At 38.6% G+C, this 144179-nt stretch overlaps 2 protein-coding genes across 4 annotated transcripts; one reads left to right on the top strand and one right to left on the bottom strand.

Moving 5' to 3' along the window:
- The first annotated feature begins 5289 nt into the window (after window positions 1-5289).
- On the top strand, window positions 5290-47774 carry PFKP (phosphofructokinase, platelet). Of its 3 annotated transcripts, XM_066314824.1 has the most exons (23): window positions 5290-5652; window positions 13486-13559; window positions 20378-20455; window positions 22697-22886; window positions 25316-25481; window positions 26166-26210; window positions 26305-26413; window positions 26862-26957; window positions 27713-27805; window positions 28177-28302; window positions 28884-28948; window positions 29655-29724; window positions 31875-32021; window positions 32881-32951; window positions 33397-33484; window positions 34365-34517; window positions 39686-39838; window positions 43348-43512; window positions 44506-44567; window positions 45076-45187; window positions 45944-46043; window positions 46674-46779; window positions 47250-47774. In XM_066314824.1, exons 1-23 carry the CDS (start codon window positions 5568-5570, stop codon window positions 47398-47400), a joined length of 2505 nt encoding a protein of 834 aa, XP_066170921.1. In that variant the 5' UTR covers window positions 5290-5567; the 3' UTR covers window positions 47401-47774. The 3 variants fall into 3 exon arrangements, with proteins under 3 accessions (XP_066170921.1, XP_066170913.1, XP_066170905.1); XM_066314816.1 differs by lacking the exon at window positions 34365-34517; XM_066314808.1 differs by lacking the exon at window positions 39686-39838 and having other exon boundaries at window positions 5291-5652.
- A 624-nt stretch (window positions 47775-48398) lies between these two features.
- Window positions 48399-75543, bottom strand: PITRM1 (pitrilysin metallopeptidase 1). The gene is made up of 27 exons (XM_066314796.1): window positions 75421-75543; window positions 75151-75253; window positions 74117-74223; window positions 73419-73570; window positions 72886-73000; window positions 72681-72777; window positions 72129-72289; window positions 70748-70874; window positions 70013-70101; window positions 69356-69484; window positions 67533-67646; window positions 67055-67151; window positions 62916-63050; window positions 60874-61012; window positions 59347-59463; window positions 58340-58472; window positions 57528-57648; window positions 56674-56750; window positions 56209-56374; window positions 55984-56084; window positions 54916-55036; window positions 54058-54129; window positions 52940-53052; window positions 52361-52486; window positions 51024-51169; window positions 49350-49452; window positions 48399-48872 (listed from the first exon to the last, which is right to left on the bottom strand). Exons 1-27 carry the CDS (start codon window positions 75537-75539, stop codon window positions 48779-48781), a joined length of 3174 nt encoding a protein of 1057 aa, XP_066170893.1. The 5' UTR covers window positions 75540-75543; the 3' UTR covers window positions 48399-48778.
- Window positions 75544-144179: the final 68636 nt, after the last annotated feature.

A 144179-nucleotide genomic window follows, 5' to 3' on the forward strand; every position in this document is an offset into this window, starting at 1 on the left:
ATAACAAATCTTCAGAGAATTCCTTAATATCATTCACCCTTCAACAGAAGTGACCTGTGAAGAATTCCACAGTGCATACCTTTTATATACATATATATATATATATTTTATATATATATATATATATATATATATATATATATATATATATATAGCCTAACAACTCAGCCCATGAATGACTAGGAAGCAAAGCTCAATGAGATAAATCTTGCCCAAGCACATTGAAGCCTTCCTCCACAATCTGCCCATGAATTTTCTGGATGGGGACACTCCAGCACTCCTGGTGAAGCTGTTCCAAGGATTCATTAATTCAGAAGTACTGTACAAAAGGATAACACCACTTATAATCAATTTGGGCATTTATCGAAAAGAAAGTTCTGCATTTTAGACAATGTTCTAAGGTTATTGTTCACATTTTTACACAGAGCATCAAAGTAAACAAACATAATTTGAGAATATCCCACAAATAGTACAAATTCTCCTTGATATCTCAAATTATTTTGTGCTTAAGAGAAAGCTGCAGAACTACCACACTCTGAGAATGTACGAGTAGCCTAAATCCTTTTAATGCCGACTATGAACATGTATACATGGCTCTACCCATTTCCCAAAGAGACACACACCTTTTGTGGTTCACAGCGCAGCAAGTTTGTAAATTATCCTGAGGTGCCAAATGATGGCTCAGTGTGGAAGTTTTCTAGGTGAGAAAGGCTTTCATATTCTTCCCCCCCAAACTGGAGAAATACCTTAGTCAATGATATGATTGATTGTCTAATTAGCACAATGTTTCCTTTTATTGAAGAGTTGGGCAGGTTTTTTTCTCCTGTTTCTGAGGATTTTTTTAAACCTCTGAGCAATTATGATACGTGCATGACTAGCATGGCTCTATTTTTTTCCAAAAAGAGTATATCTTTTACAATGGATCTTTCACAGTAACACAGATCCTCTTTGGTCTGCAAAAATTTTGGATGTTCAGCTGTGAATTTTCCTACCCAACAAAATACAAAGAAGAGTGCAATTTTCAATTAAGAAGTGGACTCCAAGTCACATCAAACCACAGAAAGATGAGTTTTTAGGGGTTTAGAACTAGGTTGGGTTTTTCTCAACAATCAAAGTTTGAAAGTTAGATAACCTAGACATACATAGCATGTTTGATGATAGCATTAAGCAGCAAATTTAGGAGCTGGCAGCAAGAGGAAGAAAAAACAGTGCCACACAATGAACCTGTTGAGCATGAATTAAAAATTTCTATGTGTCATTTAAGAAATCATACATTAATTTACCAGAGAGGAAATAATATAAAACCTAAAGACCACACTGACATATTTTCCATATAACTACTTATAGAATATTTTCCATAAAGGCCTGGAGGCTTTAAAACTACTACAAGCTAAACAATAGTTTTTGGTTTTAAAGCTATGTAACAACATTCTCATTCAAAATGTTTTGGCTAGGAATTAATTTGCTGCTGATTTATCATGTTTTACATTTAGATTCCAAGATAAAAACACAGTGGAAGAAATAACTTCTACAAAATACTGTTCAATCATTGTCTTTTTCATTTTAATTAAGAACAGTTATAATTAGTAAACATAGGAATTAAATTTGTGCTTTTCATTTACAGAAGGCCATATTCAAGTACCATTAAAAATCCTTGTAGTTTTATTTCAGTGGGATTCAATGTACCTAATTGTACAAAATTTGTACCTAATCTTTCAACTGAAGAATCGGTTACAGCAAATCCAAAGCAATGGCCATTTGACATTCAAGAAAAGGTTGTAGCTCATGTCCAATACATGATTTTCCTTCATGATGAATATATCGTGATGTTTTACCATTTCCCAACAAAAGCAATAAAAAAATCCTCTATAGCTGATGTGTGGGACCAGGAAATATTGTAGTACAGAAAGTAGAGGAGTATTATGAGAGAAAGCAGTCAGTTCTCCTGAAGAAATCACTGTCACCATCTGCTCAGAAACAATACCTAAATGACTTATTAGTTCCTTCTTTTCATGCTTATCTGTGCATTCCATGACTAGCCTGCATAATTTTAAAATGCCAGAATTTCTATAAATACTTTCATCTCATTTTCTGTTCTCTGCCTGGTTTTAATAATACTAAAAGGTTGAATATGCAGATTTTATTTGTCTTTATGATTCATAAGTCTCATAAAAAAGACAGCTGAGCAGAAGAGACAATTTCTCCAAGTGCCTCAGACAAACTTGGAAGTGTGGGCTCATATATCATAGATGCCAGAAAATCCACACCCAAGAAAGGTCTAGCTGTAGAAAACTGTTTCAGTTGGCTGGAAATCCATTCATTCAGTTCTGGTATTCATGCTGTAATCTTGTTCTCTTTGGGCATAACTTGTTCTTTTCAGTTGGATCTGATTTCAATGGAAAATGCTGTGCCAAATGTAGTACTGGATACATCTGAGGTATTACACTCAGAAGATGAAGTGTTGTATAGTTTAAAGCAGCACCTGTAATGATGCTGGTGCAGTAAGAGGAGGTGGGTAGCAATCCAAAGTATGCTAAAGGGTCAACCAAGATTTTTTAGGTAGTGATAAGATTCAAAGATGGGCAGATAGGCTTGACCTCTACGGCACAGGGAACAAACAGGCAATGTGAAAAGGATGCACCAAACCACCTGCAACTCTGGTCAGTACCAGAGAACAGTCAAACCCACCTGTCCTCTGCCTATTCCATGTAAACTGGTTCCATTTATTATTACAGTAACAGGACAATTATAGCACTTAATGTAGTGTGCAAATGACCTGCTGAAGCTTTATTCAGATAAGCAGTTTCTGTTTATCAATTTGCATATCTCCCAAGAGCCTATTCTCTTAGTGTCAGTATGATTCATACATGTGTACCCAGCTGCATTAACAATATCCCACAAGGATAACACTGTTTTCCCCAACAATGTTCAACACTTAAGCCAGGCAGTCACTCACTCCTTTTTAAGATTATAGGCAATTGTATTGCTGGAAGATAGTTAAGTATATCAAGACAGCTTCAGAAACGAACAGTTCCATATCCTTTCCTCTCCTCCCACTTCCAGAAACCTGACACAGCCAAAACACAATTTCCCCCTGACAGCTCTGCTGAAGAACGAGGAGTAGCTATACTAAATGATGAATACAGTGAAATCATTGGCAGATTCCTAGTTACTCGATGGGGAAAAAATTAATCACTTTATGGTGAAAAATTAATCACTTTATGATTTATGGGGTACAATAGAGCAATTGAAGAAAAAAAAAAACTTTCAGAAAATAGGAGCTCCTTAGCATTGAGGTTGCATTGGGAAGCAAGAGCGACAAGAATACTTCCAAAGTGTGAATGCCATAGCTACAATGAATAGACATTTTTTAGAAATGCCTCCACCAAACCAAACACAAGCAATAAGGAGTTGTTGTCAAAGTGATCCTGAGATGTCAATGGCTCTTGGTTCATGATGCTAAAATAGTCACAATTGTTTCTACTAGCAAGCAAAAGATCTTCCCGATTTTACAGGTTTTCGATCAAGCCCCGAATCATGCAAAGACATTAATTTAGCTCTTGCAGAGCTATTCTCAAATAAACTAATGCGATTTCAAATAAAATCAGAACCTCCTGAACACAGTGTGACTTTATGGATGTTTACATACTTCGATAACAGAAGTTCACCTTCATTATAATCTGTGATTCAAGACTTCTCTTCAGACTCAGGAAAGAATATAGTAAATTCTCTGCAGAGCCATTAATGTTCGTCCTATGCAATCTATTTGTCATTAGATTTCTGTTTCTGTTGTCAAATCATACTCATTTTAGTCTCAGTGTAGATTTGCAAATGTGAGCTGCCCACACACTAGGTATAAATATCCATTTTCAGGTATGGCTTCAAACACTTATCTATGAGTAATTTTGACTGAACTACTCAAATGACTGTACTTCCACATGTGTCTGCGTGAAAGCTGACACGATGAGCACGTGTATTTTTACGACGTGAGTTCTCTGTGATGAAGATGTTGAATAAAACCAGTAATTAATACAGCAATTAAAATATAAAACTCCAGTCAGCATTTTGATGCTGTTCCTGACTCTCTCCCTGACTTGCTTTATTATTTTGTGCGAGTAAGTCGGTCCGATTCCGCAAATACTTTTACTTACGCAAAGTACCGCAAACAACTCTATACAGTATAATAGAGCTTTATTTACTTCAATTACCAAAACCCGGTGCTTTTAATGTGTTTGTGACTGTACACGCTGCTATGATCAACAGAATTATTCTGCCAGCGTGGTGTTATAATAAAGGAGGTTTAAGAGCGCACTTAAGCAGTAAGACTTAGTACTAACCACTCCCCAAGCAAAAGCATCAGCGCCTAACAGGAGAACGAAATGGAAGGCAGAAAGCCTGCGATTCCTGTCCAGAGCAATTCCTCCCAATTGCTTTGCTTCTGTTGCGCTCCTTGGCTCAAACTCTGTCTCTCAGCCGCTAATCCTCACAGAACCACCTCCTTTTCCTACCGGCGCCTGACCACCCACTGCGGTGCTGAGAGGCCTCGGCGGGAAGATACACCTGAGGAAGGATGAGGCAAGAAGAGAAAGAACAGGGCTCGGGGCCTCTGGGAGTCCCTGCCCGCGGCCGTGGCACGGACCTTTCCAGACACCGGCAGGAGCCGACGGTCCGTCTGTTCTGCATTCCAAGCGGGAGCCGCGCTCTCCGCTCCCTGCAGGAGCCTCCCGAGCAGCCGCCGGCCGGGCCAGCGAGCCCGAGCCGCCCCGGAGGCATCGGGCTGCGAGGAACCCACATGCTGGAGAGGGATTCCCCCCTCGAGCTCCGGCACAGCCGTGAGGGCGCCGGGAAGCCGCCGGAGAGCCCGCGCTGAAGGGGCTGCCCAGGGGAGCCGCAGGCGCGACGGAGACACACGGCGTTCCTCAGCCGCTACTGCGGGGAGGATGAGCCAGCTCTAGCCAACACAACTCCCTCCCCCGCACCGCCGCCGTGCCAAGGCGCCAGCCATGTTCCCGCATCGCCCCCACCTCAGGCGCCAGGGCAGGAGCGGGGGAAGGGGAAGGAAGGCAGGAGGCGGCGCCGGGACTCCCGCCCCGCCGGGGCCGCGCCGCCGCCCCCTCCCACCTGCCCGCGCCCCGCCAGCGCCCCGCCCCGCCCGCAGCTCGCGGCGCCAGCTCGGCCGCTGATTGGCCGCGCCGCCCGCCCGTCAGCGCCTCTCCCGCAGGGCTGAGGGGGCGGGGCCGCGCCGCGCTGTCAGCGGCGCGCGGGGAGGCGGGGAGGGCGCGCGGCCGGGCAGAGCGGGGGGCGGCGGGGTGAGAGGCGTGTGGGCGCTGCTGCTCTACTCGCTCAGTTTTTTTTTCCTCGGGCTTTTGCACGCAGTCGCCCCTTTCCCTCAGGCTTTCTGCAGAGATTTACCTGCCGGTAACCACACACCTACACCGGGCTGCTCGGGCTCTTTTCCCGCAGAGGCCGAACGCTCGGTCCAGCGGAGCGGGGGCAGACCCCGGCGGCCAGGGGCTCCCTCAGCGACCGCGCTCCGCCTCGCCCGCCGGTGCCGCTCCCGCAGCGCCATGGATCACCAGCCCAAGTTCTTCGAGAACCTCTCGGGCGCCGGGAAGGCCATCGCGGTGCTGACCAGCGGCGGCGATGCCCAAGGTAGCGGCTCACGCCGTTTACTCCGGGAGCACGGGGAGAACCGGGGGAAGGAGAACGCGGGGGAGCTGCGGGCACGGTGGGGAGTGGGGCAGCGGCAGGAGAGGACGAGGAGCCTCTCGAGGGCGGTGTAAGGGGCAGGAAGGAAGAGCCGCCCCGGCTGGCAGGGCGCCCATGCGGGAGGCCGGGGGAACAGCGTGGGCTGCTTCAGGGCTGGTGTCGGGAAGCCACAGTGTGGCACATGGAGGGAGTGGAGAGAGGGCTCTGGGAGCGGTTCACAGGGGATTGCAGTGCTGCTCGGGTTCCTCTTTCCGTGCTGGCCTTCGACCCGGCTTTCCTACTAAGCGCATTTAAAAAGATAAATAATTTTTGCACGGACTGGGCGCTTGAGGTTCGAACATCTCCTCGACCCCTTCTTTCCCCTCTCCCTCGCCACGTTTCCTCTGCCCCAGGCTGGGCAAGTGGGGGAGGGTAGAAACGCTGCAGTAACTTTTACTACCGAGATGTCTCGTTCTCTCGAGAGATGGTGGGGAGAGGAGGGTGAGGAGGATGGCTGATGCGAGCGGGGGAGGAGGAGGTCGTGCCGCCCTGCACGGCGGGCGAGAGGCTTGGCTGCTCTGCTGGGGCTCTGCCAGCCCTCGCCTCATCTGCTTTTCACTTCGTTTTGGCACCAGCAACACGTTTTATGTTCCTACCCGGGGTTTAGAACGCTCAGATGGTGGTTTACTCTCCCCCTGTAGGAGTATGTTAGAAACGTGTCTCGCCTTCTTAAATCTCCTCAGTGTAGAGGAAGTCGTAGCTACTACAGGACAGGGCGAACAAAAGACCTGCAGACATTAAGTGGAATGGGGAAAGAAAAGAGGCTTGATCACAATACACCTAGTGAAGAATCCATTTTTTTTCTACACTTCAGTTTCCCCTTTCCTACCAGAAAATCATGATGGGTCCTTTCCAACTCGGCGTATTCTGTGATTCTATGGTAATAGTTTGAAGTTCCAGTTAATTAAGATTTCAAACGTGGAATGCTCCATGCTTTTCGAGAGGACTCTCGCTCTGCTTATACGAGGAGAGTTGTTCAATAATAATTGCTTTTAGCACCTTCTCTTAATTTACTGTTATTTTTTTTTTTTTTTGCCCGGGAGTGTCTCGAGAGTACTTTCACTTAAAGAAGAAGCGGCACTTGGCGTTTGTGAAGAGAACGGGGGGTGGGAGCCTCTCCTTCCTTTCTGCGTGTGCTGGGTGGTTCAGGGAGCAGTCTCTCGGCAGATTTTACACGGGGACGTGCCGGCACCAGCCCGCGGCCGGGGCAGCCTCCACTCTCTGTCCCGGGCTTCCCGGCGCGTCCATGCGGGGCGCCTTGCATGGACCAGTGTCCGCTCTCGCTCCCGGCCTCCGCCGGTGTGTACGTGATCCGCGGCGAGTCGCTGCAGATTCCGCCTCTTTGCGTCATCGGGGCTGGGAGAAGCATCCTCCCTCCCCCTGGCCGCAGGAATAACGGGGAGCCCCCGGGTTTACCTAGGATTAGCCGAAACTCTAATCGGGATGAAAGGGATTTGTTGCCGTCGAGGAGGAAAATGTTGCAGTTCTGGACAAAGAAAAAAAAAAGCAACAAAACAAAAGCAACAAAGTCAATGCGTTTAAATGCCTTCTCTTTTACCCCTCGGTGGGGCTACACTTGTTCAAGTTTTAGCCAGTTTGCCCTTAGTGACATCAATTCCACTGCTAAATGATTCTAGGAGGAACTGAGAATCAGAGCATCTCTGTCTTAATGGTCTGGCGGCCAGATCGCCATTTTAATTTAAAAGTGTGGTGGGGCACTGCCTGAAGCAGCAGTATCCTGCTCAGCAGGAGCCTGAGCTCTGCAACTTGTTTCCGCGTGGCTGGAGATTATATAATGCAGCAGCAGATGCATCTCCTTTTATAAAGTATTAATCTGCACTTGCCTCTGTGTGAGTTAAGGCATTTGAAGGACTTCAGAATCCACGGGTCACATCTAGACTTTACATCTGGCAGATTGCCACAGAAGCATGGAGGGTTCCAAAGTAACAGCCTGTGAAAGTTGCTGTCTAAGGAGTGGGGGGTTGTCACAAAGACCAAAAAAAGTAAACTGGATGCCTTCCAAGCTGTTTCATTGGCAGCATTGTTGTCCTGACTTTGAAGAACAAGGAAATAAACCTGCCAGCGTTTCAGAACTTGATCATTTCACATGACACATGAACCACACAGCACAGTGTGTGACCATAACCCCTTACTATCTTGGTTAAAGCAGAGATGTGTAAAATAAGCAGCCTCAAGTCAGTTTGAAGGTTAGGAGTTAAACAAGGGACGGAATGAGTCATGCCATGTCAAGGTCATTTGCCCTTTGGAGGACAGAGTGCAAATGTCTGAGAGAGGTGAAGTCCCGAAGTACATGCAGAAGGAAATACACTGCTGTTACTGCTATTTGAAAATAATTTGTTCTAGTGAAGTGTAGGTGAGGCAAAGCTACTGACTCAGAAGTAGGCAAAAAAGTTGGGAAAAAAGTTGCACTCTTCTGTTTTGTTTTGTGTTAGATTTCTCAAACATTGAAAGTCTTTAAAGTGCCTGTTTCCAAACTAAACTCACAAACAATTGAGTAGAAAAAACACCTGTTAAACACAAAATCTTAATAGGTGCCAGTATTTAGATTGGACTATAAATTGGAGAATAGAATAAAATGTACATGCAATAATTTTACGGTGAAATTACTCTATTTGCTGCTGTTTGTACTTCTAATAACTTAAAAGTAGCATCATGTAAATTACACAAGGCTTTCTATTTATGGGCCATGTTAAGTTTTCAGTTATTTCCCCGTATTGGTGCTACTTCCTTGAAAGTTTCATTTTTCTTTTTTGTTTTTTCTACCTGTAGAATTTTAAAGACTATAGAATGTATATGTGTCATACTGGACTTATTTTTTTTTGTGTGTGTGTAATTAAAGAATTTATCAGTGGTCTGTTTCACAAGAAAAAAGGTCTCTATTTAGTACACTTGATGTGTATAAATACTAAACTTGGCAGTCTGTCACTTCAGCTAGCCAGCTGTTAAAGTGTGAACTAAAAATGTACTTTCCACCATAATCATAAGTACCTTGAGAGGCAAAAGAAATTCTGACAATCAGTTTTCAGTATTTATGTATTGGTTCAGTTTCTGGACTATTTCTAAATCGTACTGATTGCAGTTCAGGAAGGTGATTTAATAAATGGGGTTTAGTAAGCCACGCTTCTCTCTTTGTGGGATTCTCTGGCCATTCTGCTCCAGGTCATGAAATAGAGGGGTTGAATTTTCTGTGGGTTGCCACAGACAGTTTTGGCCACCGTAGGTCACTGATGTTCCCACAGGCTCCACACAGCCTATTCCGGGCCCGTGGTGGGCACGGCTGGGTGCAGGAGGAGTCACAGAAGTGACTGTGCACTCCCGGGGAAGGAGGAGGTGTTTGTGGCCACTGAGCTGCTGCCCAACCGGCTGACTCAGGATCCTTATCTTAGAAAAGGACCTGGTTGTTTTTCAGATCAACTCAAAGATTCGCTGTTGAGGAGGGCAGCATAAGTAAGGATTGTAATGGTCTGGAATATTCCGGGCCTGGGTCTTCAGCCCACCCTGCTGGAGGAAGAAGCTGTGTGTTTCTATGCTCAAACATTCCAGGCTTCCCAAAGTTCTAAGGCTTAGTTAGTAGTGGACATATATGGCTCTTGTCCTGGTGACATAGATTGGAAGAAGAAATCTTGGCACTCAACAAATGAAAAAGTTCAACTTCTTCAGCAAATCTGGGTTTAAAAACAGCTTAAAAAGAACCCTAAAGAAGCCTTTTGTATTCCAGAGTTTTGGAATACCGCAGACCATGATGGTGGAAGCAAAGGTCTTCTGCTCTTTTCTATTCTATTTCTGCTCTTGAAGCATTACAGGCTCAGGAACAGCATAGGACATACTTAATGTAGTAGTGTAAAGGTATTGATCTTGTCTTGGTGGCAAAATTTCTTTTTTTGCCATAAGCTTCTCAACTGATAATAGTAAAATAAATAAATATTAAAAAAAAAGGTCACAAACAAACTAAAACAACCCAAACTCTTCTTATGTCATCCAAATTCGAGTTTATTTATTAACACTTACATAATTTGAACGTAGTCATGAGGAATTTTTGCATTCTAGTCCCCCTCCAAAAGGCACCTTTTACAGCTAAGAATAGTACATGCAAATAGACATGTATATGAAATACATACATATATGCCTATAGTTACAATAAGTACTATTTCTATGAAAAATTAAGGTATGTAGTTATTAATGGAAAAGTGTAACTATTTCAATTTTTTTAATATTTTTGACAAGCTGCTTCTGTAGTGGATTCAGTGATTGAAACTGGTCTCTTAAGATTTTTATTTTAATTTTTAAGAATGAGGTACATTTGCCATCTAGATGTTCTGCTTTTGTATATACTTGTGCAGTAGAATGTTCTGATCTAATACAGTTAGTGTTCAGGAAAACTGTGTAATGTTTTCTTCAGGTATCTGGAATGCTGTGATTGTATACAATAAAATCTGTGATGTAATTAAAAGAAAATGGAACAAATTTGTGTTTTTAATGATTTGTTCAGTTCTTGCATTTCACTGCTTCTCTTTTGATGATTATAGACTATTACTGACATTACAATATACACACTTGAATAAAATCTTTCTGTTTGGTGATGTTTAGACATTTTCCTTAGTGATTTCTGCTATATAGTCTTTTAAGTCTGAATCTTTATTCAGGGTAGCACTGAAACATATGTGCTAAGTCATTAAGCCTGTGTTAAAGCCAATGTTTATCTTTAAAGTTGGTGGTACTTAAGTATTTCTTGATGCTTGTCCAAGATGCATAGTTTTGATTTTGCCTTTGAATGGTTTATGTTACAGTTATTTATTTAAATGTGTGTCTAGCTGACTAAAGCAAGGCAAACTTGGCTTAAACACAAACTCATGTAGGACCTCCTGTGTTGTAGTGGTACATACGGACGTGGACCCAGATGTAGGCACAGGAGAGGGATACTCTTTTAGAGGCAGAGAGAGCCTTTGAAAAAATTTAAAGATTTCTGCAGTATTGTTTGTAACCCTTTTATGAAAACCAAGTACTCCTTTTAAAGATAATTGAATAAAAAATATCAAGGATAATAAATTATCAACTTTTAAATTAATTTGATTGTTATGTAAAGCCCTGAAAGTAGTTACATTCCGCTTAATCTTTACTGACTCCAAAAGAGCAAAATAAATATTTCCCTCTTTCCAATGCTTTAATGCAAAAGCAAGTGGTAATTCAAAAACATTTTAATTAATTCTTATATTATTAAAAAAATAAAAATACTGGTTTTACTTGTGGCTTTCTTTTGACGCTGCTATTCTAATCCTGTATGTTTATCAAACTGCATTTATTATTCAGAACTAAATCCACAGTTAACATGGTAAATATCTTTTAAAGTAATAAGCATGAGTAATAACATTTCATGGTTATTACAATAATTCACAAATACTTTTGTAAGACTCCCCAAATAATGAAATTTTATTAGACAGTCCTACAGAGGCTTCATGAAATTTTTGTGTGTTTTTTCTTGAATCAGTGCAATTTAAACAGTCAAATTATAGACGTTTAAAGCTGCAACACATTAACTGTATTTTGTCGGTATCAAATTCTAACATCCTTTAGTCCTCAGCCCTTCTAAAATGTAAGCCAGGAGCCTGCCAGTACACAGCCAAGTCCTTTTCCTGTATAAGGAGATAAAATATACAACACGAAGTAACAATAAAATGTAGGTTACATAAACTTACAAAGCTGCAATGGTAGTACTGGGAAGATGCTGTCTGTCTGTAATCCGTGGGACCTTTTTTCCTGGATTTTTGCCTTTTGATGGAGCAGGCAAATAGTGAATTTTACCTATTATTCATGCAAGAAACATAGAAACTGGAAGGTATTCACTATGAAAGTATGGGGCTGTATTAAGAATTTATATAAACTTTCCACAAACAAAGCAAACCAAACAACAGCAACCCTCCTCAAAAAAAAATTTCAAAAGCCAAAACAGAACTGCCAAAAAACCTCATACCAAGCAACAAAAACAAAAAAAGCCTCCCACACAACATGTGCTTTAATAGAAGCAAGCTGTGGACTTTGGTGAAAAGAGTACCTTGTGCTGAGTGTTCCTGTTTGTGGAGAATGGCAGTGCTGTGATGAACTGTCAGTTTGGTAAAATTAAAGTTTTTTGTCTCTGAGGGGTGTTAATTTTGTTATGAAAACTGTTTCAATGGGGAGGTAACTGCTCTGTTGAATCTGAGATTTATCATGTTAACTTTCTTTTCATTACAGGCTGTCAGATGAGATTCTCTGTTTTTCTTTGGTATCATCCAGTTCTTTGTCTAAAGCTGTGCTTTTAGCTGTCTTGGCATTTGAAAACTTTTTCCAGCTATGCCACAAGGCCAACTCTGGCTGAGAGAACTCTTGCTAGCATTTCCTAAAACAGAACTTAGGGAAAGTTCTGTTGCTTGTGATTTTTGACTTAAGTGTAAGTGACATCCACGCAAACAGCAAAAGCAACTTTTTAATTTTAGCAAACTTAATTATTTTGTTGCACATTGAGCAACTTAGAGGAACTTTCTCGTGTATTCGTAAGTAATGAATCTTTGAGAAAACCTTAGCCTAGGTCTACACAGCTTCACCTTTACAGCTCATTATTTTTTACAGTAAAGTTGGACACTGTAGGATTAGGTCTTTGTGACTTGCTGTGCTGTTTATATATCCTAGTTTACAGCTTTTTATGTCTGCAGAGATGTGAACGCTTAACACCCATGTTGAGCAGCAGAGCTTACCTACTACTTGGCTGTTTTGATGTTAATAAATGCACCAGAATTGAAGAATTGGTGCCTGGTACTTTTGGTTGTCATCCTCCTGGCATCTGTTTTTTGTTGATGTGTCAAGGTTATCAGTGTAGCCTAACTACTTCTCTCTTCATGCTTTGTATGATCTCTTATATCTGGTTTAGTGGTATGGAAGCATTAGTTGATTAGTTTCAGAAAGCTCCTGAATAATGGGCAAGGTAATGCACTATCTGAAGGGATGAGTTATAACAGAAATTAATTTGGCCTGTATAGAGGGACCAGTGGAACTTTCACTGTTGCTCAGGAGGTAAAGTGTTTGACCAGGGGACTTAAATGGAAGATTTTACAGGAGTATAATTTGTCGGAAGTCTGTGAGCAAGGAATTCCAGTCAGAGCTTGCAGTTTTGGGACCAAAGTGGTGTTCAGCAGCTTTTCTGTCAGATGAGTCAATGTAGCATTATTTATGTTAATTTACTTGCACTTTTTTCTTTTTAAATGAGCATCTGTCCAGGTCAGCTTTGGCTCTGCTCCCCACTAAATGCTGTATTTACACCTATGTTATTTTGGAAATCTCAGAAAAACTGTTTAAGTATAATTTCTCATTTGAAAAGCTAAATTTTAACTTGCTGAATGTTTTGCGTTTCAGACTGAAAACTAACCATTTTGCAAAATTAATTTACTATGTTGTTCAGTAGCTGTAACTTTTACAATGCTATTTTGCAGTCAGCAGCAATTTAATCTCTGATTAACACACACACTGGCATTCACATAATTATTGTAACAAAGAATAGTTCTGAACCTTTCATGCTCATGGGATGCTTGCACTGTCATTAAGCAAATTTCAGTTTTAATGGATGCTGGTCATTGTCTTTCTTTAGGAATGAATTAATGTTCCCTTTATTTTCCAGACACTGAATATTTTTGGTGTACAAAAAATGCTGGATGACTATAACAGTGTGATTCTGCTTTTTCTTCCCAGGTATGAATGCTGCTGTGCGCGCAGTAGTACGCATGGGAATCTATGTAAATGCCAAAGTCTATTTTATTTATGAGGTTAGTTTTTGTTTCTTTCATTTCGATTTTGTCTTCTGACTAAACTTGAGCATTTGTAGAAACAATGTGGAGAGTAAATAATAGAAATTATAGGGGGTGCCATTCCTTTTCATTGTGTGTTTTATTTAGTACTTTTTATGGAAATTTATGTCTCACAAGGTATATTCTAAAACTGTAATTTAAAAGTAATTTCTTCAATGTGTGGAATTCATTATGTGCCACCAAAGACTTGAAAGCAGAGAAAACCAGAGGTGTTTGTCACCCTGCAGTGAGTTACACATCTGTGAACTTGTTAGACGTTTGGCCCCACTTATTGTATAAGGATGTATCCTCACCATCATTTCACAGGTTGCACAACTTGGTTTTGATCAAGAGTACTGTGGCACTGGTGCCATCTTGGCCTGGCTTATAGGTAGAAAGTTGCAACTGAAGAAACTCAACCAACCAACACAAAACACATCAGAAACTTGACCATCATTGGTCTGTCCTGACATCACAGTTTTGTGGTTGAAATTTGTAACTTTATAGGCAGAAAGATTGCAAATTTATGTAGCAAATATGTAAAAAGAAAAAAAGATGGGAGAAGTTTAATGTCAATGCCAAGGTGATCCTCCATGTATTTGTCTTTCTGGAAGACTGTTGCAGTTGAACTTCCTTATAAAGGACTCTTTCAGTTTTTGTACAAGTTTTGTAGGTTGAACAATACTTTAAATGTATTGATTCTGTTCCCACTGGAATTCCTGTACAACTCATTAGTGATTTGAGATTATTACAAATCATAATAAAAAAATGATACAGGGGGAAGCTCAGTCTGTCCCCAGTAATGTCTAACTTTAATATAAAAATATCACTAGAATTCATACAAGTGCTCAGAAAATACTTTAGTTTTAGTTTTGTGCATGGCAAATACAGAATTTATCTTTAAAAAGTAACTGTTTATAATTTTTTTCCCTGTCTGCTTGTTTCGATAGCTCATTTACTAATGAGATGCAAAGTATATTGAAATGCAAATAAGCAGACGATTGTGCTCCAAAATTCTTTCCTACTACTGTGCTTCAGCAAGTTGCTCTGAATACTTAGTTTGTGCTAATTACATGGCCAATCTCTGGAATTCCATCAGTGTTCAGCTGTTTTGCCGGCTCTCTGAAATGGGTCAGATACTTCTCTGGAAGTAAGGAGGGAGTTTTGGATGCCTTTAAGACGTCCAGAACTTGGATTTAAATTTATCTTTTAATTAAGCTTAAGTCAAGAACTGTCATAGTTTTTCACTTTTTAAACATACTTGGTATCACAGAGTGATAAATTTTGAAAGAAATGTGAATATTTGTTTTTTTCTGAACTTATCAAAATAGCACTATTTAAGTTAGCCTGTTCCTGTGTTTGGTAGAGTTGGCCAGTCTGAAGTCAGAGATAATTCTGGATGAAAAGTGATTGTAAAAAATAAGTCAGTTTTGGGAATTTTGAGTTTCCCATAAATATTGTCCTTCTGTCTTCAATGTAACAGTAGGGCCTGGGAGGAAATGCACATTTCACTGCAAATATGAGCTCTGGAAAAGATTTTTGCTTCTAGGTTAGTCCATTCAGTTCTGTTTCGTAATGTACTGAATGCTGAGCTTCGTTCTTTGACTGGTGATAATTGAAACATGAAGTCAGTTTTCTTTCACAATGCCTACAAGTACTTCAGAGAAACGGGGTTGCAAGCACTGAAATGAAACAACTGTTTAATTTTACCCCTTTGAAATGCCAAACAATGAAGGTGACAAGTGTAATGAAGGTAAAAGAACTCTTTGGAGACTTGTCACTGATGTTCCCTGTTATAAGCCTTTGTGTGATGTATAAAGAGGAGATGGATTTTTGGGTATAGTTTGAGTTATTTAATGCTTTAAGTAAGGTGTTCCCTCTGAGTTACAGTTTATAGAGTGTGACTTGAGTGTGTTAAGCAAAGAGAATAGTGTACCTTAAGCCTACTCTTTGACCATTTCAACACATGGGTCAGGGTAAAGTGATATTTGTATTGAAGATGCTCTGAAAAAGTGATGGAAAAACCTGAAGTGACAATATCCAAAAGAAGAAAAGAAGTATTTTTATTCGGATCCAGAAATTGAGTTAAAGGTCTCAGCCTTTTCAGGCTTACTTTGCTGTAGTCATCATACGCTCTATTTCTCCTGTAGCTGTGCCTGTCATATGAACTTCTTTTGCACTGAAAAACCATCTGTCTTCTACAGCTGTGGCCAGCACTAGTTCTATGTTCTGAGTAAAAAACTAACTCTGTTTTCCTAGCTCTATTTTTCCTCGACCTGTGATAAGAGATTACAAAGATAAATGAATTAAAATTGGTAATGAATTAGATATAAGTAATTTTCTAGTCTTTTTAAAATAGGTTTTACCAAAGCCCAGAAAGAAACAGTTACATACTGGAATTCATGGCCTGTTTGGACTTCAAGTCTGAAATTTTCCAGAAAGGAAAAAAAAGAGTAAACTCGTGTGAGAATGAAAACTAGAAGAAAGCTCTAATTTGTTATATATCTTTTTTATAGTTTATATAAAACCTGTAAATTTATAGCTATAAAATTAAAACAACCCTTGTGTATCTTAATTCCCTGAAGTTAGCACGTTTCAAAATTTTGCTGTTAATTGCAAATCTATAAAGTTGTGCTAGCTTCACAGTTTTGTATTTTACATGATTTTATTTTAGTCTGTGGTTACCCTTGACTATGATCTCGTTTTTCCTGAAATCTGCTCCAGTCTGAATTAAAGTTTGAATATCCATGGATTACTTCCACTCATGGTATGAAAATGTAGGAACTGAAAGTAGGTGTAGAGTATCTAGGGGTCTAGTTGAATTTTTTTCACTAATCAAAAGCTATTAAAGTCAGGTTGATTTTTGTTTTGTCTTGTTTCTTTTTAATTGAGAATGGGAAGAAAAAGTGATGCCTCTCATTTATGGCAACTCATTTTAGAAACTTGAGGTCTTGAATATTTATACAAATAACCTGCCCTTTTTCCAGGATGGAAGCAGATAGTTCCCAGTGGATGCGTGCTCTTGCTACTAAGCTATGGAGCTTTTAGATTCTTCATCTTGATTAAGAGTCTTTTTCTCAAGAGGCCAGCACTGGGAATGCAATGGTACGGCAGTCATGGATTTCTGTGAGGAAAACTTCATGTCTTTTCTGTGGTGGTTTGTGCTCTCAGTGGCAGTAGTATTTTATGTTGTTGAGCAATGGCTAAGAGTTCTCAGTAAGTCAATTCATGTAAGTGCTAAAGCCCCAAGTGTAGCACATCAGAAGATGGCTCATTCTTTTTCAAAAGCTTTTGTCTTCAGAGTTCAGGCTGGAAGCCACGTTTGCTCCTGGCACACTGTCCTGGAGTTGCAGTGTCTGTGAATGTACCCTGTGAACACTGGACCCACAGAGATTTCTTCTTGTTCTTGGAATATTTAGATTTTGGGTACATAAAGGGCTAAACATAAAACGGAGCTGATCTGTGCGTGCTGTATTTTTGACAGTTCATTTTTTCCATTCTTGCCCCACAGTTTTAGTATCTCAGTACCTAAGCTCCTATATTTTTACAATCTAGATAAGAATTTACTATTTTAATGTAAATTGATAGATTCCCACCCTCATACTAAGGTCTGTAGTCACACCTGCCAGTGATTTTTGGTAACCATACTGTTGGAACAGTGGTGAACCTTCAAACATACATTGTCCAGTACTCATCAGTGTTTAGATAACTAAAACAATAAATGGAAATCATCAACATTAGTACTGCAATTGTAATTAGAAATTCATTTTTTCCCCCAATAGTTTTTCTAGAAAGCTGTTCTAATTCTATAGCTTGTATCTTTTAATGGTGTGGAAAAAAACAATGTGGCAGTTGTATCTACTTTATTCAGAGATAGCATAGGCATACTTGGCAGACGACTGAATTTAGGAAAAGTTAATATAACAGTTCAAACAGATCGTAATTCCAAAGGTTTCCTGCCCTTACCTTGTAGTGGGAGGAATTGGTAATGCATCCCCAGTTCTCACTTGTCTGCACAGACTCCTGACCAAAATGCTCAAATGCTTTCTACTTCAAAGAAACATGGTGCAGGAATGTGTCATAGCTCATTCTTAGCCTAGCTATGAGGTGTTTCATGTCTTACAGACAACTTAAGCTACCTTTTTATCTCTTTGGTTTTTTCTGTTTTAGATTCGTTAACCTGAAAATTGGAATTTTTATTCCATCAACCTTATTTATATATGTGTTTCCTATATGTAATACTTCTTTGGATGCACTTTTGTTTTTTCTCTCGGGTTAAAATGGAAGGTGAATGACTTGAGCACACATAAATTGTGTATTTTTTTGTCAGCTCTCAGTGCAGCTTACTGTAGTCAGTGTTACAAACTGAATTAAGATGCAACATTACACTATGCTTTCAGGATTTATTGCCAGTGGATCTCTTGGGATTTTGTAGTTGTCAATAGAAATACTTACAGGAAAAGCTTTCACTCCATTACTGAATGATATAAGGAACATAGAATTCTATGTTAAAAAAAAAAAGGCAAACTGGCAAAGCTGGTGATGAATTAATTTAGTAATTTAGTAGCCATCATCAAGCTTAGTTGTATCCACTGTAATGTTTCTGAGGCTCTTTGCACTTTTTCTGAGGGAGAATTTTTTCTAAGTTGATATGTAGATTAAGCATAATTCCCTTTCCAGTTTGCTCTAATGGCTTAGCTCTTCAAGTTATTGTGTGTATATATTAGCATACAAACAGTATGTCCTGTATGTAGGTACCTGCAAGGGAAGTGGGAGATAGTTCACCAGGAACTGTAGTGATGGGACAAGGAGTAATGGGGTCAAACTGAAAAACTGGAAATGTAGGTTAGATGTATGGAGAAAATTCTGTACTGTAAGAAGGGTGAGTCATTGGAACAGGTTTCCCAGAGAAGATGTGGATGCCCCAACCCTGGCAGTGTTCCAGGCAAAGCAGACTGTGGGAGATGTCCCTGCTGATGGCTGGGGAATCAGAAGTTGATGATCTTTCATTCAACCCACGCCATTCTATGTGTGTACGTTACATGTCAGGATTACCTGGAGAATGTACAAAATATTGAAAAGTGAAATATAGAAATTAGAGACATAGGTAGTTCTCCATCTGGATGTTTTTTGCTACTGCTTGATCATATTATCTCTAAATTAATCAGTCAAGTCTCACTGAGCAGAAACTTTCATGCTTTCCCTTTGGAATCCTAAAACGGCTAATTGAGTAACTTGTACTTTGCTATGTCCAGGTTTTCTTTACATTCTTATTTTTTCATGCTGGTGAGGACTCAAAGTATGATGTAGAAAACCATATATATTATATGAATACTAAGCCACTTTAAGCTTGGTATGTTTCTAACTTCCTGCTTATTGAGTAAGTTCTGCATATACTCTGAATCGTGCCAAATTAAATTTCTCCAGTTTATAATGTCAGTTTTGCTGTTTTCTGAACTCCCTTCTTTTTCTGATTCCTGACTTACTGTTGAAAAAAACTGCACAGAGGAAAAATATTAACTGATTATTCCTTGGTGTGGGGAATATGTACACATAATCTAAAAATGGAGTTATAAACATTTCATGGTTATTTTTCTTTAGTAGTTTTTTTGTTTATTTTATTAACATCTCATGATCTTCCCTGTGGATTTAAATAAATGTCAAAAAGTTTAATGGTAATTCCAGTTTTATTCTGATGTCTGTCAATTAGGGTTTTCCAGACTTAGGACTTGACTGCCTTTTCCCTTCCCTTCCCTTCCCTTCCCCTTCCCTTCCCTTCCCTTCCCTTCCCTTCCCTTCCCTTCCCTTCCCTTCCCTTCCCTTCCCTTCCCTTCCCTTCCCTTCCCTTCCCTTCCCTTCCCTTCCCTTCCCTTCCCTTCCCTTCCCTTCCCTTCCCTTCCCTTCCCTTCCCTTCCCTTCCCTTCCCTTCCCTTCCCTTCCCTTCCCTTCCCTTCCCTTCTTGGTTTTTTTTTTAATCAATATTCACAGCATCACCTAATGGAAAAGAATCTGTAATTGCCATTTTGCTAGTATTTTTATAGAGAGGTAATAAAGCAAAGCCAGGCAAAACCCATTAGCTGCTTGCTGGATAGTTTTCCTTTTTTCACATAAGTGTAGTTCTTCTCACATTACAGTATGCAGTGGTTTTAGAAGACCATTTAAGTTAAGGTATTAGAAATTTCTTGAATGCATCACAAAAAATTGTATTTTTTCTTATTAAATGTCTTTTATTTATTGTGTGGCTGCCTCAAAAAAAAAAAAAAAAAAAAAAAAAAAAAAGAACAAGGTTGTGTCATCTGATTTCTTTTGTTCTTTCATGAAAAAAATTTCAGTTTTGCTCTTTATCTTGTTTTGCTTATTACCAGAACTGGCGGGGGATAATGTACAATGTGTTACAAAGATTTCCTAAGTTCGTGGCCCCAGGCTGAGGTTACGTTTTTAAGGAACGTATTTTATAATGCATTTCAAAGTTTGTTGTTGTTTAAACTGGAATATTTATTCATAAAGAAGAAGCACATTGCCATTCTAGTTTAATAGCTGTGTAATCTGTTTTAAATATTACCTTATCTTGAAGTTGTTTTTGGAACTGATCCTTTAGGAAGAGGGTTTGTTTTGCCTTTTTCCCCCCTTAAAAGAAGCAGTGATACCTGCTTGAATATTGTTTTATTTAAATCGAGTATTTTTTTCATTCAGTGTTTTTTTGAAGTTGTATTGAAGTGCACAAGGTGATTATTACTGTAGTGGTAATTTGATGTAGTTTTTTAAATCAGACTTATGGAATACTTTGCCTTTTACAGGGTTACCAGGGAATGGTTGATGGAGGTGATAATATTGTAGAAGTTTCATGGGAAAGTGTTTCAAGTATCCTGCAAGTGGTAAGTGCTAAGAGGTGAGAGTGGGACCCAAAACTTCTTTATTTAAGCAAAAGAACCAAAATTCTTCATCCACGCAAATGCTGTAATTATGTATTTGAACTGTGTGCTGACTGAGTGACCAGCATGTGCCACTTCCAGCAGAGCCTGACTTCTACAGTGTGGATGGCTGACACTTGCTAAAGATCTTGGTGTGGTCTTGAATTTGGAGTCCAGAAATAATCTTGAAAACCTTTGTTCTAGATTTGCAACATCACATGTCATTAGCCTCCTGAAGCCATACTGACATGTCTATATTTAATAAAAAAGACATTATAGGGCCAAAACATGAAACAGCTGTGTTTTGTAAGGCAAATAATTTCTTACGAAACCCTGTTGGCTTTCTGTGTAAGTGGATTTAGAACTATAGTAATGGATGTAATTACAGTGCAGTTCTGCAGAGCTCAGGTACTGCCAATGACTTTGTACATTTTTATTACAAAATTCTGCAGCGTGGCCATTTGGATCTCCTCAGCTTTTGCTCAGCATGGTAATGTTGTTACCTCTTCCAGAGCAGATGCTATGTTTGGCAAAGAGGCCTTACTGCTTGCCAGGCTTTCTGAAAACTGCCTCCAGGTGAAGCATGGGTTTCTTTGGAGTTTTTTGTAAAGTTAATGAACTTAGCAGAGACAATTATTTTTTTTTTAAACCAGTGCCCTGGAGTCCTGTGAGGTATTTTGTCCCATGTTTGCCTGTTTTTCTTTTCTTTTTTTTCCCCTCACCTCTATGCTGCAGAATCTGTAAATGGAATCATAGAATACATCAAGCTGACCGGGGCCCATAAGGATCATTGAATCCTAAAACTAAAAAATATGACTAAGAGCATCATCCAGATGCCTCTTACGATGACAAGAAAATTGAGTACTCTCTTGCCCAAGCCAGACAAGAGCATAGCTAGGAGAAGGATGTAGGCTCCTATGCATGTGTAGTGTAAAAGAAAAACATCTTTCTGAGCCTTATAGCTGGTAATTCCACAGAGCAACAATGAACCTCAGCATGTATCTTACAGAATGTGTTTAGTTGTTTTGATGAGAGAGGTTTTTCAGCCAATTGTATGTTTCTGTCTATTCAGAACAAGTAGCACTTTGTTTCAAGTACAGTTTCTTTTCCTCTTACAGCTGTTTTTATTAAGTATGAAAATACCTAGTTTTAGAGACGTTTTTTAGTCCTAATATTTTTTTTAGCATCTCTGTGTACACATCTACCTTTTTGTCTGGAGACAGCTGAATTCTGTTCCACTTTATTTTTTCTTTCCACTAGCAGCTATGCAATACAGATGGCAAACTGGCCTGATAGCTGAAACATCTATAGATTGAACTTCAAATCTGCGGTGGCTGTACTGACACGATTTACCCAAATTTAGGTAGATGTGACAGATTTACTGCCAGTTAAAGTGAAGGGAATGTTTATGCAAAAGTGATGTAATCATCTCCAGATTTGTTTGCATGAAGAAAAATGTTTTTTTCAGTCTTAACCAATACTACTTTTTACTGTGACAATAAATAAGGCAAAATTTAAACTTCTTGACTGACTGAACAACATGAACAGAAGATATGTAAATAATGCATGTCCAGCAAGACACTCCGCATTTTTCATTGACAAGGCAGTTCAGTTATTTTTAAAAATGACCAGCACTATTTCCAAAAAACCCATTTTAATTCATATTAATAAATGCAACAGATAATACAACAGAAAATGTAGCACTAGTCTAATCTATAAGGAATTAAAGGCAGTTATTTCCATAATTCTGTGGAATGGCAGTGAATGCTAATTTTCAATTTCAGGGATACATTTTTTCTCTTATTGTTATGTATCTTGTGATATTAGGGGGAAAAATACCACCTTGAGGCAAACTACTCTATGTGCTTAGCTAGTTAGTTTATCACTTTTACTCTCGCCAGTGAATGTAAGTAACAACCTATTTATTATAATACAGATAAGATTAATCATATGTAATTTAATGTTTTCCTTCCAGAATTGCACTATCAGTCATTTTTGAGTGTTGTTTTGTTTTTCCCTTGTGTGTGTATCTGCTCTTGAACATGAATTCCCACAGATTTGGTGACATTTTGTTTATCATTACTTTACCTCACTGTAAAATTAAAAGACGGAGGTTATGCTACGACACTCATCATTAATCCATCTGAGAAATGCACAGTAATACACGGGATCATTAATGAATAGTGCTGCTCTTCCCTGTCCTAGGGGGGCACCGTGATCGGCAGCGCGCGCTGCAAACCCTTCCGCACGCGCGAGGGCCGCCTGCAGGCCGCCCTCAACCTGGTGCAGAGAGGGATCACCAACCTCTGCGTCATCGGCGGCGACGGCAGCTTGACCGGCGCCAACCTCTTCAGGGAGGAGTGGAACGGGCTGCTGGAAGAGCTGGCACAGAAAGGTGAGGGTGCCTTCAGGCCCCCTAGGCTTCCCCTCCGGTCTGCAGGGAAGTTCTGAACCCAAACTGTAGATGTGCGGATTGTATCCACAGGGTATCTCTAAAAATCAAATGCAGTCATTCTAGGAAATCGTGTGGCTCTTCATAAAGTAATAGCTTTTGGTTTCTATACATCCACTCATGCATATCATAAAAAGGCCAATTAAGTTACTGGGCAGCAGTCTATGTGGCTTTCTTCTATTATGAATAATTTTCAGGATCTTAACTTCTTACCTTTACTTGAAAAGCCCTATGCCCTCATATCCAGTCCAAGGTGGTAATTCCAGCAAGCTACACATTTGTATGCTATCAAATCATGTTGCTTTCCCACCTGTATGTCACTGTTGGTTTAAGATCAGAACATCAAGTGGCTGCTGATAGAAGTACAGTCAGGCCAGTAGTTATGTTTGATAGAATCCAGGAGGATGTATAGGGAAGGTAAAATGATGCTGTATTGATGCTATGTGTTACTCCTGATACTTAAATACTCTGACAGATTCCATCCATTTCTGTCTTTGGGGCTTCCTGAACCAGATGCTGTTAGCAGTGCTTAATGAACTTCTCTTCCATGAATGTATACAATCTACTTGAAAGCATACAGAGTTTTGCTGAAAACATGGTGTAGCAAGGAGTTCTGCAGCTTCACTGAATAATGAAGATTGTGAAGGATCTTCTTCTATTAATTTTGTTCCTGTTGGCTTCATTTGATGTCCATAGCTTCTGTGTTAGAATAAACCATGAATGATCAGTCCTGCTTCCTGCATGCCACTTGAGATTTTACAGCTGTCTTATTTTCCCTTCATCATCTCTTTTTCTAGATGGAAGAGTCCTAGTTTGCTTAGTTGTTCCTTATATGTAAGTTCTATATCTTTGATCATCTTTGTTGCCGTTCTCTGAACCTTTTCCAGTTCTATCCTGTTTTGAGGTGGGGAAGACCACAACTGCACCCAGTATTCAAGATGAGGGCAAACCATGGATCTACACAGTAGTATAATGATCTTTGTTTTGTTCTCTATTCTTTTCCTAATATTTTCTAATATTTTGATTTTTTTTTTGTACTGCTATTGAGCATTGAAGCTGATTTATTAATGAAAACAGCATTATTATGTTATGCTGGAAATAGTGTTATTTTGTTTGTGATGTTAGGGTACATTTTTTTCATGTGTCTTAGTTTGCATTTATCTGCAATGAATTCCATCTGATACTTTACTGCTCACTGTGTCTTGCCAGTCTTCTTCATTTCTTCTCAAACACTCCATATGTTTAGATCCCAAATAATTCAGTTTGATCAGTAAACTTTGGCACTTTGCTGCTCATTCCCTTTTCTAGGTTATTGCTGAGTGTGTTGAACAGTGCAGATCCCTGTATAACTCCATTGGTTACCTTCCTAAGATACCAGAATTTGCATTTACCACTGCCCTCTGCCTTGTATTTTTTACGTTCTGTGAAAAGCCTTTTGTCTTACACAGTGACTGCTTAGTTTCCTCAAAATCCTTTGGCAAAAGACTTTGTCAATGGCTTTTTAGAAATCTAAGTAGAATATGTCAATCAGATATTAAGTCACATTTGGAGCTCTAGAAGAGGTTTGTAATGCATGGTTATACATTCATAGAAAACATTTGATTCTTCTTCACAATGTTATATTGATCTTCATGGACATTAGTTATATTTTTCATTATGGTTTCTGCTGTTTTTCTGTAATGTAGACATTAAACACACTGATGCATAGTTCTTGAATCTCATATTAAAATTTTGGCATTATATTTACTACCATCCCATCCACAGATACTAAGGTAGTTTTACGTGCTTAAGCAGCTAAGGTATTTCATCCTTGAGATCCTTTAGAACTCTGGGATGATGCAGCATTTTCCTTGCTGTCTTGGGAGACACTGCTGAGATGTAGAATAGGAGCTTTTCTGTTCTGTTTGCTTATTAATCATGAAATCAGAGCCTTTCAGTGTAGCAAAAGAGAAGTCTTCAGAAGTTGGATGCTGGTTTCTAACTGTTTACATATGCCCATAACCACATCCAGTTTGTATTGTTTTGCTTCTTCATTGCACGTTATACACTGAGATTGCAATTTGAATGAGACACTTTTAGTTTGAAACCATCAATTTTGAGGTTGGTTACAAAACTTGGTAATTACTTGACACTTTGAGATGGACTGAAAAGCTCTTATTTCCTTCCTTACTGTAAGGAGTTCTGTGCAGGATTCTTTTGTTTGGATGTGTGATTGGCTTTTGTTTGTAGTTTTGACTAACCTTGTTACCCCAAATATCTAAACATAATTTAATGTTTGGATATGTTTAATTTATAAAAGTAGAGCACCCAAGCAATGTGTCTAATTTTTTTTCAATACTCTTACAGTTCTTTCTCTGAATACTTCTTTACAGGAAAGATTGATGCAGAGGCTGTTAAGAAATATGCTTACCTGAACATTGTGGGAATGGTTGGATCCATAGACAATGACTTCTGTGGCACTGATATGACCATAGGTACTGACTCAGCTCTGCACAGAATAATTGAAGTTGTGGATGCCATCATGACCACTGCTCAGAGGTAAATTGAGCATGATATAGAGACTGATAACAAATGCACAGATGTTTATGCTTTTGTTTAAGTTCATTTTAATTAGAGGTTAGGTAGCTGGGGAAATGAAAGTTCTTTTTGACTGCATCTTTCAAGTGTCTTGGTTTCTTTTTTTTAGTAGTAACTGCTTTTTCATCATTGCTGTCATGGCAGCACTTGAAGTATGTGATCATAGAGACTGCATCAGCCTTAAGGGCAGACTTGGTTTTTAATGTTTTTAGACTTTTTGAGACATATTCTGTAAGAGAAGATCCAGACACACCGTGAATAGTACAAAAATAACATCTGTCTTATATAAGCTTTATTTCAGTAAGAATTAAGGAATTAAGTGATTGTTTTGTTTTTTTTTTTTTAAATACAACTGTATCAGTACAGTTCTTAACTATGGGTCGGCTTAATTTCATTTCCAGTAAAGGTTCACATCATCTCTCATGGCTGCCTGTACATGTTTTCCAAGAAAGTAGCAAAAATGAATTATGCATTGGAAGATACTTAATTTTAAACATATTGTTTAATGTGACAATAATTTTGTTTTCTTAATGCTTTCCTGTTTTGCTAAGGAATTCTGAGTGCATGACATACATGGTTTACCATGGTAAACATAAGCTGTTTCATGATACTAGGTTCAGTTAATTTGTTTTCTTATTTTTACAGCCATCAGAGGACATTTGTTCTGGAGGTTATGGGGCGACACTGTGGGTATGTATTGTCTTCAACATTTTGTGTCTTGTATAGGTACAGTCATGAAAGAAATCTGAACCATAAGATTCTAATAATTTGTTCTGTTTATTAGGTATCTAGCCCTGGTTAGTGCCTTAGCCTGTGGTGCAGACTGGGTGTTTATTCCTGAATACCCACCAGAGGAAGGCTGGGAAGATTCAATGTGTGTTAAGCTTTCAGAGGTAATTTCTAATATATTTGAGATTCCCAATGTCCTTGTGGATATTTATTTGAAAGCAGTGATTGAAAAGTGTGATCGGGATTTAAGGCAAGTCTTTGGTTTTGGTGTCACATAAAATTCTCTGTGACCTTGAAGATTTCTTTTCTTCCACTCTGTGATTGTTTTGAGCAATCATATGACCCACTGTGGGAATTGCTTAAAATTATACATATATAAGCAGTATGTGTACATTTCCTCAGTAATTTGATGTTAGACATTTTACTTCATCAATGAAAAGACATATATGAAAATAAAAGGTTTGAGAACACATCATGTGTGAGTGATCAAATACAAGCAATGTTTCCTCAAGTCCTAGCAGCTTAATGCAGAGCAGTTGATTATAAAATTATGCTGTAAATTCCTCTTGGTTTTTTTTTAACTACACAAATGTGCTTTTATTTTTATTACAGAACCGTGCACGAAAGAAAAGGCTGAATATTATTATTGTAGCTGAAGGAGCTATTGATTGTCACAACAAACCTATAACATCAGAGAAGGTTAAGGATGTAAGTGTCAACATCCCTATGACACAAGATTTCCCTTAATAAGATGGGGCTTATTGTTAACAATAACATTTCTGTAGCGAAAATCTATTCCTGTAAGATAGCCTATCATACAGGATATCATACAGCCTATCATATTTTATGCTTGTGCTTTATTATCTAAAATTCTGTAGTCAAATTAAAGGGCAGTGTTTTCAGTGGCAATTAATTAGAACCTTTTCTCCTTGTCATACAGTGCAGCAGTTCAAAAGCATCTGCTCCATGGGTGCCTTAATTGATAGTTTGAAATAAGTGCAAATCTGTATTTATAATCCTATTTTACTTTGTGTGTCTTGTAACATTTTTAATATTGGTCTGTCTCACAGTGAAGTAATACTGTGTGCTTTGGACAAAGTGTCCTCCAAATGGTTGCTTTGCTAAAAATTTCATTAGTTTCTAAGACGAAGAAACCTTTCAGTCTGGATTTTTCTGCCCTTTATTTTTTTTAAGGGGTCATTAAGAAAACAAATTGGGAGCTAGTCATTGATAGAAAGGGGGTGTGCTTCTTTGGCTTTACCTGGGGTTTATCTGTCCTGTGACTATGAAGTTCTGTTTTCCATAGCTGTCGGTTTAGAGAAACCTTTGATTTTATTCAGAATTGCAGTTTTATGCAGTAATGTTTAGCACTAAGTGGTACTGAGTTACATCACGCTGACAAATATATATATATATATAATAACGGTAATGATAAGCCCACTGTATTTTGCAATTCTATGCAGCTTGTGGTTCAACGGCTTGGATTTGACACCCGAGTAACCATCCTGGGTCATGTGCAAAGAGGTGGAACCCCTTCAGCTTTTGACAGAATTCTTGTGAGTATTCCCAATGTAACTGCTCATGGCACCACATAGGACAACTGCATTTTGATTGTTTATTTGAGGGTGAGATGGTTCTCTACCTGATTAAGTTGACAAATCAAACTGTTACCACACATTGACTGTCTGAATAACTCGGACTCAGAGTAGTGAAGCACTTTGTGTGAAGGAATCTATGTTTTAGTTCAAAATGTGAAGCTTAATTGTCCATAAGTATGGGTATTAAACAGCCCACAACTCTTTCACCTTACCAAGGAGTGATTTGTGTCAGCTTGAGTTATGGAGAAATCAGGACCATTTCTGTCATAGGAAGCCTTGTGCATTTATTTCAGTGCTTGCTTGGACACTCAAACATTCTCTGTTTGCAGGCCAGTCGTATGGGTGTGGAAGCTGTGCTTGCCCTTTTAGAAGCTACTCCAGATACCCCTGCCTGTGTCGTGTCCCTGTCTGGAAACCAGGCTGTCCGTCTGCCTCTGATGGAGTGTGTGCAGATGGTGAGGCTCTGGCAAAGGGCCAGTTTATGTTACTTATTTGCTACAACAGACTACTATGTGCAATAATTGCCTGTTCTCATTAGGACATTGATGGAATGTGTACAGCAATTTTTTTCGTATTTTAAAATGAATAATGAAATTCATGTGTATTCTCTATGTGTTACTATTAATTTGCAAACTATCAAGGAGTAAGAAATACATATCTTCTTAATATGTTCTAAAATTTCATCTCAGATCTTCTGTTTTTATTGTTACAACAAATTCTTCAGATGCTTGCATCCATTTATGTCATACACAAGTCAGGTTTCTGCACAAAGACTGCTCAGTTTAAACTGAAAAAAGAAAAGGCATATCGGATACATTGATTGCTTTGTCCCATGAAGGCTTTAGGTATTTGTTTCTACTTTCTTCTTCTTCTGTACCCTGTAATTTATGCTGTGAGAGGAGGTAGCTCATAAAGTGAGGAAATTGTCAGTATTACTTCTTTTTCACTGTAGAAATATATTAATATGTGGAATATATTAAATAATCTACCTCCTTCATTTTTTAAACATACTGAGTAATGAACTTGTTTTTTCAAGACTCAAGAAGTCCAGAAAGCCATGGATGAGGGAAGATTTCTGGAGGCTGTGAGGCTTCGTGGAAGGTATGGCCAATAGCTTGTATCAGTTTATTTGCTGTAGAAAAACTGAGTTGCCTTGCTGTTATGGTGTCATATGACATTTTATTTTAGATATTTTACTAACTGTATGGTTTTATGGGTCTGAGAATGAGAAGAGACAGAAGAACTGCCTAAATAGAATAATTGAAATTCCTGCCTTCAACAAAACATGCAAATCAAAGCAAACTGTAATTCACTGCTGTGTCAGACTAGTGACTGTTCCTAGGCTAAATGGTCACAAAGCAAAAAGCTGCTGTGCAGTATGACCTGACTGGTAGCAATCCTAAGTTTGTTTATTCATGAATTTGAGGCCAGTCCTGTGAACCTGTTTGTAAGTAGCTGGTAGTTTTCCAGCAGTAATGTTGGAGGAGGTAATTCTTCAGTCCTGTTGGAAGAGTGGTTTCTGTTTCAAGTCATTTGATAATAAAATGCTTTCTCCCCAGTCTAGAAAACTAATTTGTTAACCACGTAGTTGTTTTGTATTTTATGACTCTTACCTTAAAGAATTGAATATTTTTCACTGTTCTCTCATTTCCAGTTTTTGCCATGTTTTCCATTTGCAATTACGATGGTATTAATATGTCATGCCAGTTTTCTAAAGTTTCTGAAAAATTCAGATGCTCCTTTAAAATAACTATGAATTTAAAATTTTACTATTTTAGTTGCTTATCTTACTTACTCATTTGTTTAGGAGCTTCGAAAACAACCTTAACACATACAAATTACTGTCCCACAAAAAGCCGGATGCTGAGCTTCCAAAGGTGAGGGGGTTTTTAGAGTTGTGCAATGTGGGTCTGCTTTTGGGATCTAACTCCCTTCAAACCTCTACTATAGCATGGTTTATAAATTAAATATTACAAAGATGCTAGTTTATTTTAATAATAAGTAACATTTTTAAAGTGAAGTACCATTGTAGCTAGAAAATTGCTGTAGACAGTTTCTTTCTGTCTTGGATTTACATCTGGTCCCAATTGTTAAAATGTCTGGTTCTGATAGTTACTGTTTTGCCATCTGTTTCTTACTATGGAGAGAGATAGGGGTGATGTTTTAAGATCATGATTAAGACTCTGAAAATCTTGAGATAAAGGAAGATTCTGTATTAAAAGAATTCTGAGTCTTCCTTTTGGAGGGTAAAACCACTGAAGAGCAAGGGCAAATTCAGGAGTTCATGGGAAGCAATACCAAGGAGAGGTGCATCACCTTTATGTGAAATACTAATGTAATATAATATAATATAATAAGGAAATTTGGATTTGTATAGAAAGCAGACAATAAATTTTGCATGCAAACAAATCTTAGATGGGATTTTTTTTTGTTTGTTTTATTAGTTTACTGAATAGTTCTGTGTTGGTCGTAGTTGGTGACTGATCTCACTTGTTAATTCCTCTTTTAATTGTGGTTTGTGACCATTTGCTACCTTATTTGCATAATTATGTTGCTGTAACACTTTCTAGAAATCTTTTTCCCAGATAAATATTTGAGTAATGATTACTGGCAGTAGCTTCTCAATATTAAGGAGCAAAATTGCAGTGATAATGCAGTAAGGAGCTAAGACTGACCTTCAAGAGATCAAATAATTCAGGATTTTTTAGGTGGATATTTAATATTTTCTTTAGCGGATCAGGTGTTTGGGTGGTGGGTGTTTTTTTTTACAATGCAAATTCAGGATTGTTAGCACTGGGCTTTTGTATTTTTTTAAAATACTTTTTGTCATACCTTCTGTGATAAATGGCATTAGAAGGAAATGTAGGCCACGTGTAATTAGTAACTACTCGGATTTGACCATACTAACAGAATCTGTGTGCCTTCACTAAAAGAGGTTGAATAGGAATTAAAAAGTAGATGAAATGAGCATGTCACAGGAATTGAGGCAAGAGCTAAGCTGATCAGATCAGGAGAGCCAGCTAAATGCTCTTCTTCAGCAGTGCTTCTGCACCCATTATATTTTGCTGTTCGTGAATACAGTGTATTTTTCTGTAATCCTCTGATTGTACCAGAACCAAAAAAACTACATATACTCTGGCTCATGTCTCTTTTATTGTGGTTTTTTTCCGAGGGGGTTGTTGTTGGATTGGGTTTTTTGTTTGTTTTTTATTTGCTTGAGTTTTTTTTAATCATATGAGATTCCATGATCATTACTTAACAACTGTTCTATTTTTTTATTTTGTTTTTTGTTCTCATCTTCCAGAATAAAGCTGAATAACTTCTGTCTCTTCTGCAGGGCCAAATTGTTACAATTGTCATTCAGAAATGTTTTAAAAAACTTACATAATCTGAAAATGCGTGGTTTTGGAAAAGATGCTCAGTGCTTCTGTTTGCTAATGTATTGTCAGTTGCCTGAAAAACCTGGCCAATAGCTTAATTTTAAAACTTGTCTGTTCCACTCTGCGTTGTACGGACAATACACGTATAAATGTTATGATGCTAGAATCAGTTCCTCCTTTTTTTTTTTTTTTTTTTTTTTCTTTTGCTACTGTTGCTGTGTTTGCAAAAAACATTTCTGCTTTAGTAACATGAAGGTGGTTGAATAACAATGGCCAGGTTGGGTGGAGCTCTGAGCAGCCTGGTCTAGGGAAAGGTGTCCCTGGCCATGTTAGGGGCTTGGAACAAGATGATATTTATGGTCCTTCCAGCCCAAAGCATTCTGTGATTCTATTTTATGTTTCTCAAACCTGGACTAGAATATAAAAACCATTTAAAAAAAACATTCTTTTTTTAAAAATTGTATGTCTGATATTCTGCAAATGAGGAAATATGTCTGCACCTTCCAGTTAACTTTAAGTTTTCAACATGTTTAGGGGCTTTGAAATTTCCTTTCCTGGATTCCAGTATTTAGCAACTGCATATGTTGTATAAATTAACTGTGGTGTAGAAATCAAAGTCCTTACTAAATATTATTTTTATCTTGCAGTCTAATTTTAATGTGGCAGTTTTAAATGTTGGTGCCCCTGCAGCTGGAATGAACGCCGCAGTGAGGGCTGCAGTAAGAGTTGGCATGACTGAAGGTCACAAAATCTTTGCTGTCATTGATGGTTTCGAAGGGTTCGCTAGAGGGAAGGTCAGTGTCACGTGTGTGCATTACCGAGTGCTGTGTACTCCATCCCACACCACCACCTTTGTTCATGTTCTTGGAATGTATGTTCTGGCATAACTGCTGAGGGAGCTGGTTCTGTTAGGTGCTTTTATTTCATAAAGATCTTTAAAACTTAGATTGTAACTGTATTTCTCAACTGTTAAGTCTGTCGAGTCATTTATGCTGAGTGTTATTCGTCATATGCTGCACAGCTACAAAATCAGTTGAGATGAATCCTACCTTTGAATTTTGGTCAACTGGTTTGGCATATTGTGGTTTCTTCACAGAGTAGCAGAAAAATCTCTGATTCTGAACAATGAGTTGTTGAACATGTATTCCTTTGCTATAAGAAACTTTGTAATGGTGCTTACTGAGGGAAGAAGCTTTTTTTCTTATATAAGTTAGATTCTTCTTTTCCCCTGATTCTAAACATTATGCATTGGTTGGTGTACTGAAGAAAAACTGAATGCAAGACTAATGATTTCCATGCCTGGCTGGAACCACAGATGCCAAAACATACATCAAAGACCTAGCTTTAGATGGTTTTTTTCTTCATATTCACTAGGAGAGGATGTGAAAATAGGCTTGAAATATGAAACACAGAGGGGTTCATCTCGGTCTGGAAGAAGAAAGAAGAAATTGAATGGAAAGGGGTTGTAGTAATTTGAGAGAAATGGAATTAAATTCTTGATGCTATTTTTTTTCTCTGCCTCATTTAGTTTTCTTGATGTCAGTGCCCAACAACTTGTTCCAACAGCTTTTTGTGAAGTAGTACCTGGTGTTGCTCAAGAGAAGTAATTGGATAATTACTTAACAAAATCTCCTTTTTTAATTTTATTCAAAGATAAAGGAAATTTCCTGGGGAGATGTTGGAGGCTGGACTGGTCAAGGAGGATCAATTCTTGGTACAAAACGGTAACATCAATATTTTTGTCAATTGGTATGATAAACTGTAGGGCTTTATATAACCTCTGTATGGTTCCATGCGCTTTTCTTCCCATGGAGTGTTTTTTAAGTGCACAATTTTTGTACATTGGGGTGTTTTGTTTTTTGTTCAAATCCTTGTGCTCCAATATGAGTATCTTCATAGTACTGAACCAGCTCTGAAGAGTGTGAGTTAGGGCCTCAACTTAAGAATTTCCTGGTGTCCTTACACTTTAAAGGATTGCAAACCTACGGTTTCTTTACACTTGACATGATTCCTAGTTGTTTTTCTAGAAGAGTTACTTGGATGGATAAATATGTAAAACAAAAACCATTGTGTTGCCTGCTCACTTAATGATTTCAGCTAATTAATGAGTTCTTAGTGCTTCACAGTCTGTAAATTGTTTTTATTTTTCTTCTGGTTTAATGATTCTAGTACTCTTCCTGCAAAATACTTGGAGAAGATTGCTGAGCAGATGCGCACTAACAACATTAACGCCCTTATGGTTATTGGTGGATTTGAGGTACATTGAACTATCTAACTATGTCTAAGTAGAGTAAAATTCTGAACAAAACTAATAGTCTGTTTTGATTTTTACCCAATCTTCATGTAAGGTGCATTTGGCTGTATCTGTGTATGATGCATGACACAGATAGCGTTTAGAATCATAAATTTGGAATCAATCAGTAGTTCTCTGGCAAGCTGGCATTCGAGACAGTGACTAAAACTGATAAAGAGATGTCCTAAATGGACAAATGAGAGAGTGTTATAGTTTTTTTGTATTAAAATAAGTTAATAACTCCTGTAGTGAATCCTTGCGGAAGTTCTTGACTAGTAGAAATTGTACTATGGTTCCTTATTTAAGCCACTCTTTTCACATAGTGCATGTCAAAATCCATAATAATTATAGAGAAATTAAAAAACCACAAAAAACAACAAACCAATAATTTTTGAAATTTTTATTCAGGAAAGTGTTTACCTACTCTTTGCAGAGAAGAATGTGCTCTTTGCTTTGCTTCTTGATAAAGAACATGCCTTCCTTTTTTGCCCAAGCTGTTACCTATGACCCTAATTCAGGAATACTAAGATTTTTAAATCAGGAGTAACAGTACCTGAAGATTGGAGAACTTGGTTTGTTTTGTTTGAAAAGTAACATTTTGTGTCTAAATTATTTATTTTCAAGAGAACATATGTTCTATTTATTGTTTTTAGATGTATGCCTGTTTCTAATGCTTTCTTCTTTTTTGTCTGTGTTAGATTTTAGTGATTCCTTAGTGCTCTTGACTTGCTGAAGTGTGCTGTGGTAGAAATGGCTCCCCCTGTGGCCCTTCTCATTTTGTCACTCCCAGCTCTGCCCTTACTTTATTCATCCTAATTTTTCACCTGATGCCTGTGCCCAACAGGCTTACCTTGGACTTCTGGAATTGTCAGCTGCCCGGGAGAAATATGACGAATTCTGTGTTCCAATGGTTATGGTTCCTGCAACTGTATCCAATAATGTACCGGGTTCAGATTTCAGCATTGGTGCAGATACTGCTCTGAACACTATAACTGATGTAAGTCTGCTCTTGTGTGTGCATACTAACAAAGCAGTAGTTTAAACTTACTCAATTGGCTACAACTGGATATTTTTGTAGACCAGAACTTCAGAAATGTGGTTTGGGAAATTATAATTACTTGATATAGCCACAGTCATGACATCACTTTAGAAAAGAGGAAGTCTGGGATCCTAAATGCTTCTGTTTTATTTCTGCTGAAACTACAACCACCTTTAAATTTTTTAAGTGCAAGATAAGATGGCATCTGTTGTTGTAAAAGGAAGAAAGAAACCTAAAGCTGAGACTTGATGATCATTGGCACTGTAGAAGGGAAAAGAATCACTATTCATAATATGTGGAGTTGTAGTATACTCAGCTGCAAGAAATACTGAAGGAAAGTCGCTCTGTTGAGAAGGAAAGTTGCTCTGTTGAGGAGATGATTAGTTATGTAGCATCTTTACTCCTCTAAGAGAATATGTAAAATCCATATTTTTCTAATAACAGACATTACATTTATTCTGCTAATAGCAGATTTAATAAAAATAGTTGAGACATGTTAGGTATTTTTTTTAAATCAAATCCAGTAATGGAGTAAAAATTGAATGTTTAATCTCTTAGGAGGAAAAATCTTCACTACTTTGAGTGTGATAGAGCACTGGAGAAAGCTGCCCAGGGAGGTTGTACAGTCTCCTGTGGAGATAATCCAGAGGACTGTTCCTGTGTCACTTGCTCAGGTGATTCTGCCTTGACAGGGACTTGGACTACATACTACATGATCTCCAGAGGTCCCTTCCAACCCCAGCTATTCCTCAGTTCTGTAATACTAATCTCAGTTGAACAGGAAGCAGTCAGTTGGACAAAAAGCATTTCAAGTTGCTTTTGAAAATGAAAGTACAGTTCTCTTATCACTTAAATGTATTTGAAAATTTTAATCATGATAGCTTTTTTATTTCAAGGATTCTTCAGATGCCACCAACTTTGAATGTACTACCATAGTTTTTCCTTTTTTTTTTTTTTTTTTTTTTTTTTTTTTTTTTTTTTTTACAATTCCAATATAAATAATTTTAACTTCATTGAAAGAAACTCTTCAGCTAGGAAATATCAGTTTCCTGAAGTATTGCCTTGAATAAGACTGTAAGCTAACTACAGTTCATTGCATGAGTTCTTTATAGACAACTTGGGTTATAAATGTTGATACTGTTTCCAGTTCTGGTAAATAAAAATATCCCTTCAAAATGATCATGAACTGAGGTGAGTAAAATGATTGTGCATAATAACATCTGCTTTCCTTCTTCTCTTATCTTTATAAACTTTGTTAACCAAACTGACTTCTTTTTATAGGTTATTTCATGCAAAGGGGATATATTGTAATCAGTCAGTCTCTACTGCTTTCTGGTTTGGTTTGCTTTCTGTTTAGGTTTCTAGGTATCATTTGCCTTCATTAGATAAAATGTTCGTTTTACAACGTGGTAGTTGAAAACCTTTCAAAAGCATTTTTTGTTTTGCTAATGGGTTTTTTCTGGTTGTTTTCAATTTTATTTTGCCTGGATTTTTCTGTGGAATAAATATGAAAAGTAATGGCTTTGCAAGATTTAGATTCTGTTGAGTGAATAATTAAATTTGGATTGATTTTTTTTTCCCCTGGTGGAGCAGACTTTGGCATTCGGAAAACATTTCTGCTTGGTATCTTTTCCGTTTCTTGCTCTGATTGTTTGAACGTGATTTATCAAAACGCCCAGTGAAAAATACATCTTTTCATTCTTGTGCCATGCTCAGATCTGGTGCAGTAGCAGCTGTGCCTCCTGTTAAATATGACCAGATAAGCTCAATACATTGTCATACAATTGACTGTGGTAAGCAAAAGTAGAAGGTGGACATGAATATCCATTTTATCTAGTTTATATATACCTCTTTATTCCTGTACCACAGTTAGATCAATAAATGCATCATAGTCTACAGTGCTCTCAGAGCAGTAGAACCTCTTCTGAACACCAGAGTGTCATCACACATAGTTTTTCTGTGGTACAGTTCTTACTTGTGTGAGCTTGCCTACCTCTAGTAAGGTAAGTACAGTTTGTGCTGCTGCTGAGGGATTGTTGCTGTTTGGCATCATTAAACACTTGCAGTTGTTTAAACTTGTCAAGCCGTGTAAATAGTACCCTGAAATGTTTGCTGATAAAATGTGTTAAAATTGTGCATTTAAAAGAAAAACAATTAAAGAAACAGACTTAAGAGATGCATACCTTCTGAATGAGGGATTAGTGAAGCATGTGCTCCTCATAAAGGCATAAACAGTGGATACATTTCTCAATAACTAATTTAGATTCTATAAGAGATCATGGGACCCTTTTGAAGTGTTCCATTTTTTCCACCTCTGTTGTAAAATCTTGGCTTCAAATTTGATTTATCTTTTGAATAGTTTTTTAAATTTATGATAAACTGTATTTTTCACTTCACTTTTCTGAATATTAGAAAAACTGCTAATGGCAATATAAATATAAAATACCTGGGAAAAGCTGGATGTTTCTACCTGAGGAGGATATGCTTAAGGCTGATATATTTATATAGGCATACAAAGTAAATATTTTGGAGGATAAGAACATGAACTTCGAGTTTTCTATTAAATGAAGCATCACTAAAATAACTGTCATTCTCAAATAAGTTTCTATATGAATATGTAATGAGATGAAATTAATAGGATGTTATTTTGGATATCAGACCTCAGGAATGTGACAATCATGAAATAAAAGGAAAAAGCATCAGCTAGGTGAGAATAATGGAGTCTGAAAAAGGGAGAGGCTAAAACTTTCTGTTGTGTTCTTTGACAATCTTGCCTTTCCTTTCACCAAAGAAAAAAGGGTTACAGACTAGTGATTTGGTTTTGTGGGAGAAAAAAAATCAAACATCCCCTGAGGAACAAAAAATCTACAGTCAGATACCTTAAGGCAGTCTCCACACATTTCCCATGGAAAATAGACACCTGTACCTTCCCAGTAGCATATATGGCTCCACATGACTCTGAACAAGGAAGCTGAAAATTAGCCTTGGCCACTATCTAACCTGTTAATTTTTCATCTCCTTCAGTCCTAGTAACAGCTGATGTGGGGTAAGGGCAGTAACTCCATCCTCTTCCGTGGCCATTTGTATTTAGATCAACCTAAAGTCAACAAACAGTAGTCTTTGCTTGACTGCATGAATTTTTATAAAGCATCCTTGGTTATGTTGGTTATGGCCATAACCTTTTTAGTAACACAAATCCAATAAAAGGGTAAGAAATTATTAAGCCATTTTATTTATTAACATAGTGCAGTATCCCGCTATGACCTTAATGTAGTAATTTAAAAAAACCCACATTAGCATAGCATTTACTAAAACCATTGATCACTTATTTGCCCTTTATATTTAAGTAACCGTATATTAAAAGCATTTTCATATTTTGCCACAGTGATGCAAAGACGTTGCATATAACTGTCTAATGCTCATGCTTGGTGAAGGTACAGTCATTGGATATGTTGGCTGAAATCACTTGCATCAAATAAAATGGCAATATTTAATGCAAGTAAAACATATCTTAACTGCATCTTAACATACCATAAGTGCAGACTAACCAATTATGTTAGTTATTGCTCTCCATCTCCCTTTGACTTGGTTTTCCAGAAGTCTTAATATAAAACCTTTCAGAGAAACTCATGTTCTGCAGATATCCAGGAAGCTGTGTTGTTTTACCAAACCACTGTTACTTTGTATGTCTTAATTGTTTTTGTAGAAATACGAGTTCAGAGCAGCCTGACTGAACTGAGTTTGGTCACGCAATTACTGAAATTTCCTAAGTGAAGTCTCAGCCACTCAAAAAACAAATCCCAGATAAGCCACTACTATTTGTTGCTCCTGGCTATACTGCTGCTCAGCTCTTTGGGTCTGAAAGTGACATCTTTCAGGCTGTGTTTCAACCTCAGCTTGAAAGTATAGCACTGAGCCATTGCATTTACAAAACATGTGAGAAGAGAGAGATTTTTAGAAAGTCAGTTTGCATTTATGCACCTAAGGCCATAAATATCCTGTCTTCTCACTGAACAGGGTCTGCTCTGTCTAGGACAAAAGCCCAGAAGGAGAACTCTCACAGGTAGGGGATTTTCCCATAATTTTCTTCTAAGTTGTTCCTTAAATCAATCACTGTGCAGATATGCCTGGAGATACCTCAGTAGGTATCTAATTTTGATCTGCAATAGTTTGTTTCTCTGAACCGGTTTGAGAAATCAAGAAAATGAGACTTCTGTGAACATCAGTTTCTGGGAGAAAGAGATGACAAAGTAATGTTCCATGTAATCAGGCTTTCTGGTGGAGAGCCATTACCATAGGCAGTTCAGAGAATTGCCACGCTTTATGAGAGATGCTTAGTTTAGATTAGAAATAATTGGAATAATGTAGTGTATATTTACTTAAAACAGCTGCAAAATCTTAACATTCATTTTGACATCCACTAGAATCCTTTTGACATGATTATATACTTTGTGGAGTTTGGAGACCTTCCAAGGACCTAAAATTGCTTTTCAAAGAATCGTTGAACCATACCTTGCAGATCTTATTAACTCATCCACGTGCACATATTCCTGGATTTTTCTAGACCTACATCCAGTCTATGTGCACAGAGGCAGATGTGTGATGTTAATAGAAACTTTGAAGGCATGGGTGAACCTTTTTTTTTCCTTTCTCTTGGTGGAAATAGACATGTCTTTCTAGGATAACATAGTTTGTTTGTTTTTTTTTAAAGTGTCTTTCTTTAAGCATTTTCTTGAAGTTGCAAGGGTTTTACTAGTTAACTTTCTAAGCTTCTTAGCATGCGTCAAGCTCTGTTCTTTAGTCCTTTCTTGTGGAATGATTTCCTGTCTAGCTTTTTGCCATGCTTTCCTGCCCAGCTGCTTCAGACCTCTCTGCTGTATACACTTCACGTTCAGTCTCTACTAACTTGTACTAATCCTCTGCATTTCTTCAAAGAGCATTGTGCCAATGCAACCCCAGTGCACTGTTGTGGTATCAACAGGATATTTTCACACCCCCAAATAATCTCACCAGTTGTATTTACTTGGGCCCATGGACAGCCACATTTACCATCACATGCCAGGAGTCATTAGCAGAGCAGTGCAAAGACGAGGAATGTTTCACTCACACTTGTACCACTGCTTCAGGCCTTTGAAAGTTGTCTGCAGCTCTACGAGGCGCGTGCCAGCTTTGAGGAGTTTAGAGTTCCTATGTGTGTGGTGCCTGCTACTATTAGCAACAATGTGCCAGGCACAGACTATAGCCTTGGTGCTGACACTGCCTTGAATGCTATTGTGGAGGTAAGACTGCGTATCTTTTAAAAGTTAAGATGATAAAATGCATAAGAGGAGGATACCTAAAGATCTTAAAATGTCTGGTTTTCTTAAATGACTCAGTTACTGTGGTTTTTAATGGTTAATAGTTCAGTGTTCCAAGACTGATTAAAGATTAACCTTAGAAAAAGTATTATGTTATATGCTTAATTTTTGGGTACTCTCTTTTGCTCTTCAAGATTCCTGCAAGTGCTGAGGCTATTTGCTTTTACTGAGAATCAAATATTTTCCTTTCTTCGATTTCTTTTTTTATCTTCCATATTACTTGAGTAAAAGAAGAAAGTAATATTTTATAAATAAATGCCCCATTTGTTGGATGAACTATTGACTTGAGCTCTACTGTGCAGTAGAGCATTTGTCTAAGAACATGATTAAGACCAAAGACAGGAATAATCCTGTAGACTCCACTAGGCTTAACATACATTTAGTGCATATAAACGCATGGATATTATAAGCAATTAAGTGTTACCATGATGTTCAACTAAACAGTGCAGGGTCAGAACAATCAGCATTCTAGTTTTAGTCTACTATAGTTTTTCCCTTGGGTACAACTATTGAGTTCTTTCAGTCCTATTTACTCTATTTACACAGCAAAGGGAACTGAGCTGAGCTCTAATGCAAACAAATGAGTAAATCTTACCAGCTGTGAGTTTTATCAAACTCATCATTAGCAAGCCATGTAACTAATCATGAAATAATTTGCCAAGGAAGTCAAGTCAAGACTATAGATACAGGGGGTTGGGAAAAGCAGGTTTGTTTTCCTGCTTTATGCAGTGTTGTTACATAGTGAAAAAGCTCCAGCAGGTAACTGTGGTAACTCCAGCTGTGTCAGAAAATAGGGTGGCCTGGCCTTTGGCAGCTGCAGTGCAGCATCCCTGGGTTGAGATATCCTCACGTGGGCTCATCATGTAGCAATGTTCATAGGGAGAACATGGGTACTGTACTATTGCTTTAGCTTTTTCCCCCTTGGCCTGACATTTATAGAAGTAGATAGGTCTGCTAATTGTGACTGATTCACCTTAAAAAGTGATTACTTTTGAAGTGAAAACACAATGAGGCAACAAATGATCACATATAGTGCTGCTTCCTTTTACTTAATTGTTTTTGGTACTGATTTAATTACAGTTTGTGTAGATTGCAGTAATGCTTTCAGTAAAAAGAAAATATGGTTCCATCATTTGAATTTTATTGTCATTAGGATGTTTAGTTAATGCTAATAGCACTTGGTTTGGTGGTGTTTTGAACATTAGGATTTGTCATTAAGCTGGGTTGGTTCATATGAAAGCTCAGCTAGCAGTGGAATTCCAAAGAGCCCTCATGCCATGTTTGTGATGTCTGAAACTTGCACCAGGTGTTTGAGGTTTGGCTTTTCCAGCCTGTAGTGTAGTGTATGAATTAATAATTCATTAAAGCCCATCTGTGCCAATTTCATGTTTGGGTATTGCTGTCACAGTCATTCTGAGAAAGCAAAAATAGTAGGAAGTTTCTACTCCATCTTTTGTTCAGTCAAGGATAGAAACCCTTCTAAGTAGATTTCAAGTGGTAAGCCCCATAGGCAATGACTGATTTGCCTCCTTTGCTTAGTACTTGGAGATTCTCAAAAGGCAGAAAATTTCATTCCCCCATCAGCAGATGGAAAACTTTTTTTAGAATTCTAAGAGTTTACTAATATTTTAAGTCTCTCAAAATCATGGAAATCTTCATGTGTGTATTTATTGTCCAAAGACAAGATTGTTTTACAAAATAAATTAAATATAGTACCACTCCAGTTTCTGGAAGCTTTTTAAAAAATGAGTTAAATTTCTCCAGTGCTACACTATTCTGCAAAAATTTTCATGAAACAGTGTTTGGAAGGAGAAAGTAAAGTACTTGTGGACACTGTAAAACGCAAGACACTTTTCTTAAAAATTTTCTTAATATACTTTTCTGCTTAGGGTAACAGAATATCCATATTCTGAATAAATTCATGTGACTGCTACACTTCTGTGTGTAAGCACATGATATGCATATATGCAAATACATAAATATTTGTAAATTAAATTACATGTATCTTTCCCGAGCTTAACCTAAATACATGCATACACTGGTCTTCGTCTTTAAATGCATTAAACTGTATTATGTTAGATGTTCTAGAGGTTTTTTATTAGGTTTTCTTATGTATCAGGTAATGATTTTTTTCTGTGATTTGCTAGATAAGATTTTAAGGATCATATTGCTCACAATCTGAATTTCAGCCTGAAGTAGTGTTTTCAGTTAGCTGAATGAAGTTCTTGTTTTAAAAAAGTGAAATAGAAATACCTCAAATATTACAGCACCTACACTTACTCATTCAAAAAATCAGAAAGGCATGGGTATTTTTTAATGTTACTATAATTCAGATTGCAAGATGACAAACTAACCAGGTACTTTCATTTCCATTCTTATTAAACAGAACTGGTGTTGGGACACGACACTGGTTTCACAAAATTCTTCCTGTCATAAAGTGTGGTATATCCTATCTATTTATTTGTTTTTAAATAAAATAAGGACCTCTTTATTTCTCTTACTTGCTTTCTTTAAGGAAAATACAATAATCAACAACTTTAAAATAATTTTGAGTGGTAGAAAAATTCATTCCAGGAGGTGAGCTTGTCAAACAGATTCTTGAGTATTATTAAAACCTGAAGGTGGATAATAAATTAGGTCATAGGTTTCTGCATTTTCCTGAGATATGATGTTTTCCAAAGATTCCTAGGTCGTGCTGCACTAGGGATTGCCTCTGTCTTTGTTACTTTCCATGCCTCTTAGGCAGCTCTAATAAATATTGGTGTTAACTGGTTTCATGTAAGTAACAGATCTCCTTGCAGAGAACATTTCTTATGCTGGTCAGAGTAAAGTGCAAGTGGAGATTTCAGTCTTCTTGCAACAAGTATGTACCTGTTAGCTAAAAACCAAAAGCATTTTAAAACATGCACTAGTAGTGCTTGAAATAATTATTTTTATGTGAAAATCATTACTGGAAAGTAATTGGGCAGGACTGAAGAAGTTCAGTGTAGATGGGAATGCAGTGAATTTTAATATCAATACTAAGAAGTAAGCATAAGTAATGAATAGAGTTAACAAAGAGAAGTTTATTCATACCACAATTCCTTTAAAACTTCATTCTGTCTAGTTGTATCTGTGTTAGAAAATGCAGATATACAACTGCCACTTGTTTTAGTATTTGCAGGAAGCAAGTAAATGTTAAGACCTGCTAGTAAAAAAACAATTTTATTTCTACCCTGGTCTTCAGTATATGATTTATAAGAAATCCTTTATTGGATAATTACTATAGTTACATGGGTTATGCCGTCTTGGAATTTTTTAAAGATTTATTTTTTATAAAGACTATTTTTAATGTTTTTGTTACCAGTATGTAACACAAAGTTGCATGGCATACAGAGATGTGAAAAGTGAGGGGTTTTAGTGCATACTCAGGCTGTTGTGTCTCTGAGCAGACGTGTGACCGCATCAAGCAGTCGGCCAGCGGCACCAAGCGCCGCGTGTTCATCATCGAGACCATGGGCGGCTACTGCGGGTACCTGGCCAACATGGGGGCCCTGGCAGCAGGAGCTGATGCTGCCTACATCTTTGAAGAGCAGTTTGATATCAGAGAGCTCCAGGTATATATTCAGCACCTTTTGCTCATTTTGAAGTAGATCTAAAGTACGTGTACATCATAAGGTGTACACTTGAAGTAGATGGCTCATGAAAGAAAAAAACAGCGGAAGTTGGACCTACATTCTGCACTTGTCATGCCAGTTCCTGTGCCATACCATTATATAAAAGAACATAGACACAATCACTGCTGACACCCAAGTTCGGTAAAATGACAAAAAATAATTGTATTGGCCATTAAGCACTACTAGATGAATTGCTTCATTTTTAGTCTTCTGATTGAAATTCAAATTAAACTAACAAGCCTGGGTAGGTTTAAAATAAAGCCAAAAACAAGAGATCAGTATTTTTTCATTATGGTAGAGATGTGTTTAAAGGCTGTTCAGGATAGGAACTGACCAGTATGTCAGGTTTATTAGATACTCACTGTTACCACAGCTATTCAGAGCCTGTCTGGAGGTGTTACTAAAATAAAGCCCTCAGGCTTTAAGGATTACAGATTATGGTGTAGTACATACACAAGCTGATGTGGAGCTTGTCTGCTGTGAGGACTTTTCACTTCTGAGATGCTTAGTTGCCAGCTGCAGTCATGGACAAACACAAAGCTAAAAGGATAGAAATTTCCTGAAAAGCACAGAGATGTGAAATGAATCAGAACTTATCCCTATACAGTTGTTGGCAGGACTGGAAGGGCAGGCTCTAAACTTCAGTGGCAATTTCTGTATTTTTATGTGTATCAAGCTGGATGCTGTACCAGTATAGCATATTAAAACCACCTTTGAGTTAATAAAATCTGTTACTTCTGATACAGAGAAAGATGTTAGTTTTAACCCAAGATGAATAGCCATACACGTTACCCTGAATCCAAAAATCTTGGTAATTTGAATTTGCACATTTATGTGGAATATTTGACAGAAGTTTTCAGGAAATGTGTGCTCATTAAAATTGTTTCAGATACAGAGTTCTGTATGGATCTTTAAAAATACTTTTGTTTCTAGGCTAATGTGGAACACTTGACTGAAAAAATGAAAACCAGTATCCAGCGTGGTCTAGTGCTGAGGTAGGTAAAAGTAATTGTACTAGATGGCATCAGTGATACTGAGCATTCCCAGCCAGATGGGCTGCTTGGCCACTTGGAATGACACTCCAAGTACACATTCCTTGGTTATTCCTTCAACTTGAGGTTTTTAGAAAAGCTGTTCCTCCAAAAGGCAATTCTGAGACCTGTCTGGAAGTTCAAGTCCAAAACTTACTTCTTTCTACATAAATATATTTGCTCTGTAATCTAATACTTCATCCTGTTTTCAGTCTGTTTTTTTCATCGAGTTTGTCTTTTATTCTAGATTCTTTCTTACTAAAGGTAGTGTGTCACATGCACTATGGCCTTTAGTATAAAACCCCTAAAAATCATGAGCTTGTTACATGGGAGTGAGTGTATGATCAGATGTAAATGTCCAAGCCAGAAGTACTGCTATCAAGAAAAGGGAAAAGACTTGTCATTCAGTAGCTGGAAAGACAGCCAGTGCTTTACAGTAAGTTTGCTAACTATTTGGTCTTAACTGTTACAGAAATGAGAACTGCAATGAGAATTACACAACTGATTTCATTTATCAGCTGTATTCTGAAGAAGGAAAAGGAGTGTTTGACTGTCGGAAAAATGTACTGGGCCATATGCAGCAGGTAAATACAACCCCCTAAAGTTACAAAGTTACAACATTGTATGCACAAAATATATACACTGCACTATTCAAGCATTTTAAACAAGTCTGACTCAAGATTGAGGAAAAGTGTGGATTTTTGTTTGTAAGCTACTCAGGCAGTTTTAGCATCAGGTTTTCTTGCAAACCCTTTTTAAAAATCTAGGAAAAAGATCAGATTCTTTATGAATTTTATTTATATTCCTCTCCTGTCTATATTAATTAATCCACTTTTTGTCTTATAATTAATTGTAATACCTTCTTCATAATATAATTATCTGTCCATATGTAATGTATATACCTCTTGAACCCTCTTGCAGAACAGAGATTTCATTAAGAAAATCTGTGTAGATGGGTGTTTTGTGCAAGAGACAGAAGTGAGCTACTCCTTTGGCCTGTGTTGTCTGGATTGCTTTATCTCACTATGCAGCTGTTTGGTGGGCAAAGGGAGTAAAGGGAGTTCCTGATTTGGCTATTCTTTCACCTAGGCTGAAATGGAGGAAAGTGCACAGACCCCTCCATTCTTCTGAGAAGTAGTATTGATTCTGTGAGAATGCCACAGGTGCTGAACACAAATTTTAAACACCTTAGATTGATTTATGGGGTGGGGCTTTTGGTTTGTTTTTCTAAATGGGGGAAATGGAAATTAGAGGTAGAGCAGGCCATTAGCAGAGATAACTGATAAAGCACACACGAATCCTGGCTTGATATGCTGACCCCAAATTCAATTTTCACACAGGGTGGAGCACCTTCGCCATTTGATAGAAATTTTGGGACAAAAATTTCAGCAAAAGCTATGCAGTGGATCTCCAAAAAACTGAAAGAAACCTACCGGAAAGGTGCACAAATGTTTGCTGCGCTCTCTTATCACTGTCTTTTATTGTCTGTCAGTATGTAAGACTCCTCCACTTTACAAACATATCAGTGTTAGTCAACGTACTTCTTCCCATCTTGGTGGTTTTATTATTCAGTAGTGCCTTGCTGCGCTTCCTGCTGTGTGAGCTTTTCCATTTTTCCTCACTCCTTTTGAGTGAGGTCAGTAATTCAGTTAGCTGTTTCATCATCCTCTTAAACAAAATAGACAGTGTGATTGAAGGAATTATGTTTGTGTAGTTACATCTGTTCTTTTTTGTTTCATGCTGCCTTCATGGAGACAGAAGCAGGTAATATGTTGTCTTTGGGAATTTTTATAAAGCACTACTTCCTAAAATCTGATCTAAAACTGGATGCTAAAATTCAATCCTTTTGTTGTTTAATTGCACTGTTATTTCATTACTAACCACCAAAATTAAGCTAAAAAGTGAAGATCTAACCTTATTAAAGCACTAATTTGTTGTTTTATCATTCTGTTAAATAATCAGTTGCTGAAATTAGGCTGCTGTGAATTTTTTTGTTCAGTTTAATTACAGAAAAATGGTATTTGCCCTTATACATGTAAGAAAGATGCTGAATTGCTTCATTCTTTTTAGGGAAAGTATTTGCCAATACCGATGACTCAGTTTGTTTGCTGGGAATGCGGAGACGCAACCTTGTTTTCCAACCGGTGGCTGAGCTCAAGAGTGAAACAGACTTTGTGTACGTATGCAGTGCCTGGTAGTAAACACCTCACCACAGTCTGCCCTGCACCACTTCAAACAAACACTTCCCAACACCTTACTGCTTTTGCCTTAGGCCTGAATTCTGCCAGATCCACTTGGATTGTTTGCTTCTCTCTTGCCCTTGTGCTTTTACTTCATCCTTCTTACACTTCAGTCTTACGGTGAAGTCTGGGACTCTGCTGTCCTGCTAATTAACTTCTGTGTGATTGCCTTTGCCTTAATGCCTAGAATTACTTTATTTCTGTTTCAGTTCGGTGGGGCAGCATTTTTATGCCAAAATTAATATTATGCTTAACATCTTCCAATACCACCTGTTCATTTATTTGGGCTTCTGTCCTTGCTTCTCCTCATTTTGGGTCCCCCATGATGGTCAATGCCTGATGCCATTTGTAAGGAAGGTGTTTGCCTTACCCCCCATGTATTTCACCTCCCTGTTTCTCCCCCCAGACACAGGATTCCCAAGGAGCAGTGGTGGCTGAAGCTGCGACCGCTGATGAAGATCCTGGCCAAGTACAAGACCAGCTATGATGTGTCAGACTCAGGCCAGCTGGAACATGTGGCCATGCTCCCAAAGGAAGCTGAGACCGGAGCCATCTAAACACACCACATTTAGATTGTTGTCATAGATGCACATTGTGAGTAACAATGCTTTAGAATCGTTAAAGCTTTGTTTTGTAACATTTAAATTATTGTTCCAGCACTTTATGTGAAACAAGACGTTCAGCTGTCACACAGATTTTGTCCTGTTTGTGTGTTATGTTTGAAAAAAACCCTTGCATCTAATGGAAAACACCAGTTACTGATATTGCCCTTTAACAAGCAAGTGCAACACCGTTCTATGCACTCCGTAAGTTACTTATCTACTGCACTTTGTACTTACACCCCAAAAATAAGTGTAGATGGCTAGTTCTTGTGTTGAGTTACAGGATGTGCTTAATGTTTCTGAAGTGAAATAAAATACTGTTGCAAACATCACATGTGTGCTCACTCGCTTTTCAATAACTGGGGGAATAGCACGTGAAGGACTATTCTCTACAGACTCCAGTGAAGGAAATAGAAACTCCCCTTTTCCTTCCTCAACTCTGCAGGAAGTAGTCAGTCACACCAGGCCAAGTGTTTTTCTTCGCTGCTTCAGAGGCAGGCCTGGATGTGGAATCTTTATCCCTTGGACAGGAATGAGAAAACTAGTTTTTGGGGTTGATAGTGGGGAGGAGCAGCTTTAGCAACTTGAGATTCCTAAGGCTGTAACCTGGCCCTTGCTTCATGTTTTCTTTTTCTCACAGTTTAGGATTATGAACAGTCCCAGTATTGATGAAGAAGAGTAATAAGGCTGACCAACAGCCAAAAATGCTTTCTTGTGCCAGTTTATGTTAACTGGACCCTGACAGTAAGGTAGATACTAGATCATGGCATACTGAAATCTAACTGAATGTTGCCCAAACTGTCAAGCTAAACTGAATTTTATACAAAATAGACTTCCCTGACTAATTAGGGATTCGCCCACTGCACAGCACTTCACTCAGCTGTCACACACTGCTCAGCCTGGAGGTGGCTTATGCAAAGGCAGCTGGAATTACCACACCACAGAATGAAATCTGTCAGTATGAGAGACAGCTCTTTTTATAGCCAACAGCAGACATGATTTCAAACAAAACACCATTTAAAACTAGAGTTTTACATATACAAAAATATTTCATTTATATAGTACTCATATGTGATTGGAGGAGTGAGGCTTCAGTAGAAGATTAAAGTCTGTCTTTGCCATGCAGAGCATGTAATTCTTGCTCTCAAATACTGTATGGTTAGAAAATTTTTCACATCGTTATTTTGAGAAGGGGAGCTTCTAACTGGTTTGGTGAACACTGTAAAAAATGAAAATTTCAGCTGGACCGTAGCACTGCCAGAAGTTACTCAAAAACCCCTAATGCTGTAGTCACACAGATTGGTTTGTTTTCTGTGGATGTTCAGATGCAAAGTCATCGTTTGACCCATGAGGGATCTTTGGTGATATCTGCATTTTCTGGGCCAAGTATAGCCTGACCACGAGTGCTCTTCCCAACTGCAAGGTACCTTAAAATAAAACAAACAATAAACAAGTGAGAATCTGCTACATTCAGTTAACCACAGCTCTGCTGTAGAAGTTAAAAATGCTCCCATCTCAGAAGAGCATCCTTTGCTGCATATAGCTTGTGTTTTGCCCAATCACAACAGTCTCTCCTTAACCCTGTTCTTGGCCATAGTGGAATTCAGAAGTCAGACACAAAATGCGACAAGTGGAGTAGAACCAGCTCATATAGTCTCTACCCACACCTACTCATGTAGTCTACCCAGTCAGTTTCTGGGCCTTTTAAAAGTAAATCAGACCTAATCTCCCACAAACTCAGAGTGTAGGAGGGAGTTACATCTGCTAAACATGCAATAATAATAACCAGGAGATAATTAACATATTCTTTTCTAGTTTACAGAAGAAAACAGTGAAAGTAGTATGAAAGAGAGGGAAGAGGAAGAAATCCAGTAACTTAAGTATGACAGTGAGCACAGGCTTACTTGTTTGATACATCCACCAGGTTATCACTGTTGACAGCAAAAAGTTGTTCTCTGTGCGACTGCTTCATTTCATCTGAAATCCCATATAAGAAATGACCCATTCCTAGGGAAAAGAAAACAAAACCACACACTGCTCTGGTGCACTGGAATCTGTTACAGCCACATGCAGGAATGAGAGCAAACTACAATAGGAATGTGTGCTGAGGAAAGGAATAGAGACTACCATCAAACAAACCATCAGTCTGAGAGAAGATACAACTGAATCAAACATCCTAAGTTAAAGACCAGGGTCAAGTTTCTATTTAGGAAAAAAAATTATTTTGGCAAATTATTTAGTTTGTCAAAAATCGGAAAATAACAGTGGTCCAGGAAACTTCAGACATAATTCAATCTGAAGAGTGTTGGTTCTAACGACTTTAAACTGCATTTCATGAAGCTTCTATTTTTAGAACTATTTTTTATTTTCAACTAGTTTTGATGTATCTGTGACATGAAGGTTTGCTCACATTTTTGTACTACACGCACATAAATCTTCATACAAATGCTCTAATGTTTTGTTGGGAGTACCTGCCCATAGTGTTTTAATACTAAGTATCACTCCTTGAACAACCAGAGAATTCAAAAATAATCACAGAAAAGCTTTTTGTCAGGTAAATAACTATAGGGAAATAAAGGGGGCTGGGAGGATTTGTGTCAACTAGTCCAACCTCCTGCCCAAGGCAGAGCTGACTTCCCAGCCAGGTAAGGTTTTCACATCCATCTGCAGGGCTCAGTGAGTCAAGAGCATGAAGGGACAGGCGTTCCTTGCACCATTTCCCAGGCCTCTGGAACAGAGCTCTCCTATTCAGTGCTCTGTTAAGATCTGTGTTCAAATGCCAAGGAATGTTCGTCATCCTGTGCTGACACCAACACCCAACACGAGGCACTGCACTTGTGTGCACCTTGCACCAACAGCTTTTTAACTGCCCACACCAAAACCAGATTCTGACAGGCAAAAGCATAATTTGAAGTGTTCTTCTTTAGAAAGTGTTAATACAAGCACATTTTAAAATAATGATAAACTTAACCTTGTAATTTCTTTGTGTATAGGAAGGAGATGTATTTTAACTGGGCAAGTTTTGACTTGAAATCCAGCTGAGAACAAGGGAGGAGGGAGGGAAGTGAGGACAGCAAAGCTACATGTTAGTAAACTGAAAAGAGACTACCAATGCATCATGAGTGCAGATCTGCAAAGAAGCTAACACCCTCCACCCCAGCAGCCAGCCTTCTGTGCTTCAATTTCTTCAGAGAACATATGCAAAAAGGGCTAGTGACATTCACAGTCAATATGCCTGCTTCAGTCAGGAAAGTAATCCCTCAGCTGTTTTTTAAGCAGATGACCAGTATTTCTTTTCATTTGTCTGTTCTCCAAACCTAAAATAATTCCCTCAATCTACTTCCATCTGATACAGAGGAGCAGTATGAACACAAAACTTAAGCAGAGCCTGAGTGGATGAGTTGTTTCTGAAAGGAAGCAACAGAAACCAATGGATTCACTGAAGCTGCCATTATCCTTCATCTGCCAAACACAAATTTTATCATGTGACAAAGTTTAGCAAAGTATTTTCTTCCCTTTAAAGCTAAATTAAAAAGCAAATAAACACTGACAGCCCTGGCAGGATGATAAGAATTTACCTTTGTCTGAAGGAGCTATTGGTGCATCCACAGCAGCAAACACTGCTAGTTTAGCTTCATCAATATCTTGCTGTGTAAATTCTCCAGATTTGGCCCATTCCACTGCTTTTTCAAATGTTTTCAAGGTGGCTAAAGAATTTGGGTCTCTTAGGAAAAAAAAAAAAAGGAAACATAAAAATTAATTATATCAGTCTTACAAAATGCAAAACTGAAATTCCTTGTTCTCATTTAATTCATAATTTACTATGCATCACACAAACATACATGGGGGAAGACAAATTTTAAACTTATTATTTGTACAAAAAGAGGGTTTGGTTTTGTGTTTCTTTTCCAGAAGAAAGTAGTGTTACAAACCAAGCAGATTTAGAATTTTAGATACACAGGTACATAAGTTCAGCTGCCTAAAAGTAGTTCCAAGACAGGGTAGAGAGAAGTGCTGTGTTAAAAGCAGGTCAGTGGGCTCCGAGAGCACCACTGCCATTATTGCCCACACCAGGGATATTTGTGATATGCCCTATCTTCTCTCAGCTGCTTTTCTTGCCACACCTGTTTTTACTCTCTGTAAAACAGGTGCCACAGGTTAACGACTACTGGGAAGTTAAGGACTACCAGGACAAGTCCTACCTTGTTGAAGCTTCACAGAAAGGCCAGGCTGCTCAAAGCTCAGTTAGGAGCCTGACCAAGCACTGTGCCAGGCTGCCTTTGGGCTAGGAAAACAACTGAAGCCAGGACTCTATCCACACAACATTTCTAGTGGGGATTACAACTATAATACCTCCAGTTCAAATTTCATCTGAAAGTGCCCTGGTAAGCCAAATACAAGGTAACTGTTCTGGGCTACCAAGAGAGGAATAAGAGCGAGCAGTTCTAGCTCATCACCAGCAATGCTTTCTACTGCATCTCTGATGATTTCAGCCAGTTCCTTCAGGAAGCTGCGTATTTTCAAACTCAGGACGTTAGGGAACATCACCATTCTGCTCCATAGTCTCAAATTTACAGTAGTCTTGAATTTCCTTTCTTGGGGCCTCCTTAACCCAGAAACAAGTGAAAGTCAGTTACACATAAATCTGATATTCAGACAGTAAACACCAAAGTGCAGAGGTGCAGCAGTGGTTGCTACCACCAAAGATAAATTAAGCTTTCCCAAGGACACAAACAAGAGAAAGCAAGAATGGTTTTATTAGGCAATCTAACTTCATCAGCAATGAATCACTCACTTAATTTCATCCCTTTTATTTCACTTCTTTCAATATTGCTACAATGAAGTGAAAAAATAAGACACAGCCAAATGCAGTCAGTGGTCCCCTCAGCCATCAAGAGGAAAGAAAGACAGTTACCTGTAGGAGTAGAATGTGAATATGCCATTAGGACTAAGTTTAGCCCCTCCACCATAAGCCCCTCCTTTCTCTCTGATCTCTGTGTGTAGGAATTTAGCTGTCATCAACCGTGCGAGAATTCGAAGGCTGAAATGAGAGAAATAGAAGCAGTGAAGATGTGAACTGGGCAACAGTAATGGTCTCAGCTGCCTCTGAAGCTCACCCAGATCCCCACTGGCAATGCACTGCTCCTTGTAAACCATGACAGTTACAGCAGCAATACTCAGTATTAAATAACAGCTGAATAATGTCACATCAGTGTCAGAGAGGCACTGAACTTTGTTAAATGCAACAGGACCATCAACTCAGGACAGCTCCAAGTAGGCAGGGCTGTTTATTGCAAGGTAGGGGATAGCAGCCTCTAATTACTTAATCTCAGCATTACTTCATCTGGGCCCAGCCACGCAACAGTTCCTTCATAAAGACTGTAACAAATGCACTGCAAATCATTTTCTATCAACACTCCATTTTGTGCAGTCAGCCCAACCCTTTCCATTTTGTGCTGTGCACAGAGAAGCTCCCTCATGTTCTGCTCCCCACCTGGCATAGTCTGCAGCCGTGTAGGGAACCGTTCGAACGCACTCCCCAATGTAGTTCACTGGGAAGGGAAGTACAAAATGGGTCCTCATCTGGCATGGCTTGAAAGTAGGATCCTAGGAGATGAACACATTATTGTCACAGTTAGCAGTGAAGACAACTTATCTGAGAACTCTCACTTTTTTGAAAACTAGGAAATTCTGCTAAGCATGCAGGCACACAAATGCTAAAGCTGCCACTTAATCCTACCCTGCAACCAGTGACGTTTTGCTTGTGCCTGTATCAGCAATCCAGTACAAAGAATTGTCTTGGAAAACTAAAGGACAGGGACACCATCCATCAGCTGCCCATCCTTGCACTCCCACTTCTCACTTTACAGATTTTGTCTGTAACTCTCCCTTTGTGTCACACATGTCACCACATCGTGTCCCAACCATCCATTTTAGACACTAAAAACAGAGTCAGAAACTGTGTACCCAGTTTCAAAAAAATTTTACTATTTATGACTGTAGCTGTAGTATAAATTCCTGCTCAACCATCCCTAGCAACAGACTCAATTCTTCCTTACAACCTCACTTCCAAACTTCCAGTCCTCTTCATGTCTCTGGGCCTCTGCAGAGCTCACTCCTTTGCCTCTTTCACACATACATCTGCTTGTGTGCTCCCTTAACCACGAGCAGATCCTTACACACCTTCAGTGCTGCTATTTCAGAACTCCTCACCTTTCCTAAATTCAGAACCCCATTCCCAGACCCTCACACAACTCTGGCTGGGTGAAGCAGAGCAGTGTATTTAGGGCACTGGACTGAGCTCCCCACCCCTCTCTTCTAAAAGGAGAGTTCAGGTATGCTTTTCATTCCTGCAGCCAAATACAGATCTTCATTTTAATCTAATTTTTACTAATTCTCTTCTGTCAGGTGTCATTCACATTCAGAATCATTTAGGGAGGAGACCAAGGAAAGGAAGGGACTAACTGGAAGTGATTAAGTTTGATGGTTAGTTGTGGAACTGAAGGGCATGAATTACGTTTCAGTGCTGTGCTTCTGTAACAGCTTAAGGTGAACCATTACCATCAGTAACAACCCTGTAATACAAATATCCCCCACCAATAATGTACTTACACTAACTAATTTCCTTGTGATCTGCAAACCAGTAACCATTTCACTTCCCACAGGTTTCACTTCTGAACATTTCTACAAGAGAGACAGTCCTCATATTAAAAGATGATTTAACAATTTAGAGCAAGACTACTACAAATGCAACCCCTTCTACTCAAACCTCTTTAAGGCAATCATCAAACCATGCCTTCATAAACATAAGCAAGGTACTCAATTGCTTCTTTATATTTCCTAAACAAATACCAAATTAATTTTCTTCCAAGAGTAATCTGACACTGAGAGACACCATAACCCAGATTAAATGAGGCCCATAAAGTTACAAACCATCATTTCACCCACGAGTAAGGAACTGGGAGCTTATTCTAGTTACATCAGAAATTAAGACAGATCTGCATAGTGACAGTGCAGATCCTTTGTCAACTCCACTGAATAAAGCATATTTTGTGCCAAATGTCCTAAACACCCTGATAACAAAACAAACTCACATGCAATGGAGGAACTGCACATCATGCCCTATTTGCTTTTGGCCAACATTTCAAGTAAAGCTCAGCTAAAAAAGAATTACAGTTTTATGCAACAGGGAAAGGAGGAAATTCTTTTTCCACGCCCCATGCCAAAGCAGTAACCCCAGGGTGAGGCTCAACAGCTGATCTACTGCATTTCCACTGTCCACTGTGTTGCAGCGAGGACACTCCATGGCAAAACACAGAACAACTGATCACAGAGATGTCTGGCAGATTTCTTCAGACATCTTTACATGGACACAATATCTGAGTTCAAATTGTTCCTGATTGCACAATGGTACTGACAGGATCAAGTCAACTGTATCTGATGCCCGAATGACAAATGACATTTTCTCACCTCAATCATATGTGGACGAACAGGTTTTCTCTCTTTTTTACTTTTGGCTATGCCCTTAAGAAAGTTTTCTACTTCTTTAGCTGCTTCTGGTATCTGCTGAGGTGCTGCATTCACAGAACATCTGTCAAAAATACATATCAAGCTTTTAAATATGGTTTTGTGTTTTCAGAGAGTCTTCTATAATTTGCACCACTTTGTCTTTCTAAACATTTTCTATTAAATCATCAGAATGTTAGGTCAGTGATCCCAGGTAATCGTTAAGAGAGAGAAAGGCAAAATACTCAATCTAGCATCTGATTAAAAAAAAAAAATTACAGTCCAATTGCTTGCTGTTGTTCTGCTTCACCTAGAACACTTTCAGGCCAATAGTTGAACAGTAGCTGTCAAACCACTTTTGTGCACAACACAGAACTAGCTCAGTTTTACAAATAAAAATGTCTCTGAAGGAAAATAATGCCTTCTGTATTTTCTCTTTACAGGCAGTCCTAACATGGTTCTGAACACTACAGATATTTACATAATTTCATTTATCATTTCATGCTTTAAAACCCAAAACTTTGCAACTTATGTCCCTTGAAACAGATCCATTTTTGGAACTACTGCATCTTACATTAAATACTTTAATGTTTTAGAGAGTAAAGCTCTCTTTACTTTTTCCAATATATGCATAAAGCAAGAATGTCACTGCTTTCCTTTCAGGACGGAAACAAAAATCCAAACCAAACTATATTTGAATGTTACAAAACAATATAATAGTATTTGTCTAATGGGCACCTTGAAGGGAAAAATAAAAGGCAAATTTTTGACTATTTCTGTAAAATCACGTGTCACTTACAAGCTTTGGGTACAACTGTTACCTATAAAATTTGCTGTTTCTCATTCCATTTAAAAACTGAACAAAATGAGCTACTTCTGAAAGCAAGGGGGATTTAAATTAACATTTCTGTAGATTTTCTATGGACATCCCATTTCACAAAACCCCAGTACACCATAAGATGTACTGAGAAGAGCATCTTCACAGGCCATGAACTTTCTTTAACCAAAATACGCCTTTTCTTTTTAGCTCACCTGATGTTGTCACTGTTTAATAAATACTTCTTAATGCGTGGTAGTTTGCGTAATATTGGTTTAATATCAGACATTTCTGCTATTCTCTTCATCAACTTCACCTGTGCAGGAAGGGACGGCAGAAAAGACCACAGATTAAAACAACAGGAAGAATTAACAAAAACCAGCCTGTAACTGCACCGTCAAGGATTTGGGCCTTGCTGAAGGGCATTATTAACTTCTCACCTGATCCATCCCACTGAACATTTCCTGCAGCTCTCCAGAAGGTGTAAGGTTTTTGCTGGCTCTAATAGAAGCATATAAATGCCCACAATCTGGAATGCCATTTGACAGCTCCTGGGCAGTCTTCTTAACCAGCACTCTGAAATGTTCTTCCTCCTCAAATCTTGGGCTGAAAAAGAATATAAGCAGGTCTTATGCAAAAGGACACCAATGAAATTTATTTTACTGAATCATTCACCATCCCAAGTTCAACAAAATGCTTTTAAACTGTTGGCTGTCCATTTAATCCACTATATAGTCATGCTTTAGATGCAACACATAAGTTCAGAAAGACATTAGAGATAGAATTATGGAAATAAATCCCAAAGTAGGATCTCTAAAAAGAGGAGAGTGGTTGGGGGACGAGTGAAAAAGAGAACCCCAAAACACATGCAAACCCACAAACAAACAAAACCCAATGTACTGTACTTGTTAAATATTTCACTCCATAAATTCATCATGTCTGGCAGATTTCTATCCAAGCACAGAGATGAAAAGAGCACACCCTGAAGGAAAGAAATAAACAAAACACAAAAAGCCCTTCACACAAGACAACCACAGCAATGGCCCAAGAAATGCACATTAACTTTTCATGGAAGTGATGCAAAAATGCCAAGCTAATGCTACACATCACAAAATCACTCTAATGCAGGCTGTGCTACTGAAATCAGAGCAGACATGAAACATGATTGCTCTTCTCACAGAGCAAGCCTGGCAATTCCTCAGTTTCTTCTTCTCAACAGCAAGCAGCAGTTCAGACACAAAGTTTCCTATTTTTTCCCATAAAGTACAAGTTCTGTTCTGGGGTGCACCTTTTTCCAAGGGAATTCCCTTAATTTAACTTCAGGATCCACAGAGAGCAGACCCCTAGCAAGTTTGCAAAAATCTCCAGTCATATTGCCAGAACTGTTATGCCCAACAGATAGATCTAATGATGCTGCCAACAGTGACATCACACATTAACAGCAATCTCTGTGTGTAACACCAGACCATTCTGGCCTCTACCCTCTGCTTCCAAAATACTTTGGAGCACTCAAAAACATGGTGACAGATGCTAGCGAAGCACTGCCTTAGACAGAACACCCACATCAAATGCTCCTCTAATGCAACGCACCAAGTTACTGTAATTATCTAATTTACATCTTACAAAAGAGGCAGGAGTCCTTTCATACACAAAATTTTCAATGCACATTAACTTGACCCTCTACCTGGAAGCCCTGACTGACCCTCAACTACAGAACTGTTACTGTGAGTGTAACATCTGCAGGTTATGATTAGTTTACCTGTTCATAGACATCCAGGTGTGAATCATCTGGAATGATATGTGGGCTGACAGACATACCACCTGTTTTTAGTTCTATTTTCTGGGCTTGTTCCCTGTAATCAAGGGCTCCACATCCCATCCTGTAAAAAAAAAACCGAGAGCTTTGTTTCCTTTTTCAGTGTATGCCAAAACCAAAATCCATGTAGCATTTGTAGTCTGTTTAGGACAATATGAATTTAGTAACTATTTGGGGCATTATCAAGCAAACATAATACCTCATGCCTTATAAAAGCTTCCCCAAGTTTTTCAATTAAAGCATCCTGCTAATTTCAAATGCTGTATTAAAACCCATGCTTTATGTGCAGGCTTGCTACCAACATCTGTAAGAACTACATTAACACCACCATATCAGTTGTTCTTATCAATAATTACATATTCCTCCCAGCCCAGATCACTTGCTCTGCTCCGTGCTCCTCTTTCCCCTGTGACGGGGTCATTCTTTCTGTCCTCACACAGCAAAATTGGACAAAAGTCTATTCAAGTCAAAACTTCAATCTCTGCTAGGCTATTTCTCATTTTTAGAGATTTTCCAATCTGTTGAGGGAACACTTGTGCTGACACTGGGAAAAAAGGCAATGCAGAGACTTTTTGCAGAAGGGGAAACAACTTCGCAACACTGGGAAATAAGACAATTTTCTGCAGGAAACCTTCTCATCAGCCTTTCCCTTTCATAGTAAGAATAGATGCTGGAATTATTAAAGGCAGTGTTAGTATTTTGGCAAGCTCTATTACAGCCTGTTGCTTCAGCTTCCAAGAAAGTCAACCTCTCACTTGGTAATGACGTTGCAGAAGAGTGGCACATATGGCTTGAGCTCCTCAGGAAGCGTGTTCAGGCTGGAAACAGCTCGGAAATAAACCACCCCATTAGTTGGCTGAGCACAGTACTGGACAGGAATTTCATCAGCTGGGGACAAACAAACAACAGCAAAGAATAACTAGCAGCTTCCTACTACAAACACAGAAAAATGATTTCTTACAAGAATATCTCACTAAGAATATTTTTGTGTTGGTGTTTCAGAGCCAATTCTTGTTAAAATTTTGCACATTACACTGAACACTGGACCAAAGGGGTTTTTCTGTTTCTGCCCATGGTAAGGTAAGGTAATGGACACCTGGACAATTTGAAAAGAAAATTCTTCTACCAGAGGTCATATTTTAGAGACAACATTCAAACAAATGAAGTAGTAACTTGTTCTTAAACAGGTAAAAAAAAAAAAAATCCTCCTTATTTTCACCTTCATCCCTATAAAAATTGAGGAAAGCAGCTTCTTGTACTGTACACTCTTCCTAAGCCAGGCCATTAGAACAGACATTAGAATTTTCACAAAACCAGGGCATTTTCTGCATCATAATTATGCATTCTTGACATTTGCTGGTAGTTTTTGAAGAAGAACGTCTGTTAGAAATATACTACAAAACAGTATTTACCCGCAAAATTTTGTCAAAACTGTAACAAAATTTAGATCTATCTCCTATCAGTCTCTGGGGAAACTTCTAGCACTGGGAAAATCTTGCACTGAAGTTATGAGGAATGACAGTAACTTCTTTTTTTTCCCCATGGCTCCTGTATGTCCTATTCTGTAAAAAACAGCCAGAGGCCACAGCTGTGCGGATCCACTGCCATGTGTGCCCAGAGGTGCTGGGCTGGAGGGAAAAGAGCACAGCTATGGGCCACAAAGCCAGCCCATGTGCTGGGCAAGGGGCCACAGCTGGGCCAGCAGCCAGGGAAGGGCCCAGCAGTGCTGCTCTTTGGGACATGACACAGTGGTGACACCAACCTGTGAGTGTTGTCTCCAGCACAGTGAAGGGGATTTTGGGCTCGATGTCAGACACTTTTAGAGCTGGGAGACAAGAGGTATCCTGAGGTTTGCTTTGAAGAGCAATTAATTCCAAACCTAGTAAGGAATAAGAGAGAAAACCAAATTGTCATTTTCAGCTTGTAGTGAAAGTGCTGTCAAGACCTAAAACCTACTGAGATGATGCAGACCAGAAAAACTCAAGAGTCAAGTTTGGAGTCTTCTATTCCCTATTTTGCAAATACTTTACTAAAGCAAATTCTGCAGATTACCATGTAACAGCAGCAAAGAGAACACTTTTGTTAGATTCTCTTTCCAATCCTCTCTTCACAACGTGTTTACAGTGACATGCAATTTAATCTTTAAGTGACACCTGCCAGTCTGTTCTGTCACTCAGTTCTGCAAGCATCGACCCAGACCTGGCAGATAAGAAGCTTCTTTCTAACCCCATCCGCTCCAGTTCTTACTCAAGTGCTCTGTCAGAACACTGATGCAGCTAAATTGTTGTGATTACTTTCACATTTCAGACTTTCAGATACCAGCTGGTCACCTCTGAGTACTCTCCAATTTATCTCTGAAAGTAGAAAGCCTTCTCTGATTTTGTGCTCCCTATCTCCTGTCACACACCAAAGCTTCAGACGATTAATGCCACATTTTTGGAGGATTTCTGTGACTAGACACTGCTTTAACAAAATTAGATGACTGCCCATGGTTTTCAAGTATAAATTATTCTCCAGAATAAGTTAAACCCAGCATTACTTTTACAGTTGGCTTTTTAACCAGAAAATACAAGAAATATAATTACAAAATAGAAGTTTAACAGGAGCATGGAGGAGACCTCATGCTCATAAATAAACCGCTTCAAGGTACATGATATTTAAGTATCTGAAGAGAGGGTGCCAAGAGGATGGAGCCAGGCTCTGCTTGGTGGTGCTGAGCAGAAGGACAATGGGCAGAAACAATGCACAAAAAAGTTCCAACAGAACATAAGGAAGAACTTTACTGTGCAGTGACCAAGCACAGAAGAGGTTGCCCACAGAGGTGTGGAGTCTGTCTCACTGGAGATATTCCAGAACCTCCTGGATGCAATCCTGTGCCATGTGCTCTTAGATGTCCCTCCCTGAGCTGGGAGGCTGGCCCAGATGACCCACAGTAGTCCCTTCCAACCCAGACCCATTCTGGGATTCTGTGAATTCATCTTCCACTCAGTGCAAGTTAACATGGGAAAGAACAAACAGATTGGTATTTTAAAACATTTTCCTTTCTTCTGCCCTAATGAAGACATTGATTATTCTATTTTTGAGTGTTAAAACTAAGAGAATATACTACCACAAACTGTAGTGTAAGCACTACACTGCATAGCCCTGTAACACATATATACAAATTTGCAACAAAAAACCCCATCCTTTTCAGAGCAAACACTGGAGAGTACCTGAGAATTTAAGATATTCTACAGAACAACAGCTAAAAAACCAGTATACAAATAAAAATGTGAAAAAGCAAGTTTACCTTTTTCAAAGATTTGTGTTTTTTCTTCTTCAGAAAGTGCATTGACCTTTTTTTCCAGCTTTTCTGCCTCCATTTTAGCTTGTTTGTCATGGTAGTCTTCCTCTGGACTCATTGACAGAGTCAATTTGTGTGGATTATCCTGCAGAAATATATCCCAAAACAAAGTATTAATTCAGAGGACAACTTCCTAGCCTCAGATTACTGCTCCATCAGCAGCAGATAAACAGCTTGTGCATTATTTGGCTTGCATGTTATCAAAAGTATCCCAACCACACAGACTGAACTCTTGATTTCCTACAGAACAAGCTGCTGTGAGGAAGAGGCTGCTCACCACAAGGACAAGCACCAACAGCCTTCTGCTAAGTTTCAGTCTAGAGTCAGAATCTCTCAACAGCAAACAGTATTCATTAGTTTAATTAAATCCAGGTTGAACAACTGTACATAATGCTACAGAGCTACATGCCCCAAGTTTTATCTGGAGGGTGTTCTGAGATGGGGCAATTCTGTTAAATGTTGATTAAACACCTCTTTCAACCTGCCCGAGCTTGAGTGCACAGAGATCCCATATGATGTAGAATGTGCATGCCTTATCCTGCTCAGAAATGCTTTACACATCAGCCTTGCTGCCACAGAACTCCAGCCATTATGCAACTGTCATAACTGCTGTTGAATTCTTCTTTGTTTATACCAGGCTGTAGAATTTTAATATCAAAATTACTCAAGCAGCTTCTATTTTCCATAATAGGAAAGGGAGGGCAGTCAAAAGGCAGTGACCTCAAAAAATGTCCATTTCAATGGAGGAGTCAAACAGCAACATCTGGCACTGACAGACACCAATAATCTGGGACAATGTAATCAGATCCTGTTTTATGTGTGTGTGAAAAGAGTACAGAAACCTGACAGCATAGTTAAAGAAAGAAATTAAAATTAACTAGCCATAGTAAAATGGACAGGGAGAATGATATTCTCTCCCTTACTCCCTACTTTAATAATTTCCCAGCACAAGGTACAACAGTGCATAATCTTATGATGTAAGAAAATCCAACTATTCTCATAATTTCCTTCTGAGATGTGCCTTTGCCTCAGTCCCCTCGACAGACCCACACAGTACAGGACAGTCACAAAAATACTGCATCTGTATTTCTTCCCTACACAGCTCCCTACCACCTCCAGTCACAAGTAAATGTTCTTAGAAAAACTGATTCCAGTTGATGCCACTGTCTCCTGTTGGTTTTGAGTATATTATAATCAAGATTTACTCCAATCAGGGTGGCAGTTACTTATACTTGAAATTTGCCTTTCAAAATAAACAAGTTGACTAGTGAAAAGAGAAAAACCCAAACAAAAACCTTAGAAAAAAGCAAACAAACAAAACAAAGCCAACAAAACAAACCCAGCTCACAAAAAACCCACATCACTTTTGCATTGTTATGACCGGATTTTTTTCCTCTGGAATTAACTAATTCAGGGCTTCAGAACTATTCAACATTATAGTGCCTTTACTGCTTATTTTTTATTTCTGCAAAAACTCCAGAAGAACATATGGTGAGGAAAAGAAGAGAAAGACCAGAAAGTAATTGGCACTGACAGTAAAATTCAGACAGCAGTTCAATGAACATGAGGAACACCAAGACAATCTCTCTTGTAACCAAATCCTTAGCAAGGAAAAGGAGATACAGCTTTCTATGCCAATACTAACACACAACTAGGTCCAAAATTCTCTGTTCACATCTGAACTTTTCACAAGGAATGAGATGTGCCCTTCCGTACAAATCACAGTTTGGTAAAACATCACCATTTCATGAGTGTTCTATTATATGTGGTTTCAAATGACCAGTCAGATAAAATTTTTTTCACTTTGAAAAGTGAAAACTTAAGCCATTAAAATTAACATGTTTCATTTGAATGTGTAGCTGTTCAATCTACACCTAGAAACAGGTGACAAAAATACAGTGACAAAAAAATTAGTTTTCAGTTTAACTTCAAATACAAAACTGTGATTTAAAAATTAATACAAGATAACTTTCTGCAAGTTTGCCTACCTTGAAGTATGTTTTAACTTTTTCTTGAAGAAATCTGGGATTTTCTTTAAGACACTGCCTGAACTGAGAGACTTTATCTGCAATCTTCAGAAGCTCCACTGGATCCCCATCTTGATTCCAGCACGAGGCTATGTACTGAATGGGAAAGAGTAATTAGGTAAGCACGACAATCCATTTCTCTAACTGACAGCATCCATGTGCAAAACCACCTTAACACGTTATACTTGAATAGCAGACACAGAATGAGTAGTCCTAATGTAGCTGTAGGGAGAAGAATATTGTTCAGATAAAGATTCTATTCCATCATCACCTATCTCCTGTTCTGTCCATTCTTGTCCCTAATTTCACCATACCAAACCACCATTTTTTAAATTGCTATCTTTTTTGTTGTTGTTGCATAGCTGTGCATATCTGGAAATATGCTGTAATATTCTTTAGTCTCTCACATTAAAATTAATTTTTTTAGCTCACAAAAGAAGAAAAACAGAAACAGGTGGTAGAGACAAAGTAGTACATACACACTACAGTTTTGTTTCAGCTAGATGAAATGATTTATAGGAAGGTGACCCAAACAGGTAAATTACATGAAACGTAAGAGAAAGAAAATACTAAATAACCAGAAATACCCCCAAGATATTTCTTTTATTTTCAAATTTGAGTTTGCTGAAGTTGCTATTAAAAGTTCTCCAAAATATCGTAAGTGCAAGATACTAAAGTTTTTCCATTTCTACTCTGTGTGAACGGGGAAAAAAAAAAAAAAAACAAACAAAAACAAAGTATAAAAATCCCAAGACATATATTAAAAAACGCCTTTAAAAGGCTTTATGTAGAGAACAAATGCATCATAACTGTCAAAGCCATCTTTTCTTTTCTTACCTCTTTAATTACGAGGAGGTTCATAAGCCTTCTGCATTTTTCAGTAATAACTATTTTTATCTATTCTATGGAAATTCCCTAATACGATACAAAGCATAGTATTCTTTTAGAACACATTTGAGATGATTCTCTTGAAATAGAAGTGGTCACTCCCTATTTGAGGCTGCTGTGGGGTCATTACAGCAGTTCAGTCCTGGTTCTCAGTAGGCAGCCTTAAAGTGTAACCATGTATCTAAGAGCATTGTCCCAGCAGTTTTTGAACACTGACAGGCTTGAAGCCATGACCACTTCTTTGGTGTCAGGGTTCATCCCTGGCTGGCAGCTCAGCTCCACACAGCCACTCACTCTCTGCCCCTCACAGCAGGATGTGGGGGGAGGATCAGAAGGGTCAAAGTAAAGAAACACATGTGCTGAAATAAATGCAATTTAACAGGTAAAGCAAAAGCTGTGTGCAACCAGAGCAAGCCAAGGAATTCATTCCCTGCTTTCCACAGGCAGGCAGATGTTCCCCATCCCCAGGACAGCAGAGCTCCATCACATACACTGGTGACTTGGGAACACAAACACCATCACTCCAAACATCCCTTCCTTTCTTCTTCCCTCAGCTCTTACTGCTGAGCATGGTGTGGGACAGCCCTTGGGTCATTTGGGGTCAGCTGTCCCCTGGTGCCCCCTCCCAGCTCCTTGCCCATGACCAGCCCCCTGGCAGGTGGGGTGGGGGGACAGGCAGAGAAAGCCTTGAAACTTTGCCAACACTGAGCAATGATAACAACACCCCCATGTTATCAGCACAAACCCAGAACATAGCTCCCTTCTAGCCACTGGGAAGAGATTTAACTCTATCCCAGCCAACCAGGAAATCTTGTTCCAAAGTCTGACCACCCTCTTGTAACAGCTTTTTCCTAATATCAAAACTGATGTCACCTACCTTGACTTTCACAGGACCTTTGACAGTGCCACACAACATCCTTCATTATTAGATTGGAAAGAGATGGATTTGGTGGATGAATAAGGAATTGGCTGGATGGTGACATGCAAGCAGTTGCAGTCCAATGGCCAGCATCCAAGGGGAGATCAGTAACAAGCACTGCCTGTCCCTCAGGGGTCTGTTACTGGTCCAATACTATTTAACACCTTAATTAATTACACAGGGAGTGGCACTGAGGGCACTGGCAGCAGGTTTGCAGATGACACCAAGCTGAAAGGTGTGGCGGACACTCTCGAGGGAAGGAATGTCATCCAGAGGGACATGGACAGGCTTGAGGAGTGCAACTATGTGAACCCTATGAAGTTCAAACAAGGCCAAGTGCAAGGTCCTGCACTGGGGCTGGGGCAATGACCCCAGTATCACTACAAGTACAAGTACAATGACCCCAAATCAGTACAAGTTTAGTCATTTAAGGTTTGAAAGCAGACCTGCAGAGAAGAGCTTGGGGACAATGGTCGATGAGAAATTGGAACTGAGACCACGACATGTGCTCCCAGCCCAGAGAGTCACTTGTATCCTGTGATGCATCAAAAGAATCAGGGCCAGCAGGGTGAGGGAGGTGATGCTGCTGCCCTTTTCTCCACTCTCATTAGACCCCACCTGAAGTACCACATCCAGCTCTGGGGCCTGCAGTACAAGACAGACATCTACCTGTTGGAGTAGATCAGAGGAGGACCACAAAAAAGACCAAAGTGCTGGAACACCTCTCCTACAAAGGCTGAGAGACTTGAGGTTGCTCAGTCTGGAGAAGGAAGGGGCTTTGGAGAGACCTTACTGTGACCTTTCAGTATACGAAGAGGGCTTAAAAGAAGACAGACTTTTTACAATCCTGTACAGACAGGATATGCAGCAATGGTTTTAAACTGAAAGAGGGCAGATTTAGACTGGATATAAAGAAGAAATTCTTTACTATGAGGGTGGTGAGACAGTGGAACAGGTTGTTGACAGAAGCTGTGGGTGCCCCATTCCCTGGAAGTATTTGAAGACATCTCAAAAGTTCTTTGAGTAACTAGATTTAGTGAATGATGGCCCTGCTTATGGCAGGGAGGTTGGAACTGGATAATCTTCAAAGGTCCCTTCAAACCCAAATCTTTCTATGATTGTATGATCACATTAGTTATAACTAGGTCCCTATAACTAGGCCCTTTTCAAAACTTCTAAAATACGACTTCAGGGAAACAAACTGAAACATTACTCTCGTCTGTGGGAAAATTAACATTAAATCCTGCAAGACTGGTCTTTAAAAGTAACAAATACTCAAGAGCTTTCTTTTTTAGAATGAAAGCATAGCAGTTGAATCAATTTCAAGACTTAAAAATGTGGAGGGATAAAGTTATATCCATAAATATTTCATCAGACAGAATTACTCACAACATATGAAGGCATGCCAGAAAGTACTGACTATTAAAGTCAGGCATATTTTACCAGATTTACCATGAAACATAACAGACACTTAAATATCCACAATTTGCCTATTTGGCTGCTTGGGAATCTGATTTGAAACAGTTTTTGTTTGTGCTCCTCCATTTACAAATCTCCTGTTAATCCAGGGCTCTGCTTCTTTGCCTGTGTATATCTAGGAATGAAATCCTGCTCATGCAAAGAAAATACATCACCTGAGAGACAGAAAGCAAAACAGGCACTGAGGAACTGGAGTTGGTGCCCAGCGGAAAAAACAGAGCAGATTAAAGAATGAGTGGCCGCAGGAGACCCTGATTTCCACAGTGACTGCAAATACTGCACCTCACTCATTCCAAATACACGATGACTTGCAGACTGCTTCAAGACACAACATTCTGCTGTGGAATGGATTTTCTGTAACAGTTTGGTATTAAAATTTGAGGCCAAGAATCAAATTGCTGCACATTTCCCCTTGTGAATCTAGAAATTAACTTACAGCAGTACAATCCTAAAGTCCATAGAAAAATACAGTCCTTCTATTTGGCTTATAGAAAATACACAGGCATCTAGCCAAAACATACAGCTCCCAGAGACAGTATGATATGCCCCTCACAGAAGTAACCAGTCTACTGCAATCAAAGCTGCTATGCAGGCAAAGACAACAGGCTCACTGCCTGCCTGATTACAGTGGGAAATCCACAGACAGACTGACAGCTACTAAAAAGAAGAAAGATGTACACAATATGACAAAGGAAGATCCCTTAAGTGGAAAGTTTTATACATCAGGAGCCAATAAAAAGACCCTGTATTTTATAAAGACACAGATAGTAGATTTTTTTAACTATTCTGAAAAAAACCACACACGCAGACTTACAGATGTCAGGGCAAGTCCAAAACTCGTAGACTGGTGCTTCAACTGAATTTCAATTTTGTGAAGTAGAGCTTCGATCCTATCTTCCTCAAATCCTTTCCTTTGGGAAGGGGTGATGAGAGAAGGAAATCATAGCCATTAACACTGATCATTTTAAGTGAAGTTATGAAAATGAATTATTAGATTGATAAAGGAAGCATTACAACATAACATCTTTCACACTGAATTAAAATTGATATGAAATAATCTAATCATGTTGTGTCATTTAGAGAAACTGAACTACCATTAAACTCACAAAGGTTACACTGATGAGAACAAGCTACAATAAAGGAAGTAGCAGAAATATTACTTCTGCTTTGGTGCCTTTATTGTCATATAACAAGATTTTTAATGCATATTCTTATATATATATGTCTGTATTATTACATGTCTAGATATTATTATATTATCTAAGTATTCTTAAAAATTTAGCATTACTTACTCAATTACTTCATCGACTGTTCTATCAATTATCTGTTTCACAGTAACAATGTCTCCTTCAGCAATACCCTGTAGACCCACACTGAAATAAGCTTCTCTTGTTGAGCCATTAAACCTAGAGTAAAACATAACCAACTGTTATGACAAGTACTACAACTTAAGCATGACAGTTGCCAACAAGGGCAGGAGAAGGGAAAAAACACCCTTTGTTTCCACATATACAAACACACAAGGTTTTAAAAGCTAGATAGAAAGTAATTACCAAAGAGGCAAGAAATGGAACTTAAAAGCATTTTTTTGTTCAATTTCAGTAGTAGTAGCCACTGCTAAGAAAACCTACAGCATATGGTTTTAGAGAAAGAAAAACAGCTACAGAAGTAAAGCTAGTATTTGCTGTTAATCTTCCCATTCATCTGTAATTTCCTTCAAGTAAAGAAGTCTCCCGTTTTTAAGGTGAAAATTTTAGCAGCATGTAACACCAAACACATACATTCCACTTAAGCAGACAAGTGAAATACTTCTAAAGCAGTGTTTGTACAGTAAGTGGTTAAGGTGAAGTTTCCCATGTTTGCTGCAATTGTTATCAACTGTCTTAAAAAAAATATAACAGTACAGACAATTTTGTCCAAGCTGTCAGACAGTGTTAATCACAGAGCTCATCCTTAGAGAGACAAATTGGCACTTGCAGAAATACAGAACACCTAGCAGTTCAAACCAAAGCCAACAAACAAAAAGCAATAGGTGCACAGGCACTCATAAACAACTACTATTACACGTCTAAAAACCAGAGAAAGAATTCAATGGCAAGCTCAGGCACTGGATTCTGCAATACTCATCTCTGGACTCAACCTTATTCTTGTAGATTCATCACTACAGTCACTAAGGCAAATTAAAGCCAGCTCATAGAACAGTTCAACTCCCTATCAATCCAGCCAAGCTGGAAAAGGACCAGCTGACAAAAAAATATAACATAATCCCTTACTCCAGTGTCTTAAGACAGATTTCTACTGCCATGCTCTGGAATATTAAGATGCCTACATGGCACAGGAAGCCAGGCAGAGTAAGACATTAAATTCATGGGTGAGCATAATAAGGTTTTGCACTCAAACACCTGAGAGAGTCACTGAAGAAAAAGGCATGATTTTTGTCAGCCTCAAGTCTAGAAATCAGTCAGATGAATCATGCCTGGAAAGCACTTCTTTCTTTGTGCTGACAAAAAAAAAGCAAAATGCAGCTGAGTCCAAGCTCAGTGCAGACAGCACTCAGGATATGGGCTGGGAGCTGCAGCTGGAAGAAAGAACTGGGAGCTCCATCCAGTTGGAGCAAGTGTCACCTGAAACATCCTTTTGTACTGAGGTGATGGCAGGTTAACAGCACCTGATTGCACAAAGGCACATTTGTGACAAACCTACCTACTTCTAAACCATAAAATTAAAGCAATAAAAGTAACATGGTTACAGAGAAGAGCTCACAAACACTTCTGAGTAATACTTAAATATCCAGGATGAAAAACCCAGGTAAATTAAGGCACTGAAGGTATTTCATATTTTATTCCATCTCTCCATTTTTACGGTTCATAAGCTGTAAACAATATAACTTTGATTAAACCAATTTAGCTTCTAAGCAAGTATTTTGATGAGCCAAAAATTACATCTGAGAATGCTTTACAGTTCACCAGGAGAAACTCTTATGATGTTTTAATATTAAAACAAGATTACTCTGGTGTAAATTGTCTGCATAAGAGATGAGTTCTTCCAACTTAAAATTGCTTTTCAGTTTTTCTAACACGGCTCATAGTGATGAAATGTGAATTGCAACACTTACCCAACATCAGGAGAAAAATCCGTACCAACGCCAGACTCAATCAAGGCTTTGTAAAAAGGAGAATTTGGCCCATCAACCAACAGTGAAGATAACAGGCTTAAGGTGAACGTCTCAAAAGTGTCTGTAATACTGAAGAAAAACTATTAGTACTTAAAAACCATATGTGACACCTAGTATCACTGAGTCCATTTCAAAAGAACTAGAAAACAAAGGCAGAGGCAGCAAGGGAGAAATAAGTGTCAGCTGTGAACGCTGCATCAGACCTTAGGGAAACAGGAGGGCTCTGCATCTTTCACTTGTTGTAACTACCAGGAAAGCAATTTAAATTGGGCTGCAAGGGGAGGATAAGTTAGTAGCAGGGTCATACAGAAGAGCTTGCACATGGCAGGGAATTAAAAGGAAGATGTTTTCAAATGTCTCATCCACTGAACAGTTTTGTAAATTAACACTTGATTTTTCTTGTGTCTATCTGCTAAAGCTAATTATTCAGCAATTACACTTTTATTTAGTAAAGCAAGATTCATCTATTTTCCCATGGCCTTATTTTCTTCAGAGATAACATTTACCAAGAGGGACTGGGGACAAAAAACATGCCTGCACCTTGCCTAAGGATCTAAAATGAATCTTTTATCCAGAATTTCATTTTGATATACTCACTCTGTCAACAAGTAGCTGACGCTGACTGTGGTCTGCTTGGAAGGATCAGCAGCAAAGGAGTCTAAGCCACATGTTACCCTGTGTTCTCTCTGTAAAATAAAATAAATGATACACACTAAACTCAGAGCAGAAGTTACAAACAAAAAATTACTTGCATCTTCATAGCATCATCTTTGCAATTATTTAAAATAATTTTACAGACGCTCATGAGTAAATTCAAGATCCGTGAGCAAATAAACACAAATTGTATTGAAAAATGTGCATAGCATCTCAATTTTTAGAAGTGGATAACACAGGAGAGGCTGAAGAAAGTCTGGCCATAAATAACAATCTGAGCTGTTTTTGGAAGAATATTTACACTTCTGGGCAAGCCAAGGAGGAAAAGGAGGAGGGGGAGGAAGAGAATATGGATATTATTTTTGACACCATTAGAAAGCATATTTCCTGACACTAAGTATCAGTATTAGCCCTAAAAGCTTTCCATTAATAAGTACTTCAAATGGCAAGGGACTTGAAAATTGGAAGTAAGAGAAACAAACAACTGCAGGCAATCATTACATTACTGAAACTCAAAAGTAAGTGTAGTTTGTCCCCCATGTAACCAAAATAAAAATACTTCAGCTCATTTAGACAATTCTAAACAAAAGAGTAACTTCAGCAGGTTAGTTTAAAATATTAACCTGGGGCGGGGGGGGGTGTTGGGTGTAGTGGTGTTTGTTTGTTGGTTTTACTTACAGGTTTTTCCCAGAGTTTCTGTTTTGGGATGTCAGTATTTGATTCAATTCTTTCAAATTTTACCAATGCTTCCTCGTGTATTTGCTTCAGATGTTGCTCCAGTGGAAAATTACCATAAGTGAAAAATCTGCATTTCAAATAAAATATTGGGAATAAGCATTTGATTTAATATGAAATTTACCAGTAGCTACTTGTATTATACTCTGAATTTCATGTACTTTCCAGCAATTCTGTTACAACTCAAATGGAAAATAGTTTGGTGGGTCTTCAACCTATGCAACATATATAAAATTCAGAGACCTCTTGATAAAAATTCACATTTCTCAGCTTGTGGGCCACTAAACACCTTACTACTTTCACTAAATTCAGTTTTATTATGTACAAATTTATTCAGTTGCAGAAATATACAATGTTCCAGAAAAAAATATTAGGAATTGAAGCCAGAAACCCAGTGCTCCTAAGTTTCAGAAGACAAAATTCTTATGGTCCTCACACTTCAAGTATAAATATTTTATACTTAAAATCCTAGACTTAATGTCCTAAGTTTTGTCTGTCTATAAACGTGGCTGTGTTCCATGGTCAGTCCACCAAACACATTCTCACACCTAAATGACTTCCACTGGGCCAAATATGAACATAAGCTATGCCTCAGGTGAATCTCATCTCCTGATTAAAATCTCAACACCAGTACAGCAGAACACTTGGGATTATGAAAAAAGTCAAGGGATTGTAAATTCACTGTCATGACACAAGCTGATGTTCCACAAGCGAATTAAACAGACTAACAGGCTAAAAAATTTGTACAGAAGACAGAATTATTTTCCTGCGTGTAACTTTCAAATTGACTTCCAGTTTTAATACCTTATTAATACCAACCAAACCAGTACCTGAATCAAATTACTATCCATTATTTAGAACTCACTACAGTACTATGTGATGCAGGAGGAAATTAAATCGTTCATTTGTAACTTCTAACTGAATCTGTGTTACTTCAAAGAGGACAGGAGCCCTTAGATTAATCTGTGCTACTTGTATCTTAACTCCCTAATATTGCTGCTAAATTCTTACTAGTATGCTTCCTTCCCCCCCAGCTCACAGGAGTTCAGCTCTATCAATCCCGAAACACATCCTCATGATCAGGCAAACAGACATACCTGAGAAAATTAGCCACTTTTCTTTCCTGCTTTCAATTCACTCTTCACTGCTCTTTCTAGAAAAAAAAAATCCTTGCTTCCATGCTGTTCTAGCTGCTGTAGGGCACAGGTTATCTTTGTTGCTGGCCACGTGGATAAAAACACTGTGCTTCTGGTTTTCTCCTCACAAGAATACAAAGCAAGCGCTAACCCAATAATCTAAGAAGTTAATCACTGATCTCACATACCTGGAATTGCTTGGATGATAATGTGTGGCATGGAACTGCTTAAGCTGCTCCCATGTAAGGTCAGGAATACATAATGGATCTCCACCAGAAATTACACCGTAAGTGTGATCAGGAAGGATTTTGTTCTGCAGGTGCTGTGCAAATATCCTCTCATTATCTGTCTTAATAGGAAAACACCACATTTCAGAAAAAAGCCACTAAAACACATTTTAAAGACAAAAGGTTCCCAATAATAAGACCTCAGAGCTCTAACTTACACAACCTCCTCACACAAGCAGGCAGTCCCATGTACTTTAATAAAAGCAGCTATGTTTCCATATTAATGCAGTAGAGTATTTTACAATAAAATCCATTAACAAGGTGCATTTCTATACATAAACAAACTTTTTACAGGCTCATTAAAAAAATTCTATGCAACAGTGTTGACTTTACTAAGGACTTAAATTGCCAAAAGGAGGAATGGGAATCTGGTGCAATACTGCCACTGATAACCTACAGCTGAAGCTACTTCACCATCTGTAAGGCCTTAAAACAAACATCTACAAAACTTACAAATGCCCCTTTCATTTCATTAAAAACAACTCCTTTGAAGACTAGAGGTGTCTGAGGATCAGCTGGGTTCTCATGTTCTAACCTCCAACCTTCTTGCCTGAAAAATAAATAATAGCAAGTGTTGAGAGTTTGAAGGTTATGTTGATTTGGGGGAGCGGGGCTTTTTTTTTTTTTTAAGGTTTGTATACATCTCAAACTGTCTTACCAGAAATCTAGCTGACGTAAACATGGAAAGAAAGCTGCATCCAAGTACACTGACAGGAGGTTCTGAAAGTCCTTGGGATTTTGTGTTGAAAATGGATAGAGTGTGTAATCACTAGCTGCACATAAATAAAGGTAAAAATAATCAGAATTTTAGAAAGTCTAGGGCGCATTTTGCCATTGCTGATTTTTTATTTCTCATCCACATAAATAACTGGAAGACAAGAAATGTATTTTTGCTGAGGAATACATATATTTAACACCGCAGCTATTTTACTATGAAAACTTTGCTTTGGTCATGTATCCATATAAATAATTAAATGCATTTTTGTATACTACAAAGTTCCAGCTCTACTGGGACTTTGAAAAATGAACAAGACTTATTTTGTTGTCTTGCCTTGTTGGCTTTTTAATATCTCACAACATTCACACCCAATAATAATGGCTCCCCAAAGCCAAACTAAGGAGACCCAACAGACATCTCTACTGCAATAAAACTTCATGCATTTTAAGTGGTATTATTTCCTTTGGGCTTACCTGTGAATGCATTCATAAAAGTGGAGAGTGACCTGTTTAACATTTTAAAGAAAGGATCTCTGCAGGGATACTTTTGGGAGCCACACAGCACCGTGTGCTCCAGAATGTGTGGGACCCCAGTGCTGTCCATCGGAGTGGTTCGGAATTGGATACTACAAGAGAGAACATGAAGAGGGATTCAGTCATTTGGGAGAAGTCCACCCACCCCTACCTGCAACTGTGATTTATGGGAGCATCATCGCTGCCTAACAGCAAACATGGCACACACCAGGATGCAGAGTTTGAGTTCTTCATGCTCCCGGGCACTCACCCATCTTTCTCAGAGTGTGTACAGCCTCTGCACTTCTATTTCTGGAGCTAGTACAGAAGTTCTCAGCACATGAGTAAACACATTTCTTTATACCCAAGAGGCTCAAATAAAAAAACTCATGGAAGGTTATGGTTGCATAATCTCTGTCCCTGAAAGTTTTCAAGGCAGAACTGAACTTGAATTAAACACTGACCCTGTTTTGAGCAGCAGACTGAAACAACTGACTTCATGATATCTGTTCTAACCTGAAAAATTCTAAGCAGCCCTACAAAAGAACTATTGTCCTCCCTGTTATCACAGAATAATCCAGCCATGATACTGGATTACAACTGAAAAAACACAAGGTGATGTGGAGATTGAATGTGTAATACCGATATTAATGTCTTACCTGAACAGATTATTGGAGTCCTCCCGAGCCACATGTAAATACCTGGCTCCTGTCCCATCGTGACTAAGCTTCACTGCAGTCAGGAACAGCTCAGGAACAGCTGTCACCTGCATTGGAAGAACACACCTGTATTGCAGTGTGACTTCAACAAGGTCAAATAAACTGTGCATGATATAGGAATTAGTCTGTCGGTCCTATAGATAATACCGGCTTATACAGTATTAAATTTTTGCTCCTGTGGTTTGAGGGGAAAAAAATTATCTAAATGGAAAATAATATTTAAATAAAATTTATAACCCCGTGAAAATATACTACCATGAAAGAACCATACTCTTATGGTACAGATAAAAATTCAATCAGAAATACAAAAGAAAAGCCTTATATTCAAAGGTCAGTGGCTAGGGCAGATATAGAAAAAAGCAAGGACCCTGTTCTACCACTAGCTCTGTCACTAGCAATCACTTCTCACTACAATATTTACTAGCTGATCCTGCTTTTTTCCTTTAAAAAAGTAGAAAGAAATTCAACGTATTTCAACAGCAGGTTTCCAACAGAGGTATTAAGTGTACCTTAGGAAAGGTACATATAGGAAGGATCATTTTCTGGCTGTCTGTTTTCATATCACTGACATAGCGTTTGACAGGCAACCTTCCACAAACTTATCCACTCTGAGCAAGCAGAGTTTCAAAATGACACACATTATTTGAATGCGTTTATCACATTCACACACTCGCACACTGAAGTTCCGTTATCTGTCAGGACTTTCAGAAGGCCACACTGAAAGGTCACATCTGCGGCCAACACACAAGCTCGTGGGGTGCATTATATTTACTCCAGAAACAGCCCCCTACAAGAATATGTATTAATGGCACCTGAAGTACTTCTTTACAGAGAAGGAACTCCTGAATCATTTCTGACTGACCACGCGAAGCAAGTATTTCATGCGCAGCCGCCTGGGCTCCCCCAGGTGCCTTCCCAGCACGGCGAAGTTTATGCACACACACAGAGCAAACGCCGCCGGCGGGGACACTCACCTGCTTCACGGTGAAGCCGTGGATCCGCTCGCCCACCCGGTACTGCAGCGCTCTCTCGTTCGCGGCAACGCTCTTCCACCTCCACGCCCTGCGGCTCAGGGACCTGAAACGACACCATTCCCTCTCAACAAACGCGCTCCCGCCGTCGGTGCCCCAGCCGCGACCGGCACCGGCCCGGGGAGCAGGGCCCTGTGCCCGGAGCTCCGCGTCCCTCGGCAGAGCGCCGGGGCACCGCAGGGGCGAGGGTCCTGCCCGCTCCCGTTCGCTCACCGGCCGCGGCCCAGCAGCCCCCGGTAGCGGCTCCACATGGCGGAGCGGGCCGGGCAGGCCGGGCCGCACGGAGCGGAGCGCAGCGGACACCAGCGCAGGCGCCGCCGCCCCGCCCGCATTGGCGGAGGCCCCGCAGCTCCGCCCCGAGCCGCCCCGAGCCGCCCCGAGCCTCTCCGAACCGCCCCGAGCCTCTCCGAACCGCCCCGGCCGGGCCGAACCGCCCCGAGCCTCTCCGAGTCACCCCGGCCGGGCCGAACCGCCCCGAGCCTCTCCGAGCCGCCCCGAATCTCCGAGCCGGGGCAGCGGGTTGCCGCTGCTCTGTTTGCCATTTTGGTGATAGTTGGCCTGGGATAGCAGGGCAATCTCTTGGAAATGCCTTTACGTTGTTCACGAAGTTCTCAGGAAAATCGAAAAGCTCCGTGAGTTGTGAAAGGAGCGACCTTTGAGCAGAGTCTGTTGTTTGCTTTGCCAAATTAAAGAAAACAGCAAAACAAGCCACAAGAGATCGGTGTGTTCCAAGGGCGGCACCGCTGCTCGCCCATGCCTTGGCAGTGCATGGATATGTCAGTGCAAAGACTCGGTGGGGAGAAGGGGCCGGCAGCGGTGAGTGGGGATAAAGCTCATCCATGAGCTGCGGCTGTCCCTGGGCGTGCAGAGCCCGTGTGTGTGTGCAGGGCTCGACAGCCACCGCACGGGCCAGGTAAGGCTGGAAACATCATGTCAGTGTCGAAATGGGACAGCTCTGAGGCTTCGCAGGATGTCTTATCCACCGGGAAAGTGCTTGTTACGTGTCTGGGCTTCTATTCCTTCCGTTTTGTAGATGAACAGGATTTTGAGATAGTAACTTGAAATTTGATTTCATACTGCGTGTTCATGAGGTTGCCCAGAAGGACAGCACCTGTGAAGTGTGGCCACCAAGTATTGCCAGTCTCTTGTTCCTGGATATAAGAGCCTGGTTACCTGATTAGATTTAAGAAGCCCGGTGCCAGATGAGAATACATGGGATTTTAAATGTCGTAAAGGGCATGTCTCACGCCACTTGTCCTCTATTTGGCTATGATGTTAACCATATTAAAAAAAAAAAAAAAGGCATTTAAAGTATGCCGGGAATTTTTGTGTCCACCGTCTCTGATCTCTTCGTGTCTGGCAGGAGTTGTCTGCCTCGAGCTGCTGCTGCTCAGTCACTGTAGGGATTTTATCACCCTGTCGTGGCTTTGGGCGCACTTCAGCCCTCCTGCCCTGCTGCTCCCACGCCGTCCTGGGGCACGTCCAGCAACTCTCCTGTGCCCACATGGCTCCTGGTTGCTCCAGCACCCTTCATTGTCTCTGCTTGTCTCGTTTGTGTTCTCCATGTAATTTCCTCATTTCATTAATTTTTGAATTAAATAAAAGGCCAATAACTTGCCGTAGTTAGAGTGTGGATGTTGTGCGTTAACCGATATAACCTATCATCTATCTTAATTACTTATCTTTCACATTCTTTTTTAAGGTTAGTGAAAAGATGCAGTAGCTTATGCAAAGCTTAGCTCCTGGATACTAGCAAATGCAATCTGTTTGCTCCTTATTTTCGTTATACCTGATTTCTTCCTGCCTTCTACCAATTCACCAGCTCTCTTTGTCCTATTTTTCTGTATTGGTTCAGGTTAGGTTCAAGTCACACTCTTTCATAGGACCTGCTTCCAGTATGTGTTGTTTTCAATATATGTTTTAGCATATATTTCCAGGCATTATATCTAGCACCATGAGAAACTAGTCATGATAGGAACTTCAGCATTTTTTCAAATTAAAATGAAACAATGATGTAAACATATAATGAACAATGTTCTCAAAAGAATGAACATATTAAAAAAGGTATTTCTGAACTTTGTGTAGAACCATGAATTTACACTGCATGGCTCAGTTTTCGAGTATTTCTAAATGTTTCATATGCTTATGTTTATTACTAGTCACAGAAGGTTAATTTGTAGCAATTTTTGTATTCAAGGGTATACTGTTGTTTCTGTTGACTGTTCACTTTCTTCATTTTGCTAACAGTTTTCTAATCTGACCATAAGCTACTGTCTCTCTTTGCAGATTTCTTGTCATCAATATTTAGTTTTCTTCATAGCTTATAACATTCATCTTAATGGAACATCAGGCTGGCATTCTGCTGCAGACATTTATTTACTTTAGTTGATGTTTATATTGGAAGGATGATTTTCTGGCTGTCTGTTTTCATATCACTGACATAGTGTTTGACAGGCAACCTTTCACAAACTTAACCAGTCTGAGCAAGCAGAGTTTCAAAATACATTATCCTAAACTTAATCACAAGATGGAAGTCTTTTATATGATCCCTTAGACAACTTTAAATATTTTTTCTTTCTTCTGCTATTGTCTCTGATACGTTTTGTACAACAAAGCTTTTCTTCTGTGAAATAAAACAGAAACTGGTATGTTACGTTACTTATTTTTTTAAATTTTCTTGCTGTGTAAGATTTCTGCTACACTGATAGTGTAAGAGTAGTCCATTATATTCTTTGTGAAATATAGTCACACACACACACATAATATATATATATTTAACATGACTTTTGCATCTTAAGAGAACAGTAATTCAGAAAAATCACTGACATTTTAAAAATATAACAGTTTCTAAACTTATTTTGTTGACTTGTCTTGGTAAATGGCATAAAATGATTTTGATTAGTATGACCAGATTTTGCTTTCAGTTACTTAACAAAAAATTCTGTGTGACTGCAATGGTGGCAAATGAGCTTTACCAATGGTGAGAATGAGATGATAATTTAATTCTCAGTCTTTGAGTAGAGAGATACTTAGTGTTATTTTCCTTCAAAAGATTTGTTTTCGGATCATATGTTTATCCAGATATTTGGTATTAAAAGTCCCATGCCTACACAAGCTGTTTCTCTCCAAAAATTTCAGCATAATCTGTTCAGGAATGGAAATGCTGTTTTGTGTTTAACTAAGAAGTTCCATTCTTTATCCTTTGCAGCAGAGGTTGGTCAGTTGCCTTTTGGAAGAGGTTTTTGAGCAACTTATCTCCATAATTTTACCAGATTTCATTTCAGGACTAGGTTATTTTACTTCAAAAGCCTGAAAGTGAATTAATGTTTATATGATCTGAACCACCAGGGGATGGTATTGCCAGAGTCTATACTCCAATAGCCAGAGGAGCAATTTTTTACTGATCTTCAGTTTTTCTTATTATGTTTGAACACATGGTGTACTCAGCTGGAGAATTCTGACATGCTGAAGTAGCAGTGACAGTAAAAATGCCATATTTGCATCTGTGACTATTTAAGGTATCAGAAGTTTGTTATGTGAAGAGACAGGTGCTTGCATAAATTGTGTACATTACATTGAAGTAAAGCCATTCCCATTATCTGCCCCATATTGCAATGTTGTCAAAGCCTCTCATCCCTACTCTGATTTTTCATTCCCTGTGCTAGCAGTGTAAAATCATAGAATCATTAAGTTTGGAAAAGACTTTTAAGATTAACTAGTCCAACCATTACCCTCACACTGCCAAGGCCACCACTAAACCATGTCCCAAAGCAGCACATCTACATGTCTTTTAAATTCCTCTAGGACTGATGACTCAACTACTTCTCTGTACCAGTGATTTCCATGAAGAAATTTTTCCTAATAGCCAATCTGAACTTCCCCTGGTGCACCTTAAGGTGATTTCCTCTCATCTTTTGTCACTGGGAGAAGAGGGCTGATCCCCACCTGGCTGCAGCCTCCTTTCAGCTGGTGGCAGAGAGCAGTGAGGTGTCCCCTGAGCCTCCTGCTCTCCAGGCTGAGCCCTCCAGCTCCCTCAGCTGCTCCTCACAGAACTTTTGCTGCAGACCCTTCACCAACTCCCTCCTCTGGACACAATTCAGCACCTCATGTCTTCCTTGTCAGGAGAGCCCCAAACTGAGCACAGGTTCAAGGTGTGGCCTCACCAGTGTGGGGTGCAGGGGAATGATAACTTCCTCAGTCTTGCTGTCCACACAAGTGTGCTGGCTTTGAGACTGGGGTAGAATTAATTGTCGTCATAGGGGTGAATATGGGGTCGTATTTTGGATTTTGCTGAACACAGGGTTGATAATTTAGCAATGTTGATCAGGGTTTTACACTGAGCCAAGGCCTTTTCTGCTTTCTGTATGGCCACAGTGGCCAGGAGGCCGGGGGTGCCTGTGAGGAGACACAGCCAGGACAGGTGACACAAGTGCCCAAAGGGATATTCCAGACTGTGTGACATCATGGGCAGGATATAAACTGGGGAAAGGAGGAGGAGAGGGGGACATTTGGAGTGATGGGATTTGTCTTCCCCAGTCACTGTTATGTGTGATGGAGCCCTGCCCTCCTGGGAATGGCTGCACACATGCCTGCCATGGGAAGAACTGAATTAATTACTTGGGGTTTTACTTTTGTTTTTGTTTTCCCTGGGTCTTTATCTCAACCCACAAGTTTTACTGTTTTTGATTTGCTCCCCCATCCCACTGGTGAGACAGCGAGTGAGCGGCTGTGTGGGTTTTGTTGTTGTCTGGGATAAAACCACAGCACAAACAGTGATGCCATGGGCTTTTTGGCTACCTGAGCACCATGTAGGCCACCTGGGCAATCACATGCCGCAGCTGATTTGGAGTGATGCAAGGACAAATTGCTCAGCAAAATGAGCGTGTAAGGGACGCTTCCTGCTTTTCCCTCATCTGAGTGCTCAGCTTTTCTGTTGGTCATCTTGTCTCTTAAACAAAACATGGAATCTAATATCCCTGGGACTTCTGCGTTCATCAGGTTCCATTGCAATTAGTCGGCAGAGGAGAGGGGAACTCAGTGATAGGCAGGAAAAGCATGAGGTGCAAATCTAATTTTCTTAGCAATCAAGATGTACAAAGGATGTACAGTTAAAGTAATCAAAATGTTCTCCAGTTCACTGACTCTTTCTGAAAAGCAAGACATGTTATATTCTAAGTAGTACTTGGTTTTAGATTTCATACTGGGTCTTAAACAGCTGTTTAAAATGCAGAACAAAATGCAACTTGATTTACACTTTATTATTGTAAGCAAACGCTGAGCAGAAACCATCTGTATCTTCTACTGTTAATGTCTACATGGTGCTGCAGTTGGCCAGCTCTTATAAACACATTGTAGACACGAGACACAATTTCAAGTCTTGTTAAATGTCTTTTACATGTCATCATTTTGTACGTTGAAATGAAACTTTAAAATGAGGGTTATTGTTCTGAAGATCTGGAGTCAAAACACTTCAAAAAATGTTGAAGATTGTACATTTTTTTAATTTGCTCAAACCCCGTATTTCAGTTAATTCTCAAGTCTCAGTGGGTCAAACAATTTCTGCTAACTTACATATGCCATAGTAAGTCATATACTGAAATAAATAGCATTTCATGAAGCACAAACCAGTGCAGTGCTGTCCCATAGCTTTTGTTCTTTATGGTGCTTTCTCCATAGCTGTAGTTACAGTGGCAGCTGACTGGAAGGAGAGGTGCACAAGCACTGCTACCAGCAGAGAAGGCATCCTTCTGACAGACAGCTGTAGCCTCGGCAATCCTTGAGTTTCAGGCAAGGTACAGGCACTCCTATAAATCTATCTGGGGAGCTACACCTAGGTACGGTTGCAGAAATGAGGCAGGGTTTTTATGATGCACATTGCATTGTCTACTTACATTTTTCAGGACATGTAGTCTCTCTCCTTTAAATAATCTATAAAGTCTTCAAATAGGCAATGTGACCTAATCTGCTGAATGATCCATGCTTTGTCAGATGTAAAATATTATCCAAAGTGAATGAAATGAGATGATTTGAAGTTTCGAAAAGGTGTCTCTGAAATGTATGAACATATTTGTTTCATCTTCCACATGTAACCTAAATAAAGAGGGCATTATGATGTACTCCACATAGTATACAGTTCATTATGCTCAGCAATGTCTCTCCCTTCATGTATTAAAGCAAAATATTCTCTTTTACTCTGTTCCTGATAAAGACCTGCCACCTTTACTGCTTAATAATTGAAGGCAGCCTACTACAGAGGCTTAGTGTTGGATGACGGCCTGCAACAATAATATGAAAATTGAGTTAGTATTTCTGATGGCTTTAGTAGTTATTAAAACTGAAGACTGTATGTCATGGCTCCAGGAATCTTTTAAACTTTGCCACTGACTTACAAAAAGCAACCCTGACCTTGCTAGGGTTAATGGTGACTTCTTCATCACTGTAATCTCTACATCAGTCATCAAGTCTCTCAGTCTCACTGTTTCTCAAGGGAATCATGAGTTAAGGTTGCTATTCTTATCTGTTTTATATATAATAGGATTACATTAATCGATCAGTAGACTCAGGAACAATATTAATTTTTTGTCAGAATCATATAACACTTATGTGTTGACATATATGGGTGAAACGTCTTCTGGAGTTCCTGGAAAGTTGGCACACTTTTACAGAAATGCAAATTTATTTGTATATATTTGAAATTCAAATATATGTTGCTCTTAATCCTTCATTATGACTTTCAAACAAAGCAATTTTCTGAAATATTTATCTTGCATAAATGGATATCTTAAACAAATGGATCTATTTTGAACACAGACTTCTAAGTCACCTCTGTGGTGATTTTATAAATTTTGAAAACTTTGGGGATTTTTTGGTGTTAGTTTTCCTTGGCAACATGAAAAGTAATTCAGTAGTGAATCTTTTCAAGAGCTGCAAAATTCTCTAAGTTTGCTTTTTGCTCATTTTGACTAAAATCGTAGCAAAACCAGTGTTAAAAGAACTCATGTTGTTAGCTTTGTAGCTACAGCCTCCTGCATTGTTAAAACAAACAAACGAGGAGCATTTCAGTGTGGATTTCATCCATATGTATGTGGAATGTACATGTCACTCAGCCTTCTGTCCGTTTGCAATGTCATCTCCCATGACTTTCACAAACTAATAGAGGGATGAAGAGGATGTGAAAAAATGCTGATCAAATCAATGACCACTCTGCAAATAGGGTCAGCACAGCAAGGTTTCAGTTATGGGTTTGTCCTTTCATTTTATCAGGAGAAACTGGACTGGTCTATGGCTAATGGGGTATGTATTCACAAACAGGAAAATTCCGGGATGAAGTTGTGAGGCTGTGACAAAAAGGGTACTGAAAGAGATTGGAAGACTCTAATTAAAAATTGTGTAGCTAGAAATATGGAATCCTCGGAACCTCCAAATCTTACTGTCAATAAAATATATATAATATTTTTCACTTTACCTTTTATATGCTTCACATTTCTGTACCTAGCAAGTCAGAAAAAAAACACTCTGTTTTCTGGAACATGAAAATTCAGTTTTTAATTTTCCCTGTAAGATGAAAAACCCAATAAAAACATTAAGGGCCAGGCAGTGTGTAAGTGTCAGGAGACTGTCTCTAGAGTGACAACTGTGCACAAAAGTGAACGTGATAATAACTTTGACTTATTCACTCTTAAACATAACTTAGGGTGCAATTGCGTCCAGATGAGGCAATGTCTGATACAGTGCTGCTATGGGCCAAAGCTTTTGCCCTCTTGCAGTTTGTATGCCATTATTATGATAAGCTTTTCTATTGTGGTTAACTCAAGCACATACAGTTTGCCATTCAAAACAGAACCAACAGAGCTTTCAATAAATGGAATATGTACATCCTGAATGTCAGATACAACATCAACCATTAGAAAAATCACCATACATGGAAAAATCATTGACTATACATATCCCAGACCTACTTACCAATACACTTCTCTCAGTAATTTATCTATTAATAATAGAGCTCACCAAACTCACATTTTACTTTCAGATAACTGTGTTTGACTAAAAGAAACTATTTATCTGTGTGCTACGTAATGTATCAAGCACCCATGTATATGTTATACATGTGCAAACGAGTTAAATAAATCAGCAAACATACCAAGAATACATCCAGTTTGAGATCATAGATAGATTATAGATTCTGCTCTCTTAATATTGGGCCCCAGATCTTCTTCTGGTACATCAACAGTTCCAGAAGAAGGTTTGATGTCATTAAATTATGAGAGGGCTGCATTTATTTGCAAAACTGAACAGTTACATTTTCTGATCCTGCTTAACACATTGTTCAAAAATAGAAGATATTAAGTCCAGCTAGGAATTCAAATACATTTTCATTTTCAAAAATAACAATTTTGCACAAATAGGCTTTGAAATAATATCTCATGGGTAAGCTTGTTTTGAGAGAAGATTAATTGGAGAATTACATAATGTTGTTAGTAAGCAATTAAATTCAACAGAGCCTTAAAATTTACACCTTAGGGAACGCTGGTCAAATTTACACATCTTTCAAAAATAAAAGTACAAACTGCTTCTGAAGTGCTATTACATGCCATGCATATTTAAGATTTTTTCTGCTAAATGATCTGTTTAGCATTGCTTAAATTATCTTGGGAATACTGTTTTAGTTTGGTGACTTTGGAACTATCAAAAAATGATTTGTCCTCTGCAACTAAACAGGTTTGTTATATGCAGTTCATTCCTGGATGACAATTTTGCTTTCTTCACATATATTAATGATTTTTTTTAAGGAATCAATGCTGACAATGAGAATTTTAGGTCGGTATGATAGTAGATGTTGGATTAGTGAAAAATTAAAAAACTCCTCCATCTTCCACACCTTTGGAGCATGTGGAGAAGGTAGAAGGAAAACTAATAAAATGCAAGACAAAGCTGGTAGGTACTTTTGCCACGCATAGGAAATTAAACTTGGCCAGAGATCAGGGAAGGAAAGAAAAGCTAAACTGAGGCTATGCCATGGAAAGGGGTGATATCAGTTTTAGGTGAGGATTGAGGATCATGGGCTGACTTGATGCTCAGAAATGATATTGGAAAGTGATACCTGCTCTGATTTGTTCCAGGAATGACACAATTTGCAAGTTTGTAGCCCCAGAAGCTCCTGAATCATCTTACAGATAGCTTTAGTGTTCAGTTTTTGCAGTGATTTAACCTCAGACAGCAAGTAAGCCCCACACACCCTCCCCCTGTGGGATAGAAGAGAGAATTGTGGAGAGTAAAAGTGAGGAAACTCTTGGGTTGAGAGAAAGAGTTTAATAGGGGGGACAGAAGCTGTATGTGCAAGCGAAGGAAACAAGGAATTCATTCCCTACATCCTATCTGCAGGCAGCTGTTCAGGCACGCCCAGGAAAGCAGGGTTCCATCACGTGTAATGGTGAACCTGGCATGACAAACTCCACCACTCTCAGTGTCCCCCCAGCCACCTTCCTCCTCCAGCTTTGTACGCTGAGCATGGTGTCACCTGCAGCGGGACATCCCTTGGGGTCTCTGGGGTCAGCTGTCCCCCGTCCAGCTTTCCCTTTCTCGTGCTCCCAGGCTCCTTGCTGGTGGGCAGCGGAGAGGGCAGAAAGGGCTTGACTATGAGCACTGCTCAGCAATAGCTGGAACATCCTTTGTTATCAACACTGGTTCCAGCTCAAATGCAAAGCACAGCCACATACTAGCTACTGAGAAGAAAATTAACTCTGTCCTAGCCAAAACCAGCATGGACAGCTCCCAGACTGCACACATCCCATGTCCTGCCAGCATCCCTGCAGCCCAGGGATTTCCATGACCTGAGCCTTTCACACATGAGCTGCACTGACGGATTTGTGATCCCAAAGAGAGCCAGTTAGTTGGTTGGTCACCAAACCTCTGGAGAATGAGGGCTCCCCCTCATATCTTAAAACCTCCTGGATACAGGATTGAATCCTGTTCTGCAGCATTGCTTCTACCCCAGTCTTATTTAAAGCTGATGTTATCACCCTTTTTTATGGCAAAGCCTTGGCTTAACCTCCACTTTCTTGTTGGTCACCCTGCTGATTTTAGCTTCCGTCCTTTTGCTGCTCCAATTGCATTATCGATTGGGCTGCCTCCAGGAGGAGCTTTTGTTTGACACCAGTTGGCGAGTGAGACAAGCCGAGCACTTAGAGCTCATTAGGTGGGTGGGATTAGAGTCTAAAGCTAAAATCTGACACTGCAAGCAAAGTGATAAAACTCCTCCAATGCTATCACAACCTTCTCTGAAAACTGAGGCAGTTATTGTATGTGGAATTTGTGATTTGCTGTCTTAAAAGACCTCAGTAGAGGTGTGGACTTCCCTGAAATGATACAAAATTTTTATATGTGGTCTAGGCTGGGTTTTGTGTTGTTTATCTTTCTAGAAAAACTGTCCATGCCGTGACAGAGCTTTGCAATGTGATTACTTTAAACTTGAACTGAAAGCAAAACTAGGTTTGCAAATAGAGCAAAAAAGAAGTGTATTTAAAGTGCCATTAAAGTGCTGCCATCCACTGAAAAACCAAGCTGAACATATTCCATAATAGGAGCAAAACAGATAGTATTTTTCCAAAATCAAGAAGAACAATATCTCCTTTTTCACTGCACAGTGAAGATAAGGCCATGTTTGTGTGATACAAGACAACACCGTGTTCCAGATCCCTCTGGCAGCTTCAAGTTTTTTGGCATGGCTGAAGGGCAAAGCACATTCCCATGCAGAGATACTGCATCTGAGTTACAGAACAGTGTGATTCTCATTCTATGGCAAAAACATCTCCTTAAGACAAGGTGCAATGTGACACTGGTACACTTGTAAAAAGCTTCTCATTTGTGGCTGGCCTGTCCATCCCTCCACTGCTTGGTGCACACATACCTGGAATTATCAATGAATACTTGTGAAAAAATGGAGCTAAGATATAACATGAAAAGCCCATGAGGAGATAAAACATCCTATGTGCACTTTTGGCATGCAAATAAACAGCACATAGTAAATAAAATCCCACACTGAATGTCCCTGAGAGTTACCAGAAATATCAGTTTATAGTGTACTAGCTATTATCAGCACTAAATAATTAGTGTGAAAAAACAGTGCGTGATCAAAGGCAGTATTCATTAATTAACAGTTAGTTAACAATCTTCAGTCTTGTATTTTCTGTGGTGCGGGTTTTGTATACCAGTTTCAGACTTAATTTAGAAAATAAATTGTTGTGAAATAAAATGCAAAGATTGATATCTAGTGAGTATTTTCTCTGAAGAGACAGGACCTATGAGAAATGTCCCACTCAGCAGTCTGGGCAGGAGTAATCCAGAAGGAAGTAACTGAATTATGAAGAAAAAACCTGAAGAGTCGAAGCCAACACTGCAGAGTCTCTTGTAAAACTTCCTGGCTGTTACAGCTCCAAGGGGAACCACAAACATGAAATAGTGGAGGCCTCTCGGCTTCAGATGTGAGAAAACAAAGTTTGGGCGCTCACGATTGGTAAATACTGCCCTGTGAAAACATCATTCTTTAATTAAAACTTGTCCTGTCTGCCAAAGAGAGGACACCATGTGGTTTGCTGGCAGCTAACTTTAACAAATAACATTGTAGGTTTCTCCATATACAGTATTTTCTTACCCGGAAGATTGTGTTGAAAGGAATGAATGTTTCTGCCCTTTGCACCCTTGAACAGAGGGAAGCACTAATTGTCCATGAGGAAAGAGCCAGCTTGGTTTTTCCCATGGCCACTCAAGCTGCTGCACATCTGCACAGAGTTAAAAGTTGTAATTTCCACTAAACATGCCTATGTATGTAAACTGTGCATTTATTGGTTGTAGTTGTGTTTAAAGGCCATGATTAAAGATCGCAATCTTCTTGCCTAAAGGACTTCACGTGAACATGAAAGGACAGTTTTTGTCCCCAGACTTGCCTACAGAAATTCAGTTGAAGTATTTCCCCATTATGAACTATGATTAAGCAATGCCTTGAAAAAAAACTGTAATGAAAATATTCTCCTCATTTTCAATTACAGTTTTCCAATTAAATTCAGAGCATAACCTATTTGACAATTAGCACACAATGATGTCTGTCCCTAGTGGTAAAAAAATATCAGTTTGACTTTGCTATGATGAAAGCTTTTACTTTTCAAGGGTGGGTGCACGCACGTATTTGGAACTAGGCTGATATCAAATATGTCCAACTGGAATGTACATCCCACTCACTGATCGAGTCTAGTGAGAAGGTGTTTTATGTGGGCGAAGTTCAACAGAAAGGAAATGGAAAAGGGGCCAATATCGTAAGGGATTTGGAGCTGCACAGAGAATACTCCATATGTTAGCAACTGAATTCACCAGGCAGCGGTGTGGAATGACACAGGGTGGCAGCACAGATCAACAATACTGCCTTCTGCCCGTAGAAAGCATAATAAATCCCTGTGTCCTTGCAGAAATTTGTGATTTTTATTGGGGCTATTTTGTTCATGGCTATTGTCACTGTGTGGTAGTTTTCCTTAAAGAGTTGTTCACCTCAAGTTGGATTCAAGTCAAGGTAATTACTCTGGCTCATTCTAGTGCTAAATGAAGTAAAGAACCAAGTTCCTAGGGTGGGTAAAGCTAGGCATTCCAGGTGAAATCCTGGATTGTTGAAATCAAATGACTAGGTTTTTATGGACTTTAATGGGACCTGGATTTCAATGCCAGACTAGGAGTTTCAGCAGATCAAAGGAAAGGACAGTAAGATTCAGGAATTAAAGTCATTTAAATCTCTTATGTTTGAGGACAGTGTAGCAGAGGAGGGAGTCTGACTTGTTAGGAATTCTAATCCCAAGTCCACGTTCAGTCCACTTGCCTCACTGACCTGTTCCACTAGGAGTTCTGCATGTTTGGACTCCCTGTTATCTGATGCAGATATGTTGAGAAATTGCATGGTGTTACCTTTAGGAAGTGCTGTTTCTGGAATTTCTCTACTTTAAAGGGTTCAGTTCGAACATTTAACACATTGTTTTAATCTCCATTCCTGTTGTGTAGTGATACCCAAAAGGCAAAATTAATCTATAACTTTCAGCAGAAGTAAACTTAAGATCTATTTCTCCACGTCTAGGATACAGAAATTTGGGTTAATTTTTTGTACTTGTATCAGCTGCCTTGTCCATCTGGGTTTCCAGCCCACAAAGACATATGCAGCTCCTTACTTGGAGCATGCTAGTTTTGCCATTGCAATCACATGAAAATTACTCCCCTGTTTTAAGTGCATGTTTAGCAGAATCAAGGACCTTAAGTACACTGTGAGATAGTGCTCACTCTCTAAATTCTGTGACTCAGTGGGAAGTAATAAATGAATAATGCCCTTGCTTTTCCAGCCACAATGTCAGCATTGCTTTAATTTAATCCATTGCATTATTTTCCCAGGAAGAAAAGTCTCATATATTAGTAAATTTGAAAAAGAAAAAAAAAAAAGGATTTTCTTCTATTTGCTTAGTCCATTTATTATTCTTTAATGTGCTTTCAGCTCTTGTTCATCATGAAAAGCGCTATAGTAACTGGAGATACAATGAATTATGACATCTCTGGAGAAAAAGAGACTAAAGTCTGTGCAAATGAGAGAAGAAAGGATTTTTAGCCACTCTTCATAAGTCCTTTTCATTCATTTTGAGTGATATCTACTGAGCGGCTCTGTCTACTAAACATTGTATGAGAAAGCAGGTTTTACTTTATTGTATAGCTAACATTGAAAATAGGTGCTTTTTTTCAGATTTGATTCCTTGTCTTTTGAATTAAAAACCAAAACACTTCACCCGTCCTTTAAATGCTGCAATGAAGATAAAGGTCAAGTGCTTTATCTTCATATGAAGATGATTACAATAATCTCCTTACACATTCCCTTCAAAAAGCTGACTTTTCGGTGCCCTCCATATCTTTCATGCAGTCCTCCTTTGCTTCTGGACATCCTTGTTTCATTCCCATTTACTGGGTATGAATATAAGAACACTGCTTTGGTCCAAATGACTGCACATTGCACCCACTATCATTAGATACTAGAAAGATAATAAATGGAAAAGAAGTTAGCTATAAGCGGGAAGAATTCTGCAACGAGTTGAGGCAATCTGTGTCAATGTCAAAAGGAGGAAGGACACTTTCACAGCATATATTATGCAGCTCTAAACACTTCCTTGAATATACATTCAGAGCACATAGTCCCTATGATAGAGGTTGTAAGGGGATTTTTAACTTTTATTCCTCAGGGCTTCGTCCTGCAATGTGGTGTTGAAAGGCTGCAACTCTTTCTGAAATCATGAAAGCAGTGGCAAACATCAGCTGATTTACATACTTGTAAATCCATTGAAGTCTTTCTCCTTGTTTCAATAACAGTTCATCACAGCAAAAATCCGGTCCTTAGAAAAAAGGAATTTAAAGTTCCAGAACCTGTTCATTTGTTACAGGATCAGATCAGCATGCATCAACAGTACCATGAAGTGTATTCCCAAGGGACAGCTGGGATTTCATACATCTTGGGTATCTGTCAGAATTCTGGGGCTAAGAAAGTAAGCACAATTCAAAAAGTACTTTGTTACTAATATTAAGGTGGCATCTCATATTGAATATCTAATCTTGTCATATTTTGTATACTCAGATTAGACAGTAAAGGAATTTTTTAAATATCAAAAATGACTAGGGGTAATTACAACCAAATTGTCCTCAGTATATTTTAAAGAATCGTTAAGATAATAAGGTCATTAAAAAATTGCCCAAAATAGTTCCAGCTATATTATCTCACCTTCAAGTAAAAATACCCAAGATGATTCCATCAGCACATCACAGCACTGAGAATTCCTGTGGAGATGTGAGGTGTAATGGATAATCTGACAAATGTAACTATTATGGTTTGAGCACATCACCAAAATAGCTCCCTGCCTTCTGGAAAGTAACAGTTCGTTTTAGAATAGCTCAGACTCAATTCATATTGATCCACATAAAGAATAATGACCAACCACACTGTTTCAGTAGAATTAATCCAATCTCTTTCCCTACTTCTCTTGTTGAAGCCTCAAGAGAGAATTATTGATTTCTTATACTGTTACTGCTCATTCACTTACTATGTGGCAATGACCTACTTTCTGTTTAACACAGTAAACACAGAGCTCTGACTGCACGAGCATACAGCAGCATTAGGCTTATGCATATAGAGTTGTGATTGTCAGAGATACAATCTGACATCCAATAAGTCTTTGATCTTGAAGGGAAATTGTGCTTATTTGCATCTAAGTGCTTGCAAGCAATTGCAGGTAATCCAAATAGAGAATCAAAGCCAGAGGAGCTTTTTGTGAGTAATTCACATTTTAAAAATTCTAGGCAAAAAAGCTGCTTGGTTTCAATTTCCTCAGAAAAGCATGGACACTAAATTTGTTGAAGTTTATAAAAGTACCAAGTACCTCCTTTCCAAGTCTCTGTGACCTTGCCTTTGACCATTGCAAAAGAAATGCTAATTAATAGAGCATTAAGTGATATTTATTTGTTACTTTGAAGTCTCTTACTTGAGAAGGATGCAGCCTGGAGGGGATGTTGATATTGATTATTATAAAAAGAAATAGCATGTTTCCTCAGATGCTACAACCTTGCACATGTACTGGGGAGAATGGAAAGCCAGGTAATGAATAACAGAAAGGTTTGGTTCAAAGGCTTGTGAAGTGCACGTCAGCATACCTCAGGACTGTGGGCAATAAGCAGTGTGAGTGACACCTGGCTTTATGACAGGACTGCTTTGGTCGTGGGCAAAGCTGTCATAATCCTGCATGTTTTGTGCCAAGAAGAAAATTGATTTACTTGAAATGTGGAAAATTGGATGATCCCACTGTCAGTGAGTGATGTCCTTCATGTGAAGCAGGAGGAAGGTTCCAAAAATCAAAAAAATAATTGGGAGATTTGAAAATTCGGGTTGGCTAGAACAAAACTTCCACTGCAAATATCCTCTGTAAATGGAATTTTCATTGGTGATTTTTGATTTGTCTTGCCTTGTTTTGAGTTTGGTGTTTTGAGTTGGTTTTGGGGTTTTTTTTTTGTTTTTTGGTTTTGTATTTTTTTTTTCAGAAAGCTCTGAAAATTTATTAAAAATAAAATGCAGCATTTTGCTCAGAGGTACTGGACATACTGTGGCACAAATAAAACTTACTTTCAGTTTTCATCTGACTTAGATTCCTCAAAATGAATGCAGGCTGTGATACATACAAGTTTTGATTGAATTAATATTGCAAGGCAGATTTTCATATTTTCTTTCACTCAGCATTCCTCCAGTGTCTTCATAAAATTCCTGGTGAAGCTGGGCGTTGCTCACTCTAGATAAAGTTATCAAGCAAGCTCTAAGTGAGTAATTAAGACTTATCTACATGAGAACCTTTAGCCAAAGACAGAGTTTAGATCCTTGTCCTGGTGTGCATGTCCTAGTTTTCCACTGTTATAAGCTTGTGAATCATGGCTACATGGATAACATATAAATGTATGTGTTAGCAGTTTCTTTATTTTTCCACTACATTTGTTTGAAAAAAGTAACATTTTAATCTACTCAAAAAAAAAAAGGACTACGAACAATGAAAAAAAATTTTTTTTTATATAGTTTAGTGAAAAAAAATCAACAAAAGTTTACATTTTTTTTATTTCTAGAATATCTTAAAAATTAATTCTATTTCCTTTAAATTGCTCTTTCTTCTGTTTAACAAAAATGAAGCCTTATCCTGCAAGTGAAAAAACCTCCGTAGTTAATTGAAGAGCAATATTGCTACAGACATTCCCAGTGACAGATCCTTAGATTTACTTTTTAATGTGCAGGTATGACAACATATTTTAGAAGTTCAGAGCTATGCTTCTTAGCTGCTAGTTGCCCTGTGTTGCTTGACCACCAAGTCTTTACAGTGCATCAAAGAACAGGATCACTAGCCATTTTTCACATGCCAAGTTTCAAACACAACTTTATCTGGTTTTTGAGTGATCTTTCTAGGGGCAAAAGTGCTCATATCACTTTTTTTTCACAGTTCAGAAGCAGCAAGGCTTTTCACCTTCTCAAAATTCAAAATACTTTACCAACTTTACTCATGCTGTAAAAGTTAATTAGCAGCTATTATAACATTCCTTTCACTTTCTGACAAGACATATAGGTGTGTGTGTATATATACATATATAATTACAGTTTTACATCCTTTCATTCAGTGTGTTGCATCATCTGAACCTGCATGGTAAATGAGAATTATTGTCTCTGTGTTTTCTAGCGGTATTAATGTTCAAAGTCACAGAGAAGTGTCCTTCATATAAAGAAGTTTAATCTTAGAGTAATTAGGTTCTTCTTTCATCTTCTCTCACATGACAGGAAAGGCAAAAAAACCCTCCAAACCACTGAAAACATGCAGTCATTGAATCAGCCTTTCTGTGATGACTGTAAGAGAACAGATAGACCGCGAACTTTCCGAAACAGTCAGAAGGAATCCTTTCATGTGGTCTGGATCTCAGAAACCTCATTTGCTAATGTCACGTATGAAAGGGATTATGTTGGAAGTGAGGCTGCTCCACTGCAGCAGCTTCCTTCACTGGTGCTTTCCAGGTTGATTGAAAACAATCAGCTGGAGAGGACCTGCCTACACAGGGAAATGGCACAAGTGGCCCTTGCTAAGATATGTAATTTCCCTCTTATTATGTTAATTAAAGAAAATTGCCTTCAATGGTAGCAAATAATATATCTATATTGGTTCAATTTAACTAATGTTCCATAGCTGCAAAGGCAGTCCACAAAAGCAAATACAAAGATATTCAGTAGAATTTATGGAGAGTGTTCGAGCAGCTCTCGAAAAGGAGGGCTGAGGTTTAGTGTTTCCACACTACAGATCCTGCTTTATGCTGTTCTAGGGATTTTCTACACTGTTTTCTGATTTTCTAATATAACAATTGCTGACTCTCCTGATAGATCTGATTCAATGAAGACAGCATTACAAAGTGAAAAATGCTGTCTCCTTTGACAAAGAGAAAGCACATTTTTTGTCTGAATTATGTAATTTCATTTCCCAAGAACAAGAACAAATAAATAAAAATCTTGTTTAGGTTTGTCCCAGGCAACTGAAGATTCAGTGGGCATCTTTTAAGTTAACATTATAAAACTTCATCTAAGCTACCTTAACTCTGGTTCAAAAGGGGTAAAACAAGTTATGCAGCAACTACATTATGCAATGTGGAAATATAATGGCTGTTGTCAGAACCATAATTTTGTATTCCCTCATTAATTTCCAAAATGTCATTGTATCTTTGGGGTACAGTGTCCTGTAATTTCCATTGTTTTAGGAGATTAGAAAGCAGAGCAAAAATTTATGGCTATTGAAGTGTTCTAATTTATTTTGAGAAAAAATCATTGTAGAAATAAAATGTAACTTGATTGACTGCAATAATCACAGTTAATATTCCAGCAGCAAGCATGAGAAATCAACCTTTTCTGAATGCTACTGTGTAATGCTATCCTTTTTTTTTTCCCTAAATGTAGGGGCTCATAAACTTATATAAAAAGGGGTGCAGCACTTTATTGTAGCTCTGTGGTGACTTGGTAACTACTGAACTGCAATTTAACTGTCCATGGGTGTGTTAAGTATAGGTGTTAGGCTTGGCAACCATAAAGTTTATGGCATTTGTGGGAGGATCCATTTCTTTGCATTGTGTTAGTGTTTACATAGCACTATGGGCAGGAGCCTAAAAACACACCCACCATCAGCAAACGAGCTACAGTGATAAAGTAATGACACTGTCATTGCTGACAGACCAAGAGAGGGTGCCAAGAAAAGTTAAAGCAGGGCTTTAACCTGTGAACTTAAGCCCATGTGGGAAGTGGAAGAGCTCCCAGCAACTCCAGCTTAGGAGCACACCCCATCACCTACAGCAGCAGAAGGACCTTTCACACTCTTCACCTCTTGGAAAAAGATTCAAAATCAAAATTTCTTAAATCTTAAAACTTGTTCTGTTTGGATGGCCGACAAGTCACCCAGTAAGTGCCAGTTACAAAGTGGTTCTCTGTTCAAAGAATGAGGTGCAAGGTGTCAATGAATTTCATATCCAGCCCCTGAGAGGTTTACCCTTTGATTAGGTTTTAATTGGTAATCAAAGTAGAAAGATTCTGCCCAGTTGCTGGTTTCTGAAATCATTAAAACTCCCACCTCCGGTCAAAACTTATCGTAACTTATCATAACTTTTGCTCAGAGCAATGAAACCTCATTTAAAGCAAAGCGACAGCAGGATGAATGAATTAATTTATTTTGTAGCATTGGCAGAAAGAAAGGAAGTGGACAAAGTAAAATATTTCAGCTTTACTGGCAAGAGATGCATAAAGGAAAACCAGTAGTTTGGCTTTTGAATAATGCATGTAAACTCTACATTGGGTTCCAGTCAGATCACCTAGTTTTTCAAGTAACAGTTTTTTGGGTTTTTTTAAGGTCTTGTCTTTCTCAGAAGTAGTTGGAATTCACACTTTTTTTCCTGTCTGTGCTCTCATTGAAGTTTTATCTGTCTGCATTTTTTTTTTTTGGAATTTTTTATTTATTTGTGTTTTGTTGTTTTTTGATATTGTATTGTTTGGTTTGGGGATTTTGTGTCTGTACTATCTAAGCACCTCACAAAAATTGTTTTTCACACTTAGAACACTCCTGTTATGATTTTTTTTTTATCAATTTTGCAAATAAATTATCACAATACTAAATGGAAATTTTCCAAGGTCCTCCTTGGAGAACTGTAAATTTGAAAAAGATTATATCACCTGCCATGTCCTGGTTATGTCTTTCCTGTGCCAAATCATTCATATATGTTGTGGTTATTTTTTTTCTGCACCAGTGGCAGGCACTGAACTGCTGTGTAGCTCTCTTGGAGAGCAAGCTAAGCACTGGGGACAGGTGGAACATGCACAGTTCTGCAAAGCCTCAAAAATGGGTGGTTTTGGATGTGTATTTGTTGGGATAAGTCTTGGTCTCTGCACATGGTCACCACTGTGAGGGACAAGGAGACCTGGGGATCCATGAATGTGCAGCGTTCTCTGATACAAATTGGAGGGAATCTGTTGAGAAAAAAAAAGAGGTATGTCATAGTAATACCATTTATCCATTAAATGTCCAGTTGATTCTTCTCCTCATATTGTAAATTTTGGCAAAAATCAAACTGCTCTGATTTTTCTGAGAGAAAAATGAGGTATATGGAAACTAAATACAAGGTACCATAGATTTGCAAGATGTTGTTTTGTGCTGACAGGAGTAAATGATCTTAGAATGACTTCTAGGTAAAATTCTTCAAACTTACAGATGCTTCCTTTGGAAGAGACCTACCTAATCTCTTACAAAAATCTATTTTTAATACTTCTTATGTGACCTTTCTTGAACTTTATTTGGTGTAAAAACTAGTTCTAATAATACCATGAAGACAAAGAGATATCAAGAGAGACAAACCTGAGCTCTTTAGTGAGATGATAGAAATTTATTATTCACAGCTGCATACACACGATTTTGAGTTCTAACAGCCAGCAATTAGTTTAAACAGTAATACCACCAAGGGAAGCATAACTTAGTTAAAATTTACATTTAAATGAGATCATTTGGAGAAATCAAATGCAGAACAATCTGTTATTTTTATATAACATTTCATAGTAGATTTTCTTAGCAAGGTATTCCTCACAATATAGTTTTATTACATGCTGGTTGGAAATTATTGTGCTTCATTTGAATGTGTAGCAGAAAAAAAGTCTCACCATTTGTCCATTAACAACCTGATGCAGAAAATTATCTCTGTTCAGGAAAGCATATTAACCACGTTAAACTTAACTTTAGCTTGGCCCTGCTGAAAGCTAAGCACGGACTTAAGTGTTTTTCTGAACATGAATTGAAATTCCAAATGCATTTTCTTGCACTCTTCACTCATCTTCTCAATTTACAGTGATAGAAACTGATTCTGTTATGAAGCTTTTTGAATTTGTTAGCTATTTTGAATGTTTGTAACCGGCTAAAAACAATGATAGATCATCCTTCACTGAGAGTTTGTGGGAACTTTTATGTCAGATAGGAATCTCTTGGGATTTTATTGTGAATTTTAGAATTAGAACAAAATGAAAATTGGATCTTCCATATTCTGGGAAGCCCTTTCAGTTCTGTCCTTTTTTAAAATCTGGATTTTTGGGCATTATAATAAAAATTATCCACAGAATAAAAAGTTTCTAAATAAAAATTATTGACATTCCAAAGTGAAAATAAGTCCGTTCAGTTTTGTCTTGATGTTAAGAATTAAACTGGATCTTCCAATGAACAGAGACTATTTACAGGGTTTCGGGAATCTTTTTTTCAAATTTTCCTGTAAAGCTGGACTTTCTGTCTGGATTTGTAACAGAGGATACGTAATTTTTATGGACTTTGGAGAGTAACTGTCTTTCCTTTGTTACAAAACAAAATTTCCAGCTATTAGCTTCAACAGGCAAGGAGCAGGGTAAGCTTTTGGGGCACAGCACTCAGGAAAAACACCTTGCAAAGAGATTGGCAGAGTAGGAGCCTTAGCCCCGAGCTCCCTGGGGAGCACTGCCATCCAGCCTGGGGAAACACACGGGATGCTGTCCTGGGAGCTGATTCCTGGAGTGCCTGAGTGATTCTTTGCCTGAGCTGGCAGGTAGCAGGCCTGCAGGCAACATGCAAAGGCACCTACAGGAATGTGGCTTGTGGAGTTCATCAACAAAAATAGTGTCAGCCAGGACTGTATCTCCTGCTGGAAGGACAGCAAGAGTGTGCCTGTATCCGTGAGACAGAACTCTGCTAAATAAACTGAGTATGACAGAGTAGACCAGAGCCTGTAATGGATGACTTCATTATCCATTCTGCACCCAGAATGAGCAAATGTTTCCTAGAGGACAGAGTGAAATGGGTTCATGACAGAAAGCATTTAAATAAAGACTTGATGGAACAGCTAATAATGAAAAACAGTTGCATACACAGAATAAGAAGGTCCAGGACACCAAGGTAGCTGAATTGAATTTATATTAATAGTGAAGAGCTCTGTGATCTATTAATTATGGAAGAATCTAGTCTTTAATTTCTTCTTTTTCTCCCTTTTTTTTTTCCTCTGACCTACTGCAGTGGTTTTTAATACATCAGTGGCATGGCATTTTCTGACTAAAAGCTAAACTGGGATCTTTGCGCTTTCCTCTCACCACTAGACAATGCTAATAAAACCTCTCTTGAAAAGCATGAGGTAAACCTCTTTTTTTTTTTTTTTTGAGATGGGTAGTTGGATGGGGATCAATAAGGCCTGTGCCAGCAGAAGTTTAAAAACATAAAAGTGAATGGTCAAGGCCAAAAATGATGTAACTTAATGAAAACTTGGCCATCCTCAAACCCGAAACCCAGACTCATCAGTCATTCCTGATCACTGCTGCGAGCTCCAGTGTAATAAAACAGAGTTTTAAACAGTCTCGTTTTGACATGTTTATGCATTTGTGATGCACTTTTGTCTCTATATGAGAACGACCCCCTGGCAATGTCAGCAGACAGAGAGACCAGGATGGGACAGGCTGGGAGGCACTCATTTCTAATGGGCAGCTGTCTGCCTGGTCAAGAGGGAGCAGGGCACCAGAGGCAGCCAGCTCCCATATCCCCTGTGCTGGCCTCATGCCTTGGTCTTTGGTGTACCCAGCTGCCACTTACAGAAAACACTAAAACTCATGGTTAAAAATGTCCCTCTGAGGAATTTTAATAGCTGCCCAACAGCTATTAAAAAAGGCTCTAAGTGGTATCATTTGTTCAATTGAAAAGTTTCTTTTAATTATCAAGTCAGTTTTCATTGCAACCTCTTAAATGCGTGGCTTCAATGTTTGTTTTCTTTCATTTAGACAGGTCCTTGTGTAAAACCACAGCTTTTCTCTCTTCACTGTAGGCAGAATGACAGCTTGTCAGGTTTTATTACAACAGTTGCCAGCAGTTTTCGCTCAGAGTTAGCGGAAACCTGAATTGGAATAACTTCTCAGGCTTTAGCATTTCCTTTGTGCAGCACAGACATGTTATGCAACCAGGCGGTCTGGCTGGGTGGAGTGGGGTGTGATAAATATTTGGCTACCTGACTTGATCAGCTGATACCCACTGGGCAAACTCATAAGTGTGAAAATGCTGCAGGATGGATGATTCATTCTGGTTTGGGGCAGCAACCTCCTGGCTTTGTTGGGCTTTGGCTCAGACGCTGAGCTTCCAGCAGACTTTCAGGTATCCCTTCAGCTGAGCACCTGGAGAAGGGAATGAGTGACTTAAATTAGAATTAACTGCTTGTTATGAGGGAATTTTACTGCAGGTTGTTCACATGAAAGAAAAAGTTATCTGCAAAAGCTACACCAGTAATGGCTCTTTAGAATCAGGATTTCCTCTTTATGCCACGTATGCAAGGAAAGGCTTTCTGCTTGCTGCCTCTGCTACTGCTCCCTTACCAGTGGATCCAAACAGGACTTGGATTTGCTATCACCAAATCTGCAAGCAAGGGCCACATCTGCCTAACTTTTCTTGTCCTGAAGTATTTTGACAGAATCTGGCTTTGAGAGAAAACTGATCTTTGTAGAAACCTATGCCATTTCCTTGCACACAAGCATGCCACCCTCTCACAGGCAGAAATAGTTGTTCTTATAAGAACTGTGGGCAGGGTAAATATATGCTAGACCTGTAATTTCAATAATTCATACCCAGAAAATTGATGTGATACAAGGGCATATTTGAAACATTGAATTTGATTTCAATAGCATGGCCATTGTTGTCTGTAAGGAATACATCAGTCTGCACACCTCCAGAACTGGACTTAAATCTTTTGATATTTAAAAAAAACTTAAAACTGATTCATTCTCACGGTATATGTAATTTTGAAGAACTTTCAAAATAGAAGTATCCTATTGTGAATATTTATAAATCAAAAAGAAAAAAACTGTCTTCAGTTGTTTAACTGGAGAATGAAATTTGTGCAACTGCTTGACTCTTAAAAACTGCCAATATTTTGCTTTCTGTTCCGTAACAGAAAGAAAAAAAATTCAGATCTCATTTAGAAATCTTTAGAATTCATATAGTATTGACTTATTATTTTCCTTTCAGCATTCTCACTTAGGTATTCTATAGTCATAGGGTAAAACTCAGCATGCATTGCATTAAACCAGAGGAAACGAGGAAAATCTGTGTCAAGGAGGTGCCTCTGCAGTACAGAAAGGTATCAGTTTTCCACTGTTCTTTGCTTGCACTTTTAAGGAATTGGTCTTATCTCCACTGCATGAAAAGAGTATGTTTGTCTTTTCCCAGTCAAAGATATTGTACTGCAGATGCTGGATAGACACTGCTGACTAATCCAACTGTGCTGGCTATAGTGCAGGCAAACAGAGCAGGAGAGAAGAGATTTTACCTTCTCTGGGAAATCGTGCCCTGACTTCTGCAGATTCTAAAAAAAATGATGCCCAGGTGCAGGTGCCCAATGACTCATAAGTGAGCAAGGACAGCAGAAGCTGTTGATCTGTCCTTTGGTTTAGACAGGATGGTGAATAAATGCTAATATGATCTTCACTTGTCTTCTTTAAGGGAGCTGTCCTCCTCCTGAACTCTCTCAGGGTAGTGTGGGAGAGCCAGAATCGATGCCAGGCTGTGTACTCACGGTGGTTCCTGAGCTCATTTCTGCTTCAGCAAATATGAACCTGGTGCACAGACTGACACAGAGTGCGTTGCTGAATGGTGATGGGAACGAGATTAAATCACATGGGATTATGTTCCTCACTCCTGGTTTTGCTTCTATCTGTTTGAAGTGCAAAATAAACTGGACATGTTCATAAAAAGTTTCAGCAAATGCTTGTTATATCTTTGCTCTCATTTTCTCTGTGTGTTGATCAAACAGAGACAGATGGAATCTGGTGGTGATTTAAGACACTAATGTGGCCATGGATTGTGCTGTAAACCATATTATAATCCAGGTTTCATATGGAAGCTGAAATTCTAGACTGAATAACGGTTTTGCTGTTCAAAGACAGAGCATTCACTATCATTTATAACATAAAAGGACAACTGCAGAGTAAGAAAATAAATAAATATATGGGGTTACTTGTAGGAAAGCAGAATATTTATCTATTTGAGCTCGAAAAGGTGTCTCAGGCTTTGATTTAAGAGGGTAATGATTGCAATAAATCAAATGAAGCAGGGGCCTAGATTAAAGATGAGAGCACTAACATGGCCAAGATAAATGCATTTGAGTAAAGTTACTTATTTGTGATTATTGCAAGATTGGGTTCAGCAGCTGGTGTAAGACCCAGCCTCAATTTTCCTGCTAACAGAACAGGTTTATAAGGCACCGTGTTACTTGTTCTATAACACCATGAATATTGTATTTTAACAAGAATTCTGTCATATTAATGTCTATTCTATTAAAACAGCGTGGCAAATAAATTTCAGTGTCTGGAACGGGCTGAGGTGTATCATGAACTGTCAAATCATTGTACCCACAATTCTAATTCAACCATTTCATTGACCTGTGGCCATAGGACTCATAATACCTGGATGTAAATCATATTGTATGAATGTTTACATTTATATATTTAGATCTTTGTGTATGAATAAGTAGGTTTGTATATTTATCTGTATTTTTATACATAATAAAAACTTCTTTATTGAGGCTGATTTTTTGCAAAACAAAATACGTTTTTACTAATATTTTCTGTCTTTGGTATCATCAGAGACTTAAAAAGACTCCCAAAAAAACCAACATGAACACAAATATTTATAATTTTATTATTTTGCATGCTTCAGCCATTTTATCTGAATTAAGTATTTTAAATTTTTTTCATTTTTAATCTTCATTTATACAATGAATAAAGCAGTGGAGAAACTCATAACAGAAATTGAAAGCACTGGAATAAAAAAGACGAATAAGGGAACATGATAAAAAAAATGCAAAATAATAAAACATATAGAAGAAATAGATCAGGAGCATCTGTTCTCCCTGTCTCATAACACAAGAATATGGGGGCTTTTATGAAATTAAAAGGTGGCAAATTCAAAAGAGATAAAAAGAAATATATTGTTGCACAGAGCTGGTAAATATTAAAACTTCTTGGAAAGAATGCTTTTAATGCTGAAGACTTAGCAAGATTAAAAGGTAGCTGGATGTTTATATAGTTCTCAGGAATGTCCCTATCAACAACAGTGAATGGTAATATAAATTCTGAAAGATTTAATAAGCTTCATGCCACAGGTTTGTTACAATCTTTATCTGTCATAGCTCTGGGTTCTGTCTGGCAGGCATTGTGTTTCTTGTGTTATGTGATCTCCTACTTCTGGTGGTTCCCTGGGAAAGGGCTGCGAGTGAGACTGATGTTCCTATGAGAAGAAATGTTTTTTTTGTAAAATGCTGATATTCAAGGAGTTTCCTTGTATAACTTAGAGGCTCTTACTATAAAAATGTAAGGTTTATACAGTTATGTAAAGAGCTCATTTGCTGAGGCTACAGGCAGGTACAGAGTCTGAGGTACCTCTGTGCCCAGTGTTTGTTGCTCACCATGAAGGATCTGTGTGGGTAATGAACCAGAGCTTCCAAGGGCTGAGTTTTCACTCATCCCTCTTCCCAGGGACGTGATTATAGTTTATAGATTATAGTTTACCTGACTCATGGTCTCGAGACTCATGGTCTTGTGGTGCAGCTGAGATCATGGGGAATTGTGAACTGCAGAACCATAGATTTACTTAGGCATCTTTGAGGGAGAAAGACTGAAATGTAGAGTAAGTTGGGGTAAGACATAGAAATATTCTGAAATGTACAGATTATGAATCATGCATTTTCAAGGATATGACCCAAAAAAAAAGCCAGCCTCTGTGGGTTTGAATTTAAAAAAAAAATAAAAGAATCAAGGAACACAATTTATAGATTTATAAAATTGTGAACATTTGAAAGTGAGAGGAATTGGGGGATTGGATTTACAGAGAAGTACGGAGTGATTAGTCAGATCCTGTTCATATTAATTAACAGGTGAATTATTTCACTCTCTCAAGAGCACTAAAACTTAGATGACATTTTAAATGGACAGTCTATATTATTCCAGCCCTGGCAGTGTTCCCTTTGTCTCTGGGCACTTGACTGACTGCTGTGCCTGGCCCTCACATGCCTGGCTCACATATGCAGCGTGTGCCTTGGATGGGATTCATATGAGTAGATGTAAGCATCTACCTTGGACATGGACAGTCTGGGTACTGACAAGTAGACAACATAAGGCATAACCCTCAGAGTCTGCTCCTGTACTCGTTGGCCTTTTTGACAGACTGCTTTGGCAAGTGCTCATTGTCTTCTAATTCTCCACTAGGAACAAGCACTATTCCCAAACCAGTCATTCATAACTTTTGCTCAGAGCAATGAAACGCTTCAAATAATTTTCTTGCCTTATTACTCTGAATTTTCTTTAAGCTTTTGAACAATAGATAGAGACTTTCAGGAGCTGAGGAATTACTTCAAAGTATGTGTCTTCTTCAAAATTTTGCCTATCCTTCTTTGTCTCTTCCTCTTTACAAAAAACTGAACTGCAAATTTCCATTCCACAATGTTTCACTCGCTTTGTTCCGATGAATTCCTAAGCAGCTCTTACCACCACTTGTTCATCTTAGCCAAGTCTTCAGCCTTGAAATATTGGCACATCCTGGTCTTTAAGCACTGCCTTGTCCCAAAGCGTTTATTATAAACAGATGATAATTAAGATTCAGATGATGATTAAGGTTTAATGACCATTCATTATAATCCATGTGGCAGATGCAAATTTACTTCCAGTGGAGTGAAGTCAATACAGAGTGAAAGGAGACAGTGATGGTAAACAAGCATCACATTTATCATGGCATAGTGAAAAATTCCCAGTATCAAGTCGTACATAGTGATGTTCTTCAAAGATACAATTGGTCACAGTTCACTTTCTAGGTATGGATTATTTGTCACTTATTACTCCTTTCTCTGATTACCCTGCAAGCAAATGACTTCAGGTCTGACATTATACATAGAATAATTATTATTTAAAACCTTTCATCAGTTCTCCGTGTCCATGATTTTTCTCAACTTTTCTTGATTTTCAAAAGCTGTTGAAAATTTCAAAATTTTGTCTCCACCAAAGAGACAAAATTCAAACACTCAACTCAAGAACCTAGCAAAAGCCTTCTTCACTTTTAGAGTGGTGCCCACCCTACAGAACGACATATATCTCACAAATAACAAAATTAGTCTTCAAACATTTCATTCTCCCACACTAATATGTGGAATCCTGAGCATGTGCAGAATGAGCCTCTCAGTTCAATTTCTGGTATTTAAGTGGAGAACTTCTCTTAATTATTCAAACAAATTAACTCCTTGTTTAATCAATTTTTGGAGATCAAATCTCCAGATAGAATTCCAAGTGTGCAGCTTTGGTGTTCCAATAGATTATGTTTTTTAAGACTGTGGGGAATTCTGTACTAGAGACAATGAAATAAGCCTATTTCAGAGCATATTTTGTGAAATTTAAATGCAAGAATGATACCCCAAGTGCTAAGAGCGTTTGTCCTACAAATCAAACGAAACTGCTGACTGCAATAAAAAGTGACTGCAACCTTAGAGAAAATGGGAAAAAACATGTGGGACTGAATAGCCTAGCACCAAGGAACATAAAAGAGATGGAAATGTTTGCAAAAAAATATCATCACACTTTGTGGAAGGAGGAATGTTTACATGGGTTCTGGATGCTTGCTTAAATCACTGCAAGAATTCTTTTCCCACAGCATCTAGAATCAACAACCTGAATTTATAAAAAAATTAAAAGAGACTTTTGGTTTCAGAAGATCTGTCTGGGAAAGTCTACCATGTCTACAAATGCATTTCAAGTAAAATGGTAATAAGCATAAGAATAAATCTGTTCATTTTCATCCCTGCATGTACTCCTAGATTTAGTTGCAGTCTACTTACTGACAACTATAGATGCCAGAAGTTCATATGTATTTAGAAGCAGATTAGTTAAATTATATTTATGTTTTTTCTAACATTAAACAATTTCCTATCATAATGAGGACTAGGGGCTTTGGAGTAGAAGAACTCACCCTTTTTTCTCTGACTGAGGAGCTAAGAACATAAGTGTGACTTTAATAGAATATAAATTTTCAACAAGGGAATGTTTTTAATATAACCATCACATGTTTTCTGGTTTACTCCAGTCTGTCTTGTGCAGTTTCATTGAAATCAGTTAGTTCCTACTTCCTGTAGTTTTCCTTAGGTATTTTACAGCAGTGGGGTTATTTCTTGCAATGGGACTATTTCTTGTTCATTAGCATGCAATTGCTATGTTATGAATGATGATAAAAGTATTAAAATAATTATTCCATTTTACAAGCTTGGGTTGACGTTAATGAATATTTTAAAATAGTCAGAGAATGAGATAACATTTGGTTACCATCCAGACACTCTCTTGCCCTTCAGAATATGGCCACATGCTGTATGCTGGTCATGAGTCAGAAACGAAAGGCATTTTTATAGGTAATGTGAAAGGCCATAATCTTTACACCGTATGTCTCTTTTTAAAGCAATCTTTATATGTTATTTGGTTTGATTTTAAAGGTAAACGTGTGTATGAGTAATAATTGTAAAAAAACCCCAAAGACATTCTCTTTCTTTTTTGTAAGTGGAAGGTGGGTGAGGGTTTCACCTCAGAAGGGCTGACCTAGGAAATGGTGACTTACTGGGCTGTGCAATCATGCTTATGGAAAAGTTCCAAGTTTGAGGAAATCTGGCAGTAGGAGGCAGACAGTTTTTTGCTCATGATCAAACATGGCAAAGGTTCTGCTGCTTGTAAATTCCAGTCACATTATCTCTTCCTGAAAAATGATGACTTGTTTTGACAGTGTGTTGCTAAATACATGCCTCCTAAATTAGGAGCCTGGGCTCTGGGGGAATGAATACAAGATGGGGGTTTGAGAAATGGTAAAATCTAAACTCTGCTCTACTACTGACCTGTTCTGTGTCCAGAGGCAAGGTCATCAACTCTCAGTCTCAGTTTCCCCCTTGCAAATGTTCTCTACTCGTCTAAACTAAACATTTATTACAGATAATTAAAATTTTCTCATTGCAAGGGATCATGAGAATTGTTTTAATGTTCTTTTACTGTTCAAAAAGTAACACTTAGTATCAAATATTCATTTACTTCTGGTTTCTTTAAGTTCAATGACTCTCAATTTCTGTTTATTTATGTGTTTACATCAAACTAAAGACATCAGTCTTTTCTTTTGTATTTGCATTCCAAATCTTTGACTGCAGGTAAATAGTTAAAGAACTTGTTGAATGTATAAAGTGCCCAGCTTTATATGGTTTTTGATATATCTGTCATTCTTGTTGTATGGAATTCTAGCTGCTTCTGTATTTTTCAAAGATTTTAGGAGATTACTGGGTGAGATCCTCAGCTGGTTTCAGCTGCCATAGCTCCAATGAAGTCAGTGACAGTGTCTCTTAAATCAGAACTGCAGGACCCAGCCATGACAGCGGCCAACTGCATCAAACTGTCATATTTCACACCATTTTGTATCAAAGCTAAATGCAAATGCTGCATTGCTCAGGAGTCAGCCAAATCCAGCCAATTTACATCAGCAGAGTAGCTTGCTTAATTCATATAACCAAACATCCAGCACTCAGAAATACTCCCAAGAAATTTTAAAAAAACCCTGAAAAGTGTGTGGGACAGTGAAGCCATGGAACAGAGGCACAGACTGGTCCTACACGTGGCTGCAGTGGGGAGACAGGGATGCCTGGGGTTTAGCTCTGCTGCTGTCACTGATTTATTGAGTGACCTTGGAAATGTCTTTGTGCCTTAGTGACCATCTGTAGCACCACTTAAATACCTTGCCAGCTTAATTGCTGCTTCTAAAGCATTGTAAGACCCTTTGGTAAAAGACATCATGTCTGTTTAATGTCACACTGTTTTATTTGAAACCGAGAAATGTTCAGAATATGCAATGCTGAATGTAACGCTGTTCAAAACCATATGTCTTATTTCAATAATTCACTGTAAGTTCCTAGGGAAAATGCACTGCAATAAAATCCCATGTTACCCTTCCTCAGATACAGTAATTGTAAGTTATCTCAGACGTCTGTAGATTTCAATCCAAGGGCTTGTCTCAAATTCCAGCTGCTTTAGTAATTTATAAATTACAGATCTCATCCAACTCCCACTGAAATCAAAGGAAGGACTTCCACTGATTTTGCAGGATGCTGGAAGTGGCCTAAAAAGAATATTTGAGAACCATAGCCATTAAAAGAAATTCATACAGCACCATCATGTTTCACAAAAGAGCAGAAATGCACAACCAGTCCTGAGATGGTGATACTCATTTTCTAATGGCAGTTAAAATGTTCTTGTGTAGGTGGGCTAAAGGTAGAGTGAAATAAAATTAGCTGCACTATGTTGTGTGTGATGGACTGTGTAATTCAGCTGGTTATGATAGGAAACCTTCAAATCTTAGTGACTAATTTGTTACAGCAAGTCTGTATTAGTGTGTATCCAGTATTTTAGTTTAAGTACAAAGAAACCTAGTAAGTCTCTCACAAAGTGCCCCTGTCAAATCTTAGAGGAAATTTCTGCTTTATACAGTGTTTTATTTGTACTTGGGGGCATGTTCCTAATTACAGTTGTGGGAGTAATTTGTAGAGGGTATGCAATTTGAAAAATAGAGCTTTTCTTTTTGTTGACAGAAATATTTGCAAGTGGATGATGATGTCCTTCAGTGTCTGCTCTGAGGTTCACTTGGTGAATCTCTCTTCCAGGCACTTCACAGAAAGCAATTTTAATGCCAGAATAAAAGGCATCTTTGCCTCCTGACCCCCTATTAGGATTTTGTTGCATACTGAAAGAATGAGAGGAAAAGTTTGGCTGTGGCACACACCAAGCTGAAATGTTTGCAAGATGGGGTAATTGGAAGACTTTTAAATTTATAGCACCTGTTCCTTTGTATCCCTTCTTTTTTGTCTAGTTTCATTCTTCTGGAAAAATAATATGTTCTGCTTCTCCTGGCTATGGCTGAGGGGCCGTGTTCTGTCACATTTGCCTAAACAATCGCAATAAACACCATTATTAATCACTCCATTATAAATCATTTCTAAAACATGAAAAAGAGTCTATCAAATTATACTTTGTTTTGTTTGCAGTATATTGTCCTTCCTCAGTGCCTGAAGTTCTTTTCTGCACAGGAATTGTACCTAGCAGACTCCAGAAAACACAGCGACCCAATGCTCTTGTGTTCTGGTCACATCCAAAGGACCTCAGCATAGACTGACAAAGTTCAGATAATCCATCATGATAGGTCTTATCTTTGCCATCCTTAAGGTATAAAAGGGCTCTAAACAAGACAAAAGTGGTCTCCAGAGGATACTTAACTAGAGCTTGGACAAAAACAGTCTTACAGCCTGGCTGAACACTGGTGAACATTTTAGGGTTTTTCAGGAACATCTCAACATTGAATGATGCAACTTTTCTCTGCCCTTTGGCCACCAAGGAAAGCAAATCTGTCTTCTGCTAGGAGCTGGGAGGGTTCTTGTACAGCCCCTGCATTTGAGTATTGAGAATAAAGCTGTAGACTGTTCCTGTGCTCTCCCCTTTGCCAAAAATTGCACAGATTAACATAAAAAAATATTCAGATTCTTAGACAGATTCTTAGACAAAGGAACCTCATGTACCCATTGGCAGCACTGGATCTAGCCAGGTATTGGACAGTCTGGTCTGAAGTACACTGTCCTAATGTCCTAATTCTGCTGCTGATTATTCTTGTTGCTGATTTATTAAATCAGAGGTTATTTTAGGCAAATCCATCTTGTAATCCGAGGTCTGTCAGAAGGCTCCTGTCTGGAAAAAGCAGAGGCTAGGAGTAAGTGCTACTTAAGACTACTGGTAGGAGTAATTTCCCTTTTAATATCATATTATAAATCAGGTGCCTGCTATGCGTCAGCAATATAAAACTGGAGTAATCAAATTTAAAATAGGATGAAAGCAAAACATGTTACTTAGCTCTGTCACATGCTGTTTCTATACTGTCTACAATGGAAGCAGGCAGTGAAAGTAGAATTACATGACATTAAATTTTATTTAGCATTTGCCTGCAGTGGATTTTCATTTAGCAATGTAGAGAGAGACTCCTACCCATTCATGCATATAGCTCTTATTTACAGTGCTGTGAATGACACAAGTCCCTGTGTAAGAGAACATATTTTTTTCCAAACAGAACTATACAAGTGATGCTTTTGGTTGCTTAGAGATAACAACAGTAACAAATAGTCCTAGATTTTGCCTACTGGCTTTCTTCAGCTTGTCTGTGATTTTATTTATTTATTTAAAGGGCTGTTTATTTGTGTTGGGTGGTTGTTTTTTTTTTTTTTTTTTTTTTTTCATAAAAGGAGGCCAGCAGAGCAGCAGGGACTTGAGCTCCCGGGCAGCCCCGTTGGTGGGTGCTGGCTGCAGGAGCATTCCACTAGGTGACAGTGTGGTCCTCGGAATCCACGCCGTGAAGTGATGGGAGGTATTGAACCTTGTTAGGACTGTAATCATCGTTTGAAGAAAAATGTCCCCCAGAATAATCACTAGGAAAACTGCATACAAATTACATTGTCTTTTCAAGGGAAAAAAAAAAAAATCCCCCATGAGTTTAAAATGTGTTAAAAATGGAACTCCAATACATACAAGTAACGTGATGATTATTATGTCTCACCTCAAGAGAACCAAGCATTTAACTGAGGTTATGAACTGAATTCATACAAAAGAATATTAAACACCACTCCCCTAGCCCCCTTGGAGTATTTCCTTTTTTTTTTTTTTTTTAAAGTAGGAGATCTTTGAGATTAATGGGGAAGAGTAGTAAGGAAAATGGGGGAAATCCTTCCAATCTCTCTTTGGAAGAAGCAGAGAATCAAACAAAGTATATATATGTTTTGGGGAGCAATATCAGAAGATGACTACAGGAGAGATGGACCTGAGTACTGTCCTTAAAAATGGGTCAGCCAGACTGGAATGTGAGAAGAGTTACTGGGGAGATGTAAGTTCTTGGAGATTTCCCTTCCATCCAGAGAAATGAGATGTGAAATTAGCCCGTCATTCAGCAGCGTTCCCTGGCCATCTTCTGCAAATCAGAAGGAAGCTGAGATTCAAAATGAGCAAGCTGATCGTGCAAACCCACTTAGGAGGAAGCAGCGTGATGTGCTTGAGGATCAAGGTATATGAAAATAAAACACTGTGACTCCAAATCCGGAAGGCATTTTCACACTGCCGAGTTGGTGGAGATGAGTTGTGCTCTTGCTTTCAGCAAGACCACATGGTGTGTTTCCACTACATGCACCGAAACACCTGACTGAATTAGAGTGAGTGACAGAAGTAAGGTAACAGGATTGAGAGGAGTGTGAGATCCTGTAACCTCCTAAATCTCGTGGATCCTCTGCAAACTATTCATCACCTGAATGAAACCCTTTGTGCCATAAAACAGCCTTCCTCTACATTAGTCTGCAGGGTGATTTCCTCTACGGTGACTTAATAGCATTACTAACATTTCAAGTCATCCTGTGGCTTCACCAACATCAGCATTTTCTCATCAGTAAATTTAGTCACAGCTTTTTATGCCGGTTTTCGTTTTCCCCCTCCCCCTTTTTTGGCTGCTGCAGTGAGTGTTCTGGGTATGGATGTGATATTCGGGAAGTTGTGTGTGTGCAGTGTGATTGCTGATATCAAGCGTGCTTCCCAAAAGCACCAGATGCGGTTCTAAATCAAGCTGAGCCTCCAGGCTTTGGGAAGTGGTTGATATCACAGAGCCTCAGGAAGACTGTAAAGAAGGATGTTGCCAAATGGCACACATCCAATTAGCTTCCTCTGTGGCATATACAGGAGAATTAGGGGAGACTTGTGGATACAGGAGACTTGTGGATATGGATTCTTTGGGTTGGTTTTTTTCTTTTTCTATTTTTTTGAATCCAAGAAAGTATACAACAAGCTATATGTTCTGGTTAAGTTGTATGTTCTGATAGCCATTGTGCCTCAAATGTCCTGCTGTTGACTCTAGGTAATAATGGTGTTACATTCTTAAGAATCAAAGACACAATATAATTAGGAGAGGTATTATTTTGTGTTTAGCAGAGCACTAAATTAATGATATATGGGCATGATTCCGCTGGTGCACATCCCTGTTACTATGGCAACAATATTATGTCATGTGAGTCTGTCCTTGGTATTACTTAGAGCAGCAAGGTTTCAGCAAGCTCCTCATTTATTTCAGAGACCTAAATAGCTGCTTTCTCTGTGTGTGGAATGAAATCGGTTTTATTAAAGCTACAAATGTTATATATTCCATTAATTGCTTCTTTTATGTTATCGTGTTAATTTACTTTACTTACATGGAGCATTAGCATTAACATAAAACAGATAATTAGTGAACTGCAAATGACTAATGCACCCATATTGTGCAAATTCCTCTTTTCATATTCAAAGCACTACCATGTGCTTCAACTTCTTCAACCCCAACCATTAACCTCAAGCATTTGCAGACCAAAAAAGGAGATGGAGTCGGTCCAAGAGGAAACATTCCCAGCTCCAGAAGCACTATCTGCTGATTCACAAAGAAAGAATTTCAGAAATGCAGCCTCTCTCCTTCCCCCATCACTTCTCCAAGCTTCTAAATTAAAAAAAAAAAAAACAAAACAAAACAAAAAACCCACAAACAAACAAAAAATAAAAACAAACAAACAAACAAACAAACAAACAAAAACCCCCAAAAAACCCACAACCCAACCAGTTTTTAGAAGGATTCCTGCTCGGGGCACGTGGTGTCAGGTTCGCTTCTCTGTTTTTCTGCTTGGAAACCAAAGTTCTTTGATCAGGATCACTGTGATTACTGTCAGTCTGACAGGGAATTGCAGCATGAATAGGGGTGTATCCTAAACGCTGTTACCTGATTAGATTCTGATAATTTTGATTTATTGTTCTGTTTTTCCAAATGTACTTTGATTTGCAGTAGTAATCTCTGAAATGTCTGGATCAATGTCAGCGCACAGCCCCCTCTCCCAGGCTGAGGAATTGCCGGCAGATGGCAGCTGCCCGCTGCTGCTCCTCATCATGCATTTTTCATAAAATATGTGAAAATAAACCAAAGGTACATCTACTCTGTGTGTGCTGGGAGGAGGAGGAGTGTTTTGAAAGTCAGAGTATACAATTAAAGGAAAATGCCTTTTTATTTTTTCTCTTCATAACCTAGATGTGTTAATCAGATTTATTCTGTTAGTCCTGTTTGTATGAAGAAATGCTGAATATTGGTTAAAAAGATTAATCCCTTCCCCCTCTTTAAGCTTTGGATACTTTGGAGAAATACTGCATCTCCAAACTACCAGCTGGTCAATCAATTTATCTTGTCATTTACAGCTGGGAAGTTCATCTATTAATAAGAGAGGTATCATGTACCAAAAGACGATTAATGATGACCATGGATCAACATAGATACTGTACATAAAACCATCCTCCTCCTTCTCCTGAGAAAATAGAAAAGAGTTAAAACATAAGAATTATAACACAAATTTTGAATCATCCACTGTGTGTTAATTCCTGGAAATACAGGGTAAGGTCCTCAGCCTGTGTAAATCAGTGTATCTCTAATGAAGACAGCTGGAATGACAGTGATTTAGCTCAACAGAAAATGTGACTCACAGGCTTATCTGCAGTTTTTCTTACTGTTACATCTCTCTCCCTGGAGCCCTTTGCTTTCCAAAAAATTCAGTATCACCCATTGTTAAAATGAATCACAAAAGGCAAAATAAGGTAAAGAAAGAGATTCTTTAGGCAGACTAAAGAGTGACATTTATAATTTCTGAGAAGATCTCTTTCTTAGTAATTTCCCCATTTTGGGTCACTGCAAAAGGTTAACACCTTCTGTGCAGGGAGCTTTCTGCCTGCCACAGAGCTGTCCTTTGTCACAGGAAAAGGAAGATACAGTATTATAGTGGATAAATTCTTGTTATACCTGTGTCTTTTCACTTTGTTCCAGTTGGGTACAAAAATGATGGTCAAAAACCTTATGTGCAGAAATCAACATTATTCTGAGAAAGAGGCCCACTTACCCCTCCTCTGTCCCTCCTCATCCTTCAGTCATCCTTCAGCCTGATTTGATGTTAAGGTCAATGGGAAAAGACTATTGTCTTGTGACTGAAAATTGGTATCTAAAAGAATATTTTTCCCAGCCCCTTTTCCTTCTTTCTTTCCTAGTACCACATCCTCTGTTTTCCATGATAACAGCCACTGAGACCATCTCCATTTTGCTAGTTACTGAGTATCTCTTATTCCTCAGACATTAATTTAAACCAAAGAAGAAGATTGCTTACATGAAGAATGTACAGCTGTGTACAGTAGCTGTGCCACATAATGTAAGTTTAATTTATACAAATGGTTCTATTGATTTTATTTTGGTTGCTCAAGCTTTTGTAGTCCAGGCTTTCCAGTGCTAATGTAATAAGGCTGTATGGCAAATAAACCTTTCTGCTTTCTTCTCTCCAGTTCAACCTCCTTTCTTCTTATAAATCTCTCCTTAAAAGTTTTCTTAGCCTGCTGTCCATTAAATGACCCTGACAGAAGCTAATGTCACAAAGGTTCCATCTTTCCATTCCCATTTGCCTGATAGAAAGTGAAATATCTGTTCTGGCTGCATACACAGCATGAGAGGACATGCTGTTACTAAACAAATAGAAAAATAAAGAGGTCCATATTCCTATCCCACATTTACTTCTCTCCCCCTCCAATAAAACAGCTTGATGTGTGAAATGGTAAGAGTGTTAAAGGGCAAATTACCAATCCCATAGGTATTTACCTAAGAATAAAAAATAAATACCAATAACATTCATGTTCCCTTGAGCAAGCTTCCTAAAATTACATTCCTTAGTATATCTGCATTTCTTCTTTCCTTTTCTCACTGAGGAAAGTTAAACATTGTATTATTTAGTTAAATCATTTTAGTTAGGTCATTACTGCAGGCTACGTAGGTTAGATGGTTATGAGTTTCCTTTTGTAGATTTGCTGTTCCTTTTTAGTTACTACTGACAGTTTCCCCATTACCACAGGGCACATTCTCATTGGAAGGTTGGTTGTGCAGTGGATTTTACTAATGGTCTTAATCTGCTGTCGTGTCAGTCAGTGCATTTGCCAAGTGGTGTTACAAGGGTTGACTGAATCTTGCAGGGAATATGAGAGTGAGAAATGTGTATGAGAAAACCACTTCCCATGAAGCCTTTTTTGACAGAAATATTAGGAAGATCACACAAGAAATAGAGCGCAGTAGGATAGTGTGTAAATTCCCTTTAACTTTTCGAATCTGTGATCTTTGAGAGACTCTTTCAGTTTTTGTTAGCAAGCAATTTTACATTTTATTTTCCTTATCTTAAATATAACCTAAGATGACAAAGCCTAATACAGTAGAGCAGGTACTTTGATAAAAAGTTAACAGGGGAGATATTTTAAAAATTAGTGAGATACCCAACTTGGCATTAGTTGACTAATGCCTCTTAAAATACTCACCCTTTATACAACTTACCAGAGAGTTCATTAAAAAAAAAAAAAAAAAAAAAAAAAAAAAAAAAAAAAAAAATCTGGACTTTAAATTCCCAAGGGCCAAGGCAGTTCTTTAGTTTGGAGATCTTCCTGTGCTGATTTTTTATTCAAATAAAACATAAATCCTGACTGTTAAGAGGTAAAGTGCTAGTCAGGTTATATTACTGTGCCTCAGAAACACTGTATGCAGCCTGATCTTTTTATGTATATAATACTATTGACTTCGAAGTTTCAAAGGCCAAAAAGAACTGCCTGTTTTAAAGGGTAGGAAGCCAACATGAAGAATATTTGAGGCTATAAAGCAGATTTTGAACTGGAAGCTGTCTACCTCTGCAGAGCAATGATTGAGAAGAAAGTTCCTAACATGCATCCTCATGAAGTTATGCTACAAAAGATTGATTGCCTCAATTTCCTCAAAGGAAAGGAAGGGGTATTCCTTATGTAACTCCAAACAAAACAGTGGGTCACAAATGAATCACAGCATTTAAGACTGAAGCTGTGAGCTATTTATGTGTCTTTTAGGTGAGGATATTTACTCTAGAAGGGACTAGACATAAATAAAAAAGAAATTGAAATTGGAGTAGAGAATAATACCAACCCTCCTGTTGTGAAAACAGAGCACAAGTGTCTGAATGCAAGATCATGATTTCTTGAAGCCCGGAAAATTCTTGATTTGGAGGTCTGGGACCTTTCTCATCTAAATGAAAGCACATTTATTTATGCTCAGTCAGTTGTTGACATCTGCTGAAATACCAAAAAAGAGGATGCAATATAACTGTGAACACAGTTGTTTCAGTGGAGATACCTGTTTTTGCCTGAACTGATCACCAAATTCACCTCTGGGTGGCCACTCTTACAATAATAAAAATACTTTGTTAGCAAGCACTAACTCCCACTGCTGGATGCAGCAGAGTCCTCAAGATATTTTTAATCAATCTAGTAATTTCGTTTTTTATTGTTCTTCATAATCGTTTAAATTCTATTGGTTTTGAGTCCTTCTTATTCCTTTGCCAGAGAGTCTCATTCTCTGCTCTGCCAAAGACTTGAGAGGTTTCTGGACTGTTGTACAGCAGGCATGACAGAAGGTTAATAATAAAAATAACCCACCTTGGCAAAGCATCAAATTAGATTAAAGGAACCGCCTAATTCTATGCATTTGCCAAGTAACCTGGCAAAAAAACAGGCTGAATGGTTACAACTTGTATTAGTGCTTCTTGAAAAAAATATCTCAGCTGAAAATTTAGCACTGCTTTGAGCCATGAGGATAAATATCTAGGATTTACAATCCATTTCAAAAGGGAAATGAAGGAGATTTAACTGACAATGAATGAACAGAATTAAAACAGCAAATCTGGGAAACTGTTGAGTTTATCAAGTCCTTCTTACTTGCATCAAATACACCACAAGATGTTGTGACTGCTCAAGTAGATGTTCCTCCACCTTCTCTTTCAAAGCCTAGGACAAAGAAAAAGTTTTTTGCCTCTTGTTGGCACTGGTGTTAGCAGCCACAGGACAATGTTAAAGTTAGAGAAATCTGGACCAGAGCCTGAGTCCCCAGTACGTCTCATACCTGACAGCATTCACATTTGGGCTTTGTCATACTTGTGGGTCCCTTCCAACTCTGAACATTCTATGGTTCTGATTATTTATGTATTTATTTATCTGTCTGTTTATTTATTTATTTCACCCAGAAAGTAACCACCTTCCAGGGCACTGGAACAGGTCCCCCAGGGAAGTGACCATGGCACCAAGCCTTCCAGAGTTCAAGAAGCATTTGGACAATTCTCTCAGACACCTGATGATTCTTAGGGTTGTCCCATGCAGGGACAGATTGTGCTGTGATGATTTCAGTGAGTCCCTTTCAAATCAGGATATTCCATGATTTTCTGTTGGACCTTGCTTTCCTTAGAAAAGATCATTCACAATCTGCAAGGTCTTCAGGTTCAAACTACCCAGCACTTCTTATAGAAATCCTGAGTAGAAATATTCAGTGGCCACACATTATACAACCTCATTATTTGTGTAGACTACTGTAGCCTCTGAAGGCTATCAGTGGATTATTATGCTACCCATCACCTAAATAATCCTTCCTGTAACACCCTACACAAGGGTTTTAAAGACAGCATTTTATGGAATAGGGTTTTCATTAAACATTCTCTTGGAGAAGGAAGAGAGAGGTTTAGATATTGTAAGAGGGGTTTAGATATTGTGTGTTTGGTATTGCTCTGTGGCCAACAGGCTGAGGAAGACACTTCTTCACCTCTATCCTGCTCTGGTGAGCTCCCATCTGCAGTTTACAGTTCTGGTGCTCCCAGCATAAGAAGGCCATGAACATGTTAGAGCGAGTCCAGAGAAGGCCACAAAAATGATCGGAGGATTGGAGCACCTCTACTGTGAGGCCAGGCTGAGACAGTTGGGGGTGTTCAGCCTGGAGAAGGCTCCAGAAAGATCTTATAGCACCTTCCAGTACCTAAAGGTACTACAAGGGCGTTTAGTGACTGGGCAAGGGGGGAATCTCTTCAAAATAAAGAGAGTAGAGTTAGATTAGATATGTAGAAGAAATTCTTTACAGAGAGGGTGATGGACACAAGTTGTCCAGAGATGGTGTGGATGCCCCTGGAATTGTTCAGAGTCAGGCTGGATAAGGATCTGAGTAACCACTGGTGTAGTGGAAGGTGTTCCTGCACAGGGGAGGGGGTTTGGAACTAGAGGATCATTAAGATCCCTTACAATCTGGACTGCTCAGTGCTCTTTCTAGGAAAGTACAACTTTCCTTTGTGCCACATAGAACATATCACATGGTTTGAGAGAGGATCTAATGGACTGGGTTCATCACCAGCCTGATATTAAAAATTCATTTATTGCACCTTGCACTTTTCAGTTTTTCTCTAAAAACTGCCTGATTTTGCTGATTGTTTACCAACATGGGCCACTGTGAATGTTCTGTGTCACGTGGCTATTTTGAAGAAACAGAAAATATCTAGAAACTTTTTTCTGAATCTGATATGGTCCATTAAGCATGAGGCAACGTGCTCTATTTTTATATCAGTGACACTATTCAGTAAGTATTAAATTTGTTTTACCACTTAACACATGGTCTGTATTTATGAATTTAACCTCCTTTTAAGGACAACTTGCTTTTTTGGCTAAGCTCCTCTCTTTCTATTATTATTACTGGCTTTACAGTTTCACCTACATCTTTTGCTGTTGGGAAGACTGTACAAAAATACTGTAAGGAATTAAAAATCAAGTTGTGAAAAGCTGTATTCCCACCTATTTAATGTTGACTTTGGGTTATCCTTGTTTGGCTGAGCTATCTTACTTATATATGTTGTTTCCATGGCATAGTCCATGTGGTGCTGCTCACATGTGAAATGAGGAGATTTTGCAGTTTCTGCTGCCAATTTTTTTTCTTTTTTCCTCTGTGACAGATTGTGTGAGGGCAGTTAAGAGTGGAGGTGAGGCAGAGTCTGAACAAAAGAGCTGTGGCATATTCTCTGTAGCACATAACAGTGTTTAACATTTTTACCAATGACCTGGACAATGGGACAAAGTGTAACCCCAGCAAAGTTTTCAATTTGCATCAAAACACAGAGACAAGATGATGGTACAGAAAAGGGATATCAACCAGCAGGAGAATTAGGAAAATATTTCATGAAGTCCAACAAAAATCAGTGCAAAGCTCTGAACCTGGAATGGAACAACTCCATGCAGCAGTCCGGGCTGGGAAATGTGGCAGCTCTGCCAAAAGGGCCTGGAAGCCCTCATAAATAAACACCTTGACATGAATCAGTAGTGAGTCCTTGCAGCCATGAAGGCTAACAGTATGATGGGCTGTACTGGCAAAAGAGCAACCAGCAGGTTGAAGGAAAATGTTTTATTTCCTCTACACAACTCTTGAAAGGGCACCTCAAGAGCAGAGTGCTCCTGTAGGAGTGAGTTCAGCAGAGTCGCCACAATGGACCTGGGCTAGAGCATTTGCTGTGTGCCTAACTGGACATGCCCTTGAGAAGTCCAGGCTAATTTTTGAGTTACCTCTGCTTTGAGTCTGAGTCTGGATGAGGTGACTTTCAGAGGTCTTTGCCAACATAAATGATTCTATTCTTTATGACTTTAAGTTATTACATGAAATTAAGGAAAAGTTTCATTCAGTCCAGTACATTAGTGTCAAAAAGACCAGTCCTCTTCTGAAAAGATTATATTCATCTATTATTAACAGACACTGCTATTTCAGTATTAATGATGGATAGAACAGGCGTTTCCTGGCATTTGATGTCCTGTTTGGTGCCTGAGAAGTAGCTGAGAGCCTTTTGCTTGACTTGTCACTTGTTGACGTAAAATGACCAATTTGAAGGGCACAGATGCCATTGGAAACACAAAGAACATTTAAAGGAATAAAATGCATTAATTGGGCTACACTCCATTATGAGTTCAATAATGTTGGGAGTTGAATGTGTGTTACCAAAAGCAGATTTGGAGCCACAATCCTTTTTCAAATATGTTTTGTTTGTTGTGTAGCTGAAAGTAGATCCTCACATTCCCTAATTGTGTTTATAACAGACAATCACATACCTTCCTGATAATTGAAAATCTATTGAAAATCTATTGAATTTGTCCAATAACTGCTAAGAACTGATGCTTTAAAGAGCAGGAAGGCAGGATTCTATTTGCACTGTCACACCTCTTGTCCAACATCTTACTTTCCCTTCAATGCCAATTGTCTTCCATTCTCCATATGAAGGATGTAGCTATTCCATAATATATACTAGGTAAGTAAAAAGCTGACTGAATGAGCTATACTATGGCTGTTGACCCATAACTAGTTGGATATTTTAGGGGTTATCCTGAAAATTGTTGTGTTTCACAGTTCTGTCTGTGACCTGAAGGTCAGGCAACTCTAATTGTGTTGGCAGATGACACCAAACTGAGCCAACATGCCTGAGAAGAGAGCAGTCATCCAGAGGGACCTGCACAGGCTGGAGGACTGGGCCAACAGGAACTGTGTGAAATTCAGACAGATAAGAAGCATTATCAAAATGTCATTGCCTCTGTCTGTATGTGTGTGTTTGGATAACTGTGCAGGTGTATTGGGCTGGGTCAGAATTCCTGTGACATTAAAGCACATGACTTTAGCTAAGCCACATGTCAAGGCAGATTTTGTCTACAAGGATATCATATTCAACTGTGAAGTGCATATTCTGGTTGTTAGTTCAGAGCCATCCCAGCAATGAAATGAACCAGGACTTATTCTAACAGGTACTTCAGCATGGTGGCAAAGCATGCCACTGTGGGAGTCCATCTTTGTCTGGAACAAAATATGCAGGATATCAAAAAGTCTATGGGAGGACTTCAGAAAGAGCTGCACACACCACTGAAGGTGTGAAATGGCTTCCCAATGATGTGTGGTTTGTAGGCTATGATTTTTCAGTCTGCAAAAAAGGCAACTGTGAAGGGTAGGATAAAGGACTAATTCAGCATGGAAAGGACACCGATCAGTTGTTCACTCTTTCCTTAAAGAGCTGGGTGGCATGTAGTGAAACCAGCATCCATGAGGCTCAAAACAAGGAAAATTGTTCTTCCTGCATATGCAATTAATCTGTGAAATTCCTGATAACAGAATGATAAGAATGCTAAAATTATACATAGGCCAAAATGGTAAATTAATCCAGGACTACTGACATAAAACTGAAGTGTTCCATGATCTGTGCTCAGCTGGTGGCCAGGAGAGCATTCCAGGGAAGTAAACAGTCTGCACTTCCTCTAAGACTGCAGGATTGCATGGATATCTGCTTCTGACCACCAACAGAGAAAACTAGAATCAGTGTACCTTTTGTGTGCCCACTCATGTATAACTGTGTTACTGTGTGCTGGAAACAGAATCTTGCATTTAAAAGAGAAGACTGTTTACTTTGAAGGTTTATCTGAGTCATGTCAGATTAATAGCATGTGTTTGGAAACAATTCAAAAGGCAAGAATCTCAGTCAGCACTGTGAAGGAGCAGATCTCATTCTGGAGAAATGGTATGGCCTGTGGTAAAAGTAAACAAAAGGCTGTATTCTGCTGTGACACTTGTGAAGCATTCTCTCTGAAGTCCCAGGATCCAGGCATGCATCAAATCCAAGGCAAAAATAGATAAACAGCAAAAATAGATCCAAAGGTACTGTTGTGATTGGGATAATCTTATTCACAGGAAAAGCTGGAGTTTTTGTTGCCTGTATAATAATTTTTCACAGAATCCTAAAAGGTAGATTATACAACCCATAACTAGTTAGTAATGAAGGGCAATAATGGATAATTTCTCTTTAGATGTGATCTTTTCAGACATTTTGCATTCGAAATGATTAAAAAAAATTACTTCTCTGAAGATGGCCTGTTGAAAATGGTCACAACCAGGGGTGAAGAGCAGGATTGATAACTCCTATTTCATTTCCAGGGAATGCTTTGGTTTCCATGCCAGCTTGACAAACAAGAAGCTCAATAGAAGCCCAAATACTTAATGGCATTTTGGGCTTTTTAGAGTAATTTGAGGAAAAGATTTTTCATGTATTCATTTGGTAGGATTATATTTATATTTAACTAGGTTTGAGAATAGAAAAGGTATTTAATTGGGATGTAACAATAAATTGAGGTTGATGCTCTAAATAACAAATGGCGAAAACACAAATCAGACTGAGTATTTTGACTTCCAGAGAGGTGTGTTAAGTTAGTGTGTAGATGCAAAAGCAGTTCCTTACTTCTCATCTGCCAATTATGTACAGAATTCATCTGCCACTTATGTTGAAAATGTGTGATATATAGCATAAATTACTGCAATATTCAGAATTTTCTGAAGTGAACTTCATGGGTAAAAGTGCATGGTGGAAAGAATGCAGCTGTGGTAATTCTTGCTTGCTTGAGATATTTCTTTCCGAAGTACAGGTAGTTCCATGTTAAAGTTTCAAAGCATGTTTCCAGCCATGGCACAGCATTCTTTATAAGAGTTTCTGCAGATGAATTCCTTGTCCTTGTGGCAGTCCACTGTATATCCCTGTGCTCCCTTTCCTACCCCAATGTGCAATTTTTTCTGACTTCCATTACCAGGAAGGAATTGTGATATAAAATTAATTCCTAGGCTCCTGACAGGGAAAGGCCCGAAGGCATTACCCTCCAAAGCAACTCATCAAGATAATTTATTTCCACTTTTTTTTTAAGAGTGAGTGGATACCAGGAGGTAACTTAACTTTTGGTGGATTGTAGGACTTCCATTTTGTAGCTGGTGATGCTAGTGATTTACCTGCTGTGTTTGTGGATGATGCTTTTTCAGGCTGAGTTTATACAGAAATTGCATTAGACACTCTGGAAGGTTTAAAATAAGAGGAATGCAAAGAAATACAAAATTCTGGAAGGCCATGGGGAAAAATACACGTGCAGATGAAACAGAAAATGTCAAATATTTTACTTTTTTTGTTCAATGCTTTTGTCTACTACATTGTTAATAACATCAGTAAAAGAATCTAGTTTAAGAAAACTTCAAAGTTGCTGTGTGCAGGATTTTGAAGAGCATTATTTTCAACAGTACATTGTTTCTCAGATCCAGTTTTTGATATTATACATCACCCAAATCCCTAAACCATCATAAATTGTAACTCAAATTCCATTTATACCTAAAAAGCTTCTGACATCTATTTAAACATCAGTAACTTCAGAAATACATAGAAATTTTATTCCTGCTGGGTATCAAGTGAAAGAATCTGAAGTTTGCAATGACCCTGAGTTTAACAAGCAGCTCCTGGTGATTTAAGAATCATTGAATCATAGAACCATTTAGGCTGGAAAAGAACTTTAACATCATCAAGTCCAACCATTGACCCAGGACTGGCAAGTCCACCACTAAACCATGTCCCAAAGCAGCTTGTTAAATGTCTTTTAAATAACTCCAGGACCACTGACCCAGCCACTTCCTTGGGCACCCTGTGCCAGTGCTTGACAACCCTCCCTGGATTTTTTTTTCCTAATTTCCAATCTAGACCTCTCTTGGCACAACTTGAGGCCATTTCCACTTGTCCTCTTTTTATTTGGGAGAAGAGTCTGATCACCACCTGGAAGAAGGAGCAGGCACCTCAGGAAGAGTACAGAAATATCGTGGAGTTGTGAAGGTTGAAAATTAGAAGGACCAAAGTCCGACTAGAACCTAATCTGTCTACTTCTGTAAAAGGCAATAAAAATGTTTCTATAAATACACTAGCAACAAAAGGAGATATACAGAGAATCTCCATAATTTACTGAATGTGGGGGGAAAATACAGTGGTGATGGATGAGGAAAAGGCTGAAGTTCTTAATGCCTTCTTTGCCTCAGTCTTAAATACAGACCAGTTATTTTCAGAGTACCCAACCCCTGAGCTGGAAAACAGGGATGAGGAGGAAAATAAAGCCCATAATCCAAGGGGAAATTTCTCTGAACTGCTGCTCCAGTAAGACACACACAAGTTCATGAGCCTGGATGAGGCCCATAGCAGGGTACTCAAGGTCCTGTGGAAATGCTCACTGAGCCACATTCCACTATTTACCAGCAGTTCTGGTTCACCAGGGAGGTCCCTGTTGACTGATGCTTGGCAGATGTGATGCCCATCTACAGGAAGGGCTGTAAGGAGGATGAGGGCACCCACACAGGACTGTCAGCCTGACCTCGGTGGCGGGGGAAGGCTGTGGAATTGTGGGTGTCGTTATGTGACACATAAAACCAACATACTGATATTGGCATCTAAATGGATTTGGCCTTCAATATTTCTTCTCCTTTCAGTGGCCCTTAGATTCTTACTGAAGTCCTTAAAATTGACATACAATCTTTTGACTCGATATTGAGATAATTTGATTAAACTTTTGAGCCTTTTTTCCTTGTGGTTTGTTATGACAGGCAATTAGGCTTCTTTTCAATGACTCATCAGCTCTTGTGAATAAACAGCATCAGCAAGGCAGAGAACTGAGCTCTGAGAGTAGTAAATGAACTGACACAACTAAATTTTACAAATGCAACTTCCTCCTCCCTCTTTGGCCTTTGTGTCTTATCTCTTATGTATAGAGTTTGTATTTATTTCCTTGGCTTATGGGGCAAGGATGCAGTAGAAATATACACATACACACACAAATGATAATGTCAAGTAATTTATTCAAATAAATCAAACAGAGCTCCTATTCTATGCCCTGACTGTGAATTTCTATCCCCTCATTGAGCAGTATGTATGGTTTACAGTGGTCACAGTGTCCATTTTACCATGAATCGAGAAATTGTTGATCCTGCCTTGTAACTCCATAGCATTTGATCTTAAAGATCAATCTGTTGAGTTATACTAGTATGTCAACTATAAGCCATCTTGCTGATTTATTTTTTCTTTTTGAATTATTTTAGGAGTCCAGAAAGGAGATGTGGGGATTACATTTGGTCCAGGTAGAGAACTAAGTGAGGAAATACTCCTTTCAGGCTTTATCCAGTTAATAATTTTATTTTGCTAACAACTTTTGTTGTTAGAGTATTAATTTATCTCGAAGGGACTTGTCTTAACATGCTTATACTTACAGGAAAATGTCATACCTGCTTTTCAGAATCGAGCTGATAACTGGGTGTTAGGTGAAGTTCAAGATTATTCCTGTCATAGTCTGCATATTATTTCATTGTAGTCAAAATCAAAGGTGAGGGATTAGTGGAAGTATGGCATTTTAAAGCTCCCTGACAACTGCTCTCCTGCAGGAGATATTATTATCATTGTTTTCCATGACTATTGTTATCATGTCACCATATCATGTTCACTTCGTCCTCTTTCTCACCTTGACATGTGTTAGGCTGTAATTCTGCTTGATCCCAACCTGGAAAGACTGCATTTTTATGTTGTGCAGGAAATAGGAAAAATATTATGTCTTTTACAGTCACATTTTCAAAGATTTTCTGTTGTGCTGCAGTCAGTTTGACTTTGCTTGGAGAAAGAGTTGATAGCAAGGCTCCTGTAGGCTGCTTCCCAGGCTGACTGGGCTGTACCCAGCCAGCCCATTGCTCTGCTCTGCTCTGAAAGCAGGGCCATCTGTGGTCAGAAAAGCTTTGCTCTTCCCTGGGTGAGTTTTTCTGGGGGCCCCGAACTGGCAATCTGCAAAGACTGCATGGAAGCTCCAGGTTTTAAATCTGAGCCCTTCACCAAGCCTCCTCTCAGCCTCAAGGCTGCAATTGTTCCATCTGCATGTTAGGAAGACAAAACTCAGTTTACCCCACAGTGTGTGTTTTCATGTTTGAGCTCTAAAAACTGAAGTGCTGTGCTAAAATCCATGCCATTACCCTCCTTCAGTGGTAGCTGCATTGAAATATTCTTCTTGATGTTTTTCAGAGAGTTAAATTTTTCCATGTGAATCCTTATTCTGCTTTTCCTCTTTCTCACATTTTATTTAGATCACATCACAGCAGTTTTTGGCTTGACTGGGAGCTATGACCCTAAAGTTCTCTGATCCTACAAGTAGCATGCTGAGCTGAGCATGTAGAGAAGAAAGTCAGCCTCTGTCTTTGGCCTTTTATTTTGCCATGCCCATATTAACTTTTCTGTTGGCTTAAAGAGAAAACTTGGCACCTGTACTGACTCTCTAGGTCAGCAGAACAAGATGCTGCCTTCTCAGCTAGCTTGAACTTGTCCTTGGTTGTTTCTTTATATGGAAAATAATTTTCACTGTTGCTAAAAGGGAAGAGTTCAAGCTCCCAGCTCCCAGTACCTTTTGCAAATAAAACCAGAAGAATGAATACTTTGTTGTTGTTGTTGTTGGGAAACTGGGGCAAAGAATATGGAATAGGAGTTACCCAGAGTCACCCAGCAAGTCATGGTAACTTGGAAGGTAACTAGGGAAGAATCTGATCCCCTGAGACCCAGTGTCTCTACCACATGGGCTGCAGTAATCACCTAAGTAAGAAGCTGCACAGTGAAGAGACAACAGCAAGAGCTGCCCCTCTCAACCTGTTTCACCAGCTTCATTCTTTTCTATTGTTTTCAATTTTTCCATACCACCTTCCCTTTTGTGTGGTAAGGAATTTGATGGCTAAGTATTTGAATATGTGGGAAAATCTATTCCTATTGAGCAGGAGAAGGTTCCAAGTTCAGAAGGGGCTGCAAGATGAGACACGGCAAAGCTCCTTCTGCTTTTGCTGATCATGCTCCACTTCTGCTTATGTAACAATGCAATTGTTGCAGGGGTATCAGTATCATTGTTTATCACACTCATTTTTCAGGTTTGAAGGATAAAACTGGTTTGGCTTGTCAGAATTCATTCATTCCTTCAGAAGTTCAAAGCAGGGTCAGCACAAACCAGATCTTTGGCTTGAAAGCATTTAGGCTTCTTTCTTTTTCTTATTTTTAATATTTATTAATTATTTTATTTTATTTTATTTTCCTTATCTTGCATTAATCCCATATTTAGCCTCCACATAAAAGAGTTTTGGCACAGAAATTCCTTCATTCAAGTAATTCTTCTTCATGTCACTGATTAATTCAGACCAATAACTAAGAAGCAAACTAGCTAATAATTTGTCCATATGTGGCCTGCATATGTAGCAATCTTGTAGGCTTATGAATGCAGTTGGCTAGCAAAGAAACCACTGGCATTTCATTACATTTTTGTGTGTCTCAGCATTTTCTGCCCCTGCCCCAAAAAATGAAAAGCCAAAGCACAGCCTGTCATTACAGTAGTTCCTACCAATACAATCAGAAACCGAAAAGCTTCTCCTCTGACATCTCTAGTCCAATTTCCAGGGCTCAAATCTTGTTACTAAATGAGCAGTCACCTGGTCGAACCTTTGGCTCACTTTTTGCAAGCTGCTGTTGGCAAAACTCTGTGAGGATTGCTAAGTTTGTACTGTGAATAAAATCAAAGGTAATCTGGATAAGTAAAGAATTGGTGATATCTGAATGTTAGAAATTAATTCTCCTGTTGCAATCTCTGTCTGTGACTTTCAGACTTTTATTACAGGCTATGTCTTACTGAAGTCTCTGAGCTCTTTCCCATCAAGTCCCAGTTTAATAAAGACTTCTATTTTGGCTGATTCTTTCTCAGTATTTTTATAGTTCAAGTCTATAATCACTATTCAATAGTTTTAATTATAGCTACTGCTCAAGAGACCTGAAACTTAGCTTTTCATATCTTTATGAACTATTTCTTGTATGGGCTTTTGAAGATTTCATAATTTAAATGCTATTAGAAAAGTTTTATATGAAGTGGAAGTAATATCTGGACCATAGCAAATACCCATGAATGGCTTCAAGATTTCATTAATTGCTTTGTGCTTGGATCCTGCAGCCATCACAGACTTAACAGGTGCAAGTTGAATGTTCACATTACAGAACTTTGTGGGGGCTTCAGAACACAACTCTTTACTGTGGTGAGGAATATCTAGGCCTCCTCTGTAGCTTATCTATAAAAAAACAAGTGTCACAAAACACACTGCTTTCCAAACCCACAAAAATATCCTTGTGTGTCTGTATACACTGAAAGAGTTGTTTCCTGCAAGAAACAGTTCAAGGTGGTGAGAAACAGACAGCACAGGCAAACATCTGCTTTGCTTTGCCTTTTTTATCACGAGATTTGGGCAGCCTGCGGACCTGTTTAGTGATCCCTTGGGAATACTGCCATGCTCCATTGTATATCCTCAATGTTTACCCTGTTTTGATGCTTTGTTGCTCTCTGGTAGATATCACCAGCTCACAGAGTGTACACATCACTGTGCTTCAGATTCCTTCATCCAGATATTTTTCACTGTAGACACAAGCAGTGTTTATAAGGTTTCCCTGGAAGGAGCAGGCAATCAGCTTATTCTAAGCCTAGCTCTGGACATTGAAGTCTTCCAAAGTAGACCAGGCACATTTTTTTCCTAGATGTGCCTTTCAAAGTCTCCACAATCAGATGTTCAAGCTTGGATTTCTTAAGGGTGTATAATACTGACACAAAATTGCTCATAGACACCTTTAGTGATGATTCTTTTATATTCTCTTCCATGTTTCTATTTATAAGTAATTTTGTATTTCTATTTATAAATAGAAAATATGTTGAATGCTATTACCTGTCTGCCTTCACGTGTCCTCTTGAATTGGCTTCATCACTTCATTTGAAGGTGATAATTTTTGTTTTGTCATCTCTCTTTTTATCTCTGTTCTGTTTTCCTTTCAGTGCTGCTCCAACTCCAGACTAGTGGATGTCAACATCATATCTAATCCTCTGAAACTGAACTCTCAATTTTTTTGTTATTATCTTCTTCCAAGGCAAAGTACTGTCTATAATTGCTGCTGGAATGAAAGCACTGGAGAATGAAGACACTATTTGTCTATTAGAGACAACAGAATAACAAACTTCCCTGTAATGCAGTTGGCATGAAGCTTCTGTATTTTCATCTGTGGATAATTGTTTCTGTGATCAACAAGGGAAAGTTGCAAGTTTTAGTCTACTGAGGAAACTAAAAGCTGCTGTCTCTGAAAACATTAAACTAATTTAAATCAGGCTGTGGGAAAAGCAATCAGAAAAAAACATATAATACAAATTCTCTAACATATAGAGGAGAGAGAGTGTCAAGAGAATCTATAGGAATCCTGCTCGTATCTTCAGTGGGTTGCGAGTCTCATGTTTTTTGAAATGTAAAAAAAAAAAAAAAAAAAAAAAAAAAAGAAGAAGAAGCATGAGAGGGAAAAGAGCATAGAAGAGGTAAAAAATATTTATCTGGAGTAAAAATGGGCTGGGCTATTTGTTGATATAAGCCCTTTCCTGCCCATGGAGAACAGTTGTCTGATGCAACATATGGGCTGTGCATGACAGAGGAAAGATTACTTCATACTTGTCTTTCTTCTTTGGTGCCAATAAAGAAGCTGTTATACTCTGCTTTCAGAGACAGGAAAGCTGACTAAGACTGAGTTGATGTCGCTCTCCTTGAGGATAGTATATCCTTCAGGACAAAAGGTGGGACTGAAAGCCATAAAGAGTGGAACAGTGTCAGATTTAGGAAAGGTATGAGAGAAAAGTTAGATAATCAATTCTTGGTTGCATTGCTCTGAAGATATCTCTCCTTAGAAACAGTTTTGTCCTTGGTAAATAATGCTATATATAAGGAAGCTTTTGTCAAAAGAGACCAGATCTGATTGGACTAAAGATTTGGACTAAAATCAGATGTTTGCTTTAAATCTTATTTGCTGTGTGTGGGCTGTGTTGGATGTCCAGGCTGAGAATGGGAAAATTTCTGACTCTGCTCGAAGAGGCAAGTGATGGTTAAAGACTTGCTCAGCAGAGGGAGTGTGGTCAGAGAGATAAGAAAATGTCAGAGGTACAGTTTTCTCAGGGACTGTAAGAATCATTGATAAACATAAAAAGGCACTGCACACACAGATCCTTAAAATACCTTTAAGAGTGTAGGCCTTAGTCCTGAGGATTATCCAGGCTTTTGATTCTGATAAGATGGTTTATGAAAGTGCCAAAAGATACTGTTTACACAGATGTTATTTATAATGTTTGCATTGAAAGCCTTCCATTCACTATATGGGACATGCTGGGGAGATACTTTGCAATTGTCTAATCTGTGTGTGAAAACTCTGAACATATAAGTTTGATGTGCAATTAAGTGTCACTGGAAACCCCTTTGTTATTTCTCTATTATTTGCTCCATTTCTTTTTCTGCCCTGACAGGTACAAAATAATACACCTTCAAATATTGTAGGCTTTAGCAATGTCCTGTTGTGCCTCCACTGAGAGGAGGAACAGTTTGGTGTCCAGAAGAGAAATGTTGACTTACATACTGTCCCTATTATTGTAGTATATTCTCTAATTCTCTTACTGCACAATTGCCATCACACCATCTCATATGGGCATAGAACATGAGAACAAAGATATTTGGATTATACCCACCTCCTCTGCATCTCAGGGTGGCAAGCAGGATATGACATGGAATAATGTAAGGCTTTAGAGGGCCCAGCAGAGTGATTCCACACCTCAGAGTGTCCATTAGTTTATTTCTAGTCATGCTGCCAGTATTAGGTTTGAGCCCCTTTAATACCCAGTAGAGCCCTTTCCCCTTCACTGTGCTATCTTTTACCTCACAGCCCAGGAGTTTTTATTTAGAGCCCTGCAGCAGTGAGTAAAGATCTTGTGCTGGAATCAGATCTTCAGCCCAGTAATGTTTCATGGAAACAAACAAATCTTAACCAGAAACTCTGCCACCTTTTTGTTTTTGTTTTTCCCCTTTTCTCTTTTGTTACAGCTTCAATCAGCACCAAATTCCACTACCTGTTAATAAAATATTAGTTATGCTGAGCAGGTCATAACTAATGCATTTCTATTCCTTTAGATACACAGCAAGTGTAGTATTAGTTATTGTATCAGTTCATGGTCATGATGGATGGATGGTGGATGATATTTTTGGCTTAGGGATATATATAAAAAATTAATTGAAGCCCAAACCCCATTTTTAGTCTGGCCTGACATGCATGCAAAAACAGTCCAATTCTATTATTCTTTTGTTTCATCAAAGAATAGTAGTGAGGAGTTTTCCCTGTCTCCATATCACAAAAATTTTAGTAAGCATGTGAACACCATTTCAGAAGGGACTTCCTGGCCTGAAGTAGAGAAAAGAGGCATTTTTGGGTTTTTCAGGAGTTTTTTGCTTCTTTTTGGTAAGGCCTATTTAAATAGTGATCTTTTCATTTCCATGTGTCATGAAGTTGGTGAACCCAAATGGAGAGTGAAGTGCTTCTGTTACTGAAGCAGAATATAGTAATATATCTGCTTGCCATGTGTCATTATCAAAGAAATTCTGCAGCCAGTTTAGGAAGAACACTTGAAACCTCACAATCATTTAAAATCTTATTTCAAGCCGATGAAAGTCTATAAGACAGGTACATAAGTATGCACATTTCATAATCCATTTTCTACTCATTTATCAAAGTATTTTCTTTCTTTTTTCTGATTTTTTTATTATCTTCCATTATCTTTGTAAAGTGCTTGAGATGGGTTACTCATAGAAGAATATAATTCTTCAGGTATTTATTTATGCAAATTCTAAGTCTTCCTAGCCCACAGAAATACATAAAGGTACTTAAATACACACATGACTGTAGAGTTTTACTACAGCCTGCAGCATGTGCCCAATCCTCTACTTCCCTCCCTTTCCTCTACCTGTCCAGCTCTGGTTCTGTGCTACCCTTCCATATGTCCTGATCAAAATTCATTCAATCCCTTCTGCTCTAATGCTAACATACTTGAAAAGGGACCCATGTCCTTTCTTATGAGAGCCAAGGCTAATCTGAAAAAGTTTTACTTCCCAATTATATGATTAGTAATGGGAGTTTCATACAATGGATCTCACTTTACTCCCACGCAAAGCTCCATTTCACTGCAACATAATCCTGTCAACTAAAGTGCTGTTTTTATCTCGGTGTCACCAAGAGAAAGGAAAAGATCAGAATTCTCTGATTGCAGAAAAGATCAGAAATCCTCTGAAAGCAGGATCCCTTTAAAATTTTTGTTTGTAGAAGCTCCTTGTGGAGAGGCTCTTTGGATCTGAATGGCGAGATTAAAAAAAAAAAATCACAGCTTATTGCTTTGCTGAAAAATAATAATAATAATAATAACAACAGCAATAAATCTGATAAATTGTTTTTCAGTGAGCTGGCTTTCTGGGGAGAAGCCTCCAGGGCAGAGAGGTGTGAGGCACACAGAGGGTGGGAGGGAGAGTGTCAGTGCTGCTGCTCCCCCACATCCCTGCAGAGCCCACTGGGCTGGGGAATCAGCAGGGGGGAGCAAGCAATGCCAAAATGTTCCTCACAGCACTGTCTGACAAGGGAGCTCAGATGAAAGCTGTGCTATTTTGGTAAAAGTCTTTGGATAAAAATAAGACCATAATACACAGCAGTGATCTGATAGTTTATAACAGGTTTATTCACGACTAAGTGTCCACTTAGGTAAAACTCCTGTGGATTTATCAGCTAGTCAATCAAAAAGCAAAATATTTTGTCAAATATTTAAAAATAAATAGCCATCTGACTTCAACAAAGGAACTTTTGCCCCATCCAGCTGTTGTTTTTATAGAGTTTTCTATCGCCATTTATGGTGTTTCTTTTCTCTCCTGCTTCTGTGCTCTGTTTCTCTTATGCAATGAATTGTGAGAGTAAGACAAACTAGGGAAGGAGATAAAGACATCATGTGATTTTTCTTTATTTGTTCTGTAAAGCATGTAGCTCATTTTATACAATTGTATAAATGGCAGTAAAACACTTGGCCTCAGTGGGAGCTTTATTTGGGTAATTTCTACATAAGGATTGCAGTCTGGGGCTCCCACTGTTTTAAGCAGTTCCAAAATACTGAGATCACATCTGTACAATATCTAATATTTATTTTGCTTCTCTACAAAGCTGGGATATTTGGGAAGAAGAAAAAAGGAAAATAAAAACACTAAGTGAATGCATTTTAGGAGCATGTAGCATTGGATGGTTTCTCCTCTGAGCTTTGTCTGTGTTTTCCATTCAAAATAATGTGTGGAAGTACCTGGCGGTTCTTATGTTTCCAATTTTAGCCTCTAAGCAAAAATACCTTAAAGAGACTATTCTGAGAGAGAATAACAAATGTTTTAAAATACCTTATCTTAGGTACATAATAATGTTTATACATAAAAATCTTGTCCCTGTCCTGGAGGAGGATACGGTGAGGGGTGAGGCGACACAAACTACAACAGCTCTGTGCTGTGGTGGTAACAGGGTGCAGTGTTTTGCCACAGCTTCTCCCGACTGCTGGTGCAGAATCCTGTGCTCCACTGGCATTGAGGGGCACAGCACACTGGCACATCTCCTGGCACACAGGGCAGTGCCTGGCTGGGCACAAGACTGCACAGGAATTTCTTGTTGCCTTTTCACAGGAACAGACAAGCTGGCTAAGGATTTCACCGATGAGCCAAAATGTGACATGAAGCCTTTTCATCTGTATGAGTCAGAGAAGAACAAAATCTAAGAGGCTGCTGACTCTCACAGCCTGAGAATTGATTTTTTTTTGGTAGAGTCTACTACTTTATGTAAATAACAAACTTTCCAAGAATAACACTGAATTCTTCTGTTAAATATTTAAACTCTGCAAGTGATTGGGTTAATCAGTAGAAGTAATATTGGACTGAGTATACATCACCCCAAACATTTTGAACCGCAGTCACCTATTCACTTCATCTAAACCAGCTACTTTTACAGAAATATGAATAATTATGCTGCTGGAAAATAACTGACTCTGCACAAAAAAGGAAAAAAAAAAACAACAAAACCCAAAAAACAAACAAAAAAAAAACCAAACAAACAACAACAAAAAAAACCCCACCTCCCAAAAAAACCTCCCAAAAATCCAGAACTGAGAAAATAGCTAAAGGGGCCAATAAAGAGCAATGAGGAGAAGCAATTAAATACTTGGAGATATGAACAGCATAAAATGGGGATGCCGAGTGACATTAAATTGAAATTATGACTTTCTAATGACTGTCCTCCTGCAGTTGAACTGTTTTTCTAAGATATAAAATTGCTATTTTAGTGTATAAACATGTCTTAGAGATCTTGTAGATCTCTGTTGAGTCTGTTACAATTTACTTGCCTTGAAATTCAATAGCTCTTTTTTGCTGCTGCAATGGCCTTTGTGTCCAGTGTAGAGATTAAATGTGAAAGGAGCACAAACCCAGAGGAAAAGAAAGTGTTAAAGACTAAGTAGTCAAGTAAAGTTTTTTGGCTCTTACTCCAGCTCTCACATCAAGAGGCACTCAGGACCCAACTGCAGGAATTTTTACAAATGCCAGTCAAAAAAAGTACTTGTTCTTGTCTGAAAAAAGTGATACTAAAGTGCCATTATGGGAACCTTGCTTTTACATAAAGTCATCATAAGAGGATAAACAAAGTTAAGTTGGTATGAAGGGCCTTCATCTTGCAACAAGACTTAGAATCTTTGATAGTGCATATTTATATGTCTAAGATACAAGCGTCTGAAGTATGAGCACCTAAGCAACAAAGATAAATTTTATGACAAAGAATGAAAAGTATTGTGTGGGAGGAGAGGCTGAACAGGGACACAGCTGTTCTCTTACTCTCTGGAAGCACACAGAATGGTGAAAACAAAGCAGGGAACAACAGTTTTCTTGAATGCCCAGTAAATCTGCTCCAGATATAAACAGGTAAAAGTGATACTAAGACAAGCAGTATGCTTTATAGTTTTGAAAATTTAATCCATCAAAGGCCTCTAGCTAGCTGACATCTTGGAATTAAACCTGTGCCTCCAAATAGGCCAGCAAAGACTACTTGATTTCTGGGACCTCCAGTGTACTGGTGAGAGCTTGAATATAATCCTTTATACTGTCTTACAAGTAGAGTGTAATGTGCAAGGTAGCCCATGCACAGAATAGTCATTCCACTTTAATTTTAGAGAGAATGAATTACTAGAGTACTATAAAATAAAAAACAGGTTATAAAACATGCAGGAGAAGAACAAGTTGTACTGCCAGCTCCAGCTCAGATACATATGCACAATGCTGAGAAAATGAGCTGTCTTTCCCAGCCTCAGTGACAGTAAATAAAGAGCGATGGCTAACAAAAACAATGTGATAAAGGTTGGGTTGTTTGAATTAGTCTTTTACAGGAAACCCAGAGCACAACGTATTCATTAGTCATATTATTGCTAACTGAGGGTAATGTATAGCTCCCTGTCCACCCAGCTCAAAGCACAGTATGTACTGTATGTTTCCTCTGATGCACTGGTAGTGATCAAATCTAAGCTGGCTCTAATGTAAGCCAGAAAGGAAAATAAAACCAGCAGTTCTTTGAAGGGAGGGAAAAAGGCAGCAAAGGAACAGTAAGGACACGTTAATTTAAAGTGATGTGAAAGACTGAGGGTATGTATCACATCAGAGATGAAAAAAAATATGGGAAGTGGCATTCCATGAGTACTGGAAAAAAATCTATAGCAATTGGCAGTGTTTTACATTCATGTACTATGGTTCTTGGCTCAGCTACTGCCACTGGTAGTGTTTATTAGAACGCTGCCTGTACTACAAAGGACCAAAAAGAGCTGCCACCCTACAGCTGGTGATGTGTTTTATGTCAAGAGCAAAGGTAGAAGCACTGATACAGACAACAGACCAACAATTTTCTCGTTGGGACAAAAGGACTCTTGATGGTTTTAATCCAGAAGGAGATGGTTGATCAGCCTGGAGTGTATTCTGGTCTTTTGAGAATCTGAAGAAGTCATTACTCCAGCCTTGGAGGGTGTGAGGGCATCCAGCGACTCACTGCTTGCTCATCAACTCCAGCAAGAGGAGTCAGAAGGCTCAATTATGAAAGTCTGGTAACAGTAAATCCTGAAATACTCCCTGATTTCCCAATTTGCTCCTTCAGGTCTGAGAGCTGAAGAGGCACTGGTGAGGTAGAGTCAGATGTTCAGTCAAGTCACTTCAAAGTAACAAGTTACCACACATCAAGGCCGTGGTAAATGTTCTTGTGAGAGCTCTAAGCCAAAGGCAGATGTCTGATGAATTGAGACAATTTAGTCCAGAGTGGAAAGGAGCTGTGTGCAGCCACAGGCACTGCTTTGGAGCCAACGTTATCTCCCTTGTCAGTACTGCTCCTACACCTGAATGTTGTCACACACAGAAGCAGAAACATTTGCAGCTGTGTCCTTGTTCCTCTTTTCACCTCCAGGACTGTGTATAAGCCACATTTCCGTGTGAAGAGAGATTGTCAAAGGGGCCTAAAGAGGTAAAAATATCTGAAGTCTACTGAAATTCAGTGCAAATTGAATGTTTAACAGATTAAGACCCCAATTAAATTATCAAGGACTCAGAAAAAACCCAGAGATATTGCTGGTGTAAATTCATGTAATTGCATAGTACCAAGTCCCAATTTAACTTCACCTATAATCTCATTTTGTTCTGTAAAACACATAGTTTACCTAAGATTTTAGAAGCAATTCATTTCTCTTGACAGATAAGACATTACATTATTTTCTTACATTTGGATTGTCATCAGTCATCAAGTCAGAGATAACCCAAAGTCATTATACCAAGTACTTGTAATTTTCCCCCTCAGAAAAAAAAAAACCACTGAATCCTCACCCCAGCTGACTTTTATCTAGGTACAGGAATATAAAACCCAACAGAAAGAAGCTCAACATTTGCACTGACAGCTGCACAGGGCTCAGTTTTATCATAAATGAATATGACTTTCCCAGAAAAATGAATTCAGAGATTCAGTGTGTGCTCACTAGATTATTGAAGAAGGCTCACTGGGAAGTCTTGTGATGAGCTACACTGAATTTCTGCAGGGCACCCCCTTGAAACAAGGGTTGGCACTAGAGACACACCACATTATTAATTAAGCCCACGATACTTCTGCAACGCTTATCAACTAGTAAAATTTTTATGTAAAATATGAATATTCCTGAAACTGTATTTTGGCCTTACTCATTTGCCTGGTAACATGGCTTCAAGCTGCATGTGAGCTTTTTTAGTTTGCTCTGGAGACTAGCTAAGCCAGTGCTGAGACACAGACTTTGATGGAGACTTACAATATCCATCAAACACTTTATTGGCCAAAGGAGAGCCAAGGATTAGAGGCTTAATCCTTGAAGCAAATTTTATTTCCTACCTTTTATTTTGCCCACAAAACAAAGTCCCTATAAACCCAGCCATAGGATTTACAGGATGCATTTTTGCAGCTTGAAAGCAAATCTTTAACTCTCTATCCTTCATTTTATGAGACACTGTGAGTTCATCAGAGCCTTCCAATGCAGGCTTCAGCCTCTGCTCCTTTTGTACTTCACTTGCCTTGACCAAAAGGTCTCAAGAGCATGGGCAGAACCTCAGGAATACTGGGTCTGAGAGTGGCAAAGAGCAAGATTGAAAATAGAATTAGATCAGAAACAAGAGTTTGCTATTATTTATTTATCAATATTCTGGTTCAAGCTACAGTGAAACACTAAGGAACTGGTTTTGTGTATTAACTGCTGTCACTCTGCTCATCAGTTCTTTTGCATTATGTAGCTTTGTCCACTGAATTAAATTTACAAACGATCAGCCCTCTGAGGACAAGAGATAAAAACACTTCCTCCTGCTTTTGAGGTAGCTTGGGAGGGCAACTGGGCAGCTGAGGAGCAGGAAATGCTGAGATATTAAATGTTACATACTTATTGCCAGGGCTGCTCAGGAGACTGCCTGGTTTAAGAGCCTGATTTTTAGAGGGGACCATTTGGCTGGAAGAGCACAGGAGAGCAGGAGTAACATTGTACTTGAACCTCTTTTCAGAAGGCCTGGAATTTGTATGCTAACAGGACAAGATTTATATATTCAGTTAACTCACTGAAATTAAAGATGTGTAATGGCTCCAGCCCTCCTGCCTTTAGGTGGCAACTATTTTTCAGAGAATGAAAAACAGTGTCAGGAGAGACAGTAAAGTTAAACAAGGCAAAAAGTATAAAAAAGAATGTATTATACCAATATGTAATTATCTGCCCAAAGAGTAGGGCATTTAAGGGGAATATATGGTCATGATTGAGTTAATTCACATAGTGATGCATCACAATATTTGAAAGCATTTCAGTGGCACTTCATTCTTTAGACATGCAAAGAGGTGTCAGTGGCAAAAAAGTTAGATAAATCCCAGTCTATTAGATGAATCAATGGAGCTTTTACTCACCAGGACTACTGGTAGCAGGAATGCTCCTGAAATGAAATATTTAATAGTGAAACATTTATTTAGAAAATGTCATCAAAACTTACTTTTCATAAGATTAAAAAAAAAAAAAAAAAAAAAAAGAAGAAGAAAGGAAGGAAAAGAACTTATACAGACACAATGCAATTTTTTTTGCTAGTTCTTGCCAAGTCTTCTAAAAAGAAATTTTGACAAAATGAAAATTAATATTTTTGAATAGATGTGTAGAGGGGAACCAGTGAGAAAAAAGGAGAGAAATCCTGTAAGTTTCAAGGAAATTCTGCCTGCTCTGCATGTGTACTCACAGGAAATACAAGTAGAGCACAGGAGAATATGAGTTTGCAGTTACTGAGGTTTTCAAAGTAGGACTGGCTGCAAAGGCATGTCCCATACCAGCCAGCACAAACTGTACTGCAAACTGGAAATGACAGGAGAGCACTTTCACCCCGTCTATAGCACGTTATGGGAACAACAGCAAAGCCCAGGGTTGCCTTGACCTAAAGAAAAGCCAAATACTTTGGCAGAACATACTGTAGGTTTTTCCAAATATGGAAGTTTTTTCTGATCTCTGGGCATATTTCAGCAGAACTATTTTTAAACATAATGTTCACGCTTTTCAAGTACTTTCCTTTGACTGGGGAGTAGAAAAAAGGAGAGAGTGTAGTAATTCCCTTTTTTTTTTTTTTCCCATTTTCTAAACAGGATGTTCCTGGTTTCAAGAATATCAAATAACACTACTGTGTGTATACAGCTGACAGATAACAACCATATTTCTTTGCTCCCCATACTTGTTTTTTATTTTTTAAATTTTATTTTAATTTTTAATTTTTTAAGAGGGAAAGCAAAAAGTTAGGATTCTTTATTTCCCCTCCTCCAACTCAATAACAGAAGTTATCATAATCTAGTCTGGCAAAAGCAGTAGAACTTTTAGAGAACTATTATCCCTCACTGTTTTCCAGCTCTCTGAGAACTCACACAAGTTTCTGTAGGAAGACATTAATTCCAGCACCTGGAGTCCTACAGTGGCATTAGAATATAATTTTGTCATCTCTGTGTATATATGAGGATTTTATATGACACTGAAATTATTAATGTATCTTTAGAGTGCTTCTGTGTAACCACAGCTACAGAAGATGGAACTGGGCACCAGGACTCACTGACACAGGTTAATTATCACCAAGGCTGCTACAGTCCAGGAACAATTACATGAGTCATGCCAAGCACTTGCAGTATAGGAGACTTGATTTGTTCTGCAACACAAAAACATCCTGTGTCTAGAAACACTTAAAGTTTCAGAGACTATTGGTTACAAAGGTACCTGAGGCAGAAAAGATGTTTTCCCTCTGGTGGTTTTTTTTTTTTTTTTTTTTTTTTTTATAGCCAGGTCCTCGTAATGGAAAAAACAAGACCAGATTTTCCTAGTTTTATGATCATTCTCAAGAGCTGTTGTGGACCAAGGAATAGCCCCAGTGGCCAATCTGGATGTGGTATCTCTGGTTTCAGCAGGTAAAAAACTTCAGCTGTATGGACAATGGCCCTGTCCTATCACTTGGTTCAGGGCCAAAGAACATTCTCTGGTCACTTTTATTTGCTAGAGCAGATGCAGCTGTGATGGAGCACAGCCATTGTAGAAGTCTTTATTCCAGTTATTTTGCTGGCCTGTGACGCAGATTGATTCAAAATTTCCTAATTTAATGTCCCTGATTTGCTTATTTAATGTAACATAAGAACATATAAAGCCTTTTCTGAGTCAGTCCAAAATCTTTCTCTAACAATAAGAAAAAGCTTACAGATGAGTTTAAGGACAGGACAAACATAGCAGAACTTGCCAAGAATTCTCTCTTCAGTTCCAGTCATTTCAAGTTCAGGGGCTGCTCAAGCCAGAAACACTTAATATTCAATCACTCCCTAACATATGGCTCTTCTGTCAGTGTGGAGCTGGGGAAGCCTTTGGACCCCCTCCAGTATCTTGCAGCATTGTCTGTGTCTTACCTTCCTTCCCTTTGTGTGAGAAAGAATCTCTTTGTCTGCTTTCAGTCTGCCAACTGCTAGTTTGATTTGATGTCATTGTACTGCAACAGTGAACACTGACTGATCATTCTCTGTTTATCCTCTCCATGTAACTCGTGATTTTATAGATCATTTTCCTTTGGGGCACCTTAATTGATTTCTTTTCCAGGAAAGAGCATGTATTTGGTGATTCTTCCCTCAGATGCCATTTCATAGTTCTGTCACCTGTGTGCTCCTTTTCTCTTTCCAGTTCCTTTTTTATCCTTCCCTTCTTTAAATTTTTTTCCCCCATGGAGATTGAAGAGGTCTTTTAAGCTATTCAAGATGGGAGAGATCTCTTACTGAATGTGCATGGTGCCTTGAGCATGGTGGAGTAGGTGCTGCTGTAATATAATATGAGGGAAGAGCTCTAGATCAAAGGTAAGATTTATGTAGCTATTCAAGTACCTTAGAAGTCAGAAGGTGACAAACCAAATTTACAGGAGCATCTCTGAAGATTAGATGCCTAACTTCTCCTGATAGTCTTAGCAGCACAGCAGAATCCTTTTCATGTTGCTAATCTTTTGGATAACAGCCCATAGGTCAGTGATTAAAAGCAATCAGGGATACCATATGCACACAGAAAACAGCACTGTTCCTTCACAGGACCAATCAGCATCCAGGCATGACATATCTGTAGCAATAGAGTGAGTCTGGCAAATAAAAATAATGTGAATTTTGATGATTCACAGGGGATGTTCCTCCTGTGAGTATAAAAGAGGTAATAAAAAATCACAAGGAAAGAAGATTCAGCAACACTGGGTTAATAAGCTGTAAGAAATGAGCCTGAAAAATTAATGAAGTCCTAAGAAATCTAGGAGAAAAAAACAGATTGATAGACGTATTATATATTTCTTCTACAGAGTTATTTTTCTCTGTGAACACAATGTTTAGTTAAAGAGTAGGATTAAAAAGCAGTTTAAAATTTTTGAACTTACCCTAATTCCAATGTGGAAAGAAGAGATTATGAGGAATCAGACCAGTAAAATTTTCAGCAGTTTCAAACCTGTTTAAATAGTGCTACCTTTATTATGGGAAGATAGGGAAAGAAAAGATGGCCTTTGCAAGACACGGATACAGCTGCAGACACTTGAGTTGTAAGATCAAACTTGTATTCTCTAATTATTGAGTGTTCTTCTGGTGTCTTTAAGCTTTGGGCAACTAATTCACCACTGTGATATGGAACCTGTTTACAATGAAGCCAGAAAACACATCTACACATTTTTGGAAAGCACTGAATTTTGTGAAAACAAACTCAACAGTTCTAGGTTTTGATACTTTTGAGGCTGTGAGGGAAAAAAAAATGACTGAAATTAATTCCATCTGTATACCTGGGATACCTGTTTGTGTGTTTAAAGAGTTTAGGAGCCAGGAGTGGCCTTTGGGTGCTTCTACACAAAAAAATTATGTTCTTGACCAGGGTTTCACAGTGCATAACCTAGTCTCAAACTGCAGCTTTATTTGGATTTGATGTATTTATTCTCATGAAAAGATATCTTAATGCACTTTCCAGCATGTTGTGTACAGACACACACAGAGGAGTGAGCTATTTTCAGCAAAACAACTTACTCATCAAAAATTGCTGCTTTATGTTTCTTAGAAAAAAATAGAAAATATTTGTGTACAAACTCCATTTTTTTTTTCTGAGACTACTCTGGAATAAATGTATGCTTAGAGTGAATACAGCTGGCAAAACTGTAGACATTAGCTGACTGGTTTGTACAAACATGCTGTAGCCTGTGGATTCCTTGCAAGCTGTTTCCTGTCTGAACTGTGTGTATTGTGCTTGTACTGGGAATTTATTTTCATGCTGCTCAGTTGTCTGAGTTCACCTGGATCACGGAGTTATTTCCTAAATGGGAATGCTGCATCTTTGCTCCTGCACTACCTTGTGCCTACAGTTTGTCTGAACTCTGAGCAAATATGCACCAATGGTTTGGTTCCTTCTCTTCCTATGAAAATATTGTCCTAAGAAGAGTTTTCTTCCCTGAAAGTTTATGCAAAATATCAGTTGCAGGTTTTACTGGGGAAAGGATAAGGCAAAGCAGAGAAAAGAGGAGGATTACAACTGTAGCAGTCCTTCCATTAGTACTGTAAGATTCACACACCTCAGGAGGGGCTCCTTCTCCAAATTACAGCTGCATTTGGCCTTGGCCAGAGAAAATGGCCCATTGGATTCAACACCAAGGTAACTGCATGAACCCTGTGGTCTGTGCAACTCAAAACATTGGGTCAAATGATGGAAAATTCATCAGTGATCTTCAAAGCAGTAAATTTCAATGGGTGATTTTTTTGAGTCATGGTGAAATTGATGTTTATGACTAGTTTTCCTAGCTGTTGCTACAATACAGTGACTGTGGACTGTTGAACCATATGCTTTATTTCAGGCAGAATTGATGTACCTCCAAGAGGTGATTATATAATCCCCCTTTCAGATCAGATGATCTGAAAGTGCAGATGAATGCAGAGAGCACATACTGAACAAAACTGGAAAGCAGTAAGGTTTCTTGGCTAATGCTAGTATTACTGTCTTTTGCTTATTATAAATGAGCATTAGAAAGGGTTTCACTCACAACAAACACTTCTGATAGCATAATAGACTAAAAAATAGAGTTTTTACAAGCCCTTACTCATATAAATTATAACAGCAACTGGATACAACGTCAGGCGAATGGCTTATGCATTATATGAGTGTGTGAACCAAACACTTCTGTTGACATTATATAGAAGTCATTACACTTTCAATTGAGTTATTTTGCCATTGCAAACACCGTTATCTGCCCACTGGAAGATGCTTTTTCCGTCTGTATTTTTCAGAGGAAAATTTTATATTGCCTTAAGAAGTGTTGCTGTTAATAGGATTCTAAAATATATTTTTGTGTATATAGACACATTTTGGTCCCTTTCAGTTAAAAATGGAACAGAACAATTATTAAGAGGCTACTTCCAATCAGTTAATAGATGTCAATTTCTGTGTGATATAGTAGTATCTTTTTTGTGTGACATATAGCATGTGCTATACTTGCTGTGGAGACTGCAAACAGTCTTTTTTGCTAATCCTTCCATGCCCTACAATTAGTTTCCTTATATTCATTATTTCACACATTTATCCCACTAGTTGTCTCAAAAATTTACAGCCCTTTAGTGTAAGCCAGTGCTAAAATGCACAGGAAAACACATTCTGAAAGCAATTCTGAAAACACATTTCTGAAACAATGTTTAACTTTCCCTCATTTCATCAATTTATAAGAATTAAACATATGAACCACCAAATGCTTTGATTTTTTTTTAACTTTGTTGTTTATTCTGATGTCAGGGTTACTATGAAAAATTTTTGAAATTCTGATTTTCTGCCATGATCCACAGCCCTAAGTATGCATACATAACTTTCTGCCATAAGACTTTTTACCTGGTGTTCACACCCTTAGTTCCCTTGAAGCTGGGAACTGAGCCATGACACCTAATTGAGCAACCACATACTCAGCCTTGGGGACCTGGTGGCCACAGCCCGGGTTGTCACACTGCTCTTCAGGAACTGACTTGGGTGAGGCTGCAGAAATTCCCCTGAAGCCAGGGCGAGTGCAATACCCTCTAAAGGTGCATTGCAGACCTTACAGCACAAGCCCCAGGCCAGCCAGAGCCACTTGGTTGCCAGCAGATATTTAGGGACTTGTTTGCTATTGACTATGACACAGTGCATGGGATCTGTTACCTGCTTCTGTCAGGGGCTGTTAGACACAGTTCAAAGGTGCTCTTTCAATAGTTCCCAGGATTAAAGATGGTCTGATTTTATGATCTACAACACTTTTGATGTTGTTGTTGTTTAGCCAGTTTCTGGGTTTTAAAAAAAATACCATTCCATAGGTGTAATACGTTCCAAAAATTGCTCATATAATGAAGCTTTTCGTTTTGTACAGACAGAAATAGTAGTGTGCATTCATTTCAAAAAACTTGAATTTCAGCACTGTGCATAAAGCAAAAGCATTCCAAGGTTTTCCACTTGACAAGGAAAATATCTTCTTGACCCTTTTGTAGTTAAAAGAGAGGTCAAAAAAAAGGAGTATTTGCAACTCTTCGGTCTTCTCTATTAATCTTAGCTTTAGACTTTGATTCATAAACAAGCACAATAGGGTCCTGAACCAGGATTAAAATGGAAGGTTGTTTTCAGAACTGGTATAGAAAAGCACTTTTTCATTTTGTGTGTGAGTGTAAATGCCTTTAAAAATGAATAGAGCCATTTGTCTAAAAAAAAAGTAGTATTGACATTTTTATGGAGTTGTTTTTGGAAAGATCCAATGTTTAATATTAAATTCAACATATGGTTGTGGTCAAATTGTGCTCCTACTGTGTAAAATGTATGAATAACAACTTACTGCATTCTCCTGGCCAATATACGGAGAGAAGGTTGATTAATTTAACTAGTATCCCTTAATCTCCTGCCTTGGCTTCCATCCCGTTCTGCAAGGGTTGATAAATCTTACATCCCCTGAGGAGTATTACAATTCCTAATAGTCTTATGCTATTAGGAAGAAGCAAGGCTCAACTGTACCAAAACATCCAGCACATGAAACTGTATAAATAATTTAGCTTTTCCAGTTTAATTTTTTTTACAGCTTTTCTTTGCAGGCTAAGATAAGAGATATTCAGTTCAGTCAACCGTAAGTAAATAAAATAAAAAAAGGAAAATATTGTTAAGGGAAATTGTATGAAGAGGTAAAGCTGTTCTTCTCAATGTTTGCAGCACCCTGTTAGGCTATCAAACCAAAGTCATTCATATATTTCCCTTCCCTTAAAAGAAATGTATTTTGCTTAAAGTGGGTGTTCTCTCAGGACCATCAGCTACTTTCTACACGGCATAACATGGCCAGAATGGGAAATTTAGGCACTGATTTCAGTGTGAAGTAGGATTCCCTGTGCTGCCAGTGATTTTCTGTGTGAGTGTATGCAAATCACTGCATGCTTTCTGGAAGGCTCAGACAGGCAGGCAATCTACTTAAGTTGTAGTTCCTCTGAATCAGGTGAGCCAGAGCAGTTGCCTGTGCTCATAGTTGTAGTCCCGAGCAAATTCAGCTTGGTTTCGCTTACAGTGAAGGAAATTCAAGATAAATAGTATAGCCTTGCATTTGCTATAAGCTGAGTTAGCTCAAGGACAGCCACCATGTCACAGAAAATGCATATTGAATTATTCAGCTGCAATATCTTGGTCATGTGACTGAGATTTATGCTCATTTGTAAACTACCTTGAAGGAGAGAGCTGAAAAGAAAAATACATTAAAAAAATAAAATGAAAAGCATTGCATTGTAAAAATCTCAAAACCTAGGACCATGCCACTATTCAAGAAAGAGACACTGTTCATGCTTGGGAAGAAACAATATTAGTAATTTAGTCATTTCTGAATAGAGATGCATTTTATTTTCCAGTGCACAGCAAAACCTGGCAAATTAGCTGATTGTTTTCCTATTAACTAATATAAGTGATGAGTATTTTGCTTCAGGAAATATAAACATCTTTTGCATAAGATTGAATCACCTGCAACAGGCTAAACTCTATTGTCTTCATTCCAGCAAAATTTCTGCTGGAATCAGTGAGATTTTTAAAGAGCTTGGAGCTGGCAGTACGT

This window comes from Sylvia atricapilla, chromosome 1 (assembly GCF_009819655.1).
Source record: "Sylvia atricapilla isolate bSylAtr1 chromosome 1, bSylAtr1.pri, whole genome shotgun sequence".
Taxonomy (NCBI): Eukaryota; Metazoa; Chordata; class Aves; order Passeriformes; family Sylviidae; genus Sylvia; species Sylvia atricapilla.

Bases quoted from the DNA above. Each gene is read 5' to 3' on its own strand.
- PFKP (XM_066314824.1), top strand. From the start codon at position 5,568: ATGGATCACCAGCCCAAGTTCTTCGAGAACCTCTCGGGCGCCGGGAAG. The intron at 13,560-20,377 runs GTTAGTTTTTGT...TGCCTTTTACAG, and splicing joins AAGTCTATTTTATTTATGAG to GGTTACCAGGGAATGGTTGA. The intron at 39,839-43,347 runs GTAAGACTGCGT...GTCTCTGAGCAG, and splicing joins CCTTGAATGCTATTGTGGAG to ACGTGTGACCGCATCAAGCA.
- PITRM1 (XM_066314796.1), bottom strand. From the start codon at position 75,539: ATGCGGGCGGGGCGGCGGCGCCTGCGCTGGTGTCCGCTGCGCTCCGCT. The intron at 52,487-52,939 runs GTGGGGAGCAGA...CTCTCATTTCAG, and splicing joins ACGGCTGCAGACTATGCCAG to CCTTCGAATTCTCGCACGGT. The intron at 49,453-51,023 runs GTAAATTCTTAT...TCTTTTCCCTAG, and splicing joins AATAGCTCCTTCAGACAAAG to GAATGGGTCATTTCTTATAT.